This window comes from Lichenostomus cassidix, chromosome 1, assembly GCF_008360975.1.
Source record: "Lichenostomus cassidix isolate B80296 chromosome 1, HeHo_3.0, whole genome shotgun sequence".
NCBI classification, from domain to species: Eukaryota; Metazoa; Chordata; class Aves; order Passeriformes; family Meliphagidae; genus Lichenostomus; species Lichenostomus cassidix.
The window spans coordinates 89,511,607-89,638,856 of record NC_139479.1 but is presented as its reverse complement, the minus strand read 5'-3'; the positions used below and the strand labels follow the sequence as shown (position 1 = coordinate 89,638,856).

At 43.6% G+C, this 127,250-nt stretch overlaps 4 protein-coding genes across 9 annotated transcripts; 2 read left to right on the top strand and 2 right to left on the bottom strand.

Moving 5' to 3' along the window:
- Nucleotides 1–23,986: 23,986 nt before the first annotated feature.
- Nucleotides 23,987–26,454, top strand: NDUFB4 (NADH:ubiquinone oxidoreductase subunit B4). Its single transcript, XM_085070263.1, has 3 exons — nucleotides 23,987–24,234; nucleotides 24,557–24,703; nucleotides 26,296–26,454. The coding sequence occupies exons 1-3, from the start codon at nucleotides 24,034–24,036 to the stop codon at nucleotides 26,353–26,355; spliced, it is 408 nt and encodes a 135-aa protein (XP_084926389.1). The 5' UTR covers nucleotides 23,987–24,033; the 3' UTR covers nucleotides 26,356–26,454.
- A 2,856-nt stretch (nucleotides 26,455–29,310) lies between these two features.
- On the bottom strand, nucleotides 29,311–55,638 carry HGD (homogentisate 1,2-dioxygenase). Of its 2 annotated transcripts, none has more exons than XM_085070239.1 (14): nucleotides 55,615–55,638; nucleotides 47,359–47,430; nucleotides 44,467–44,555; nucleotides 42,713–42,818; nucleotides 40,483–40,542; nucleotides 40,233–40,324; nucleotides 39,558–39,592; nucleotides 38,373–38,452; nucleotides 38,145–38,244; nucleotides 35,702–35,826; nucleotides 35,010–35,114; nucleotides 33,731–33,857; nucleotides 30,263–30,444; nucleotides 29,311–29,677 (listed from the first exon to the last, which is right to left on the bottom strand). In XM_085070239.1, the coding sequence occupies exons 1-14, from the start codon at nucleotides 55,615–55,617 to the stop codon at nucleotides 29,546–29,548; spliced, it is 1,308 nt and encodes a 435-aa protein (XP_084926365.1). In that variant the 5' UTR covers nucleotides 55,618–55,638; the 3' UTR covers nucleotides 29,311–29,545. The 2 variants fall into 2 exon arrangements, with proteins under 2 accessions (XP_084926365.1, XP_084926357.1); XM_085070231.1 differs by lacking the exon at nucleotides 55,615–55,638 and adding an exon at nucleotides 52,550–52,707.
- A 4,122-nt stretch (nucleotides 55,639–59,760) lies between these two features.
- On the bottom strand, nucleotides 59,761–71,647 carry RABL3 (RAB, member of RAS oncogene family like 3). The gene is made up of 8 exons (XM_085070251.1): nucleotides 71,495–71,647; nucleotides 71,227–71,318; nucleotides 69,065–69,194; nucleotides 66,064–66,178; nucleotides 64,724–64,874; nucleotides 64,045–64,116; nucleotides 63,166–63,204; nucleotides 59,761–60,576 (listed from the first exon to the last, which is right to left on the bottom strand). The coding sequence occupies exons 1-8, from the start codon at nucleotides 71,538–71,540 to the stop codon at nucleotides 60,511–60,513; spliced, it is 711 nt and encodes a 236-aa protein (XP_084926377.1). The 5' UTR covers nucleotides 71,541–71,647; the 3' UTR covers nucleotides 59,761–60,510.
- A 126-nt stretch (nucleotides 71,648–71,773) lies between these two features.
- GTF2E1 (general transcription factor IIE subunit 1) lies at nucleotides 71,774–120,733 on the top strand. Of its 5 annotated transcripts, none has more exons than XM_085070193.1 (6): nucleotides 71,774–71,833; nucleotides 71,867–71,911; nucleotides 79,640–80,117; nucleotides 110,835–111,036; nucleotides 115,770–116,017; nucleotides 118,990–120,733. In XM_085070193.1, exons 3-6 carry the CDS (start codon nucleotides 79,670–79,672, stop codon nucleotides 119,418–119,420), a joined length of 1,329 nt encoding a protein of 442 aa, XP_084926319.1. In that variant the 5' UTR covers nucleotides 71,774–71,833; nucleotides 71,867–71,911; nucleotides 79,640–79,669; the 3' UTR covers nucleotides 119,421–120,733. The 5 variants fall into 5 exon arrangements, with proteins under 5 accessions (XP_084926319.1, XP_084926310.1, XP_084926326.1 ...); XM_085070200.1 differs by lacking the exon at nucleotides 71,774–71,833 and adding an exon at nucleotides 74,604–74,782 and having other exon boundaries at nucleotides 71,896–71,911; XM_085070184.1 differs by having other exon boundaries at nucleotides 71,814–71,911.
- Nucleotides 120,734–127,250: the final 6,517 nt, after the last annotated feature.

Below are 127,250 nucleotides of genomic sequence, written 5' to 3'. Positions count from 1 at the left end.
AGAGGCTCAGTCTTCTGAGAGTAATCCTGAAATGAGGGTTACCATGCTTCTGACATCATCTTGTAGACTCCTGTTCTTCCACTGAGTGGCTTTTTCCATAGCAGGGCAATGATTGCAGGAGGCACATGTGCTATCACCTCTGTACCACTGTGGGTACCTGCAGGTCTCCCTTTGGATTTTGACAGGGAATTGAGGACCCAGACAGCCAGAATGTGCAGTGAGACTGGGCAGATGTGAGGCAAAAAAGCTGGAGTGCCCAGCATCACCAGTGCTGACACAGAGCAAAAGTGGCAGCAATTTCCATGTTGACAGAACCAAAGCATTTTTACTTTAAGGTTTTGTTCAAAGGACACTGAAAATGGAGGTGGAGAATAAGAACTTATCTTGAATACCACATTAATAAAAGTCAGTACACAGACCAAAGGGATGACTTACTCTTTCTCCTCCATCCAAACTCTTTTCTATTGCTTTGCTCTTAGACTGGAGATAATTGATCAGTGTAGTGACATCCTGATATAAAATTTGCCTTCTCTCCACTGCACCTGTCATTCTCTGGCAGGTTGATCTGAAACCACAAAGTCACATTAATAATCTGAAAATTCTAAGCAAGATGTTTTCTTCCTTACCTGTGTAAATGTGGGTCAAACTCATCTCTTTCAACACAGTTAGTTGATAGCTGATGGAAGCAAATTAACTGTCTGAAAAGCAGTGCAGTGAAGGTTGGCCAGTTTGCAGTACATCCAAGCCAGTTCAAGAGCAAAAGGTTTCTTGTGAGATGACATGGTCTGCTTGCTTAAATTATGTCCTTAACCCTAGCTTGGAAGAACTGGAGGAATACTTATAAAAGATGCTTAGAGAGGATCTGGAAGGTGGAGGTGAGGTGTTCAACCTATAAAGTAGGTTGTGGCAGAGACAAAGCAAATCTTTGATGAATTATTTTGTCTAGGCTTCTGTTAAAGAAAAATATGTCTGCCAACCAGTAACTCTGGGAATGTTAGTTATGTACGCCTAGCTAGGAAAACAGGCTGGCTTACCAACAAATACATTTCCCAATGCACCATGCAGGTAAAGCAGAAGGGTAAAAATGTCCTGGCAGTAGATGAAAACTGTCCAGAGTGGAGGCAGGATGGCCAGCAGTACACTGTATCCATCTCAGAGGCACTGCCAAAAGACATTGTAGCAGCCCTTGGGGGGACAGGGCTGTGCTGCTGCACAAGTACTGCACTGCAGAGACTGGCTGGGACAGCAGAAAGTATCTCTGACCTAGGGCTGAGTATAAGTGTGTGGCCAGTGGTTGATATCAGGTCTGTACCAGGAGACAGGCAGGGTCCCTTCCTCACCTCTCAGAACAGGAGCTTCAGGAACTGGTTTCTGCAGTATGGGCTGGGTACCACACAGCAACTGTGCAGCCTTGCTACACCATCCTGGTCTGCTGGGAAGCATCTGTTCATCACCAGAGAGATGTTCTCTTTCATCTGCCCACCACCCCCACGCCCCCCCAAAGAAATGGGAGTGTGTGAGGAATTTGGTGCATCTATTCTGTGTTGAGTTGAATAAGAGGAGCATTTGTCTCTCCTCTGAAAGTACCATCTGCAGTGGATGTCTCTCACAGACACTGTAAGACTTTGGGAGGTGTTTTGGAAGAAGTGTGGGCATTAAGCAGAATAAAGTATTTTCATTGTAAGGAAGATTTCAACAAAATGGAAAGTAACTAACCTCCAGCTACAAAATAAAAACAAGGTAAAACATGACTAAGAAAAGAGACAATTTTTATCTCTAAAGGTGTCCAGAAGGAGAGGAATTTAAATTGTGCATTGAAATCCCTGAAGGCTCATACCAGGAGCAGATTAGTATAGGTACCCTTGTAGAATGAAAATAAAACAGCTCTTCAAGTGCTTGCTAAAATAACAGGCAGATAATAGCTCTCTTGGGGCACCCAGGTTTTAAAATTATTCTTATCTTGATTGAGGAAGAATCTGAAGGTATGAATGGCAGAGTGCCATGCTTCTATGGAGGACACCACATCTAATCCTGACAGTCTGGAACAGCTGGAGACAAGGTAGCTACAACCTTGAAACTCAAAAACTTTGAGTGGCACAGGTGGCAATCAGACCAGTGGATTATGCCATGGGCAGGATGTGTGAGAAGCCAGTAAGAAACCAAATCTGAGTCTTTCAAGCATCTAATTTCATAGAAGATAAAGAAGGCTCTGGTTACGTGTCACCAGTATCTCAGAAATGCAACTGAGAACCAGGATCCTGTTGGGCTGGATGCTGCCCAGAGGACAGAACCCCTGCCATGTGTTTCTGCAGGGAGCTGAGAACTGACTGCATCCACTCTGTGTCAAGGAAGCCCATAGCCAATGTGTTCATATGTTGTGGATGTGCAGCAATCCCACCTCATTTATTGGCAGCTTTGTACCACTCTTTGAGGTGTGACTCTCCCTTCAGCAGCTATCCCAGAGACTTTTGAGGGCTAATTTTGTGAAGCAGTATCAGGCTGCCATAGTTGGATTCATTACTGAAAGCTCTGCACAGAGCAGATGGGGCCAGAGCAAACATTAGCTCTGCTCAAACAACAGTGAATCCAAAAAAGACAGGCAGGAGAAAGAAAGAGCCTCCTTACGGCAGCAGCTCATCCCTGGCTCTCCTTCTGCCTGCATTCCCACCACAGCCAGAGACATTGAGCTTTGGCTCTGGAGCTGGCAGGCCACTGACTAGGACACCTAAGTGCTCCTTGTCACCAACCTCTTCTCCAGGCTCTGGTACTTGCTAAGGTTGTAAGAGGTGGGACCAGTCAATAGCAAGAACATCTGCTATGCTTGAATGCTCTGCCAACCTTGCAGGTTTGCCTGGCTTGACTTTTCTAGCTGGGTGAAGCAGAGTTGGTTTATGTAACCTGACCTTCTCCATTTTCCCTTTTTTCCCATTTTTCTCACTGAGAAGCTCATCAGCCCTATTCCCTTCAGGGTGAATACTAATCCTCTAATCTGTAGATTCTGTTTGCGTTGAAATGTCATATGTGTAAACTTACCCTTTTCAGACCATCCTGAGTTTGGTTCATGGAGACTTGCATCTGTACTGGGGAGGCCAGACCAGTACCAAAATAGAACTATCTTCCAAAAACCACCACAAAAGATACCAGACTCAGGGTTAATCAGTTCATAAGGAAATAAATGGGAACTGCTCTTCCACAAATTCTTACTCAAACGGTGTCCAGGCCTTTTCTAGGCTGGAGTTGACTGGCACAGGTCAAAAAGATGACCAGGAAGCATAACCATTAAGTCATACAGATGTTTAACTTTGCTAGTATAGATGAAGCCTCTGCTAACACAGCTGGCCTAACCTGGTGCACTTCTGCAAGGGCTCTGACTGACTGGTAGTCCAGTCCAATCAGCCAATGGCAAACCATGCCCCTGGAAGCAAGCCATAACAATGAAGAGAAAACATGTTTCAAAGAAAACTAACTCAATTTAAAACTTATAATGTAGGGCTGTGCATGTGTCAACCAGGATCACTCAGCACGGGGAAGGCATAACAAATATCCCTGGCTGAAGTGCCATGAGATCTCCTGGAAGCCCAAAGCTCATTTTATTCATTCTTCTGTGTGCAGCAGCAAAACCATATGCCAAGCGCTAGCTGCAAATTGAAGTGTCTGAGCTCCCTCCTGGGTGAGGGAAATGTCTCAGCCTTGTGAACAAAGGCATTGTTTAAGAAGCAGGATGGAACATTTGAAATAAGGAACAACTCCAAAAATATGTCTATTTCCTTCAAATTTTATCTTTCCCCTCACAGTCAGTGCAGGCTATTAAAACAAAAGAAGTGCTTCTCCATACTGAGGAGCACCATTCCTCTCAGGGAGGCAGAGAACTGCTCATGCAGAGGCAGAGGGGAGGTGGACCTTTTGCAGACTCTTTCACCAACCTCTGCTGATGCATTTCATCCCTCAGCTCTGCTAAGGCCACTCTTTCAATACAGAGGCACATGCGAGGTGGGGGCACTGCTGAGACTCACACCAGTGCAGTAATCACATCCTTTATCTTTCTTCCAGCCAAGCAGTCTGGAAGACAGAGGCACTTGCAGACAGGAGTCTTTAGGCCCTGCACACCCCTCCTCACCATCTTGCTACACTGCAGAAAAGAGTCCTTGAAGAAGAGCTACTTCACCTTTAGAATCACAGCATCATAGAATGGTTCAGGTTGGAAGGGACCTTAAAGACCATCCAGTTCCAATTCCTCTGCTCTGGGAGGGGCACTTTCCACTAGAGCAGGGTTCCTAGATCCAACATGGCCTAAATTCCAGGGATGTGGCATCCACAGCTATTCTAGGCAACATGTTCTAGTGCCTCATCACCCTCACAGTAAATAATTTCTTACTAATATATACTCTAATCCTACCATCACTCAGTTTAAAGCCATTAGAGACAAGTTTGCCTGCTTGCATGGACAAGCCAAATGGCTGCCAGCTCCCCTGAAGTCCCTGTACCAGAGCCAGCATGAGGCAGAGAAGGGAAATGTTCCAGATGCAAGTGGCAGAGGAACTGATAGAGTGCTCCTCCCTGGTGTGTGTGTGGGTAATAACAAACTCACATTCAAGCCTGGTGGGGAATTTGTGCTGCAAGACCCTTAGCAGAAACCTGGGGGCTTCCCCAATGCAGCATGGGTTTCATTGGGAATCAGTACCTGGGTGTGTATGGTGGCCTGATTTTGCTTTAAAAATAAACCTTCTTTTGCACATTTCTTTTTTACTGTTGTCTCTCTGACCTCCTCCAGTTCTTCCTCTTTCTAGCTTTTTCCAAAAAACCTACAGACCAAAGTCATTCCCCACCATAACTTCTCCCCTGCCCCACCCTGCTCTGCATGTCCCAGGCAGCAAGAGCTTGTCTGGACCCTGGCTACATTGTCCCCTATCAAGACATGATGTGCTTGAAGTGCAGTTGGCTGCTCTGCACACACACCTGCCAGGAGAGGAGGGTGAGGTGAGGCCAGGGGAGATGTGAAAGGCTGCAGCAGAGGCTCTGCAAGGACTACTCTACCAAGGACTGCTCTGGACATCTAGCACTGTGCCCATGAAAATGTGCACCCAAATTTCAGGCCTCAGTGCTACGGTAAGTGAGCCACGTAGTTTTGCTCCCAACACACCAGGAGATTGGTTAGTAATGTGCTGTGCTGCAGATCAGCCACCAGGTAACAGCAAGAGCAAATAATTTCCCAAGGACCATGAAGTGAATTTACAGCAGTGCAAAGGACTGAAGCTGATGTTTCCAAAGTAATCTTTGCCTTTTCACAGCTAAAGCAGGTGAAAACAGCTAGAATGTCAGGTGAACTTTCTTTCAAAAGTTGAGGGTGTTTTTTGAGAATAAGAACATGGCGTAACATTGCAACATCCACGAAATAACATGGATTTAAAGCTGCCTGAGATGAGCCCTTTTGCATTTTGTTCTTGTCTAATGAGGACATAATAAAATATAGGAGCATATAGTAGCCAATAGTCTATCAGACACTATATGAAATAAAGGAATCTTTCTTGCAGGGCAGATATTGTTTACTAAGCCACCTTCTGATGTACAATAGACTGCCCATGAGTGATTACTCTGGCACTAAAAGGGGTGTTTTAGTGTGGCTGAAGTGGGTGTTACAAGTATTCTAAGGCATTAATACCCTCAGCCATGTCACCTCTCAGACAGAAAAACCTCCCAGCATCAAGCTGCTGCTTGTGGTCCTCCACTGCATAGAAAAGAAGCATCTTCTACCAGATCGTGCTTCCCCATCAGCTGCAAGCAGACACAGACTTTCCATATATTTTGTAACTGCATTGTTGCTATGATTATACAGGGACCAGTGAACTGAGACAGTATTTTAATACGTAGTTATAAAAAATCTCTTTCCAAGTTGAATCTACATAGGCCAGATGTGTATTTGGGTGGAAAAGGCTGGCTTTAAATATATTATGAAATAGATAAATTATTGAAGGGATTAACATACTGAGTGCATGTCACAAAATACAGTCTGCAAACAAGAAATATCTATGCAAAACTGAAGAATAGAATAGAAACTGAGACTACGCTTTTCTAGTAATTCAGAATACATAAAAATTACTTTCAAATGGCAAGATTAGCTTTTGCTTCTTCTGCAAAAAGAAAAGCTTAAAGTTCTCTTCCAAATGGCTTTTTTTTGTCCTGCTAGTGCTTATATGATTCTGAATTTCCTAATTTTTGATTTCTTGAAATTTCTGTGAGCAACAGATAAATTAGCAGTAGTATCATAAAGCTAATACACCAGTGAGCACAAATTTCAATTGCAAAGTAATTTCTATTGCTATAAATTTGTTAAAATTATTTTTTGTTTCCTTTCTGTTAAAAAAGTTTTGTTTAAATGGCAAATAAACAATTAGGGGAATAGAAGATTTCTAGTCTTTCAGTTTGGATCTGACAACATTCCTATTTTACTGCTGGAACTTCGACAAAGCCTCTACGAAGCTGATGAAAGTTCAAGCTTTGCATTCCCACTTGAAAGCAAAAATAAAGCAAAAAACCCCACTAAGACAACAAGCCAACAGTTTTAGGCTCTTAACATATTGGTGAAGACATAAAATGTCTGTGATTGTGTACTCTGTTACTGTTTCTGGGATACCTATAAAATAAATCTCTATTTGTTCTTTTATCATTTGAAACCATATTCCCAGGTCCCCTGGGTTTAGTGGACTGAGCATCCTGCTATGAAGAAATCTAAAGAAATAATTTTTTAGCTAACAGACAATTGCACCAGCCTTCCCTGGTAATTCATTTTAGGTGTGACTAACCACAGAGTCTCCTCACACAAGCTGTTTCAATTGTTTCAAAGATTGCTATACACGTATCTAAGCTCTCCTGAGCTCTCCACAACAGAAAATCCTAATAAGCACCTAAATATAATATCCAAGCACAGACAGGTCCACTTGGTGAGATATCTTTGCAACCAGTGTAATATGGAAGCTTTTTCAGCTATCTGTGGACATGTTATGTGCTCCTCCAGCATCAGTAACAAGAGTTATGCCAAGTAAAGAGCTCTGGGCTTGCTTTGGTAGAAAATGGAGACCAAGGCAGAGAGATGCCTTGTGATGAAAGTGTCCCTTCTCTAATGCTCCATTCTGCTGAAAGGCTGAAGGTGAGGCAGAAAGGGGGAGACTGGGTGAAGTTTTCACTTGGAAAGTCCTTTTAAAGTCAGCAGGTCTAAGGTATTGAACTACAGCTAGTGGTAACTTGCCACTGTACTGATGAGGAAACAGGTCTTTGGAGCCGATGCTCAGGAATTACTTTCCTCTCTCTATCTCTTCCTAACTCCACACACAGATTCCTGGCATGACCCTGTGCTGTTGGAACCCAAGTGTGTGCACATAAAGATGCACGAGGGGAGAGTTCAGCAGCAGAGGTTTTGCATCAGAAAGGGTGTTGCTGACCTCCTCTAGTGGCAGAGTTCATTAGGAATGAGAAGTTAGCAGGATCTTTTTGGAGGCTGTGTGAGCCTAGGAACAGCAACATAATTTTACTCAGGATTCAAGAAGTCTGCAAAGTAAGGATCCCCTAGCTTTGGTTGCAAGATCACTTCAGCAAGGGTGGATGCACCTGTGCTGTGCTGCATCTGCAGCATGATGGAAAGGGATGATCAGTTGCTCAAGCATCATACAGATGCTGTGCTGAGGTAGGTCACATAAAGTGGTTTTGTGCACTTCTCTAGATGAAAAGCAACTGTAAAGACCTCATTCTTCAAGGACAAAAGCTTCACCATTTGATAAACAGCTCATTCACCCTAATCACAGCTTTTTTTGCCAAAATCTATTTGGACTGTGCTCTCCCTGCAAGCAGGAAAACTCTGTTTGCTTTTCTCCCCCATCTGATCTAAATCAACTTAATCTTTCAGCATGAACTATTAGAAGCTTCCTAACTCTGCCATGTGATGGACTTGTTATAAAGTTCTGAGAGACAGAGCAGATATAAAAGAACTCAAATGCTGACAGCCCTGGCTGCACACTTTGAGCTGCAATAGCTGGGCTGGGCAGGGAATAGGCTCTCATTAAGTAGCTGGAGGACTCCTCCAAAATCTGCCATCCCACCTGGACAATGGCACTCCCAGCACAGACGAGTCTCTGACTGCAGCAAGGAAATCCTGATTGCAACGGGGGACCCCACCTCCTGCTTGAATTTGCATGATCTGCTTGAATTTCAAGGGCAATACAAGCCTAATCGGATGCCAAATATTTTGGCAGGGGTCAGAGCGTACAGACTCTGCTTTGGTGTCCTTGGACTGGATATTTGGAAAGGTTTTAAACTTTTTCCTCCCCTGTTCTGCCAGCAGAGGGCACGACTCCCTTCTCTGCCAGGAGACGCATCAGCCTGCAAGGACAAGTGGATTGCCTGCTGGAGAAGTTTGATGTCCTTTTTCTCCCACCTTCCCTGTACCTCATTTCAGACTCTTGGCTGGACCTGAAGCCCTGTCTAAGAAGAAAATACTCTGAGAACTTTAGCCGAGGCGGTAGGGAAGGCAGCCGTCTGTCACTTTGCACGGCTTGAGAAAGCATCTGACATGTCTCGCTCCTACGTTGAGCCCGTTTAGAAGCAGCTCTGCCAACACGCCCCGTCTCCTGTTTCAGCCCTGCCTCGTTTGCACGGTGCTGCAGGTTTGTGCAGCAGCCACAGCCCTGCCTCAGAGCCGCCGAGGCATCAGACAGAGCCTGGGCACACGAGGGGGAGGCTTCCTGCAGCACTTGACCTGTGGGAAGCTAGCTGGGTGCTGAACCAGCTGCTCACCCCTCCTTCACAGCCATTTCAGAGCTACAAGATACGGGGCAGAGGATAACAGGACAGTGACCTTTTCTGCAATGACCATTCAGTAAACAGCACATTCTATTTTATTTCATCTCCAACAGCCACTGCCAGCACAACGTGACAACCAGCATATCTTCTCCTTTGATGTGACGATATAAATCTAACTAGAGCAGCCACAGATTTGAACCATTTTTGTCTTATTCCTTTTTTTACTGCAAGTATAAAATAGCCTAAAATACAGGATGCTAGTGATACCTTTGGGAAGTCAGAGTAAGGCGAGTCCAGGAACACTGACAGTAAAACAAAGAAGAAACACTGACTGCATGGTAATTGGCACTAGACTGAGGCTTAGTTCTACTCAATTTACAGTGAGGCTGTGCAACAGCCATTGGCTAGCAAAAAATTTTAGCTTGCAGCAAAGCTGTTAACCTTTTCTCTAAGAAAAGCACTTCCAAACCAGCATGGCCTTTTTGATGCTGTATGAGGACTCAGGACTAATTTCCCAGAGGTATTTCTCACTGATGAGTGTTCATTCAGGAATTTAGGCAAATGTATTTTATGTTGTGAGGGGCTGGCAAATTGCTTGTGCTTCCTGATAAGACACATTTGCCTGCTCTCCAGCAGTGGTATCTTAAGTTTTCTGGCTTGGTGATTAAAATAACTAAAATTTGGGTTTAGATATTAAAAGTCAGAAGAAACAAAAACTGAATTAGTGAACCTTTTTGGTTTAGTTTGATGAACTGAGATTTTGTTCATCCTTAGTTAATACTAGAACAAGATGCATACAATTGTTCAGATGGAAATATGTATGGAGTTATAAATAACTGTAATTTTCCATCCATGTGAACCACAGTCCATGCAAACATGATCTTACCAAAAGAGCCAGGTATTATTAAGGAAGAAATATAATAAACATTATTTTTATTTTTTGAAGATACAATGGATATGAATTGGAGTTTAGCAATTCAGTGGTAAAAGCAAAAATAAAGGACAGTCTGAGGTATTGCTGTGTGTAAATGCCAGGTATCAGAGCCTGTTGTGCTGGAAAAGGTTAGGAGTTTGAAAGCCATGATATAGGACATACAGTTTTCCCAAGCAACCAAGATTGTATTCTTATGCAAATGATTAGGCTACTAAAAATACCAGGCAATTGAAAGGATCAGCTTTATATAAGCAAAAATATATACAAATCAGCATTCCAGCAGGCACCAGCAGGTCTTTTTATGGGTGTTTTAAACATCTGCTTTCACTCTCACTCCCTGACAAGTTGTCTCTCTGCATGCACCAGATGCCTCCGAGGCTGTGGAGCTCCCAGGCACTCAGCCCTGGAGATTTAGAAAGGGAAAGTCAATTATCATCAGCAAAAAGGAGCACAACATGGATGAGCAGTGCCTTCCCAGGAGACTGATGGAGTTCCTCCCAAAGGATACTCAAAATCTGGGCACTAAAACTGGCCTGCAAAAGCCCAATGCAAGGTCTCCAAGGAAATTGTGGGCATATGCCCATGGTGCAAAATAGAGCCACTCCTTCTCCAGACTTGATCTCCAGGCTGGCAGCTGCAGTCCCACCACAACAAGCAAGAGCAATAAGGACACATCATCATCTCCTGGTAAAACCCCTCTGATGTGATCTATTTCTTTTGATATCTCCTGCCCAGCATAAAGCAACTGAAAAGGTTTGCTCTGTCCCCACTTAAACCTATCTCCTTCAGCTGCCAAACACCTCTCAATCTTCTCTGCCAATGGCACAGTATTGTGGTACTGAGGGACTCTGATCTGGCAGCACTGCAGCACCACTGCAGCACCACTGCATTGATCTTGGGTGAAAATGTGCTACAAATACACAAAATATGTCTTTCCAAACAATAGGTACAAATTTCCAAACAAACTGTAATGTCTCTAGGCAAAAGTTCTGAATTAGGTATTCAGAAAAAGCTGGACTGACTCCTGACATTGTGCACTAAGGACCTAAATAACTCAGATGTCAAATTCTCTTTTCACCCAGAATTTTAACCTGTGAGAATCTGCTCTAGTGGTCTTTTTGCAGTAACCAGAGTGGAACCTTAACTGAGCTTCCCATGATAATGTTTTGCTTCAGCTTGGTGCTCTTACTCACCCTTTCATAGCATGACATGTTATGCATGGACTTCTTGAAGCATTCCTAAGAATGAGTTTTGATCCCATTATCAGATGGCAAGGTGTTTTGACTTCTAATAATCCACCAGGACTTGAGCCTGATAGTGTATTTTCTTCTCTTTCCAGCCCGTTTTTTCTCCTTCCCATATATTGTATCTTTTTAACAGGTGTTGGCTACAGACCAAGCAGAGGAAGATTGCTTTTGTCCTTCTTCCTTTGTGCCTTTGTGCCTTTGTGCCTTTGTGCAGGGCCAACACACCAGCTAGTCCTTTCTGGGGAAGAGTCCTTAATTTCACTCCCAATGAGACATCTGAGAGTCCTCTGCCAGGGATCCCTCTGGAGAGATCCCCAAAACTCTCTCTCATCTGGGCTTGAGATCTTAAGTATTCAATGTTGCTACACTGGGCTCTGTGCAAATAACGCTTGTGTGTTTTCATTTTCCTCCTATGTTGTTTTCTTTGGGAAAGTAACAACTGGAAGAGTTTTATTGCAACCCCAATATTATTTTCTGAACCAGATGCTTATTTTAACACTGTATGCAGAAACAACAGGAAGTTCCTCCAGAAGCAATGGCACTGCAGCTTCTTTAAAGTAATTAGTATTTTTGGCAGCAGCTATTTTTACCCTCAGAATGCAGCTCAGGGTTAAGAATGAAGGTATAAAAGAAGCATTACTAATCACAGATCCAGTTTGGTCAGTGCTTCTATTTTTTAACAAGACTTTATTTTTTCCCTTTAGAAATTGTTGTTTGGGCTGAACCTCAGCATACCGGTCAGAATTATTTCTGATCCTTATTATTTTACTGCTGCAGCCAAGATGTATCTTGAAAACAAATACTGAGTTTTAAAATAGATGACAGATCCTTTCCTTTTTGAACCCTTTATTATTTTACTAATTTGGGACTGCATTGCTCAAATCCCCTTCCCCATTCAGCTGGGCCTAATTGTTTGCTACCTAATGAAAAAGTATTCTAGACCTTAATACAGAGCATCAGTTTTGCTAAAAGATGTTGGATACTGCCTAAAAGTGTATAGAGCTTGTTTTGACTCTTTTGGTCTCTGCAGAGCAATGTGAACCCTTGTAGAAGAGATTTTTCTAGGAAACAGTTTTGCTGCATCACTGCTATTCACCTCCTGCTTTCTGCAGAGCTTCACTGATTTCAGCTCAAGAAAGGCAGCTGACGTTTCTCATCATCAACAACAACAATAATAACAACAATAACAATAACAATAATAATAATCCTCTCAGAGCAGGATTCCAGCACACCTGCAGCACACCTGCAGCACACCTACCAAACCAGCATGTGCAGAGTCTCAGGAGGATCACTAGTGCAGAAAGGAGCAACCTAAAGTTACTTTGTAAGAAAACACGTAAGATTTGCTGTTTACCATTGCACTGCCACAGTACTGAAACCAAACCAGCAATGTTGTCAGGAGCCAACATTTTCTGGATACCTCATGCTATCCCTTGCTACACTCAGGGACACACATTGCAGCTGGAATTGATTTGAGAAAGCACAGAGAATAGGCAACTTTTGCTGAAAGAAGTTTTCTTGTGTTTTTATCATGATTATATATCTGAGTTTGGTCTAAAAAATTATTTAAAATAGCAAAATGTGATTTGTTTTCTTTTGCTTTATCCCTCTCACTTTTCCCTCTTGTTTACTCCTCTGTTTCCCTTAGCAACTGGTATAAAGAGGAGAAAAGGAGGTGAAAAATAAACAAACAAGAATGGTTTTTAATGGAAAGATGAGACAGTGTTACTGTTTCTGTCAAAACCCCCAGAAATGTTGCATCAAAACAGAAAATATGTGAAAATGGTTGCTGGGGGATATTTTGTCAGACTATTTTTATTTGTATTTTTTACACCATCATCATTAACCCGCTCTGCTTTCAGCACTACCTCCCACTGCTAGAAAAGCCTAATGACTGCTTCAGAAATCCTGGACTGGATCCAAACATTTGAAATCCTGAGACAGGGTCAAGTCATAAGAGCAGGAGGGTGCTAAGCAATGTCACAAAGGCAGTTCCAGCTGTGGGGTTGTTGATTCACTTCTGTCCTAAACTAAAGGCCACCTTTTCCTCATTATGTACTGCCCTTTCACTGCCACAGAGCACAAGCAACAAGCAACTCTCAAGCAAGAAAGTAATCCTTTACCAGAAGAAATTACCTCAAAATATCTATGCTCTGATCAATTAATGTTCTGTCCAAAATACATCCAATACTGACTTCTCCTTTCTTCCAAGAAAAAGGTATTAGGCAAGGACAAGCCAATACTAACAACATCATCAGCCCTAAACTCCTAGGATAAGTCTCTGGATGCTGTGCCCCGAGGTCTCCCTAGGGCCATGAGCAGGGCAGTACCCTCTGTAGGAAAGTGCTTAAATTCAGTCCTGATCAAACCTGTGACTGTCTAGACTCTGGCACCCAGAAATACTTTTGCACCTTTGCTTCTGAACAAGGCCAAGATAATGCAGTGAGTGACAGCTTCTCCCTTCAAGAGCTCCCAGGGAAAAGACCTCTCACCATGGTGTCATGTGTTGCAGGTGTGTTCCTGTGCACCATGCACAGCTTATCTAAATAGTTTGCACGGGCAGTGTGCTACATGATGGGCAAGTCAGAAGAATTTGTTCCAAACAGAGTCAAAAATCCAGATAAAGCTGGTGCCAGATGCAGTATAGGTCCATTCAGACAAAAGAGAGATGCAGGTATTTGGGAGAGGTTGTGCTGTGAGAAAATAGGATAAAAGTCCCTAAGCTGTCAACTGAAGTTGTCAACTGCCTGACAACTGTCAGAGGTGAGAGGGTATAGCCAGAGGTAACTCTGCTCTGAGACTGCTCTGCAGGCCAGAAAGACCTTTTCTATCATTGCCTGAAAAAAGGGCAGCATTGCTGTCAGGAGCAGATCTCACCCCTGTGATCCCGCTGCAAAAACTATGTCTAAGAACAAGGAAACCATAGCTTTATAATTTCACTGATCTTAAAAAATATGCAGGAGATTTTTAAGATTAGGGGCTCAGTTTTCCTGCTTCATTTGAGCTTTCTACAATGAAGTAGAACAAGGAAGGGTCAAGGAGTCAATACAGCCCCACCAGGCAAAGTAAAGGGATGGGAAATGGGGTCTTGCTCTGTGCTGGGGAGAAGTTATATAACTATAAAGAAAAAGCACTTTAAATCTGGTGACTGTTGTGCAGTGACTGTTGTATCATAGTTCAAATTTTCATTTGGATTTGAGACAGATTTTAGCATATCAGTTTCTCCCATAAGTGTATGCCAGATATTCTCAATTCTTCATGAGAAGGAGTATCCTGGAAAGAATTAAGGAGGTCAAGGGGTGAGTCACCACCCTTTTTCTTTCAGTTGACGAGATGTGTTCAGTCCTCAGGGAAATGATGGAGAAATGCAACCTCCCTATTAATGGGTCCAGCAGAAGAGGCATCTCAGCCAGCTGTGAAAGACTCATACAGACATAACAGCACTAGGCTTTCCAATTTCCCTTGGAGTCATTCTGTTTGTGACTGTGGGCAGCTCTGGTCACTGCAGGGACTGGTGGATGCTGTTGTCAGCAAGAGAGAGCTGCCTCCCTGGAGCTTGCAGCAAGATCAGCGTGACAACAGAAGGTGGGGATACCATGCCTGTGCCTGAGCCATGACAAACTCTCTCCTGACAGTCTGTTGCACACGAAGAAAGGAAGGATTAACCTTGGAAAGCATTAGTACAGAGATAGGTGGGCTCTTCTCTACGGCCTCCACCATGACACTGCTCTGTAAAACTAAAAGGCTGGTTGTAGAAACTGAGTTGGATCAGCTCCTATCTTCTGAGGAGAACCAGCAAGCAGTATGAGGGCTGCCTGCACTTCCTTTACTTGCAGGCCACAGGAAGATTCTGAAATAATTCAAAGCAAAGGGAGAAGAACCTTGAACACATCTGCTCCCATTGTGCTGTGCACACATTGCTTGACTCAAAGCTGATGAGAAGAATCATGGAGCAGAGTACCATGAAGGTGTCAGTTGCCATCTGTTAAGCATTTTGCAAGTGGCTACCACCACAACTCGATCTACTTTTAAAGATGTTTGGATAAAAGTGAGTGAGGTATGTCCAGTAGAGAGCATGGAGAAGACTGAGCAGTAAGTGAAGGAGGCAGAGGAAGTCGAAGTACATTGAGGGAGTAAAGAGCCTCTCAGCAGTGCTGAGAGTGTGGGAGAAGAGGATTGGGGAGGGTTAAAACATTTGTAGGTGAGTAAGGAGGAAGCAGATGCATCTAAGGGGATGGAATGAGTGTCAGTAGGAAAACAGGGAAAGCACTATGTCTAAAGAGTCCTGCAAGGATCACACCAGAGGTAGAAATCTTCCCTGTAAGGATTGAAATCCCAATTCCACTGTTTGGATTAGGAAGACATGGCACTGTAAATAGAAGTGGTTTACACAAAGAGCAAACCCCTCTGCTAAGAGGTTATCTAGAGAAGTATGGAAACATTAATTTAGGAGACAATTTTTAACCGTGGCAGCTGCCTTACCCAGTCTCCCCAACAAGGCAGATGAAGCCTGATGGATACAGGGCTCTGCAATGCTAAGGCATATTTCTTGTTTAGTGAATGTTCCTGATTTATACGATGATAACAAGAGCCCAGGGACATCGCTGCTCTAGCTTCTGTCTCTATGGGTCAGAAGTTTAAAGTTTTAGTACTGCCTTCATTTTTTTCAGACGTTGAAATACCCAGTCTGGACTTGGTGTGTCTTTACCACTAGCTGGCATTCTGCAGCAACAGCCTCATTTGTATTCTGTCTTTTACTTGAGCAAAGAAAAAACCACTCTGCATTGCCACAACTAAGTCCTTCCCCACTGCAATACAGAGATTGCCAAACAGTCACACTAAATTCAACATGTTCCTACTAACATATTTTATTCATACTGATGGTCTGCTTCACAGTGTGTTCCCAAAGACTTGATTTAAAATTTAAGCTCCAGACTTCTAACAAAATATTTAAAGCAAGACAAAATGAGTATCTTTTTCTACGTAGCAGCACAACAGTGCTGCTTCTCCTTCAAGGCTCATCTATCACAGATTTCAGACTAGATTTTTTTTCCCTACACGGGGTTGGAGTATTTGTACAGGTCTTCCTGTACAAAGGAGAAATTTGTGACTTCTGAGGGAGTAATTTTCTACAAAGCCCTTCTTCTTTTTAGTTAAAAATTAATTTCATGCTGAAGAGTTTTGGACTTGATGATCCCACAAAGAAAGGCTTCCTCCAAGATAATGTTCTTAAGTGGACTCCCCCTTGACAGGCAAAGTCCCCAGTACCAAGCCAACTGTTGGGGCACTGTATTTCTGTCTTGACAAGCAGGAGTGGCCATGTCTGTTGGGGATTAAACTTTCCCTGGCCCCTGGGATCTTCCCACAGGAGGCTTCTCCTCACACTTTGATTCAGTTAGTGAAAGAAAATCCAGATAAACCCATCAGGTAACTTCATGTAAGACATTGCAGGGAATCTGAAAGCTTTGTGGGCCAGAGCCATTTTTAATATTGCTGTCAGCAAGCCCAGTGTTTCACCAGTCTAGGAAGCACTTACAGAAGCATCCTTCAGGTGCAATAAAGGCTGTGTAACATTTTGCTCCAAACTGCACAAGCCATGACACTCTGTCACACAATCGATACTCAGGGAACTGGAAAGTATCTAGGCTACACTAAACTCTTTCTACAACCCATGGAGAAAAAACTTAAGACCCAAGGGATGGTTCACAGTCTCTCAGTCATGTTTTGGGATAGGAGGGCTCACCATCTGAAACTCCCTCCATCATATCAGAGAGAAGCAGGCAGAGTTCACAGCAGGCACTGCTACTTTTCTGATACCCCAACAAAATGAGGCAGATCTATCTTCTTTTGTGGGCAGTGCAAAACACATGCAGAGAAATGGGGAAAAAAGAAACATCAGCTGCTGGTGATGATTTGTGTCAGGAGCAGCAGGCGAGAAAAAATGCCTTTTCCTGCAACACTTGAATTTCTTCTCACTGACTCCTGTTACCATTTTCTGAACTTTTACTGACGTCAGTGTAAGTTCACCCTTAGCACCACATACAATCCCTACAGCCATGAGGTTGAGCACTGCTCCATGAGTGACAGTGCAGCCCAGGAATGGCAAGACTGGGCTCAGCTGGGAGCCAGACCAGGTGATGAGGGCAGGTCCAGTGGCAATAACCATAACCAAGGACAAAGTAATAAGGAGGGCCTGAGGTCAAGCTAGGAACTCAAGCCAAGCCTCTATACAACACACATTTCACATAGGTGAGTCCAGCTCTAAGGCAAGGATCTCAGCTTCAGTGCTGCACCTGGGCCAGGTGGAGGATGGTTGGAGCAATGACAGCTTGGTGGAGTGCTCCAGCTCCTGATAGCCATTGTGAGGGGAAGTCTAGGAATAGTGTTAGCCCTTGACTGGCTAAGCACTTCTAACACTTAACCAACAGCAGGACTTACCCTCAGAAACGCAGGGTATGTTTCTAATTCCCACCCTATCCTAAGACCTCTTCCTCTCCCACTCGTTATTGTTGTGTAACTATTAATAGCTTCTCATGCGAGGAGCTGGAAGCAGAGGGAGAGCTAAGAATATAACACTGCAAAATGGTACAATCAATGACCTGCAAAGGAGTGCAGAAGAGATGCTGGCTGCCAGCTTATCCTTCTCCCACCAGGGCCGCCCAGGCGGCACCAGCTCCCTGGCTGAGGCAGCTCAGCCACAGCTATAATTCAGTGTGAGTCAAAAGTTTTATTTTGACAGGAAAAGCTGAAACAGCAGAGGGCTTCTTGCCATTGTCTCTGGCCAAGCCAAGGAGAGGCAGAAATGGTTTGTTTAATGCCATGTCTCATTATTCCTGGCACTTCATGACTCATTAAGTGTCCTAGTTTTGTAACTAACTCCTGCTGAGCTCAACATTTGATACACATTTATGGGTGGCCTGTTGGCTGTACTAACAATTCATAATTCCCCTAACCATCTTAACTCCTTCCTTTGCATGCCAGGCTTCCTTTAAATCACTATAAGATAAAGGTACTGGGGACTTAAGTTCTTAACACAGAATGAATTACATGTATCTGGACAATTTGTTAATATAGCTATATGCTGCAGTTAGATATACTCGTTCTGAGCTCAGATAAACTATGCTGGATCCTAATGCTTTTTTCACTGCTACCCTTCTGTAACCATTTGGCTTTTACCATGGATATATCCATGCACATGGATGCCTGATACTGATGCCCCTTCAGAAGAAGGTCAGCAGCACACTCAGCAGTATTTATTCACTTGTATAGAATGGGAACAGGAGCCAAATGACCCTTCTTGGCCATTACATATGGGAATTAGAAGTTTGGAGCCTTCTTGTGAGAGGAGTGATTTTATCAGCTTCCCCCTGTTTTCCAGCTTGTTTTCTTTGCAAAAAGTCAGTGAGAATTCACAACAGAGCCCAGTAGCATGGTGAGCCAGCCTGACAACTGATTCAAACAGGGCAACTGCAAGCGCTCTGCACAAGTTTGACAAGCACCAGTATTTTTCGAGTTGACAGCATATTTAACCCATCTCTTCTGAAAACATCATGCATGGTCACCTTGGAGGTAGGTAGACAGGTCTGTGATTTAGGTTAATTTTCCTCTTATTCACTTGAAGCACAGAGTCACTTCGTCTGGTCATGCTGAAAAGATGTGACTTTGTGTATACAGTCAAAAAATCCAGTCTGTGTATTTTGGGGCATGACTGAAATGCCACCAGCAAAATCACACAGTTCTAAACTGAAGGTATCTTGGGTTACTTTAAACTCTAGGTGGAAGTTATTTGCAGCTTCAATCAAAGAGTGTCATAGAAGTGTGACTGATCTCAGGCTAACCTCTGTGAGAATGGTCTCTGAAATTCAGTGTTGTATCAGACAGCATTCCAACTGGTTTTGTACTGGGTTTGGTTGAGATGGAGTTAACATTCTTCACAGCAACCTAGAGAGTCTCTGCCTTTCATCTGTGGTTAGAATAGCACTGGCAGCACACTGGCTTTGGGTATTGCTGAGCAGTGCTAGCACAGTGTCAGGACTTTCTCTCCAATACCCCACCAAGAACTTTGAAGGTCTGTAGGCCAGAGATAGACAAGAGATTGGGAGGGGCAATAACTGCAACAGCTCACCCAAATAATCAAAGTGATACCCCATGCCATTTGATGTCCTCCTTAGAAATAAAAGCTGAAGGAAAGGATAATGACAGGAGGACATTTGTGGTGATGTCATATGTCTGCCCAAGCAACCACTATGCTTATTGAGGCCTTGCTTCCCAAAAAACAGCTGGACATCTGCCTGCTGATGGATTGTAGTGAATGAATTCCCCTTTTTACTTTGTTTCAATGTACAGCTTTTGCTTTTCTTAACAGCTGCATTTTTATCAAGACATGAGATTTTCTATGTTATTTTCTCCCCCAGCGCTTTCAAGGAGAGAAGGAAGAAAGCAGCTGGGTGGATATCTGGAAGTCAGTCAAGGTCAACCCTCCACAGGGTTCTGGACAAAGATTAATTTTCTTGACAGTTCTTTCCATTTTGGTTACTGCTGATAGCAAAGAAAACAGACGATGTAAACTTCAAAGACATTTTCATAGAATTGTCAATTTCATTTAATACTACCAACCTTGAACATTCAATAAACATCAGTCCTGATTAAAAAGAAGAAAAACCACTTGGGGTCTTACCTGTTAAGCCTTGGTGTGTGAGCCCACAAGGATGTGCTTGTATGACCAGCATATTCTAGTTCAAGCCTGTGCTGCCCTACTGAGTCTGGCCTCACCCTCACTAGAGCCTGTTTTATATTCCTGCTGCTTGCCTTAGGTCAACACTCACAGTCAGGAGGAGAGTCAAATGAGCTTCAAAATCTGGCTGACAAAAACAGGGGTAAGAAGGGTCTTGCTCATTCTTGCAAAATCTTTTGTTTCAGAGGTGGTTTGCAGTGGCAGCAAGGCTGTGTTCAGAGTCTGCCATAGGGTGGTCCAGGAGGAGCAGATGACGCAGGAGGTCTGCATGGGAGTACAGTTTGTCACCACAGCATTTCTCACTGGGTACAGCAGCTCCTGTCAGCAGGAGAAAAAACAATCACTGATTTTAGTCAAGTGCTTTGACTGCAGTGTCTCTGTCTTTGTCCTGCATTGCTTTATGCAAGGTTTAGACATTTACTATTGGTGACTTAGGCTTTTGCTGAAGGATGTGTTTTAAAGTTAGAGACATGGCTGTTACAAAACAAAGAGAGTGCACAAATTCACCCCTGGAGGAGTGAAAACAACAAATTGCAATGCACAGGCTTCAGTGTCAAAGAATATGTTTCTCTGGAAGGGATTTAGTTATTTTCTTACCCCATGAAACAAGTACCATCTCTCAGAACAGACTCCCTGTGAGGATTTTGATCCATTGGGAAGGAAGATGAGTTAGCGATTAGGGATGAACTGCAAAGGTGTTTTCAGCATAGCAGCTGGCTGCTCCGTTTTCTAATACACTACATTACATTGTTAATGGAAATGTTGCTTTGTACCTTCTGTTTCTCTCCCAGTAGAATTAATTTCAGCACTGTTTGCATGCCAAGCATGCACACTCACAGCTATGAGCTCTGGGGAGAGGGAAAAGGCACAACTTGGACCTGCACTGATAAGATCACAAAGATTCTGCAACAAGGCTGGGAGCTGAACCTGCTGCCTTTGCCAAGTGATTTAACCACAAGACCATCTTTGCTCCTGCCCACAGGAACTGTCACACACCACTATGGACAGACCTTGGCAGTCAGCAGATCGGGGGAAAGGCATCTGGCTGTTTTGAAGTCCTTTGGGAGATCTGCAAGAACAGGAGTCTTCTGTTCCACTCTGTGATGCAGCAAAGAGGGAAAAAACCCCACCACTTCCCACAGAGAAGCCAACCCTTCCCAGTTTGCTAATCCAGCCTGAACTCCTGCTCCTGCCAGGAATCAATCTGTTTCAAGGCTGCACGTGTCATTTACTAAGAAATAAGAGAGAGCAGGGAGGAGCAGCTTTTAAAGCAACAAGCCGTGCAGGGCTGGGAAACACGGGCTGCCAAGTCTTTGGGAACACTCAGAGATGAAAGTACCACAGGAGTGCCACATGGCAGTGCTGCTGGTATAGGTACTGTGCTGCTAAAGTAGCTTTCTACATGCAGAGGGAAAAATTGTGGGGCTGGAGACAAAGAGTTCACTAAATGCAATGGTCATGAAATGGGAAAGTAAAGGCAGTAAATTTCCCCATGCAATAGGAGCCACTGACCCAAGCTGAAAGCGGTGGGAGAAAAAGCAACAGGGCATATAAGTTTTTCCCTGAGAGCTGACTGTGAATGAAGCAGCTTGGGTTTCACTTGGATTTGCAGGCACATTTGTGAGGAAGATAAGGGTGGAAAAGCTGGAAAGATTTCTGAGAGGACTATAGGCTTGCACTTGAGAGAGGAAAAAGTACCTACTGCTGCGTGTTCTGGTGAGGGTGCTTAAGGTACACAAACTGCAGAAACATCCAACTTGTATTTCATCCTGCTGAAAGCAAGTCACAACTCCCAATTAGCTGTTCAGACTAAAAGGAGGTCATTTATTTTCCAAATGTTTAGGAAAAAGAGTGAAATTGTAGGATGTGAGGAAGAGCTTTTGCTCTATTATTGCAGTGCCAAAGCACAGCATCTTAAATAAAGTCAGCAGTATTATTTTGTGTATGCTTTGGAGGAAACTGTAATCCCACATCCAACATTACCTGAGTCTGCAGTTACCTCAGTGTAAATCAGGCCATAACTATATATACACAGCCATTAACTTATTGGGTCCCAATCAGCATAACTACTATCACTGTTTTGTACATTGGAGGGAGAAAAGACAACAGTAAACTTGTTTACTGGCTACTTTGTTTCCAGAAAGACAACTTACATATATTTCTTTACATCACTGGAGAACAAAGCTCTTAATACTGACAAGATAAAGACTTCTAAAGCCAAAGCCTTAGAATCATTAAGGTTGCAAATTACCTCTAAGATTATCAGGTCCAATAATTAACCCAACCCTCCAAGTCCAACCCTAAGCAGAGTCCCTACATGCCATGTCTTTTGAGAATCTCCGGAGAAGGTGACTGCACCACTTCCCCAAGCAGCCTGTTCCAGTGCTGAACAATCCTTTTGGTGAAAATTTTTTCCTAATATCTAATCTAAACCTCCCCTGGCACAACCTGAGGCCTTCTCTTGTCCAGCCACTTGTTATATGGGAGCAGAGACCAACTCCACATCTGGCTACAACCTTCTTTCAGGTAGTTGTTGAGAGCGACAAGGTCTCCCCTAAGCCTCCTTTCCTCCAGGCTAAGCAACTGCAGCTGCTCCTCATAGAATCTGTGCTTCAGACCCTTCACCTGCTCCATTTCCCTTCTTTGGACTTGCTCCAGCACCTCAAAGTCTTTCTTGTAGAGACAGGCCCAGAACTGGATACAGTTATCAAGATGTGGCCTCACCAGTGCTGAGTACAAGGGGACAATCACTGCCCTGGTCCTGCTGGCCACATTATTACTGACACAGGCCAGGTTGCCATTGGCCTTTTTGGCCACCTGGGCACATGCTGGCCAAAAGCAGTGAAAGGTCCAAGCCCTGCTTTCTTTGCCCTGTGTTCACCAAACAGGGGGTGATTCCTGAACCTGTCAATAATGTCTGTCAGGATGGTGAGTCACCTCAGGAGAATCCTGGAGGTTACTTGGCAGCTTGTCTAGTCAGCCCAGCCTTGGTTAAAGAATCAAAGGGACAATTTGAAGCTGAAAGTCAGTAACAGTGGGACTTTGCAAATACCAGTCTACCTGCAACACATCTCTTGTGTTGAACAGTGAAATACTGTTCAGACATAGGGGTTTTTTATTCAGTTCAAAAAGGAATTAATGTTCAAATGTAGTAATAATGAAACTCTCTGTAGCACTGACAGTGTAAATTAGTTGCAATCTACAGCTTCTTAGTGAGGGGAGGTGGAGGGACAGGTACTGATATCTTCTCTCTGGAGAACAGTTGCAGGACCCGAGGGAATTGCCTAAAGTTGAACCAGGGGAGGTTTAGGCTGGATATTAGGAAAAGGTTCTTTACTCAGAGGGTAGCTGAGCACTGGAGCAGGCTCCCCAGGGTAGTGATCACAGCACCAAGCCTGACAGAGCTCAAGAAGTGTTTGGACAATGCACTTGGGCACATGGTGTGACTCTTGGATATGCTCCTGTCAGGGCAACCCCTGTATCAACACAGGCTGTGGGATGAACAGATGGAGAGCAGCTCTGACCAGAAGGACTTGGGGGTGTTGCTGGATGAGAGTCTGGACATGACGCAGCCATGTGCACTCACAGCCCAGAAAGCCAAGTGTATCCTGGGCTGTATCTTTGGACAGGGCAAGGGAGGCAAATCCTGGGCTGTATCTTTGGATATCTTTTGCAGGGCAAGGGAGGCAATTCTGCCCCTCAACTCTGCTTGGTGAGACCCAGCCTGGAGAACTGCACCAGCTCTGGATGCCCAGCACAGGAAGGACATGGATCTGTTGGGAGTGAGTCCAGAGGAGGTCACCAAGATGATCAGAGGGATGGAGCATCTCTCCTACAAGGAAAGGCTGAGAGAGTTGGGTTTGCTCAGCCTGGGAAAGAGAAGGCTTTCAGGTGACCTAATTGTGATGTTCCAGTGCCTGAAGGGAACTCACAGGAAAGATGCGGAGAGATTATTTACAAGAGCCTGTAGTGACAGGATGAAGCGGAATGGGTTCAAATTTAAAGAGTAGGTTTAGTTAGAGATCAGGGAAAAAGCCTTTACCCTGACTGTGGTGAGGCATTGGAACAGCTTGCCCAGAGAAGTTGTGGCTGCCCCATCCCTCGGAGGTATTCCGGGGCAGGCTGGGTGGGCTCCGATAACCCTGGAAGGTGTCCGTGCCCGTGGCAGTGCGGTTGGCACAGGAGGAACTGTGAAATCCCCTCAGCCCGCGCCGCTCGCCGCTCCGGCCCGTGAGGGGAGCTCGCTGCTGCTGCCGGCAGGGGGCGCGGCTGGGCGGGGCGGAGCGGAGCCAGCACCTCCCCGCCGGCGGCACGGCCTGCTCCGCAACATGGCGGCGGCGCCGCCTCCCTCGGCGGCCCAGCGGTACCGGCCCAACAACTACGTGTCGCTGCCCGCCGAGCTCGACCCCGACACCCACGACACATCGCTGGCAAAGCGCCGCGCCGAGGCCGAGCGCCTGGCGATCCGCGCCGGGCTCAAGCGGCAGTACCAGCTGCAGCTGAACCACCCCAGCCCGCCCGCCGTGATCGTGAGTGGCGAGGGAGAGGGGCGAGGGGCGGCGGGGGAAGCGTGCGGCTCGCCCGCCTCAGCCGGCGGCATCCCGGAGCGGGGCCGTGCTCGGGGCCGGGGCCGTGCCGGCAGGACGCTGCCCGCCCTCCCCGTGACCTTGGTGCCCTTGCCGGTGTGCCCTGGCCTCAGTGCCCTTGCCGCTGTGCCCTGGCCTCAGTGCCCTTGCCGCTGTGCCCTGGCCTCAGTGCCCTTGCCGGTGTGCCCTGGCCTCAGTCCCTGTCGGAGTGGCACTGCGGAGCTCCGCGGGCCTCACCCCTCACCGCATTCTCTTTGCCCCCCAGGAAGATCCCGCCTTGGTTCGCTGGGCCTATGCGAAGACGCAGAACGTCTACCCTACTTTCCGCCCGACACCCAGGACGTCCTTTCTAGGAGCTCTGTATGGGTTAGGCCCCCTCCTCTTCTGGTTCTTTGTCTTCAAAAGTGACAGGGTAAGTCGGCCGACAGCGCTGAGCATCAGCGAACACCAAACACACCAGCTTGTGAAATATAGATCTGCTTGGAGTCTCAATTTGTGGGATCCTCATGCGCCTGAGAATGATTAATGCCATTAAAGTAATGAGGGAGGGAAGGCTGGTAGCGAGCCTGCTGTCTCAAAGCCTGTTACTGGTTGCAAAGTCCTGTTTTTCTGAGAGCCTTTTATTGTACCCTTGGGTATGGCCAGTCACAATTTGCCTGGACAGGCTATTTTGCAGTCACAAAATTGCCTGATCAGTGCTCTCTGCAGCACTGACAGTGAAAATTAATTATAAGTTACTCTTACTTCTAGCAGTTGACATGCATGAATTATGCTTTTTAAACTTAAAATAAACAGGAAGCTTATGGATGACAGATCTAGCAATGTCTCTGTGCAATTGCTTGACCATTTCTCTAACTTCATCAAGGAAATGGGGAAGAGTAATTATGCTAATTGCAGTGTCTGATCTCAGCTGGATGTTTAAGATTTTGGAAGGTTTATCTTGCTTCCATTCTAACTCCTAAACTATGGGTGTCAGAATCTGAGCAATGATAGGTCATTATGAAAAAACTCAGCTATATACATACATAAAAAAATGCTAACAGGCAGCAAGTGGCTGTTTTTGGTAAAGAATTTGTGGCTGTTGTAAAACACTGTTATTTCCCTCTTTTGCACGGAAGTAGCATTTTAGATCAAGTCATAAACGATGAAGCACTAACATAAATTAATAGAATATTTGTTGGGAATGTTGTTTGCTAGGGTGAATCAAAAATTCAGGTTTTGGGAAACATGCTGAGCATCTTGATATAAATGTTCTTGAGACCTCTGTACCTCTGCAGTATTTTGTCATGCTGAAATCTTTAATTAGTGTCCAGAATAATTCGCTTTCCTTTATTCCAGTTCCTTTAGTGATATTTGGGGATTTTTCTAGTTTTTCTGGTAGTGCATAAAGCACAATAGTCATAGTCTTTTCTCTGAGGAGTGTTTGCTGTGTTTCTGGGAAAGCAAGAGAGAAATTGCCAGATCATAAACAAATCTAATGGTTTTATCCAGCAGAAGGATTCTGGGCATTATCCGCAGTGTCTGTACTGTAATGGTACCTGTCAGAAAGGTACATGACTGCAGAGTGAGGGACAGATGGGTTGAAAGTGAGCACAGGCATGTTTAGACAAATTATCAAGAAGTTTCTCCATAACTAGACCTCTAAATTGGATTATTCAGCCAGAAGGAGGAGGTAGAAACTAAGGTACAAATTACCTGAAACACAACTAGTTTGGTGAAAAATGCCTCACAGGAATTAGTCTCTACTGACCTGTGAGAGTACCTAGATATGAGGTCAATCTGAGCAGGTCTTCAGTAGGTGAAGCTAAGTGCCTTGTTATTTTTATTTTTAAATAGGGTTTGTGTTCATAGAACCATTTAGGGTGGAAAAGACCCTTAAGATCCTATATGGTGCTATCTCCATGTAGTCCATGTTGAAATACGAGAAGTGCTGTTCTCTCATGCCAGTCTGATGGAAAGTCCTTCTCTAGCAGAATAATGATAAATGTTCTCTTTCTTCCACAGGATCGTAAAGAGAAGCTTATCAAGGAAGGTAAACACAAGCAACCGTTCAGTGTTTTCTAAGTTCCTGGAATTGCAGTGATGTTCATGGGATATAAATAAAATAAGATGTATTATGTGATGACATTTCTCTGTCATAAGAATAAATCTTAATTGCTTGTTGGTTGTCTGGCATCTTTAAAAATCATGGAATGTGCAGAAATGTAGGATCTTTATATCTAAATCAGATGGATACAGAGAGGGTGTCTGGAACTCAGCCATTGTACATTTTTGGTGTACATACAGAGGATCCTTCTAAACCGTGGAGGTTGCTGCTGTCCAAGAAGGCTGAAGTTTAAAATTATTAGCAGCGTAAAATGTTAAGCAAGACCAAAGCAGTTTCCTAAAGGAACTACTGCTTGCCTTCTACATGTATCTTCTTAGTATCATTTTGGCTGTGCGGTTTGCCCTAAGTGGATAAATAGGCTAGTTCTATGATACATTTTTAAGAACTTAGGAGTCTGCCTTACTGCTCTCAATAAGCTGAGTTAATTTTTTTTTTCCCTGGTAAACTACAAGCCTAAACCATATGTTTGTTTATTGCAACAAACTTCTGGATAAAATTACAGTACCAAATTTGGAAATAATGAGCTGAATACTGTCATGCTAAATATGACTAGAATTTTCGCTATTTCTGTGGTTCCTGTGAGTGAGAGACAAGAAGTGTAGGATAAGGATTTTTACTTTGACACTGATTCTCTTGTAGTGTAGGAGAATTCCATTTCATCCTTGTAAAGGGACAGTGTTAAAAAAAAAAATCCACCAGCAGGCATAACTGAATCTTATGCCTGCAAAGATGCCTTTTCTGTTTATTCCTATAAGAACACAGGGGTTTTCTGCCCAGGTCAACTGGTATAGGGAACTGTGGAATTGCTACTGCCAATATACTGAGGTGTGAGTTCAAGGAAAAGAATTTTGATGCATACTTGAATTTTTACATGGCCTGTAGGTGCCATCATGATCCAAACAACCCTCATTATTCAGAGACTATGGGAGTAGTTTCTTCCCAGGCATTGGGGTTCATGCCAGAAGCTCAGTCTGATACGAAAGTTGAAAACTTCCCTCTGCCTGCTGGGAAAGCAGCCAATGTGAAGTCAGCAAAAACAGGTCTACTGCGTCCTTTTCCTGCATGATGAAGATGTAAATAAGGGCCATTTGCAGTCCCTCTCCAGCAGAGTGAGTTGATGAGCTTTCCTGCATAATCACAAAATGGCTGAGGTTGGAAGGGACCTCTGGAGTTCATCTGGGTCCAACCCTCTGCTCAAGTAGGGCTGTCTGAAGTGGGTTGTCCAGGACCATGTATGTGTAGGTGGCTTTAGAGTGTGTACAGAGGTGAAGACCCCATAACCTCCCAGGGCAACCTGTGCTCATGCTCAGTCACCCTCACAATAGAAACGTTTCCTGTGGTTTTTTTGTTTTTTTAATTATTTAAATTACATGTTTAATTTAAATAAGTGTTTCCTATTGTAGCTCTTTCCTGTGTGGGCCATGAAACATTCAAGTTCTAATGCTGTGTGCCAAGCTGGGCAAGTCCATGCCCTGGTTTTGCAATCCCATATGTGCTCCCAGCGACCCTTTTGCACCAGTTTCTGCAGCTTGTTCTGCTAGTTTAACTAAAGCAAACCCAGATTATTCTCTGCAGAATAGCTCCTAAAAGACTGTCACAAATGATATTACAAGATAGGGCTGTGGATCAGTGCAGAGAGGCATCAATGCATGGAGAGTGGTATTTAGGGAAAGAAATAATTGCTTGTCTGAGCATGCTAAATTAACTATTCTTGCTGCCACAAACTAATTTGATCTCCCAGGACCCATTTCCTCAGCTAATTGGAACTTGAGTTGCCACACATGTAAATTCTCCCTTGCAGCTGTATTTGTTTCAGGCCAGCTGAGCAAATGCTTGGGGATGGGTTGTGGATGAGCACAGTGCCTCTGGTCTTTTAGGCCAACCTTGGACTGATGCTCGCGGCACCTGCCACAGCCCTTTCCTTTCCAGAGAAGAGTCTCTGATGCTACATCCCTGCAGATTTGAGCGTGGTGCTTGGGGAAAGGCTGCCCTACTTTTCTCTCTTGTTATTTCCAGAACTCTCCGTGCTGTTTTCTTGGTTGGAATGAGCGTGCCATGCTGCTGGAGGTGGGGGTGGTGTTTGGGGCAGTGGTGCTGGGGGCACTGAGGAAGGAAAGAGAAGTTTCCCTTCTGATATTTAGGGTGACAGTAGGAAAGGTAATGTGCCTAGTGGAATTTTACCATGACTGATGTGTTACCAGCCATATCTGCTTCAGTGATGTGTCAGTACAAGAGAAATTCAAGCCTGCAGGTCACTGGATGATAATTTAGGTCCCAAACAGAAAACACACTCTTAGTCTCTGCCTGTGAAACATTTAGACCTCATTTATCCCTGGATCTGGCTGATTAAATCAGGTTCTCTGGCAAATTGATTCTCCCAAATGTCCTTTTCTGAACTGGCTATTTTAGAGTAAACATCTCTGTGAAGATTTTATAATAGTTTGCTCAAAGCTGAGGCTTTTTTTCCCCCCGAAGGAGCTGGTGCAGATCCAAAACTGATGATGGATATAACTGACTTATACTGCATGTCGCAGCTCTGCATTTCCTTGTCTTTTGGAAAATGGTTTCTCTTGTGAAGTAAGAAACATAGATCCTGGTGGCACCAAGTTTAGAAACTTCCACGTGGGTGCATGCTAAAGCACAGGCCTGAAGTTTGGGTTGCTTGGGCTGTCTGTGCTCCTGGTTCCCACTCTACTTGATACTTTGCTTGCTGCCTCCACCCTGTGGAATTCACCAGCTCTTCCCATACAGACAGCATACAATACTTTGTCAATCCCTAGTTTTTTCCCCCGAAAGGCACCTAGGGTTGTATTTTCAGGAGGCCCTGTGAACGGGAGCTGTCACCTTGTGTCCACACAAGGGGCAGCTTTCACACCAGCTACATGTGGTGAGAGCCACGCAAATACTTCAGCTTCAACATGTCACCAGGAAAGCTTTAATTGGATACTTGAAAGTTAAGAATAATAATGGTTTTTACTGCATTTGCCACGTTACATTGGGATGATCTTCTTTGTGGCTCGGTGGCTGGTGGAAGTGCCGCTCTGTGCTGCAGCGTTCTGTGCTGCCTGAGTTGACTGTGCCATCACACATAGGTATGCTGGATTTCCCCGTCTTCAGTCACGTGTTGCAAGCAGTAAGCACTTATCTTTACTTGCATTTCGGGTTGAAATGGCTTTTCAGAGGTTCCCAGCACTTGTAGTAGTTTTTATCTAGGCGGTTGGAGGTCTGGAGGCCCCATTTGGTGACGGCAAGGCTGAGGGATGATTCAAACATGAAAGCCTGTTGGGAAGAGGGAAGGTAGGTTAGGGTAAGGGAAAATTTAAATCCAGGCAAGGTGTCTGCTACAAACAAGATTTGTGTACATGGTCCAGTACTTCCAGGTTCTGCATTCAGCCTGATCAACTCGGGAAGAATGCTCTTCCGATTGGCAATGCAGTGCTGAAATTAGTCAGGTCTCAGGAGTGACTCTGGACTCCCTGCATGCCCAGGAAAGCCAGGTTGTTCCAAAAAGTCTAGTTCAAGGTCTGTTAATGATCATCATTAGATTTTAGGGGGTAGAGACAGGAGGACAGTCAGGGCATTTGCTTCTTTGCCCACAGGCCAAGACAAAAATGAAATTCCCAGCTTCCTGCTCAGGCCGCAGTTTACGTGGGCAGATGATCAAAGCTGCCTGGCATCAGATGTCTCCAGGGGAGCTCCTGGGAGCTGAATGGTGCTCATTGGTGAGGGAGGTGAATGCTGCAGCAGTTGGGTCCAAGTACTTTCCCAACTTGCCAGCAAGAAGCTACGGTACTAGGCTGTAGTTTAAAAGTGACACATTGCCATGCTGTATTCCAACCCTTACTAGCTCCCTTCGCTCCTTACCATGGTCCCATCTGCAACCCGCTCTGGCTCCAGCTTGGCTTTGCTCGCCTTCTCAAAGCAGTCAGCATCTGGCCCATGAGGAGTCATCATGCTGTGCAAGCTGCCTCCTCCCGGCTGGAAACCTTCCTCCTTTGCTTCATAGTGGCCTTTGATGAGCCCCATGAACTCACTCATACAATTCCCTGCAGGAGGCAAAGAGAAGAGGTTGCAAGGGTGATTTAGAGGGATCACAGCCAGGCTATGAGCTCCTTGAAGTTCATGAGCTGAGCTGGGCCAGGCAGAGGGTGAAGTGGAAGTTTCTAAGCAGGGTATCATGTGAGGGGACATCAGGGATCCTACAGGCAATGCTTGTAAAGTTGTACAGGATTTTATTATCTGGATTCAGAAACAGAGCTCCCTAATGAAGGACGTTCATTAGAAATCATCCCAATGAAGATGTTTCCTGTACTCTTCCTACCACCTTGAGCTGTGTAAGCACTACACCTGCATATGGACTGGATGGGGTAACCTGATTTTACAGGCTTGGATTAGAGATTGTAAAGGAAAGGAACTTCTGTGTAATCATCCCTGTGTGACAGACACAAAATGCCTGGCCAAGGGCCTTGTGAGAGGGCTTGCTCTGCTGTCCCAGGGTATAAGCATGAAGTTATTTTGATACTCTTCTACCAGCTGCAGTGCGGCCAGGCTTATGCTTTTAATTCATAAATTATCTATATATTTCTCTTCAGCCACTGTATGCCCAAAGACAAGGAGCCAAATTCTGTCCTTCCCTGAGGAAGAATAATTCCAGTAGACCCTCTGAATCCAAGAGGATTCAGAGTAATATACCACTAACTTATGCAAGGGTTATTATATCTAATCATTCAGTACTGTAACTGCTGCCATCCAAGCTTTCAGCTTTACTGTACTTGATGTGACTAAACAATATGGCAACTTTCTGCTTAACAGTTAGTTTTTGCAAAACCAGGACATGCTTCCTTAGCTATTTTATATATAGCCCTTTTAACCACTAGTTCAGTCTTTGTTAAGTACAATCCAGGGTCTGAAATGTTTAACAGCAAAACTAATTTAGCTCAAAGCAGGGTTGGCCTATATATGTATGCAAACTTTCATTAATTTTCATCCCAAGTTGTCAGTGTCTCATGTAAGACCGGATTGTTACAAGCTTTTCATTGAACCCGCTCATGTACTGCACTTGGCACACTTAAACTGCAGTACACACCCTGAGAGCTGGATAGCCAATTTGTCTGCAACAGGAATTTTAATATCTCTTAGGAAGACTGGGCAGGTGAGTAGGAAACCTGCCTGGAACTTCAGAGAGGAGCAGAGTCCAGTTTCTTTTTCATTTGCAAATTTCATATGCGAACCCAAACAACTTAGGTGTGCCTCCCTTCCCTCTCAGTTAAATAGTGTTGTCTCTACAAGCAGGATGTTGTGAAGTTAAAGTCTCTTAGTGGCCAGTAAATATTAGGACCCACCATCATGAGAATAACGTAAGCACTCTCTCAGACAGAATTAATATGTGCCCATAGTATAAAAACTGCATCAGACATTTTCAGTTTGAGTTCAAAAGTACTTAGGAATAATTCACAGCCACTGGGGATGTAAATGTGACCAGGAGAAGTCAGTATTTACAAGCTGCACAGCCCCCTTTGTATGTGAAATTATTATGGTGTCTAAGAGGAATATTTTTGAAATTCTACTGCTGTACTTGGGGCAAAGTTAACAGAATATGAAAAGCCTAACTCGAGTGCACCAAAATTCTCTGAACACAGGCTTTCCACTGCACCTGAGAAGAGGAGGCAGTAAGGAATTTTTGGCAAGCAAAATAGACCTCTTGTGAAACACTTGGAGAGAACAGAGTTCAGCAGAGCTGAACTTGTTGAAATCAATATAGTACTTCCACTCCAGAGTTGTTCTGTCCTGCTATACCTCTCGTAATGCAACAAGGTTTTCTCATCACAGCACTAATTTCTGGGGGAACTGATGTGTGCAGTGTGTTGATAATTGGCTGTCACAATGTCTGCCTTACCCACTCAAGCTCTTCCCCTCCATGTCTGGGGTAGAGCAGACAACCAACCTCCTCACCATGAATTTAGTGCTCAAGCTTATGGCTGAGGTGTTGTGGTCAAGGGAGTACCTATGGCAGCCAGCGACAGCCATCCTCTTGGGTACTTAGATCATCACAACACAGACAAGAGAAGGAGAGTTCTTTCTGTTTTTTAGCACAGACGAAGCAAGGTTCAATAGCTTCATATTTGCTATGGCTCACAATGCGTTGGTGTAAAATTAGCACAGCTCTGCTGATGAGCAGCAACTTCATTGTGGTTAACTAGCAGTGTGTCTCACCTTTTAGGATCTAGAAAAAAGTGTCTTGGCACTATCCCAGCCAGTCAGGAGGTGTGTTTTCATGTCACCCTCATTATTGCAAATGAAAGCAGAATGACAGGGCAGGACTTTGCCTGTGGGATTTACTCAGATGGCTGCACAGCTGTCTACTATGCCTGCAAGGGCCACTAATTCTGCTGGCCTCCAAGATGTTTGAAAATAATCTAAGTAGCAGAAGGAACTGGCTGTTAAACTGTGGTTAGTAAGTGTGCAGAAAGTCTCTCAGCACTTCAAAGTGACCACAGTTTGGTCACTTGGTAGCTTCTAAGATGAAGTCTCTTAGCTGTTGACGTAAGGGCTGCAGGATGGTCAAGCTTTCCCCCTCAGTCCCATGCAGCAGGGTGTCTTTTCTTCTTCCTGGAAGGGCAGTCCCATGTAGGGAACTGGATTTCTAGCATCCATTCAATGCAACACATTGCTGTGCTCTGCCAAGATGAAGCCAAAAAACTGCCAAAAAGAAGCCAACTCTGGGGATGGTGACCAAATGCAAAAAACATTAACCAGCTCCCTGCCTGAGAAGGAGCCCAGTTCCTCATCACTGTCTTCTTAAATGCCAGCAGTACCTCCATCATTGCATGGGTGGTGAAGAAGGGCTCAGGAGAGCCAATTCCCTCCTTTGCTGGAGCTCTGATCTCACCATACAAGTGCCAGCTCTACATCCCTCGGTGCTTCTCACCACTTGTAAAATGATATTTCCCTCTCACCTGTTCTTTATCTATGTACTCTAATGAGATATTAAGTGATTCATGGTTGGATGACAGGACAATATCTGACTCATTTGTACAATACCAAGTTCAATATGTGCCCAGTCTCTGTGGGAGCCCCTCAAGTACAGACACATCCATCTGTGGAGTCACAATGAGCCCATCACCTCTGAGTTTTCATGAGACACTTTAAATAGGAACATCTTTGGATTTGTTCATTTTCCAGGGAGGACTGTCTGCCTCCAAGAAGTTGACTAACTGAGCCAAGGACAACAAATCAGACTGCTGCTTCCCTGCCCATGCTCTCAAATAAATAGAGACTTGTTTTCTTTCTGCAGTCCTGGACTCAAGCACAACCAAGAAAGAGCAGACATACGGTGGTAGTAAGGTGGGCGGAAGGTGTTGTTAGCCACCCCCCATCGTGGGGGGAATATGACAAAGTCAGCCAGTGCCACTCCAGCACGGGTCGTCTTGGCTGTCAGGACAGTGAAGATGGAAGGATCCTGGAAAAAAGCAAAACAAAATAGCATGAAACAGAGCAGGGCTCAGAGCTGTCTGCTCAGGTCATCCAGGTGGTAAAACTGACTGATACAGCCTCTCCCTTGCCTAAACACTTTTGCTGCCTGGATCTGGTAGTGTGGATGAGATTTGGGACTCTGTGGGACAGCACTCAGCATCACAATTCCATGCTGAACATGGGGGACAAGAAATCTGACTGGATGGTTCGTCCTTTGAGCAGCTGTGACAATCCTTCCCCATCCTGGCCTTTGTAGCTGGCAGCAGAGATGTGGAGGGTGGACAGCACTGCAAGATGAGGTACTGCAATTCCAGGAGCAGTCTCCCACACCCTTACCACAAAACCACACCTTTTCCTTAGCCAGTTGCAGAGGACAGGACATTCCTGCTAGAGGCATTTAGCCTCAGGGCCCTGTTAGTTTACAAAGGGAGAAGAAATTGCAGAGAAATTGTGGCTTATTGAAGTCTCTAGTCCAGTAAAGTGATTTTCTGGGCTTTGATTCCAAACCCATCCTTCTCCTGGCAGGTTTTTCTGGAGTTTTAAACAATAATTTCTGTTGGTTTTCTCACTAGAAAGGCTCCAGTTTCCTTGCACACCCACTTGCATTGCTGTGGGCACCACTCCCATTGGACTGGTTTGCTTTATAGATGAGCTGTTCACATTAGTTTTGCCTTTAGTTACTTTCCATTAGATCTAGAAATTATTACAATGAAAACTGCCAGCTCTTCAAAATGAATTTCAGTGCTGGACACAGAGGAAATAGGGGAGGGAGTCTGTCCAATAGCAAGAAATAAATCAAGGCAAGAATTTGAAGAAACAGTCTTTTTGCTGAGTTGCACAGTGTATGTTGGCTTCAGTATTCATCCCTCCTCCAGGGCACAGAAATTCTATGCTAAGCTGCACAGAACTGTTTAAGGAGCTGATCAACCTCCAGTTATGTCTTTGTGCCACAAAGGAGGATGCCTTCCTCTACAAGAACTTGGTCTGGGCCCAGGGAAAGCAGCACAAGAGATTTCACACTGTTTCTTAGAGCACAACATATTTTTTAAGAGGCACAGGGCCCCTGGAGCTCACAGAGGGTTTGGATGATACAGTAGCCACGACATTTTGCTTTGCCTTGCCCAGCTGCAGAACTTACCGCGTGGTCAAAAGCAACAGCATTAATGACCATGAATTTTTCCAGATGGTATTTGTACGGTGTGTAGTTCCCATGCCAAGCTACGACATTGAAGGGGGAGTAATCCTAGCAAAGCAAAGAGACAGAGGATTACCACATACAGCCTTCCAAGATGCTGCACATGTGCAGGATGCTGCTCTTTCCCAAATGAAAAGTGGGTTTAGTACTGGTTAGAGGTACATGGGCAGCTCTTTAGGCACAGCCCAATGTTGTGAGGATGAGGTTTTCCTCAGTGTTTCCACTTGGTGAGCCTCAAACTCCCTCTGGGGTTTGGTCTCTAAGAGCTTTGGAGTGCTCTGGCAGTGGCTGGACAAGGCCAGCTGCAACATCAGCTCTCTGGTAAGCAAACTCTGGATTTTCACAGCAGCCCCAGCTCCTGTTTTCCATTCTGTCACTATAAACATGTGGAAACAATGAGGCAAAGACCGTCGTTGAGCTTTTGGACAACCAACTCTTCACAAACACTTTTTTCCCAAACTGAGGATCCTCAGCGAGGAAAAGGAATGACCCAAGAAGACAAGGACCCAGTTCTGCTCCACATAACCCTGCAGAACCTCCTGAGCCTATATCCATGCTACTGAGCTGCATATCCCAGGCCATGCACTGGCAGTCACTGCACTTCAGTGTTACCTGTTCTCCCAGTGCATCCTCACCTGCTGGGCTGCAAACAGCTTGCCCTGGTACTTGCTGATCACTGTGTAACCTCCTGGCACTTGGCGGTCCTCATACCACGCCACGGGCACCAAGAAGTCACGGGGGTTGGCCAGGCCATTGGCTCCTGGGAAAGAAGGAGAGGTGACAAAGCTCTTTGGGCAATCTGCTAGTGAAGTGAGAGGCTGGTGCAATTTCCTGGCTTTGTGGGTGCCCCTCCATGTTATGAATGACCCAACTGCTTCTTGGCCCACCATGAAGCTAGAAATAGTCATGTACTTCTTGTGCTCCTAGGAGTAGGTAATTGTAATTCATCCCAGAGTTTAAGTCCATGCTCCCTTTGTGACTAAGATAGGTCTCCACTAGTTGCCTTCTGAATGAGATTAGTACGTCATCCTCAATTAAAGGCATGTAACAACTAGGAATTAAGTGAAAAACAGAGGATGAATTGCTCTCTGTTCCTGGACATCCTGCTGATCAGATGCTTAGCCATGCAGAAGTTACGATGAGTGTCATGAGGGGGCCAAATACATTTCTGAATGCTAATAAAGAGAGTAATAAAATAGTGATACCTACAGACTCTGGGCATACTGAGGGGTTGCTTAATGTGAGGAGTGAATTTCAAAGTGCAAAGCACCATATGGGTGCTGGCACATTCTTCTTCTCCTCATTAGTATTATTGTTACAAAGTGGTTTTGAATTTCTTGGATAAAAATGCAGACATTACTACCTGCTGCTAAGGTTTAACAGTCACTGCTTTCCTCCAGCTGTCACTTTTTTTCAAGTGAAAAGTGAAGTTAAAATAAAGTAAGACTGAAATACAAAGGATCTTGGTCTCTGAGGGGAAGGCAGGTAGGTGGTTAGAAGAGGAGCTCTTATAATTACCACCTCCTGAAAAGGTTTACAGGCAAGTGTACTCTTTCTCTTTTCTCCAGAAAGTAAGCCTTAGAATAGATTCCTGCCTTCTGGAGACAATAACCCCCAAACCAAAATACCAAAGAAAGACTAGCTGCGTCTGAAAAACTAGCTAATGGGGAAACTTATTACAAACAGGCTGTGCAACCATATCAATAATCAAGTGGAGCAGGCACAGGACATGATCAGTGGGTGAAGGCATAAAGTTGCAGCTGGCTAAAAGGCAAGCTGCTGAAAAATCACTGTAGGCTCCATGTGGAAAAAGATGTGCCCAGCATGTCATACTGGAGAGATGTTCAAGTGGGGTCCCATTGAACAGCTGCAAATTGGGTTGGTTCTCCACTGCTAGAATGACCAGCTTCAGTTTCACTATGGCCATGAGATGCAAATGCCCCTGAATGCAGATGTGCCACACTAAGCTTGTTACTGATTGGTAATGCCAGTTAATTTACTTGAAGCATGGCCAGTCTTTTAGATCATGCTGAGAGCTAAAAATATCTAGTGGGGAAAAAAGCCACAATCCAACCTAAAACAAAAAACAACCAACCCCAAAACACCAGTCTGAAAGGGGAGAACTATTGGCACTGGTTTTGTAGTTATTTTAGCTGTTACAAGAGGAGTTTCACTTCCCTTCCCTGAGACAATCTTAGAAGGAGTAACCAGGAGGTGTTTTTCTCAGCAAGATAAATTTGGAGGCAAGTACCCAAGGGATAAGGAAGGTGACATAACCTGAGATGAGCACTGCCAGAAAGCTGACTGGGAAATCACAATGTGGGAAGCAGGTGATCAGATGCCATGTCCCCTCTCAATATCTTTGGCATGGCAGCAAGAGGCTGTGCCTTCATGATCTGTGACTGCACAGAGCAGGAGGCATCTGGCACAGAGGATCTGTGATTTATGAGAGCTAGACCTGTGCTCAGTGAAAGTAGATCTGCTCTGGCAGCACCACACGGAGATGTGAATGTGTTGCTGATTCGAGTCCTGTGCTGCTCATTTTATTGGTTTCTAATTCTCCAGAGGAAGCAGTTTCTGACACTAAGGCACTCTAGAGCTCCAAGGTGTCTCTGTTAACAGAAGCAGGGGGAAAAAACCCACTTGATTAGATCTAAAATGGGACTTCAAGAATATCTGTTGCCTCTGAAATCTACCTTTGCTTTTACCAGGTAAATTCTCTCCTATCACTCCAGTTTATGCCATATCTGTAGGTATCAGTCGTGATGGCCTTTTGAGTTTCTTTTGGTAGGAACAGGTTCAGAGCCACTGGATGGGGACACCCAGACCAGAACAGAAAAGAAAAAAGTAGAAAAGAGGGTGGGAAATAAATGGTCGCTTCAGTGCCAGAGGAATCTCTGGACAACTGGTCTGTCACATTTTTTTGGGGGAGATGCTTGCTCTGCTGGGGAATAACAGTGTTGGAATGGAAAGCATCTTTGTGAAGGAGCATGTGCATGGGAGGATGTGATGGATTTGGGTTTGCAGTTCACGCCTGTCCCTATGAAATTCACTGTAAGTCTGCCAGGAGATGATTACCAATGGGTCCCAGGTCAGGCAGTTCGAAGTGTGCCCCATACACCTCCAGGATGTAGCCTCTGGTCTCTCCAAACACCTCCACACTGAAACGCATTCCTTGCTGGAAAATAAAGGAAGATACAGAATCCTCCCAGGACTTTGCTGACAAACCACAAGCAGCTGATTGCAGGAGTGGGCTTGCTCCAATGTCTGGCTCTGAGCCCCAGGCAAGGTGCATTCAGCCCTTACCTGGATGACACAGATTTCATTGGGCTCCACTAGCATCTTCCCAAACTCAGTTGTGATGAGCAGTTTTCCTTGCTGGGGCACTGTGGAAACAAAATGCAGGCAGAGGAACTGAAGTAATGTGGTGATTGCCACCTTCTCTGTCCATGCCAGAGCACCCAGGCTCCAAGGAAGAGCAACAGGCCCTTTCTGACACAGCTACACAGGGAGTCTGGGCTCCCATGCAGAGTCTTGCAGCCCAGACACCCGTGCTGGGGTGAAAGCTTCTTGACCAGCCCCACATCCCCATATCTCAGAAGTTACTTGTATGAGCCATCCCTTTGTGGCCCCTTGATGTGAGGTTTGCACCGCAGCCCAAATAAATGGAATTTGATATATTTGGAGCCATACCTGTCCTGTCTGTCTCACAATCTTCATATGAGACAGTGCATGTACCCATCTTTGTCATGACTGTGGCAATGTGAGATGTCTGGGAATAACTACTTCCTGAGGGTAGAAACAATACTCTGCTAACATCTGCATTGTTTTCCATGACTGTCCTGGCACAGGAGAGCTCACATTTTACTTCACAGCAGTGAGGGAGGTGAGTGAGAACCATTTAATAGCTATTTGATAGGACAAATGTTGCTGTTGGTGTCCCGAAGGCATTCCTGTTCCTTACTCAAGAAAGATACAAGCAAATATCTGACTTCTGATACCACTCAGAATATTTTTCAGCATGTGTGGACTTTATGTGTTAACCTCCACACTCACTGTGGCAGTCTGGTTGCCTGAGGCTGGCACAGCACAGGAGCTAAGCTGCCGTGCCAAATAATCTTGGGCTGAAGCAACAAAGGCATCTAACTGTAAGCTGTTCAGAAATCCTGAGGTTTATGATTTCCAGAAAACCTCTGCCTGTGGCGTGTCTAATACCAGTCTGGGGAGCATTGGGAAATGATCCCTGAGCACCATGCCAAGGAACCTGGGTCACTGCTCAAAGAGTTGTGGTCTGGCACAGGAGCAGTGCAACTCGCCCAACAGCCCAGCTGGTGCCAGGCCACCAAATCTGCATGGTAGGGGGGTGAAGCCAACCCTCTCCCCCAAATCTTGGCTGTAGGGCCCAGGGCTCTGGAGGGACAAAGAGGCAGGCAGGTGGTACCCCAAGGTAGAACCACCTGGCAGAGAAAAGAAGCCAAAGCATCAACTCACCAATCAGGAAGTCGCCATCTGAGTTATAAAGGCATCTAAAGAAAAAGGGAAACAGGAACATCAGGGTGCTGTAAGCCCCATGAATTTGTGCACACCACAGCCACCGCTGAGGAGTTTTAAGCTGGGAGACTGACATGGCAGAGTTTCACAAATTCACAGAATATTTTGAGTTGGAAGGGACCTACAAGGATCGTCAAGTCCAACTCTTAAGTAAATGGCTCAGTCTGAGAGCAAGATGTTCTGTGACTTCTGCCAGGTCCCTGCCTTTGTAGTCATGGCCACATCAGTTGTTGTAAACTGGAGAGTGGGGCTGATTTCCACCCTGAGCCGCTGCAGGGAGCAGCAATGCCTGCTGCATGTGCTGAATTTTGGGGAACAACTCCAGTCCTTGAGACAAGAGGACATGAATCCAACACATCTCCTCTTGCTGCACCCCCATGTCCAGTTCCCTACTTCTCTTGGTGGTTTCCCACCCACTCCTCTGGTCCTTGACCACAGAGCGCAACCTGCTTCACAAACACCTGCTGTGGACATGGAGAACATGTTTGCCTGTGCACATGGAAACACAGGACATACAGGGATGCTGGCAGCTGGACTCAAGTTGGTGGCAGCAGATGGACACGTGCAGGCAGCCAGCCTGACGCAGCCTGAGCCACTAGCACAGTAGGCACTGACCTGTCAGTCATGGAGGTGTTGCAGACATAAATATGGACAGCGATGCCATTGCGTCCTCTGGGCTCACCGGCGCCACACAGGGTGTGCAGTCCCTACGGGCAAACCCAAAGCAGCAGGAGTGAGCAGCAGGCAGGGGAGCAGGGGCAGCCCCCTTTCCTCCCCTCACCCCCTCTCCCGCATCTTTCCTCCCTGCCACCCCCTGAGGGGCAAGAGATGGAGGATGCCCAGACGCCCTGGTTCCCCAACTTACGCTCACAAAGTCCATCTTATTCTGAGAGGCTTTTGGAATCTCGAAAGGTTTCCATCGCAGCTACATTGCAGCAAACAAAAACCGAGAAAGAGATGCCAGTGGTCAGAACACAAAGGGTGGTAATTCAAAAGCAAGCAGACCCCTGTCCTCCCCTTGCTTCCCTGCCTTCTGCTAGCTGAGGTTTCCTCATTGCCTTGCTAATCTGGTTTACAAGTCGTTTGTTTTGGTTTGGTTTGGTTTTTTTGTATTTATTGGTTTTTGGTTTGTATTGTATTCTATTTATTTTTGTATTTTTTGTATTTGCTTTTAATTTTTTTATTGTAATTTTGCAAATTAATTGCCAGGCCTGTTTAGTGTCAAAGTCAAAACAAATCCTATTTAAAATCTGTCTCTATTACTAACAGCACTGTTGAGAGCAAAGAAATTCAGATGAGCCAGCTTTCCAGAGTCAAATTGTCATGGTCCTATGCTCCACTCCACGCTGAATGATTCAGTCCCTCTGTGACCCAAACATGACATTCCTGTTTGCTCTGCCTTGTTTTCCCCATATCCAAAGCTGAAATAGCTCTGCCTGCGTGAATAGGAGCCATGAGCAGCACTAATTACTTCTTGCAAAGCCTATTGAGGTCCTCAGGCAGAAGGTGCCAGAGGAGTCCAAAGTATTTATTGGATTTGAATCCACCTGCATCCTCTGACAAGAAGTTCGACAGTTTATGTTTGTTTGGGGTTTTTTTGTTTGGCTTTTTTTTTTCCTGTGACATTTGTTATTGGCATTTGTTTTCTCCCTGTCTCTCAATCATAGCCTCCCTTGGTTATCTCTGTTCCAGTCTGGAGAGCTTTTTTCTCTTTCAGCATTTCTTGCTCAGATGCTGCCTCATACTTTTTCATCACATTTGACTCCTTTTCAGTTTTGTCATCTGTGTCTTGTACAATTCTGCCATTGTCCTTGGGTAATGTTAAAGTGTATTGTTTCCCATTGACTTCAATGGGGTTTGCATAAGGTGCCTCCATATGGCCATCTTTTTAGATGGATGAGGATTGGGGAAGCTCCCTAAGTACCTGTGTAAAACACAAAGCATCACAGGGAAGAGTAGGTCTTGTCCAACAAACTGAACCTTATCTCTGGCTCTGCTTCAGAGAGGGTAAGAAGGAAAGCAGGAAGGTGGCTCCCACTTACTGCCAGGAAGTAATCCCTCTGGGTTTGGTGGTTGCCATTGAAAGTGGCAAGAGAGGGAGTGGGCAGGAGCTTTGCTGCTGTTTCCTTTGGTAAAAAAGGTACTACATGTAAATGGCTTCAGATGCTTGAGAGCTGGGCATCTTGGAATTACTGTAATCATAAATAATCATAAAGGTAGATGTAGGGTGCAAAAGGGCATCAAGGATGGATGAGGTGATAACAGAAGTCATTGGAGCTTCATCTGGGAAAGAGCACGAGAGGCATGTAAATATGAGCCTGTCACTGCTCCTTGTTCAGTGGCTGGAAAACATATTCCAGCAGATCTGGGAAATTATTTAGACAAATGGTGAGGCTGCTGGGAGGCTGGAAGTTAGCTAATCACGATGCATCAAAGGGCAAAACCTGAGAGAAGTGAAAACCAATGACCATGACATGATGTTGAGAGGAGAATGGCAGCAGATTAGCAACACCAAATGTTCTGGGGCTGGCAGGGAAGAAATCATGATTAAAGACAGTGGCACAGCCATAACAGAGGAAGACAAATGCCATCTCTCTGTGTGACTCTCCAGAATGAAGGGTGATTTCCCACAAGGGCAGCAGAGAAATGGGCTGGCAGCCAGTAGCCTCTCCAAAAGTGCAGGGAAAGAGAGGATGGATGGCAGAGACATGCTGCTGCTCTGCCTGCTGGGCTGGGACATGATGAGATTTTGATGGGGGACACTGAAGAAGAGAGAGCAGATTAAAAGGTGGCCAACAGGAGCCCCCAGGGGAGCCACACAGCTCTAACCCTGTGGCACTGTACCCATGCTGGGAAGCAGCACAAGGATTTGTCAAGATGGACAGCAACAAGGATCGAGGGCTGTCCTTCCTCAGGTGACCATGGTGAGGAACAATGGACAGGTGGCAGACAGGACCCTGCTTCTGAGTTGGCCAGACCCCCAGGAATCCATGGCTCCCCTCAGACCTCTTGCAACTCAGTGCCTTTGCACTTCTGATTAGTTTGATGCATCACTGTCCTCCTGGCAGGACCAGGACTCCTTCCAGCATGGTTACCTGGTTGGGATCAGGCTCAATTTCATCCCAGTCATGTGTCAAGTGGCCCTCCTGGAGAGGTTTGAAGGGTTTGTGGCAGACTGATGGTAGGATTCGATACAGCCAGCTACAAAGAAGGAAAACATCTGAATTAGCCTGGGGAAGAGGTTAAGCCCTCTGGGTAGCTGCTGGCTGATTGAGCTCCTAGAATAACATTAATATGAGTGGCAATTGGAACAAAAAGTTTATTACATATCAAATTAATAATATTAATATTAAAATTCAATATCAAATAGCAGCTCACAGCCAGGTATTTCCAGAGAGATGGCTTTTACTAGAGGTTCTAAATACAACCATGTCCTGCTTTATGTCAATATGTGTATTTACGTATAATTACATATGTCTACATTCACCAATACACATATATGCATATAAAAATAAAGATACAGATTTTCTGTGGCTGAAATATAGCAGTCTCACAGTTGAAAAAAAGAAGCTTGTTTAAACACAGCTGTAAAGCAGCTCAGGCAGCACAGGGACAAGCAGTGTCCAATGAAAAGAACAGAGGACCTCTCTGGAGACACAAGGTCACAGCCTGTATCTTAATCTGGATGGATTACAAAAAGTAGCATCCTATGTTTGGCTGGCCATGCCCATGCAGCAAAGCCCAGAGTTTTCTGTGATGCTTCCTGCTGCTGTTGGAGGTCCCCCACACCTCTGTCACTGCCTGGAACCATTGCTCTCCTTCCTTGCTGCCTGCTGTGGCTGTGGATCCTGCCACCTGAGCATCCACATGCCCTGCATGGGTGCAGCCAAGCCCAAAGCTGGGCTTTCAATCAGGTGAGGGAGCAGAGGGCATCAGGAAAGCCTGAGCTAGGCAGGACTGCCAATGCCTTTGTTAACAGTGGTGGTTGCAGTTTGGGCAAGTGGGAGAGGGGAGGAGGGAGCTCTCCCTTGAGAGCTGGAAAAATTCCATCAAGGACAACTTCGTGCAGCAAACAATGATTCATCCCTTTCCCACACACAGTGAGAGCTGGCAGCAGCCTGGAGAGCAGAGACATCTCAGATGATGCATTTGCCTTTCATTTGAACAAGCAGCAAAAGGGACAGAAGAGCCACAGTGGGAGAAGCAAAAAGAAAAACCCATCTTCTGCAATCTGGTTATGACTGGAGCATGACAACCAGGACAGAGCTCTGGGAAGTTCACTGCTGGCTGGAACAAGCTGTTCCCAGCACTGCTGAGGTGTTAGAGAGCATGCTGGGTGCCTGGCACTTTTCTGAGGCCCTGGGCAGCCCCAAAATAGGAACAGACTGAGCTAGCAGCTCACTGGCCCCAACCAGTGTGACGGAAAATCCCTCAGGAGGGGGAAAGAGTCTTTCTCAGAGGCTTGGTTTTGGCACTGTCCATCAGGTGCTTACCAGTGCCAGTCACAGGGGTGATGTTTCCCTAGTAGCAGCAGGTTGTTTCACACAGCACACACAACCCAATCGGGACCATGTGGTCCCTGTGAACATCCCCCCTTCCTCACCTGGCTCAGAAAACAACTTTCTTTCCCACCCCTGTCACTCCTTTCTCAGCATTTTCATAACCCACTTGCCCCACCAAAGCCTTTTCTCTCCCTCTCCCGTGGTCTTCCGTCCTTATCCCTCTCCCAGTGCACAGTAGAGGATTTTTACCCTTCTAGGCTTGCAGAAAGCACTGGTGGCACTGAGGCAGCCTCTCCAGTGCTCACCCCAGGTGCCACATCCCCCACCCACTGCCAGGGTCACAGTACCTTCTCTTGTTGGTGGGCCGGGGGCAGGTGAAGGCAGAGCCTGAGAGCTGTTCTGCATACAGGCCATATGGGCAGACTTGAGGGTTATTCTGCATGGAGGAGAAGGAAGAGTCAGGAGTGAGAGGCAGTGGCATGAAACGTGGCTCTGAAGCCTCTGGCAGAGCACTGTACTGGGCACCTGGCACATTGATGACATGGGGTTCTGTGCTCTCCTGAGGCTGTGCTTCAGCTCCAGTACTTGCATGTTCTTGCTCCTCTGAGGCACCAGCCAGACCCCAAACTCCATTCCCACATGCCACAAAAGTGCCCTAAGGAGTCAGCACAGCCACTGAGGCAGCAACAGAGTAAACTGCCAGGGGCAGTGCTTGGCAGGGTCAGAAAGAGGAGTATCAGGGAAAAGAAAATAATTCCCAATGAATACAGACTGCAAAGCGGAGTGGTGTTGAGTGCAAACTTTTCTCAGACCAAGTATTCAGAGGGGTTACCCCAGAGTATCATGTCTGGCTGGCTTTCTAGAAGGCTGATAAAGACTCACAGCAGCTGAAAGCACTGAATTCCCCTTTCTCTTCCTGCCCTCTGCCTATGGAATGTGTGCCCAGAGCAGGCATTTCAGTGTTGTGCTGCTTCCTCCTGACACTGCTGCTTGCTGCCCGAAAGCAGGAGTGACCTGTGTAGGAGCCTTTGCTTTCCTGCAGGGTTTCTGCACAGGGAGAGGCCTCCTTTGGAATACAAAGGGGGCACTTCCCCTTTGCAGAGCCCTGGGTACAACTAGCACAGGTTTTAGCAACCCTTAAGAGTTCGTAACTGGAGGGCAGATTCTGCCTTTTCAGAGAACAGAAACGAAGCATTTTGATCTAAGTAGGCCACCATCTATTTGTTTGAGATCAGCAAGAAGCAAAGACATCCAAGAACTGCAGGAAACACCCCAGTGGAACAGTCATCCACCATTTGCTGTCCCATCTCCCTCCTGCAAGGTCTAGTATAGCATCTTGTCATCCTGCTGCTGTGCAGACCAGCCATCCATACCATATCAAAGCCTGCCCTGAGAGAGCAGAGCGGAGAGCTAAAGCTTTCATTGTGCATGTAGCTTCCAGCCCTCAAGCTCCATCTTGTCAGAACGGGTATGCAGTGAAGCAGGGGGATCAATAACCCTTGGAATTTTTGTCTTAGCCAGCACTACTGCAGATGCCAGTCTTATAAATACTGCATCGGAGAAAGCATCCACTCCTGGGACTGAAGATTTTTTTTTGCCCAACTTGTTTTCAGATTTTTCTATTAACTCTTTTGACACAGAGTCCAGACTGTCCAGATGAGAGCACCTCAGTCAGGAGCTGGAGGAGTCTGCCTCTGGAAAGCAGTGCTGATCTGGAAAACCTCATAGAGCACATCGACCACAGCCCTCCATCTTGCTAGACCAGTAGCCACCACTATTGATCTTCCAGTTTTCAGGTGTTTCTATCTTACATCTTTTCTAGCCAGCCTCAGAAACAAGGCACTGCACCAGCCAAGCTACCAGCCTGAATCAGCACAGCAGTTTGTCTTTCTTGTGAGCACACTGTGGGCTGCCATGCAGACCTAGGGGACATGTATGTGCATTTAACGTGTCCCTGTGCTGTGTGTTAGTGTCCACATTGGCACTTTACGTGTAAAACATCAGAACTGGGGAGATCCAGAAAACTCAGGAAAAGCAAAAGGTGAAAGGTCTCCATCTGACCTTAATTCTCCTGGCCTCTTTGCACAGATGGTGAAGAGGAGCACCAAGGGCTGTAATTGGCTAAGCACCAAGTCACAGAATCCTAGAATGGCTTGGATTGGAAGGGACCCTAAAGATCATCTAGTTCCAACCCCTCTTCCACTGACAGAGACACTTCCCACTAGACCAGGCTTCTCAAAGCCCCATCCAACATGACCTAAAATATTTCTAGGGATGGAATATCCACAACTTCTCCAGGCAATCTGTGCCAGTGTTGCACCACTCTCATAGTAAAGAATTCCTTCTAATATCTGATCTAAACCTGCCTTCTCTTGGTTTAAAGCCATGCTCCATTGTCCTGTCCACTACATGCCCTTGTGAAAAGTCCCCCTCCAGCTCCCTTGTAGCCCCATTTTGTTACTGAAAGATGCTATAAAGTCTCCCCAGAGCCTTCTCTTCTCTGGGCTGAGCAACCTCACAGGCAGTTTTAAAATGTGTGCTGGTGTAGAGACCAGCACAAAGGAGGTGAGAGAGCTTTAATGCTTCAGGGTTTCATTCTCGCCTCTGGGCACCAAGAGGGTAGCACTGCATGGGTTGCAATTCATTTCCTTAAAACAGAATGACCCCACATATTTTATTTCCATCAAACATGTTCAGACGTTACTTTTAAGAATGAATCTGTCAATTTGTTACTACAGGCATTCATGTCCTCTCCCTACAAAGAAACTTCCCCCCTGCCAAAGGCTTGTATATCAGCTTCATTGAACCCCATTCCTACAGAAGTTGTGAAAGCTGCCTCTCCTGCATGAGCACATCTCTCTGCCGATCTTCAAACTTCAGCTCTGGTTTATTCCAGAGCTGGTGGCTTCCTTCTCAGTCTGGCTGAGCCACTTGTGTTGCAGACACCTTTAGGAAAAAAACCCCAAACCTGTTGCTGAGCAGAGGTAATTTAGGCAAGTCTTAACCCTCAAGGTGAATTTTGGAAGCTCTCAGATAATTTCAAAATAGAAAGTATGAATGGAAATCTTTAGTTCTGCCTTTTGCCAGCATCTTATTATTCCAGTCTTGCATAAAGAAGGTTCCTGGAGATTTTCATGGTGGCAGAAAGAGAGGAAACACATTAAGATGAAAAGAAGCCCAGGGATTAGATAGTCACTCAAAAGTGTATTTTGGTAAAGCACTTAAAAGAAACTCAGTACCTGTCCCTCCGGTAAAGCTCCTGGACAGCGTGGATCCTCAGAAACATGTTCATTTCCAAATCCTGACATGTACTGTAAAATAAATCACACAGCTCATCACTGTTTTGAAAACACAAGCAAAACCTCTCCAGACAACCCACCCGTTGCTTCCCCATGCCTTTTCCCAGGCTCTCTGTATGCATGAAGACTTTCTCAAGTGATCTGCTTGCACATTGTCAAAGACCCTTTTCCCAGCTCCTGGATTTGCTTCACTAGCTACCTGTGTGGTGGGCTGGGAAGCACAGACAGGAATTGCTCTCCTAAGTGTGCATGTCTGTTTTGACTACATTCTGCAGCATTAAGGCACTTGAGAAATAACTCAAATATCACATATACCATCAGACTCAAGAACAACAGGGTGATGGATAGGAAAAACTGTGCACCAACATTACTGATGTGTGCTAACACCATTCACATTTAATCTGACTTTGCTTGAATCATGGATGTTCCAAAATCTGCCAGCTGTCTTTCAAATTTGTTCACTGGGTCCTCAGAATCTTAGGGAATTAAATAGGGAGTCATTTGGTTGACATGTCTTGTGAAAAATCCACATGTTCATCAAAGCAATGGTCAGGATGTAGATGGGATGAGGGGGGAAAGGAAACACAGCCAAGTTAAATTGTGTCACTGATTTGCCCTAAATAAGTACTGTCCTGTTGGGCATGAACTGTCCACCATGGTAGTAAGCAAGAACTAATCCATTACTGGGTGGTAGTCTGGCTTTCTAGGGCAGTGAATTCCCAAGAGACTCATGGATAGAACAGACCTGCATGTCCTCCCATGCCTGCTCTGCCTGCAGGTGCCATGGTCTGAGCCGGGCTGAAAGCCACAGGGCATGGTGGATACAGATCCCACCAGCTTTGCAGCACTGGGAAAAACCCACAGCCAGCCTGAGACACACCAGGGAAACAGGATAACAGAGACCTTGGCATTGCACTGTCAGAAATGTAAATAGAGTCCCTTCAGATGCTACAGGAAGGCACGAAGCAGCTCTGTTGAACTCTGCATGAACGCAGAGGTGTTTTTTGGCAGCGACCAGCAGTTCAGCCCCGTGGCTCAGGGAGGGAGTTAAATATTAATGCTCCCCTCTAACAACTGCAAGAGTAGCAGAGCTGCTCATCAGCCTTCACACGGCGGTGCCAGGATGGCAAAGCCCAGGAGCCCTGAGGCTTCACAGTCACACACCCTGGCTGTGACCAGCAGTGAGCAGCCCTGGCAGGCACAGGCACCACCCTCAGTGCAGTGTGACACCCTGGGAGGCACAGGTTGAGATAAAGAGGGCTGGCAAAGCTGCTGTACCTGGGCTTTTTTATATATCATATTACAGTGGCTGGATTGTTGCCCTCAGGGATGCTCAGCCTTGGGCAATTTGCAGCCCCCTTATAATTTTCCCAGAGTGTCAGACACTCAGAGAGCAAGCCTGAAACCTCCTGAGGAATCATGTTTTCCTCAGGCTCCTTTCAGCGACCTGTAAGAGAAGACCATTCCCAGGGGGCCCAGGTTGGCTGTAAGCCCTGCTCAGCCTGAACCTGAAAACATCCTGGCTCACATCAGTTCAGGGAGGATATTTCTCTCCTCTTGCAAATGAATATACATCGCTAGGAGCTGCTCTCCACTGGGTTCTGCAAGAATCATATTGATATGCAAAGCAGTAGGTCACCTAAGCAGCCTTGGCAAGTGTATTGTACTGGAGCATTTTTCCCTTTTTTTTCTCCCCCTCCCTTCTTTTAAACGGAAATGCAGCAATATCTGATGGGACTGCAGCAGTTCCAGAATTAACTGAGACTTCCACACTGCATCCTCCTCTACCAGTAACATAAAGGTGGTCCAAGAAATTGCCTTTGGGGCAGCCCCGGTGAAAAGGGGAGGAAAGGGGGAAGAGGGAGCAAGCTGATTTTCTGTAGGCATAGCTAGCAAAATCCAACAGGCTCTGCTGAATGCTGATGGAGAGCTGGGAGGAGACAGTCAGTGGTGTTTTGGAGGGTTTGTGCATCTGGCAAGCATCGTGTGCTCCCTGGCAGCCCCGTGCCACACTGCTGGGCTGAGGGGGAAAGGAGACACAGAGATTTTGCTATGACAAATCCATCCCCTGTCCTCCAGGCTAAAAAGCTGGTGACCTGCACATCTGGCCTGCCCATCCACATCCCCAAAAGTCCCATTGCCTCTGCTTGCTGGGCCAGAGGAAAGAAAGAAAACCAACTCAGTAGCAAGCATCTTGTGGCAGCAGCTACTCTGTGCCCACGCTGGGGCTGCACAGCACCTTGCCCAAGTGCAGCAAGGCAGGGAGCACAGAGAGCTGCTGCCTTCCTCAGCTGCACCAGGGGCTGCAGAGGGTGGCATTGCCCCACTGCCTCAAGAGTGGCAGCAGAAGCTGCTGTATCATTGTTTGGTCAAATAAATTCTTTCTTGCCAAGAAAAAAAAAATAGAATTCTCAGGTAACTGCATCGAGGGCTGAAAAAAAGATGTTGGCAGGACTGCAGCTGCTGGAGGGGAGATGTCTTGCTGGTGATTTATCACCCTGAGTGTGGCTACAAGACTTTTGCCTAAATGTTGGATGTGGCTTTTCTTATTCACTGTTTCATTTTGTCTTTCCCTGTGGCAGACCTCAGAGAGGCTTCTCGCCTCTACATGCCCATAGGGGTTGGTGTCAAATGTTTTTTGGGCTCCCAAAAAGCTGTGCTGCATCAGCTTGCTGTATGCCTTGGAGTTGTCATGCTCCAGGGCTCTGGGGCACCAGGCAGAGACCCTGCTGATACAGCTTGGTTGGGAGCAGCACTGCAAGGGCCCAGCACATCATGGCCTTTCTCCCTTCCAACTCTCTGAGCCCACCTCTCACCTCCCCTTTCTCAGGTTGTGATGCACAAGGTGCCCCCAAGACAAGGGAAATTAATCCTTTCTGCTTGCCCAGCACCAGAGCATACTTCCTGGGCTGAGAAATCTGTAAAGATGGAACCCAACATTTGTCCATGAAGTGGCACCATGATTTGAGTGCCAAGCACCTCCCTCTAGGTCTCTGCCCAGCCTCTACAGTTCCTAGACAAGTTATAGATATCCCCAGGTTGGGTAGATTGATGGGTGCTATTGTAATTGGGCAGGTGGTTTCTCTGTTACACAAAATATTCTCTGTGGCTCTTTGTTTTCAGTTCTGCTTTTGACTGCTGTTGTTATTTTGTTCAAGATCCTGTAGATTTTTATGCCAACAGGACCTTAGGAATTTGTCTGACTCCACTTTGGTTTTTGTTTTGTAGTTTTTTGATAAAATGAGAGAGATAAAAGCCCAGCACAGCATAAAAAATTCAGCAAAGCTCATTGATTGGAATAACTGGGATGTAAAGCAGAGTGCTCACAATGGGAGTTATGCTCTGACCTATAAACCATAACCTTTTGTTCTCCAGATTAGACAGCAGGCATGGGAAAAATACATTTGAAGTCTGAACACATAGTCTGCAAAATAATTAAGAGCCTTCTTCAAACACTGCATAATATATTTCTCTATAAGCTCCTGCTGCAGGACAGAGGAAAACAACATTCATCTCTTGGCAAGAAGCATGGCATGTTTTATCAGCTTGGTCCAGTCCACACTGAAGTGTTTAACACAAATGCAGAAACACTGACATGAGCATTTGGGACAACGAGCAGAGCAGGTCTTTCACCCTCTATGTGGGGCTGCACAGCCTCCTTGCAGGCTGAAGCCAAAGCACACAAACCAGAGCTCTGCCCTGGTGCTGCAGGGTCAATATCCCCAGTAGAAGCTGTCATATCCCCTGACATTTTGACATCCCTCTGCTCCAAAAGTGCTGGAGATGGTTCAGGGCCAGACCTTTCCTGAAAAGACCTGCTCAGCTCTAGGGTGGGACATGACCCTGTGGAGAGCTGAAGAGAGGGATGGATGCCAAGGGAGTGGAGAGGAAGGGTAAAGCAAGAGCTTTGGTGGAGAGATGCCAAGAGAAGGTGGAGCAGGTGAGTTGGTGACGGGATAGGGTCACACATGACATCTTGGAAAGGAGCTGCTGGCAGAGCAGCCTGTTCCCATGAGCAGGACTGGGCAGAGCCACACTCAGCCTGCAGCCACAGTCACAGTGGCCAGCAAGGTGTTAGGGGCTGCTAGGAGTGAGTTGAAGACAGACATGGAGGATGCAGTCACAGCCATGACTTGAACCAGCTGGACTCTCATCTGGAACAGAGCAGGCCCAAGGCTGCCCTGCTGCTGAGAGAGGATAGTGGGAGCTGGGAAGTGTCATGGACAGGCAAGGAAGAGGCACAGTGAAATCTCACAGTGTGAGGAGACAGGGCTCCTCAGAGGTGAATAAGAAGACCTGCAAGAGCTCTGTGTGAAATAATGAGCATTACAGGTGGTGAAGAAGCACACCCATGGATCTCCAGGGCTGGGAATAGGCTTAGTAACAATGACATCCCTGTAGTCTGGGGAGAACTATGATGATACTGCAAAGGCTCTTGAGAGCCACCACGTCCTGGGGTGAGGCCTTGCCACTCCTGCCTGCAGCAACTCACACATCCCAGTGGCCCTCCAGCTGGCATTCCACGACAGCAGCAAGGTGCTGATGAGATCCAGGGTTGCAAGTCTCATGTTCCTATGCTTGAGCCACAGATCCACCATATCACACCTGTCCCCAAAGCTCCCCCATGCTCTGGCAAATGGTGCAGGGAAAGCTCCTGGCAGCTGCCCTGCTGGGGCTTGGAGAGGAGGCCATGGCCACAGCCTTGCTGTGAAATGGCCTTGCTGAGAAATGGCCTTGAATGGAACTGCTCCCCAGGGCTGCCAGGGAAGATGGTGGCCAGGGTTGCAACATCTGGGCAGATGTTGCCAGCCAGATTTCATAGGCTGAGGGAGAAACACCCCCTGGCAGCCAGGGCAGAAGGAGGGGTGTGTGTGGAGGGTGGGGGAAAGACAACTCCCACCATGAAGAGGTCCTGACCAAGAATGATATCCAGAGGGGGTGAAGAGGGAGACAAATGCCTATTTATAATGAAAATAATACAGCAAAACACTTCATCCCAAGAAAGCTTAACGGCACACCTTGACACACATAAGAAGGGCAAAATAAAATGAAACAGCCCAAAAAATGAGTGTGAGCAGAGAAGGGGTGTCCACAGCCAGCCCTGGTGGGTCACAGCCACCCGACCTCTTACCTGCAGGTCTGTCATCCTCCTCCTGGTTATCCTCCTCTTGGAGCAGACACAAACCCCGAGCAGGTATCTGGCAAAGCAGCCTGCCAAGCAAAGCCTGCTCACTGATCAACTGAGCTGGGCTGGAGGCAGGCTGACAGTGCTGGGAGTGAGAAAGTCCAAGGGAATTTTCAACCTGTTTGCTCAGCCCAGTCTGTGTTTAACCAAATGCCAGCCCTTCTCTGCAGAACCAACCCCAGGATCGATCTGAATAAACAGGGGGTGAGAGAGATTAGGTTTCCTCACCCTCCTGTTCCCCCTTAGATGTTAAAAAAGGGGTCTTAGTTCCCACACACGGAGAGGAGCAAAGATCAAGGTGTTTAGAACCAAGAAAAGCCATTTTGCAACTGTTTTATATGCTCAGTTCATAAAGCAAACCTCTAGCACATTTCAACCCTCAAAATGTGTAACAATTATTTGTTTACTAATTCTTCTGAGCTGTGTTACATTGGGGATGGAAGAGATCACATCCCCATCATGGGGAAGGTAGTGATACTTGTGAAACACTGTGTGGCAACATTACACAGCATTTTGGGGCCAAAAGCAGGGGAGCATTTTGTATTCCTGTGATTAGAGCTAGTGAGGAGAACTTACAAATTCTGAAGTATTAATATTTTTCAAGAAAGCTGTTGCTGGGGAAGAAGTGGCAGCAAGCATTTAGCTACAGAATACTAATGAAAGTAGCTCTGCACTCCGGAAGTTGCAGGGGAAAAACACAATTGATTTTGATTTTTTTTTTTAACTTTGAATTCTCAACTTAAACCACCCCCAAAAAAAACCCCAAACAAACAAAAGGAAAGCAGTATTTTTTCCATTTCCATCACCTGCTCTGCTATATGCCCTGCTGCCCTGCCAGGAGATTTCTAGGAGGCACACACTGAAATTTGAGTGTGACTCCAAACTTAATGTCTCCTCCTCTCCTAGAAGCACCCTAGAAGCCTTCCCTCCCCAAAGCAGTAACCAGCCCCTGTGATCCCCACAGCAGTCACTGAGAGCTTGGGCTGCAAGAGGAGCAGGTCCCAAATCATCTTGGCTTCTCTGAAAACTGGTAGCTCCTCACACCATTTGAGTAATACATTAGAGCCACTGAGAGCTGCCACTTTTAAGGTCTGGCAAAATTGGCTGCCCTGAGGGAGAAGATGGGCTGTAGGAAGAGACAGTTGTTCTGGATGGGCGAGAGGGAGAGAGAGTTTCCCTTGGCTCTGGAGGAATACAGACTGAGTAATCTCCAAGTTATAAGTCTTCTTCAGGGCTCTCTCCATACCCTGGTCTCTTTCAGCTTTGCCATAAAAAATCACTCCAGCAGAGAGGAATTCTCCCGGACAAGGCAGAGACTGTGAATTTGTTAGCTCACCCTGAGCAGCAATTCATCATTGCCAAAGAAATAAAGTACCTGGCACTTGTCACCTACCCTTGAGACTCCTTTCCTACCAGACAATATTTAAGAGTAAAAAGTTCACCTCACTTATTTTCTGACAGTGAAGAATTACACATTTGACTACAGTTTAGCAAACTGAAGGTGCAAAGTTTCAGGAGTTTCCAAGATCCCCTTTTACTGAGACACACAGCAGGAGAGAGAACATCACATTTTAGCTTAGATTTCCCTTTGAGAACCTACATTTCACCTTGCTCACATCTCTTTACAGGCCCCATTCTCTTGTTTTCTTCTCATGGGACAGGTAAAAATAAAGGTGTTGCTTTTTAATTATGTGTAGGCCTATTTCCATGTTGCTCTTGCTTCCTAAAAAAGGACAAGGTGTTGTCACTTTACTCACTTGATGGCCCTGTAATGTTTTTAAGTTTGTTAGGCTGCCTAACCTTGCTTTTCTATTCCATTCAATGAAAACCATTATTTAGTAAGATTCTGTTGAAATACCACTTATTGACCTCCAAATTATATGAAATACAGAAAAATATCTTAACACGTGTTGTGTTTTTGTCCTAGCCCATAACATTTAAGAGGGAAATCATAAATCCATGCTGATTACTCCAAATCATCTTCATGTTTTTCATGTGTGTGAAAATATTTTCCAGGATGAGTTGCCTGGAAGCATCCCTTCTCAGGGATGGAGGTGAGGCTGACTGGCCTGTAGTTCTGTGGAACTCCCTTTCTGCCCATAAATGTGGATATTAAGTAGTGGTCAAACACTGGAATAGATTGTACAGAGAGATTGTGCATTCTCCAACTGTGAAGATATTCAAAACCCCTCTGGACATGGTCCTGGGGAACCTGGTCCAGCTGACCCTGCTCAAGCAGGGGGATTGGACTAGATATCTCCAGAGGTCACTTCCAGCCTCAGTGATTCTGTGATTTAGCCTAAACAGCCCCTTTAGTTAGCTGCAGTATAAATCTTGACTATAAATCTTACATAACATGAAGTATAGATGTACTTCATTAATATTTTAACATTGTGTTTGTTATCACAATGAAACACAATGAATTGTTTTTGCATGAACATAAGTCATAAACACAATGAATTAAACCAGCAAGAATGAGCATTAAAAGCATTCAGTGTTTTCTCAGCTACCTTTCAGGGTTTATGACATCTGTTTAGTGTATGGCTTTATCTGGCCTTTAGTCCAAGGAGATTCCAGCTGAAAGACATAACAAGCCCCAAAAGAAATATGTAAAAAAGCAAAAGACATCAATACCACTGTACTTGCTACATGATGCATGTGCAGCTGGATGGTACCTGCATACCAGCAGCTCATTACTTGTGAACTGTTCTCAGAGGCACCTGAGGAGATGTTCAAACAGCTCATCTGCTTCAGAGAGACAGAGTTAAAGTACCAAGGGGCTTGCCTGAAAATTTAGCAGCTACTGTTCAACATCTTGTGGTGAATGAAGGATGAGGAGGAGAATGGAAAAGATTTCCTTTCAAAGAGAAGTTCAGGTAGCTTGTATTTGATCCAATAAGCAAAGGCCACTCGTCATCTGAATTCACAGCATATGCATTAAAAGGCATTTTGTTTCCTGCTGATTCAGGTAGTGGTGCCATGGTGAGAACTATTATTGGATCACAGCTCACCATTGCCTCTTGCAGCAAGGTGCTGTCCAGTCCCAAAAGTCAAGCTCTTCTGTCCTGTGAACAACACATGTCAGAGGTGACTGAGGCAGATCCTTTCTGATGCATTTGTGCACCTCCTGTTGCAACAACCTGCTGCTTTTCACAGTGATGCAGCCTCTTTCTAAAATGACCAGTCTCTCCTCCTGCCTATCTTCATCCCCCTAAAATGCGTTTGTGGTGTACAAATTAATAAATATTTTCATTCACTCCTGTCTCTGTGATCCCAGCTTCCCCAGTCTGCATCTGTTCTTTGCTTGTTAACCCTTTGCACACTACCAAATGGGACAGGAGCTCTCTAGAGCAGCTGTTTTTATTTATCTGATAGTGTACTACTTAGTGCCAGGAGATTTAATCTCTTGTTTGAACCTTTCATCAAAATACAGCAAAATAAATCAATAATATTTATACTTTTTTATCACTGCCAACAGCACTGTGTTAAAAAAGGCTCTTTTTAATAACATGTACTTTCCTGTAGAGTGGCTCTTATGAAATACGTCCTTGTCATTTTTCTGGGACTGTTCAGCAGGAGATGCCAGACAGGTTAATTATTATCATTTATTTGTTCAGGAACGATCATAAAAGTTGTCTGCAGCAGAAAGCACACACTCCTTGTTGCCAAAAAGCAGATGCTGCATGACTAGAAGCTGAAGGCACCTGCTCACCTTGCTGTGATGCTTCCGCCTTCAAGCTAGAACCACCTCTCTCAGAAGTCAGCAGAAAATTTAGTCACATTGCCTTGTTCTGTCCTTCCCCACTCTGGTGCATTGGCTAGAGAGGGTGCTAATTTTGGACAGCCACTGAATTTGTGATCTGACCTTTTATTCAGCAAGGGTAGGGCAGTCCATCAAACCCACATAAGCCCCAGCAGAACAAGCCTCAGGAAGAGCAGATGGTATCAGACAGCAAGATAAAAGCTCTGACCAGAGTCATAGCCTTCACAGCTACTGGGCATCCTTGTCCTTTAATAAATCTTTAACCCAAAGCCACCAGTGCATTTCCACTGTGTAAACATTAACTTTCAGGTCAAAGGGAACATAGATGTGCATGGGTTAATCACCCACTATTTCACTTCATGCTCTTCTGAGTCAAAAATATGACTGAATTTTAAGTTGGTTTGCTCACACAGTCCAGACTTCATTTGATCTAGTCAAGAAAGAGCATGTGTTTTTATTTATGAGCTTGTCTTGGGTTCAACAACTTTTCGAGAGAAGTCCCTGGTGATATTCTGAGAATAAACTTCCCTGTGCAATTTCAATAGGTATGGAACTAGAATTTCTGTGCACTGATAAGCCCAAGGGGCACAACAAGCTGTACCTTGGCAATACAGTGCCAAAGCAGGAAAAAGAAAACACATTTCTGTACTTAAAGGTATCTGCAGCAGGGCTTGGCTAAGCAGCTGAACTGCCAAAGCTAGATTTCATAGTCTCTTTGCTGCCATAGATAGCTCTGATCATCTAAACCGCCTTCCCTACAAGTACGCTGGAGGACTTGTATGCCTTTCCCAAAACTACCAATGCTATCCTGAAAAAAACCAAATATTGACAAATCTGCTTTTTTTCCCATTAACTGTGTCAGGCATCATCACTCTCAGTGTTAGGGAGCTACATCTCATTTGAAGATGTGTTTTAAGAGTCAGGTCCTGAGAACTGCTGTTCACTGCAGCTTTGCCTGCACAACTGGAAATCCCTTACGCTGCTCACATGGCCACTGTTTGTCACAGAGACTCTACTTAACTTCATTGTGTCCTCAAGTGCCATAAAGAAATCTATTTTCCACTTACTGACCAGATGTCATAATAAACCCACAGTAGCACAAGTGGATAATAAATACTAATACTTGTGACTACATGTCACAGGCCCTCACTAGGTGGGAGAGCTTTGCAGTTGATATCTGAAATTAAAGATTGGGACTGATTTTATTTTCCTTCCCCTCCTTCACCTGACACTTATGTGATGTTTTTTTTGTAAAATCCCTGTGTGTCTGAGGACCTAACACACAGTGCTGCAGCAAAGCACACCCTAGGAAAGCTCTACCTCTGCACACTTCCTGGCAACTTGCCGGCCAGTGACAGGTTCATCAATAATGATAATGACTTTTTGTCGAAGCAAACTAGTGCACTAAGCCACACACTTGCTCAACCCTGTAAAGGAATCAAAGTAACCAGCGTCTTCCTAAGGTGAGTGAGACAGAAACATGACTTCTAACAAGAGGAGCTGACTAACAAAAGAAATAGAAGGATTAAGCTCCCTTTGCTGAAAAGCAGAAGGCTTGCAATCAGTGAAAACTGTCACCTTGTTATCCACTGAGAAATGAGAACCCAAACCCTGACTTCACCATACCTGACTGATACTGACTGCAGGCTACCACACAGCAGTTCATCTCTCATTTGTGACAAATGGAGCATACTGCAGCTGCCTCTGCAAATATAATCAATAATGAAAATTTGTGTTAAGGTTGCACCCAAAATCCCATTACTGGATAGGTTTCACATGCTTAAAAAGCCAGCAGCATCTTTGCTAAATTTTCCATGTTAAGGACATATTCGTATTCATATTCATTCTGAGTATCCCCCCCAGTCATCAAAGTGACTTTCTAGATCAACCAGAAAGCTCTGGTCAAGCCCTTTGAGGGAGAAGGAGGCATAGAAATTTGGGAGAAAGGGAGCTGGGAGAATGGAGGTATAGGCAGACAGAAGGTAAGACAGATAGAAGGGTCACTGGGAATGGGAGGGGTGTGTGTGCACAGAGAAAAGAAAGGTAAAACACATAAAACAAGTGTGACACAGGGAAGTTGTCTGGTGTCACATCCCTAAGCTTGCCAGTGAACCTTTTCTGGGCAGCTGAAAGAGGTAAGGTGCAAAAAGCAGTGTAACTAACTCCAGCTACTCACATACTCCTGGTTCTGACAAGATGCTGGAACTTCCTGCAAAAATAAATGTAGTATCAACATGCACAACTCCATTACACATCACTTTGTCCTTAGAAGGAAAAAATATACTCAATTGAGGTGCCTGTTGAGATCTAAACAAACAATATACTTATTCTGGGCTAGAGGTATATTTTAAAACACACAGACAGGTGAGCTGCAACCAGGGATTTGGCCACTCTAGAGGTGCCACAGAGTGAAGGAGGAAATAGCACTAAAGCTTGCTTGTTCTGCTCTGCAGTTCCTTAGGAACCTGAGGGAGCCCAGATCTGGTTACCCTAAGATAGCACCTGACCTTGAGAAAATAATTCCAGCTTTCATTGTCAAAGGATCAGAGACAGACATAGGTGCTGCCATGAGCTGCACAGCTCAGACATAGGTTATTTATTATTAATATTTTGGTACCTTTTTTCTGGTTGTAAACTAAGTGTAAACTAACAACCTATTTCACACAGGCACCTAAAAACTTATCTGCACTCATGTTTACAACTGCTCCCAGACCTTTCTGGAAATGGCCTAAGGAAAAGCAAAGCATCCATATTTTTAACAAGTTTGACTGATGCCCCCAGCTGTCACTTTTGTGCCTGATTAGTGGCAGTAGGCAGTTTTCCATTTACTTACAAGCAGCTGCCAGAAGAGCTGCAGGCAGAGGTAATCTAGACACTGCAGAACTCTGCTCCCTGTCAATTTCACACCAGCATTTTACTTTCTTCTATCCCCATTTATTATTAATCTCTATTTATATCTAACTCCAGCTCTTAGTTAGCCTTTGCCAGAGGCTTAACCATTGGAGGTGACTGTGAGGAAGGAGTGGAAAGAAGAAACTGTCATAAATCAGGTTTTTACCACTCCATATAATTCTGGTGAGGTGAGAAACCGTGCAAAGCTTGGGCTATTTAGGAAGACAAGACCCTGAACAGTAGAGCAGACCAGGTCAAGTCTCCTTTATCCTTAGTATTAAATATGTAAAGGGAACATCTGTATCACAGAACTTTCCTTCTAGTCATGCTCAGCTCCTTCTTTTTACACAGCTTCATAATTCCTTCTAAATTCTATCCATTGTAATTCAGAGCATGTTCTTATGTGTCATGTTTTCTGAATCCACTAAGTCCTCTAAGTCAGTAGGACCATGGCACATTTGTTCCAAATAAACACTGTATAAAAATCTACTTTTTCCACCAGTTTTCAATGCATTGGCTTTTAATTTAATATAAAGAACAAGACCACAAGCAATTATGAAAAGATAAACAGGAGAACCTGATTTACTTTGCCCTCCCCAAAGTAAACAATTTTAATTTAAGCAGCAGAATTAACACTAGTTGTTTCCTACTAATGATTTATTTTTAAGGCTTCAAATAATTTTTTGTATCTTGCCTATTGCTTTTATCCCTTTCGAATAGGGATGAACAGTGTGCTCTAGGTGAGACAACACTCCATTCATTTAATGAAGGCATTCTATTATTTTCCAGACAGCTCTTTACCCATCCTCATGTTTTGTTCACTTGTTTTGGTCACTTTACAGTAAATGAGAGGCCCATTCGGTGTCATCTTTCCCTTAGAGGCAAATGAATGCTAGTAATTTCAAAGACTGTCCATAAGGTTTCCAGAAAGGAGACAAGGATGTCCAATATACATGCTGTGTATGATAGAAGTTTCCCACAGCAGTGTGAGAGGCATTCAACTTATTGCACACTTTCCCCAGATGTTCCCAAATATCCAGATGGCCTGCAATCCTAAGAAATGTTCTAGGCTTCAGATTAGGTTTTTGGAAAACCTTTCCCAAATCTTCTCCAAGAAGAGAAGCTACAGCAGGCTAGCCAGCTGTAGTATCACTTTACTCTGCTTGACAGAAGCATTATTGTCTTTAAGCATCCAGTCAGAATGGGAATGTCATTAGGAACTCAAAGAAGTCATCTTCCACTTCTTCAGTGCTCAATCATAATGAAGGCTCTTCAGCGTTCCTCCTCCAAACCTCTTCCTTTCAGAGAAGCCAGGAATCTAGAGAGAGGGAAGACAAGTTGTCATGTCAGAATCAGCATGAGCTCCCTCTAGCCCACACTGTTACCAAGCCAACTGCAGCATCCTCTTCCATGCCATCTCCAGAATCAGGGCTACAATGCTTCAGCTGACTGCTGGAGGAGCACCACTAATTAAACACTGCACAGCTTCACTATGGCTCATTTGTTCTGTGGAGCTCCTTAAGCCTTTTTAGCAAGGGAGATTGAAAGGCTCAATCTTAACCCAGTTAATGACAGATTTCAAAGCATTTTCCCCCCCAGATTCAAGTGCATACAAGAATTTCTCCTCCATTCATTTTTGAAACTATAAAACAGTATAACCAAGTCCTATCAAAGGGCTGTTGAGGCTTCAAACACCTTCAAACATGGGCAGCAGCACTTCACTGGCAGTTGAAAGTACAGTTTTATCAATGGCTGAAAGCTTTAAGAAAACCATCAGAATAGAAAAGGCTGCAATAATACAAAGGATTAGCACTGCTGCTTTCGCAGCTCATCTGGAGACACTCCTTACACAGTGACAATGGATGTTTACAAAGAAAATCGACTTGAAACCATCAGAAGCTTCTCTGGCTTTAATAGTATCTCAGACAGATTTTCAATCCAATGCATCTGTGAATCCCCAAAAGGAAGTGATGTGCTGTTTTCTAATATGGCATATCTGTCCTATTGGCATCATAAAACTCTTGGATAAAACTTTTACCTTACTAACTACACACAAGCAGAAACAGCAGACACAGTAAACACCTCCTCCCAAAACAATTCCACACTTTCATAGGAAATACAGTCTATTAAAATGGAGAGAGTCAGTCAAGCACTACAAATCATGCCAGGAGAACATGGGCATATACAGATCGTAGGGGACAAAAACATAATCTACAATTCACAGTAGATTGCTCAGGTTACACACTTCATTGGTAAACAGAGAACTAAAGAGCTTTCCCAAAATAGAAGTCCACTAGAAACTCCACAGATTAAATTTTCTTCAGGTTTTCAGCCCCAAAACTTAAACAGATAGGCAAGGTATTCACTGAGGTATTGTTTTATTCATCTCTGAAAAGCAATCACATCTAAGAATAAAATCAGGCAGATTTTGTACAAAGGTTCACCTCATGAAAACTGCCTCGGGAATTTAAAAAAGGAAAAACGCAACCATTATAACTACAAAGTAGCTGGACACCATAGGTAAAAAATTATCTGCTTTAGCATTTTTTACATCAAAGTCACTAATTAAAAATAGCAATTATTTATTTATCTGAGATCTGATTGAAGTCATAGCTATGAATTTGAAGCTTATCATTCTTTTCATCGTGAAGAAGTTTTTAAACAGAAATATCTCAAAACATGAGTGATTGTAGTGACCTATTGCAGAAAACCCACAAACACACTAGTAAGAGTTACATTAAGTAGAAAACTTCAAATGATAACATCAGAGGTTGTACTGAAACCTCCATTTCCAATTTGGATTTTGCCTCTTTAAATATGACTGTTTGCTACTTAGGATTTGTTTTAGGCTTTTGAACTCTTGTCAGTGAAGCAGACAGTTGTCAGCAGGCTGCAACCTTTGGCACACAGCCATAAGGAATGTATAGTTAATCCCTGGCTAGCCACTAAATATGATCAAATAATAAAAATAAAAATCTTATATCATGCATCAAAGACAATCAGCACACAAGCACATTTCTGCATTAACACATTAGTCCCATGAAATGGAAACTTCCTTTCACTAGAAAGTGGGGAGGAGAGGGGAAGAAAAAAAGGCATCATGCAGAACTGAAAGAGGCAAAAGTGAATTTATTTCTAAAAGGCACTAAAAAGCGCTCAAAGAACGGAAGCATTTTGTATTTTGTGACTATTTTTTTCCTGCTCTCCCCCAAGGGGCTTTCAGCACAGCTACCTCTAACCATACATGTGATTGTACTTCAGAGATGCTTTTCATGGTAATTTGCAACAGCTTTACACATGGTAAATACAACTTCACTACTCCCTGCATGGGAGACTGCAGGTGGGGTGGTGGGAGCACAAGAGTTGAAGTGGCGTGCCCAAACCAGAAGTCATTTTGCTAGTATTTCCCCAACTGTGCTGAAAACAGTTAATTCAGTCATTTAGGGATGATTTACATGCTGGTATCATACTGCCATTTGTCTAGTGGTTCTGCTGAGTCTATGAAAACTACCTGTATTAAACATAAAATTTAGTTACAGCTGTGAAAAAAGCCTTTTCATTGACCTTCAGGATAGCATCCATGGCCTAAATCTGCAACCTGAAGCAGCCTGAAGCTGACAGAGCTGAAACAAATAATTTTTGCCCATTTTACCTCACTCTTCCAACTTGTACTGTTAGCATACCTAAGTATTTCACTGCCAATCACATTACAGACAAATACCTCTGTGGACAAGTCAGCCATTTTTCCATCTATCCATAACAGCTGTGCTCCCACAGATACAAGAACTCAATCACCAGCACACATTATCATTTAAGCTGCATGAACACCATGTTTTAAAGAGGACTGTGTCAGCAGTTCATATTACACAGGAAGAAATGAAACAAAAGAGGAGGAAAAATGACAAACCTGATTGCCATCTCTTAAGAAGTATCTCTTCTCTATGACCTGGGAACAACAGAGAATGATCTCAGCTTGCACAGCACATGCACAACCTCAGATTCCAACCAACAGTTCACAGGTGAGCACTGAAACTCATGGCTAACTGGGATAAGGTCTGACCCCACATCTCTGCTCCAGGCCTACTGCTTTAGTACAATGCTTTAGCACCCCTAGAAGGAGTTGCCACCTCCAGCCGTTCTCAGAAAAGCTAAATTAAGTGTGCTGTATTATCCCAAACTCCAGCACACTTTATTTAGCCCTCCTGGGTAATGGAGAAGATGGTTGTGTGTTTCCTTCTGCATCAGTCAGTTACTCCCATCCCTATCTGCAGGGGTAGAGGTTCCTACTACTGCACAGTAGTCCCACTACACTATCTTTGCCCAGGGGATGCTTAAACCAGAGTATTCCTTCTGTCATTTCACAGTGGAACTTGGTGGTCTCTTTTTTTGGGAAGGCAGAGTAATATTCTTAATTAATTTCTTAATTCCTGAAGATTGCTTTAACCAGGATCAACAGAGCTAACTAGTCTTGTACCTCCCCACATTACTACCTCAGAATGCTGTAATCCCTCTGGCATGCCAGATGACTTGAAAAGCATAAGCAGAGTGTCTTTGCACAATTGTGAGTTCTTTTTCAGTGCTCTATGCAAATCAAGAATTAACTCCTCAAGCAGACCAGCTATCTCCTGTAAAGTTCCAAAAGCAGACCAATCTTTGGCCTCCACACCCCAGGCTTGAACTGACTCAAGAAGTGGAACATGAAAGGAGCAGCTCAAACTGTTGCTCATGCTCAAATCCCAGACAGCATTCTGGGATAGGATAATAAAACATCATTTAATTGACTTACCTTATCAAAAAACCTGCTTAGTTTGACAGCATTGGATGAACCTGCAGCCAGGTAACGAGGATTGGTGCAATCCTAGAACACACAAAAGACAACAATAAACCAAACACAAGGAAATCAACACACCGTTTCCCCTGACACACACATCAGGGAGGGAGAACATTGAGTCTGCTGATTTTTGCTTCACAATCATTTCAGAGAAAAGGCCAACTTCTGTTCTGTGAATCAACTGCAGAATTCCAAGCAGCTCCACATCTTCCTTCCACCACCAGCTATACAGTCAAGCAGTGATTTGTACAGGCTACACCTGAGATTGTGAGTGTGTATACAACTATTCACACAGCACATGTGTATTTTTGTACCTATTTATCTATATAAAGTCATCTTCAGGTTTCATTCACAGACAGCCTGTGTCAGAGCTATGAACAGCAAATAGAAAATTTAACTGCCAGCATCAATTCTAAGCTTCAGTGACCTTATCTAACACCCTTTACATCTCCCTATAGAGAAACAAAGATATCTGTTTCATTAAGCAAGGGGCACAGCCAACCAAAATGTGCATGACCCTGGCGCTACTGAAAAAATCTCCAGAAGCCCAAGTTTTTTACAACATCTTTACTTACTAAAAATTGGACTCACACCCATATGAAAGAAAAACAACACTGATGACAAGGATACTAACCAGATTTATCTCTTCAGCATTGAAATCCTCAGCCAAGAAAGCTGTTCTGGTCAAAACTTCATTCCTCTTAGTTTCTGGGATCTGATCCAGCTTAGTTCCTATTACCAGCAGTGGGATCTGGTTATCAGCAAACTGTTCACGGTCATAGTCACTGATGAGGGAAACAAATACAGTCCTGAATGAGGTGATTGCCATGTAAGTGCACACAGGGACAACATCACCTCCCCCATCTCTTTCAAAAAAACAGTAATTTATTTATTAATGATCTATTTATCTAAGTGAGACTGGGCAGTATCTGTAAATTAATGAAGGGCTTCTGCATCTAAGTCAGTACACAGGAATCCAAGCTTCAATCATTCTCCTCAGCTAGGATAATCACTTGTCTTTCATTTTACCTAAACCAAGCTTTCTAGAAAGTAATTTTACAACCAACAGCAACAACTTGAGCAAGCAATTGCTAGTGGCTGAACATCTGTACTTGACAGAAATTAAACTTTTGAAAATTTAAGCAATTGTGAAGAACCTGTCTGGAAACACTGGAGAATTTTGCAGTTTATACAATGCAAATCCTCTTTCCCATCTCCTACATTGCTACAGAAACACCTGTGTACCAGAACTGACAGATAAACAACAGACATTTTTCCCACAAAAAGCTACTCCTCATTATTGCCTTCCTGCTCATGTGTGAGGTTTAGCATCGATCTTAAAACCTCCTTGACTAGATAGATGACAGGAACACAGAGGTAGAGGAGGAAATCCTTGACAAGGTGTTGGAGAGATAATTATGAACATGTTGTTTAAGCAGAGTTTTCTAAGCTCTTTTAGCTAAGCTCCTAAAATAATTCCCTCATCACCCAAACCAAAACCCTATGAAGTGAACTTCCTCAGTCTTGGTGCATGGAGGGAAAGCCTCTTGGCCCAGACACAACATCCCATGACATTTCCTGTACAATGGCACCTCTCAGTACAGACAAAGAAATCTTCAGGTATCAGGGACTGGACCCACTCTCACAGAGGCCTCAGACTAATAAAAGATGCAGTAAACATCTTCTCCTTTAAAGCAAGGAAGGAGAAGATGTTTCTTCTCTGCCACACAGTTTGGGAATCTGCTGTCAGAATGGCCTATGTGGCAGCATAAAACAAAATAAACAATCAACAATCTTTTGATAAATAATCAACAACCTCAATTATTTGACAGCCCCCATTTCTTTCCTTCTTTCTTCGAAGTCTAACCACATCTACTGTCATGTGGAGACCAAGCAGCCTTAGAGAAGAACAAAGACTTCTACGACAGCTTGGAATTACTGGGTCTTAACACTGCATGTATGTTTTTCACTCACCCATTTGTCACAAGAACTCCTGTTGGAGCCACATCTCTGTTGAGTGCTTCCAAAGACCAGCGATACAAATTCTGGGAGGATTTCTTGTTGGTTAAGTCATGCACTAAAATTATGCCTAGAGTGAAAGACAAGACAGCAAGATGCTATTTAATGATACATATTCTCTTCCTAATCTTACCAAAATGACACCTGCAGGTCCTCAGATATCTGAGAATGAAGTAAGGGATGTATAACCAGTTCAGTTACAGGGAATAAGTAAGGCTGAAAATATCAGGATTCAACAGGTTTTTTAAAGCCGCTTATCAAGAATTGGATAAGAGCTAAGAGAAAAATCACATGAAAGCAGGAAACAAACAACCACCCCAGGGTTTAATCTGCAAAAGGCTCACAGGCATTCACTGATTCTGTCTGCTTCTCATGATACTGAAATTCTGTATTACTGCAGCAGAGAATTTAGCCTTTCTCTGTTTTACCTATCTGGCAAACACAATTATTTTTTTGTCACACCATCTATAAAGTCTAAAGGCTTTTTTTTGTTTCAAAAAAGTTCAGAGAGAATTCTTGCTTCCCTCCATTTTCAAGAATTAATTCTACATACTTGGGGAGGTATCCAAAGGGGAAACAGACACTGATAAAATTTCACAGTCCACTAAATGGCTGGTAGAAGCATGAATTAATAAGATTTCTTGTACTTAAGGTTAAGCTTCTAGCATTTTTCATTACCATAAGCCTTCAGAATCTAAATTCTGAGATAAAGTCAAACTTCCTAGCTGTGCTATTAACAGATACTGACTTCTGATAACCACAGGTCCTGACTTAATTACCAGCTCCTGCTAGCAAATTTCTTCTATTTATTCACACCTTCTGCAATATGTGGAATGTTCCCACTTCCTTCAGACTTCAAACTATCATTAATTCAAGGACAAAATGGAATAATACCAGTTACCTGCATCAGGATTCATTCTCAAAACACTTCACAGCCTACAGGTGGAAAAAACTTACTATTTTAATCTTTCACCTTAACTCCCAAAGGTGCCACCCACTGTACACACTATGAACAAACCACATTTTCACAAACATTTTCCACTACCCCACATGACAGTGCACAGACACTCTCATGGGAGAGTTCCCAGCATATCACAACTATAGCGCTATTCCAAAGCATTTATCTCAGTAACAGTATGAAAAGGCTACTCAGCTTCAGGTCCATCCCAGTGTAGGGAGAAAATTCCTGATACAACATAACCTGGCCTACAGCAACAGATCCAGAGGCAGTGCTGCACAACCTGTGAGAAACACTCTCCACCCCGAGACACTCTCCCTCAGTTATGTCTTTGATTGGTCAGTTCTCTTATCTGCTTCACTTGAAACCTGCCCAGTCAGTTGCAGCAGCAGAAAATGATTCTGTCAACATCCAAAAAGAACAGGCAGGACCAATGACTACTCAAGGAAATGTTCCTCCCACATTAAGGTCTGCAAGCCAAAGCCTTACTGCCCAGTCACTGTCCTCAGCTATCCTGGTCCACGTCAGGTGGAGGGTTAGCAAAGCAGCAGATCTGTGGATAATCCAAAACCAAAGTGTACCCAGCCTTGTCAACAACCTGACAGCCTGCACAGGCACTGCCACAACCAAACATTAACTGTCTTTGGATCTCAGGCTTCCAGACCAACACAAGCCCAGAAAGCACAAGCAGTCAGGCAGAAGGAATGCATTCATCTTCTCTTCTTAAATCAAGTCAAACAGAGGCAATTTGTGAGACAAGCTCTAATGGAGAAATTAATCTAATGAAAGAAACAAGACTCAAGGTTAACAACCAAAGTCAACAGTTTTCATATGCGAGCTGTCTAATTAATATCTTTTGGGCAGTGGAGATAAATAACTCTATTTTAATGTCATCAATTATAATTCAGATGCATGAGTCCAAGATTTCATTTCCTAATGGGCTGTTCTAAGGTATTTCCAAGTCTGACCCACCCTCATGAGCACACTGGGGATTTGGTATCAAAAAGAAATAAATTTTTTTTCATATACCAAAAAGGCTTGTTTTGAGGGCACAACTCAAGCCTTATTTACAGAAGTCTGGTTAACAATATAAGCAAGAAGTACCTAACACAGTTTTCCCCCTGAGAAAGAAGGAAGAAATAACTAGTTAATTACAGACCAAAAATGTTTATTGTGTGGTTTAACACATTATTGAAAGGCCTTCAAATAAGTGGGAACACACAAAGAGAATCAAACAGAACATTTAAGTCAGATTTTCAGAAGCAGTTGTTAGTTTGATACACACCTATTTTTAGTGAACTATCCTGGGATGACAAAAAGTAACAACTGAAATACTGCACTGTTATGTTTTTCATCTCTTATTTGCTCTTATTAGAGGCACAGATGCACTGCTGAGCCTTTAAGACAATATCTCAACAGAAGGCATAGAATACTACTTTCTATACATGCAGCAAGTTGCAAAATTCAACTCTTAAAAATAAGTTGGTATGCTAAGCGAGCAGAGGCAAGATGGTTATCAGCATATGGCAATTTTATGGGAGACAGTTCAAGTTTGCCAGGATAGGATGTAACTTATCAAAGTTCATAAAAATTCAAATAATGATTTCTCTGCTGTAGGTTTTACAACTGAACAGACTAGAAAATATGAATCATACTTCTGCAGCATATCAGGCCCTGAAAGGTGAAGGCAACCTTTATGTCTGCAAGTGTAGCTGGAAGGGATACCACTGCACCTTCAAAACCTCCCTGCTGTGCCAGCTACACAAGACTGAAGTGAAAGGCTAATGAAGCTCATCTGCACAGGTTTGCCTAAATACTTGCTGTTCACAACTGAATCCATAAAATTTTGCCTATGAACAGTATCAGTTTTTTCCTGTATAAATCTGAAAAGAGAACAATGCAACCCTCAGCCAGGCCACAAGGAACTCTGCCCCAGAACCAAGAGACAGCTCTTAACAGAAACAGTAGTAAAGCCATATTTGCCCCAGGCAAACTTACCATTCAGCAAGTTGTAGAACACAGCTCGTGTGCGTTTCACACTGGTGGCACTGCCCACAGAACCTCCAACATCCCACAGCTCAATGTAATAGGTCTTCTCTTCTGGAGTCCCTTCTTTGTAGTCGTGGATCTGATGAAAAATTCACACCATACATAACCACAGCACCAACTTACAGGAGTTAATCCACATGACACTTACACTTTCAGCTGGAAGGATTATTGCACTTGGATAGAAATTTAGAAATTCTCGTGCTGACACCATTTCAAACCCCTCAAGTGGAAGAGAGAAGGAATGAGTCAAGCAGGAGCAATTGGATACCACAGCTCTTACATGAGATGGAGCTGGGGAAACCAAGCAGGGAGCATCCTTTGCATGTCAGCATTAACAAACCTAACATCTCATCATCTGCTTGGAAATAACATTTTGCTAAAGTAAATGAAAAATTAAGGTCTTGACTTCTTACAGTTGTTAAAACCCACATGGCAGCACTGCAAGAATATTAACACAGGTGGCAGCACTGGATTCCAACTGACCACGTCTTTTTCCAAATTCTGACATCTCAGCTGAATTAATCAACACCCTCTGTCCCCAGATCTGCTGGGTAGTTTTGCTCTACAGTCAAAAAGGACTGCCTGATTTCCTCAAATTACTCAAATTTTGGAAATACATTCCTAACCTAGGACAATGCATTTCAAGGATAATGCAGCAAAGAGTGATGAAGGAAAAAGCATTTCTCAATGTCCCATGAGGGCTGCAGGCTGGGTCAAAGAATTGCTGGATGAATACCCTCATTCCTCCCATAGCAGGTCCTGCAGCAAGTAGTCAGGAGGAGAAGCAACCCCATGGTCACAGATGTCACCAAAATCTGGGAAATGAACTCTCTAACCCAGTTAGGTTAGAAAATCAACACTACCTTATTCAGCACTGAGGTACATGGGTAGCACTTCACCAAGTGTACATCAGTCATCAAAACTTAAAACTGTACATTTTAGCAAACAAAGGAATTAGTGTTCACTGGCTCACAAGTTATGTAATTCTCTTCATTAATTAGTATTCTATCTTCTACTGGTTATTGATTTCTCACTTCTCATGCTAACCAGCCCACATTTTCAGCCTTTTTATTATCTTTTTCCTAGATAGGGAGTCTCAGTAATTGTCTTGGTTAGTTTTTTCTTCAGCTATGCTTTCTGTAACACGTCTTTATAAATTCTGCATGCCTGGTGCCCAGGTCTCAACAATAAATTTCTCCTGTTAATTTCCTCACCCTGATGCCTAAAGCAGGCTACCTGAAACAGAGGCCAAGACAAAGACAGGAGAATAAAAAGGGGACAAATTTATTCAGGCCTGAAGGTACATTCAGGGCAAGCCAAGCCCCCTCATGAGGCTACACCCAAAATGGATGGCGGCTCACGAGCTCTTCACTTTTTATAAGCTCTGTTGTATCAGCATATTGGTCCTTAATTCTCCCATCACATCCTTATCCAAAGATGTTAACCACCCCAGGCCTGCTCCCCCAACTCACTGTTTACATATTTTCGGGCTCTAGAGCAATGAACATGTCCTTGCAATCTCTATTCAGAGAGGTTATTTTGGCTATAGGCATTGGGAACAGAGGTTTTCAGCGTTTTATAAGAAGCACAGAACCACACCAAGTTACAGATACATGGAGAGCGAAAACTAGAAATTATTGAGGCATCAACACAGGTCTAAGAGCACTGAAGCATGTCGGGTCCTAAACTTTAATTTGTTTTTCTAACACATGGACATCACCCAGAACTCTCCTGTGATTCCACAACCTAAACAAGCAAACTGGTTTTCCCCATTGTGTCTGGCTGGCAGTTCGGCTGTGCCTTCCCTGTTTGCCAAGGCACTGGCCACCCTGTGACTTGTCGCATGCCAGTGGCCACTGCAGCAGGGAGAGGAGCTACGAGTGACAAGTGTCCTGTCTGATTCTGACAGCCTCCAAAGTCACAGCTTGCTTACACCAGTGCTTGGCTCGCATTTGACACTACTTGCACCAGAAGATGAAGCCCTCACCAAAACACGAGATCAAAGTACACCTCTTTCTGGGGCGGAGAGTGATTCAAATAAAAAGCCAAGGCCCTTCTCTTCCCTCACACCTCAGGCTCAGGGCCACCTAGAGGCCCTGCGCGTCACCTACTCGCACATCCACGGAGCAGCCCACCGTCCAGGAGGGATTTCCCAGCACCTGGTTGTGGCACAGCAGGTGAACGAGCGACGATTTCCCGACACCTGCAATTGCACAGAGAGAACAGCTCCTGAGGGGCGGCAGGCCCACAGGCGGCGAGGCCGGGAGCAGCGCTGTGTGAGAGCGGGCGGTCCCGGCCCCTCGGGGCACTGGGTAGGGAGGTGAGGAGCAGATCGCCATGAGCAGCCCCGGGACACTCGGCCTGGGCACACGGACTCACCGGAGTCGCCCAGCACCAGCACCTTCACCCTGTCCAGAGCCGCCATCTTCACCCTGCCTAGCAACAGCGCCCGGCCACCGGGGCGCCTGCCAATCGCGGCGCGCGTTCTTGCCGCTTCTCTCAGCCTATTGGCTGTGCGCCCCAGCGGCCTGCGCGGCTCTCACTTCTGATTGGCTTATCTCCCGTGAGGGCGGGAAGGGACGGTGCCGTCCGATGGCGCTATTGGCTCTGTGCGCTGTCGCTCGTGCGGGCGGGCGGCGCGCGGGCCGGAAGGGGGCGGAGCGGCGCAGGCGCTGCGGCGCGGTGAGGGCAGCGGCGCGGCGGTGAGGCGGTGGGGCGGTGAGGCGCTGAGGCGGTGAGGCGGTGGCGGAGCCTCGGAGCGCCGCCCGGGGCCGGGAGAGCTGCGAGCGGCGCCAGGTCAGTGCCGCCCGGGAGCGCGGGGTGCCCGCCGCCCGCCGAGGCCCCCGGCCCGGCTTGGGTGCCGCAGAGCGCGGCCCGTGCTGCCCGCACGCTGTGCCCGGCCGGGCCCCGCGCTCGCCTCGGCTCCTTCCCACCGCCTGCCGTTCCTCCTGCGGTGCTGGTTGAGGCTTCTTTGTCTTGTTTCGTCTTTTTTTTTGTTTTTATTTTTTAATGAGGTGCTGCCGACCGCCTCTTGTCTTACAGGAACCTCCACAGTGTGATGTTTGAAGCTGAGCACACGAGAGTGGGTAGGGAAGGGGAAGCTGTGCAGATGGCATGAGGGTTCCCCACTCTGACTGGCCTTAAAGCTTCGGCTGCTCTCATAGCCCAGGAGCTCTGTGCAGGTGGGAATTGGCAGGGAAATGCACCATTGTGGGCATCTGAGGAGTAGCTGACTGGCAAACCAAGCTCATTCGTGTTTGCCAGGTTTGAGCCAGCCAGCGGTATAACCATGCAGTTTTCCAGGTCAGCAAGGTGGGGTGTCTGGGTGTTTTTTCTTCCTTTTTTTTTTTTTTGTTGGTTGGTTTTTGTGTATTCCTTTTCTTTTGGCCTCAGGAGCGTGCTGGTTCCCTGAGAAGCAGCAGAACATCACATCCCATGGTGGCACCAAGCTGCTGTTAAATGGGTCTGGCTGTCAGGCTTGTGCCATTCCAGGCAGCTCAGAATGAACAAGGAAGGTCAGCATTCGAAAAAGGCTGCTGTGCACAGTTAAGGTGCCACTTTCATGAAGTACAGGTGGCTTAATATTTTTCATCCACAAAAGGTGCAGTTCTTTCATCTTTTCCAGTGCAGTGGTATCCTCTCATACCTGCTGGTTCTGTTGCTTGTCAGATTTCTCCACCAGCTCATTGAACTGTTGAAACACAGTGAATGAAAAAAGAAGTATTTTTCTGCCTTTAAGTGATCAGTTTGGTGCACAAAGTGCCAGAGCTGGCATGAGTGAGGGCAGAGCCATGTGCTTGGGAGAGCAGCACATGTCTTGCTGGCAGGAAGGAGGCATGATGGGAGCTGGTGGGAATTGCATTCCTGCTTTCCACTTCCTGTGAGGTACAGGTCACCTTCTCAAAGGATGCTTTAGGGGATTCTTCTTAAGAAACTGTGTTCATTAAAGCTAACCTGGTGTCTTGTTACCTAGTTTCTTTGTTTCTTTATTGCTTATATCCACAGTATATACACACTTGCTTCTACTCTGATACACTAAAACTGTACTGAACCCAATACTTCCATAATTTTTTGTTGTCTTTTTGGAATTTCCAAAAGGCACTACTACTCACGTCATGATGACAAGTGTAGTGTTCCAAGTCTTATTGAATCTATAATGTGAAAAGTTATTACTGCTTTTTTCTTGTCAGAAACTTAGAAAGGAATGCTGGGATTAAACCCACTGTGCTTCAGTGTAATTGTGACTTCCTAGGCTTGATACATGAGAGAAACGATCTTACTTTCTTCCCTTCAAACAAACCCCCAAAACCTTACAACTACATTATGTGAGGGCCAATGCTTACACGTCTCAAAAATAACACATATTCTGCTGATATATTCAGATTAGAGTGTAAATTGTAAGACATTCTGGTGTCCATAGTTAAAATCTTCTAGTGGCTTCATGTTACGGTTGAGTCAATTTTGCCACCATGTGGGGAAAGCTCACTCATCTATATTCTTAGCCATGCATTCTTTTCTCTGTTTTGTGTTGCCTCTACTCTGGTAACATAAATGATTCAATTCTTAAATCTTCCCCTTTGCCCTCTCTGAAATATGCCACCTTTTTACTTTGGCATGTTAGGTTTTCACTTTTTATCAACTTGATTCACATTGCTATGTGAATAGTGAACTGTCAGAATTAGCACAGAAGGGAGGGGCTTGTGGCTAAAGGCAAGGAAGGAAAATAAAGACTTTTTTTTGGGAGGGAAGTTATAATTTGACTTAAGATGCAATGGGAAGCTTCATCCATTTGTATACATGCACACAGGTGGTCCTTTAATTTCCTGACACCTTGCTATTGTTTATGCTGGATTAAGATTATGAAAGTGATTAAGAATTACATCCTGAGCCTGCATTGTTCAGTTCCTGCCTTGTCTGATCAGACCCTGTGGCCTTATCACATCTGGCTCCATGTATTTTCCTTTGTGAAATTAGGGGGAAATGCCCTGGTTTCAGCCAGGCCTCTCAGCATTTCTGTGTGCAGCTGCAGCACAACTTTTCATGCTAAGTGAAGAAAACCCTTTGATATCTGTGGCCTCCTGGTTTCCATTTGTGGAAAGCCAACAAGAAGATGGGATTTCAGTGAAAGCAGATTGTTCTTTTCTGCCCTAATACTTCAAGGCAGGTCTTGTAATGAAAAGACACAATTTCTCATCAAGATGTAGTGCAGGAGGAAGGCTGAGCAGCAGTGTTCTTGGACTCTCCCGGGAATGAAACTCAGTAAGCTTTTGGTAAAATGCCAGAAGACTTTGGCTTTTCAACTGATGTGGGATAAAGGCAATTCTGGACTCACTACAGAGAAAAGCAAGACTTGAAAGTGTCAGATTCTGTACCATTTTCTGGAAAGAATGAGTAGTGTCTGAGGTTCCATTTTATAGACATTTAAAATCTTGATGGCATGTTTTCCCACTGTGGTTCTGAAATTTATGCCTTCCCTCCCTGTTCTCAGGAAGATTCAAAATCTCTTAGCTTAACTTCATCATCTTCTGAAAGGCAGAATTTTAAATCTGGTTAGAGTGAGAGACTACAAAACTGGGATCTGGTGTTTGCAAGTGACTGCTGGAGCAGGATATGGCAGCAGCCCATAACCAGGCTGCAGGAAGCCTGTTGTACCTGCCATGTTTACAGGTGAGGGGATTCTCTTATTATTATCTGATTTTGATTTTACCTGAAGAAACCTTATCAGTGGTGTGAGCAAGTAATTTTTTTTTCCTTTCTTAAAAATCTTGCGTCAAAATCTTGCGGAAGCGTTTTCCAAACAAATCAGCAAAAGCTGGTTTCAAAGATTTAGTAAAAAAGAGCACTAACCATATAAATAAGGTGTGGGAAGAAATAAGAAGCCCCTGTTCAAGTGTTAATAGTGTGTCTGATAGCTCAGGTTCACAGCCAAAGCTGCAACTCCCAAGTTTTCCTCCAAAAGAGATCTGGGGTGTTTTAAAGGGTTTGTATATCCATATAAGTCTGAAGAGCAGTCTGCTTCCTTTTTCAAGATCCTGCTTTTAAAATGTTAGCTTCAAATATATGAATAGTGAGGCCATTACATTTTCTGGGCAAAATTAATGTAAGTCTCCAAGTTTTATGTTGAAACAGGATGATCTACATTTGCAGTATTGGGTAAAAATTCATACTAATTCGCTGGCTGATGCAGGTAGTACTAGTTTCATCTACATTGTGGCTTCCAGGTATCAACTTTCTAGCACTTTTTGTCTCAGTTTTAGTCAGGAAAAGCAGGAAGAAAATCAGATCTAACATCATTAGCACAATTCCTGTTTGAGTTCACAGAAGAACTCTTGAAATTTTTGTATGTGGAGAAGAGTTCAGTTGCTTGGACACTGCACCAGAAAAGTCTTGACTGGTGGAGATGTTTGCTCTGTTGAATTTCTGGTTTTCCTGTGGTCTTTGGTTTCATCACACTGAATGGGTTTTTTGCTGTCACTTGTTCTCCCCCTGACTTCCTTTCTGCTTATGCTGAAGGCCTCCTCCATTTTACTCAACCTGAAGCACAATCTTGCAGAACATACCCTGATTTTCTTCACCCAACAGCTCTAATTGTGCTGTGTAACTGCAATTCTCTTTTTCCAGCGTTGCCTTTTATAGACACATCAATATTAATTCCTTCAATTGCAGCAATTTAAAAAACCCAACAGATGTGTATTTAGGTTTGCTGTCCTACTGTGTTAACACAGACAGGTCTGCTTTCCTCCTGTACCCATAATACTGAATTGTATTAATGTAATTGCCCAGAACGATTTCCCAACAACTGTCTCTTTTCATAAAGTCCATGTTTAAATTTGGAAGTTTTTCTTTTGGCTGTTTCTGAATATAATCCTGTCCCGTGTGCCTTATTACTGATGCTGTAGGTGCATCCTGGCATAGCCAAGTATCTTGGCATCTTTTTTTTTTCCCTGAAAACGTTCCTTGATATTCATAAATTATTAAGGTCAGTTCAGACATTATTATGAAACAGATGCACATCCATTAAAACCTTGTTAAAAGGTGTTATCATATTTCTTTGTCCATGTAATTAATTCAGGCTTGACTTACTGCTTCAGAGGAAGGTGAAATCATTGCTGAAGGATGCAGTGGTAAAGTCCCCTGGTTTTGAATTTTGTGAACTGCATCAGTGTCTTTTTTGCCTGGTGAAGGATGGTAAGAATTTCCACTTTAGGGATTAAAAGCCTTGGATTCTTTGTGGACCAGACATCAGCTTGGCCTGGTGAGTTCTGGCAGTAGGATGCACTTACTTTTTTTTTCCTCCTCAAAGATGAAAACTAGTCAGTTGTTTGTTTCACTCCAAGGCTGTCTTCTGCAGGATTTAGAATTTAACCTGCATTAGTTCACTTTTTGAAGTGGAGGATAATAGGAAAAAATGGTTTCTGGTGTTTTCAGAATGCTTGTATTTCCAAATATCCACGCATGGAAAAAAACCAGTATCACAGTCAAGATGCCTTCTGTTACCTGAGGACATAAAAGATTTGGACTTCACTCAAAATCTCCAGCAGAGGAGAAGAAATTGTGTTAAAACTCCTAGTCCCACTAGATGAAAAAGACTATTTTCTAGTGATTGACACTAAGAAATATTATTAAATCTTAGACTGTTGCTGAAAACTCTTAGAGTTGGTTTTATTTATTGGTCCTTTGTAGGTGTCCATTTAAGCTGCTTGAGTGCTTTATTCAGGAAATTGTACTTTAAACCTGTTTTGAAAGTGTCTGTGGAAATCTGCAGCTGTCTTATCAATGCAGAGAAAGTGCTTTCCATCAGCTCTCAGATGAGAGTGTTGATGTGCTTATTTAAAAGTACTTTTCTCCTATTTTTTTATTTCAGCTATTGTTGTGAAGGTCACTGTGCCCCATGCAAGTTACATGATCAAATTTTTGTGCAAGGAAGTTTTAGGGAAAGTGGATTGTTGAAGAGAGAAGGTTATCTGCTCTTCAGATCATCACTTAAAAGATTTTGACTTTTAAAATTTGACATTTTAAATCTCCTGGGGTGCCAGGTTTTATTTAAAATTGATCTTTACATTCATTCTTTACTGTGCTTAAACTCTGAATAAGATTTAATCAATTTGAATAAATAAAGGCTTCCCTCCAGCTTCTCCATTGACATTGTTTTATAGTGTCAGTATGTTTCTGACAGATACAGTCAAAACCAAGATTTATCTTTAAGTGACTGAAAGACTGAAAAAATACCAACAAAATTAAGTTGATCTTTAAGGACAATATGTTGTGACAGTATTTAGATTCAGTCTGACTTAGAGGTTCCAAATTACTGCATTGCCAACAGCTGATGGGGCATCCTTCATTGCTAACACTTTTACCTTCAATGCAAAGCTCTATAAAGCTCTGCTTTGTTTGAAATAAATCACTGTGTATCTGGCATGCAGGAGAAAGCTGACTGACTCTAGAAGTACTTGTTTAATGGTTAATTCGTGGTGTGATAGACGTATTTTAATTGAATTTCCTTAAAGGGAAGCTGTAGCTAGACATCCAGGCATTGTTTTCTTTAAGCTATTCTCAGCATACCAGCAGTCAGCAAACGTTGTTCAGTTAATTTCAGTTTGAGCACTGTGAATACCATTTGGCTCTAAGTTAGAGGAAAAGAAAAGCTTAAGCAAAGAAGTGTTTTAAAGGAAAGGATGAAGATGGTGTTTTTCTTATCCAATAGGCAGAAAAGACAGGATGATCTTAATTTACTTACTGTGAAGCTTCACATTCCACAGCCTAATTGTTTTACAGTTGCCCTGACCATAACCTCTGAGAGGAATATTCCTCCTCCTCAGTGGCAGAAGAGGGTAGGGGTGGAAGAGGAGTAAAGCTTCAATGGGTAATGTTACATTTTTTGAAAGGCCACTGTTTCTCATAAGAAAAAAAATCCAAGCAGGCTACTGTGATACATAATCACAGATTTTTGAGAAGTCTTAGCTGATGGAAGTGAGTCAGCAGCTGCTTGGTTACATGTAGAGTTGGTGATCTCAGGGAGATGTCTTAGTGTGGGGAGTGTAGAAAAGTTGTGTAATGGTGTTTGTCAAAAGGCCTATCACAGGCTTTATGATACCTGTGGAAAAAATAGGATACTCATCCACATCCTTTCTTCTGCTGTCACTTTCTGCTCTCCTTTGCTTGATAGGCTTGAATACTGGGTGTGATACATATACAGTGTATGAAACATATAATGGATGTTTCTGAGATTGTCAGAGTTTTGCAATTTATTATATTAGTTCACAGGTAAAAATTGCTTAGCAATAGTGAAAAAACAGAAATTAGTGTGGGGCTTTTCTTCAGTTGAGGGAAACCTTTGCTTAAGAAATGGTTACTTGTCCTAAACTAGCATAGAAAACTCATACTGAAATAAATAATTCAGAGTCTTATTTGATATTAACTGGAAGTGCAACCTTATGAATGGGTAATTCAAAAGCAGCTCTAATATTTTGTTCTTACCTTGAATCACTTCTGTTTTCTATGGGCTAAATCTGGCAGGGGTGACAATGTGAGGAATTCCTGCATGATATCCTATATATGTTGCCATATATGTCACAGAAGCTTTTAATAGTCATGACCATTTGTGCCATTTGATGTTATGGAGAAAATACAGTGCTTAGAAATCACTGCCTTGTCACAGCCAGCCTAGTAAGTGGTGGTAAAGACTCAAAGGATGCTCCATGGAATATTTTCTTTTTTAAACAGTTCATCACTTTGCGTTTGGTATGTCTTGATTTTTGATTCATTTATTATGCTATATTATTCATGGGCTCTTAAGATCTAAATGGGGGACTTTAAATGAAGGCTCAGTCCTTTCTGAGGACCTGTTTGCTCATACAAGAACAAGGCTGAAGCAGTTTGTGGTGTAGGAGTTGGCAGTGCTAATGGTTTTCATGCTGCAGATAGTTGACTGAGGTCTGTTTGTCAGAAAGTATCTCTTCTCAGGGTGCAGCTGGGAGCTTTTGCTTGAGTGCATACCAGCCTGTAGAGCAGGCTGGCCTCATGCTGCATCTCTGCCCAGGGATGGTTGAGGTGTTAAACCAGACAGGGTTGCTTGCAATGGGATCAAGTAATGTCAGCTGAGGCTGTAAGACTCCACTCTTGGGCTGCTTAGGATCTTTCTTGCTGTAGCCATTTTCTGATTTTCTGAATTTACAAGTCTCAGCTGATTCCAAAGCTGTTTTCTGGAGCTCAGCTTCAAGGCAGCTTTCGTACTCTAGCTGTGTTGGCTGTGACTGAATAGAAATGAAATCTGCTCTATGTTTTGGCATTAATTTTTCGTGTGCTTTTTTAAAAGCTTTACTTCATTTTGTTTTGAATGAGAGGTACCACTTCCTATTTCTATTTCTGTAGCATTAGCATTATTGACACCTAAGGAGACAGTACAGGGCTTGGGAAAGGGAAATGTAAAACACCCCATCCTTTTCTTACCTCTGAGTAAGATAAGTAAAAACTTTGGAAGTTAGAAGACTAGCTAAGACTCCGTCTTCCTTTTTTTCATTGCAGAATACATGAAGCTCAAGATCTGAACCTGCTATGACTGACCCAGACGTCGTCACTGAGGTCCCAGCAGCTCTCAAACGCCTTGCCAAATATGTGGTACGTGGCTTTTATGGCATTGAGCATGGTTTGGCTCTGGACATCCTCATCAGGAACGCCTGCGTGAAGGAGGAGGACATGCTAGAGCTCCTGAAGTTTGACAGGAAGCAGCTGAGGGCTGTCCTCAACACCCTCAAGGGTGACAAGTTCATTAAGTGCAGGATGAGGGTCGAGACAGCTCCCGATGGCAAAACCACACGCCATAACTATTACTTTGTCAACTACCGCGGGGTGGTCAACGTGGTGAAGTACAAGCTGGACCACATGCGCCGCAGGATCGAGACCGACGAGAGAGACTCCACCAACCGCGCCTCTTTCAAATGCCCCATTTGCTTCAGCACTTTCACAGATTTGGAGGCCAACCAGCTGTTTGACCCCAGGACAGGTAAGGGTACACGTGACAGAGTGCTCAAGCTGTAAGTGCTGGACTTTAAGGAGACAGAGCCTTAGGAAAGTTCTGTTTGAGTCTGGCCAGAGCTAGAGGGCACTCTGTTTCTGCAGGTGGTAAATGAGCAAGATACAAAAGTAATTGTATACAGACTGTACAAACAAATAGCTATCTTGGTGAAATGCTTTTGAGTGACAAGCAGTAGAGAAATGGGGGTCTTACCAAAGTCAGATTCAAGGGTGGATAAGCCAGTGTATCCTTGTTGGAAGCTGACAGCTTTTCAGTATAACCTAGTCTTGCCTGTAAATTGTTAGGCTCACAGGTAGTTTGCACAGAGGGCATATGCAGAGCTGGCTTCAGTTGGTCATGCAAGGAGTGAGTTGTTACTGTTTAATATTCTCCTAGCCTAGTGCATTATGCTGTACAACCCTGTTTCCCAGTGTAAAGCAGTCTCACAAAAGCTAAAAGAAATTAATTACAGACTTGTCTGTGGTTGGGAGTAAACAAGCTTCTTATTCATGGATAAGTCTCAGTGGAAGTGCATATCTGTCTCATGCATATGAAATGAGTGTCTTTCCTGGATGTCATTGTCTACTTTGTGCTGCTGTGCCAGGGAATAAAAGGAAGAACACCTGCACCTGATGAGATTCTGTTTTGCTAGTCTAATCTGGGATTATTTTGGGGGGAAGGCAGGGAGGTTAGGTGTTAATTTACTTTTTAATTTTTTCCTTTTGAATTCTCTGTCCTCATCTTACTTTTTTGGAAAAGTAAAGAAGAGAAAAGTCAGGAGAGCTCTCAGATACATTGAAGTATGATGTTTTGTGCCAGTTAGCATAATGAGAAACTGTAAATTTGACTGTTTAGCAACATTGAAGCTTTTAATCTAGGGTTACTATGTCTAATCTGCAAAGTGCCAACACCCAATAACTGTTCCACCTATAATTTCCCCTTTTTTCTGCCTCCAGAATTAAAAAGCTGTGAAACTCCTTTTACTTGAGCAACCATGAAGATGTTATTTAGCACTAGAGACGTAGTATCCACTCAGTCAAGTAATGGTTGTTGATCAAATCCAGTGCAGCTCACTGAGTAGAAATTGTTTCCTTGTGGAGCACAGAATTTCTGTGCTCACCACTGAGTGTAGAAACTCTGCATGCTCACTATGGTTAATGATCATCAGTGGTGGCTGCAGTTGTGTGTGTTGGACTGAAGGGAAATTGTGCTTTTGCAGTTTACTTTGGTAAGGAGAGAGTAGAGAACCTATGCAGTGGGGAGTGTGAGACACTGATCTCAAGGGGACCTGTAGCACTTGGTAAAGGCCTGATGCCATTGCCTCCCAGCCTGTGTGGGCTGTGAGTTCTGAGAGCAAAGAACTGCCTGTCAAGGAGGTGCTGAAAATAATAATGCTGGGATTTGGCTTTGATACCAAGGCCTGTGCTCCAGGAACTGATAAGGTCAACCAAGAGTCTGTCTGCAGTACAGGCACTGGCTGTGTCCACAGTATGAAATCAATCACTGGCACATGGAGTGTTTTATTTTCTGATGGAGGAAAAGGCTGAGCTCTGTTTTCTCAGCAATTCCCAGGAGTTGAGTTCTGTCAGTATTTGTGCAAATAACAAGATTTTCACTTTACCTCCATTTACTTTCAGTAAGAACATACCTGCCTAGAATTTATGTATATTCTGTTTCTCTTTGTATTATTTTTAAGTCAATGATAGCTTCATCTAGATAGTGCACAATGATACTGTTGTATGGCTGCTTTATATTGCAGTGGATTGTGTTGTCTGTGTGTTTCCTGCTGCTCTGGAATTCTGTATTAGAAAAGAACGGGGAGACCTTTAGGTCTTTCACAGAGGAAGCTCCTGAGGTCAAGGCATGCCGAAAAAACCAAGGTTTATTGGATAGTGAATAGCCATCCTTTTCCAAGAATGTCTTTAGCTCTTGTCACTGCTAAAGATAAACCTCTCCCACTCATGGAAACTCGTGGCAATGCAACTGCTGAAGGGTAGCTGAAAGCCACAGAGCTTCAGTCACAGTTGACTTGAGCTGCTCTTAGACTGCAGCTATGTTGATAAAACTTTGTGAATTAAAAGGCCTGCAGGGGCAAAATCTGTTAATCCATGGAGCAGGTAGGACATGGAAGGCATTCTCTGCACCAGTCTGGACCAAGCTGCACTTAAATTGAGAGTCTGTTGTTAAAAGGTACCCTCTTTCACTGTCTGCCTTTTGTCCTTGTCATTCAGAGATGGATAAGATTTAGATGTTCTGTGTTTTCTTCTGCTTTGCTTCCCTCTTTCCTATCTGCAACTCAGATGCAAACTCTGAGCAATTGTAGAATGGAAGAGTTGCTCTTACACTTCCTTATTTGCGAGAGTGAAGAAGTTTCCAGAACCACTCCATGATTATGGTCATTATACTGGAATTTGTGAATTTAGAGTGCTGGCGAAGAGCCTGTCCATAATTTGGATTTGTAGAGCTCTTTAATTTTTACCTCAACATCTGTGTCTACCTCTTGGATTTAGTAGAGCTTTGTTTCTTACAGGTCAAGTGGCTCTCTTTTGGCTCTCTGCTCTGCTCCATCTCTGAATAATGTTGAAATAAACTAAAGTGTTTATTTTTGCATCAGAAAATGGGATTATTGATGGTTTTGAAGGGTAGACATGTCTGTGGAGGGAAAATAATAGATAATGAGAAGGGTATGTTTTCAGGGCATGTAGGTACAAATGTGCTTTTGACTGCTGTTTGGTTAACTTGGAAAAAATACTTTGAACAAAGCAGCATGTTTGCCACTAAGGTAATTTTAAATGTAGATTTGAAATAGTATAAGTGTTACTTTGAGAGTGTGTTCTCTCTGTTTTTAAAAGCATTATAAGATTTTTTTTTCTCCATCTCTTTTTCTGCCATTAAATATCTCAACCCAAAAAAACTCCAAGACTTCCTATGCTGTCAAAGGTTGAACATCTCTTATCTGGTACTTGAAGGAAGTTCAAGGACAGGATGTGAGACAGTGAAAGTCAAGATGATGCAAAAAACTGGAGTTTTTCTGCTACTTCAACTCACAAAGTGATCTTTCGAAAAGTGGAGAGAAATGCATGCTGTGTTGAAGGAGTTGCTTGGTTGTGTCACCAGTGAGTGTCTGCTAACTCCGAGCATGGCATGCCCAGGTCAGGACTTGTAGCCCCATCTGTTCTACATGAGGAGCTTGAACGGATCTCCAGCTGTCACACTTTCTCCTCAGTGCTGTTTTTCACTGTTGCCTCCAAAGAAGCAGTATCAGTAACCTCTGGTATTAGGGGCAAACAGCTTGAACACAGCGTGATTTTATTGTGCAAAAGTTTGCAATGGAAACTGGTAGCAAACCTTAGAAGAACTTTCTGATTAAAAAATTTGTCGATTTGCAGTTTGCCTGTCAAATTGGTGCAAACTGGGTTGTTACAGGCTGAGCAGTCACTTTTGCAAGCGTTTTGTAACCTAGAGGAGGGAAAATATTAATGCCGTGTGAATGAAAAGTGTTACTTCTAGCCTTGTGTTTCAGATGGGATGACTGAGAAAGGAAAAAGATTGCTATTATCCTGGAAGATCCTAGTGTAAGCACTTGATCTTTGCCTTTCACTTGTGCTGTCTGATCATACTGTGGTATTCCATCACTCCTGATTCTGCATGTGAGCAATAGCTTGCTGCTGCTGTTGTGATGAAGCCTTATGCAGGTGGAAAGCTGCAGCTATTCCTCTGAACAAGATAAGGGCTGTCTCTTGAGGCAGGGGGTGTACAAGGAAAGAGTTTAATTGAGGAGCAGTAAGAAAAGCCAGCTGTCAGAAATGTGATGTGAATAACACTGCTAAACTTGGTCTGCTGCCAGACCTGGGCTGACAGTGGACGCTGGCATAAGAGGACACTGGGTTTTCGTGTTTCACCTAGAGTTAGGATGTTACATTAGTCTCTTAAACCTATGGGAATAATTTTCTTCTCTGTGCTTTTAAATGTAGAAACTGCAGAAATTTGGGTTCTGCAGGCCAATCCCTTGAATCACATATCAATCCAAACAACTCGATACCATCTTGTGGATTGGATTTCTGGAGAATTAAATCCGCCCACGTGCGTTCTGTGGAGTGCGGGGGAAGGACGGGAGGAGCTGCGTTTCTCACCCGGTAGAGGGCTCTGTCTTTTCTCTCTAGAGATGGGCTTGGGTTTCTTAACCTATGGAATGTCACAACACTGGAAATTATGTTCATGGATGTGTGTTGTGGGGTGTGATTAATTGGATCTGGCTGGAGAAGGTCTCTAATGTATCCTATTCTCGTACGCTAATCATATTTGTAAATCTAGTGTAGTGTTGGAGTTAACTGTCAAATTCAAGGTCAATTTGAAAGAAAGTATGTGACTAGAAACTGCAATAGGGAGAGGGGTGTAAGTGAAGGAGTGGCAGGAATGAGATTCTGCAGTGCATCACACTGGTATTCAGCCTTGGATTTCCTTAGGTTTTCTAAATACCAAACTGTATCAAGATACCACTGTACCAAGTGAATTTGATATTAGAAAGTGTATGGCTAGATGAAGTAGTTTTTCCACTGTTCTCTTCTACCTTTGCAATGTAATTTTAACCCAGTATTTCTCTCATTTGTGTTTCTTGTGTTTCTTTCTCTTCTGCTTCTGTGAAGAAAAATATTTATGTTAACAGTACACTGTAATTACAGTTGATCTCTCATGTGCATCTATACATTGTTACCTCACCATAATATTCAGTTAGATAAGGTGTGAATAGTAGTGGAAATAAAAGGATGGAAGACAAGTGAGTAATGTGAATCGGAAAGATGATTCCTGTTGGGATGTTCTTAATTGCAGTTGTAATCACTGAAGTATTTTTTTGCTTTTGGAAATCACAGCAGTTAATTACTTGTCAACTCTTCGTCCTCCCACAGTTTGTTTTTGGTTTGGTGAATGATTTTGTGGATATGTCTTGCTGTTCCTGAAAGTGCACTGTAATGGTAACATACTGTGTATCTGGATGTTTTTCTTACTTTGTGTATTGATAAGAAATTTAATTTGGGAAGAACAAATTGAAAGTGACAATATCAGTTTTATAGAGGGAAAGACAACACCTTGAATATCATTTTAACCCACTCTTTTTACTGTCAGCCTCTCACCAGTCCCTTGTGTACTTCCTAATAGAACTGCACATAACACATTCAGACACTGGTTTTCTGTACCTGTCACAAGGCACCTAATATCACATTCAGGCAGCCTGTGTGCATCTGAGCACTTGTATGGTGTGGGCCCTGTTTCAAGATTAGAAATGTCTTTCATTGTTTTGCTTTGGTCTTGCTTGTGTGTTGACTTCTAGAGCTACTGTCTTTTCTCCTGAGTGCTCAGCTCCTCACTTCATCCCCAGTGAGCTACTCAGAACACATCTGTCTTCTCATCTCTTTTTGAATTCCCACTTCCTCAGGCAAGTTCTACGTTAGCTTCAAAACTTCCTCATCTGATTCAAATTACTTTTGAGCCTGTCCTATCTATTTTGTTAATTTTTTGTTATGCTTCCCCTTTTCCATGCTTTTTGCCTTACCCTTTCTTGGGGAGCTCTTGTGTCCATGTCTAGTACATCTCTTTTTGTATTCTATCCCTTCCAGCCATTAGAAAAAAAAATAAATCACATGGAGCCATTTAGTCTATATATTCACACAATGTAGTTAGTCCTATTTGATCTTTATGCTGTTGTTTCTTGTCCTTTGAATTCAATGATTTTCAGACATTCTGGATAGCTTTGTCTGCCATGTATGTGCTATATGATGCTACTACTACAATTTACAGCTTTTAACCAGCCAAAATGAGGACTTAGCAAGTCTTAAGGCAAACAGGCATACCAAAACTTCCCTTGAAAAATAAAGGATTCAGAGCAGTTCTGCTTTGAACAACTTCATGTTCTGTGAAGTTGTGGGGTTTTGTTATCATTGTTAGCTTTCCAAGTGCATGAAAATCCATCAGTGTGATTTTCCTTGACTCTACAAGCACATTTTGTTTGTCTGTGCTGCCACTGAGAGCTTTTGGCAAACACCAGCAGAAGGAAACTGTCCATGCTCTGCTTAGTTTTTCTATTTCTATTCAAATTCCTGGCAAAATCTCCAAGAGTATTCCTGTCAGCTTCACTCTGTTTCAGCTTGATAAGGCTTAGAGCCACAGGGAAAGGAAAACTGAGAAAAACATATCAGAATTAATGCATGTTTTCCTCAAAGTAAGAATACTCTGTAGAGTGACTTAAAGGTTACATCTGTAACTTGAACTCTTCCCTGTGGGTTGGGCACCCTGTGTGGAACATAATCTGCTAGTCTAACCATGGATCTCTCAGCTTGATGGAGAAATAGGTGAAGGAAGGGTTAGAACCTGTGCTATGCAGAACATCAGGCCAGAGGATAATCTGCTGCCTGTAAAATTCTGGCTGGTCTCTTCCCTGTATTCCATACTAGCCTCTGGCTGGAATGCTGTGTCTCTTAGATTAAAAAAAAGCTATCTGATAAACTCATGCCCTGATTTACAGTTTTGATGTCTTTTTTTTGTAATCTATAAAGGGCATTTTATTATTTGAAGTGCAAGAAGTAATTGCTCTTCAAGTAAAGGTTATCACTTTAACTTCTCTTAGCTTTGCAAATTGAAATAGATAGCAGCAAGAAGATCTCTGTAAAATCTGTGAATATTGCTAAGCCACTTACAGTGATGAAAGCTGAACTGCAGCCTTCCTTTCTTTTATTCTAGTAACTTCTTGTTCTTTTGAAACTGCATCCTTGGTAATACCATCTGCAAAGGGTGTTGTTCTTTTAGGCATGGACATCTGTAAGTCAGATCAAAAGCTCATGGAGAATCCTGTAACTTGTATTGCAGTCTCTCTGCTATTGGATGCAATTCAAGGGTATAGTACGTTGGCTCAGTTGGTATTTTGGTGTAGTCTTCCTGACTGAAAGAAAAAATACCTATCTTTGGTTCCACTGGCCTTCCTTTGGATAGTCCCTCTGTCCAGTTGTGTTTTGCTCTGCTTAGTGTCTGGCTTAATTTATCCACAGTAGGACCAAAAAACTCTGTCAGCTCAGAGCTGCTGAGGTTGTGCATATGAGCTGGAGCAGAAATAGCTTACTGAGAAGAGGAAAGGATTCCTCTCTTCCAGTTTTATAGTGAATACGTACTAAATCATCTGATGCTTCTGAATGATTGAATGATCAATAATTTGATGTGTGTCTCATGCAGTCCATTTTTTTAATGTTTAATTTACCTTTTCAAGAGAAATGTCTTTGCTTAAAAATTGTGTTCCAGTAATTTTAATTTAGTTGAGCTAAAAATGATCTGCATGCTGAGATCAATGAGCAGCGTGGTATTCCTCTAGATAATAAAAAGTTGTTCTTAAGGTGCTGCCTTTTTTTTTTTTTTTTTTTTTTTTAACATTAAAGGCTAAATTGTTTCCCTTTTCTAAATGCACAATCAGCTCATCATGAAGGGGAAACTAGCATGAAATGTAGGTTAACATTGTTGCAAAATGCAGAAGTAGATTTGGTTGATACCTTTTGAATTTTCTCGAGTTTACTGCCTGAACTATGGCCAAGAAATAAATACATGTGGGCAGTTCCACATACACGTTGCAGTCTGTGATCAGGTTGCTATTTCACAGCTGAGTTACAGCACTGCTTTGCCCTTAGAGCACCTTGCATGCCTCATTCTCCACTGATAACCTGCTGTGGCCCCCTGGCAGAGCTTATTAACTTGTATCCTGTACAGTGCTCCAGAGAAATGTGTTTTAAACTGCTGACTGGGCCCCTGGACTCTCTTTGTATAGCTGTACTTGATCCTCGGCCAAAAAAAAAACTGGTGTCTTTTTGGCTTTCAGTTTAAGATCAGAGTGATACAGTTGGGTGTGTTTTCTCCCAAAATGCTGTCAGAGTACGAGTTGGAGGCTCAAATGTGTCCATCCTGTATAGATATGTCACATTGCAGGTCAGGCATGGATCTTGAAGAAAGAAAAATCTGTCTACCCATGTGCAGGTAAGTGATTCTGCTGATTGAGGAACAAGCTTTTTTGCAACCTAGAGTTATCAAGGTGTTTTTTGTTTGAAAAATGTGAGATTTGGGGATGCAGAGAGGAGAGTGGAAGTGCAGAGATTACAGGATCTCAAGTGCTAGACAAGATGCATTTTAGAAAATAAGTAAACAGTCCACTGTTCAGTGTTCCACCTAACCTGTGCTCTTCTGAGAGACACAATAGCAAAAGGCATGAAAGCTACTTGGTGAAGATTTACACTTCAAAAGGTTTGGCAAGGCTTTTAATTCCCTCCACCAGGGATGGCCAGGAAGGGCATTTCATCAGAACACAGCATCCTGTCTTCAATGATTAAAAGAAATCCGGGTGTCAGAAGGAAACAGGCAGCTGCTTTGGCAGAACAGGAGAAAGCACAGTAATACAAAACTCTTCTGAAAATGCCAGTCTAAAATTGCATCATGGAAGAATTTTCTCTCTTAGTCAAAATTTTTCTTCCTCTTGAACTGTTTAATAGTTTTATGCTTACTTTCCTGTTTTCTTCTTGGGGACTTAACATAAGTTAACACAAGTGGCTAATAATAATAATCAGGTTCTTTGGTTGTGCTTACAGGTGGAGCTAAGGCAGGTTGTCTTTTCTGGACTGTCTTTGCTGTTAGTCTGAAACAGTATGATCCACTTTACTGACTTCAGGCTGGGAAAAAGGGTTAAACTGTACTGCTCTGAAAACAATCCTGTTGATGACTAGATAAATGCATTTAGCAGTTTTACTGCATGACTGGAGTATATAAACTCCTAATGTCCATGATTATGGGAATACTTGAATACTGCAGTTTTAAGTTGCAAAGAGATTAGCAACTTCTGAGTATAATTCAGTGGAGTTGAAAGAAGAGATACCTTTTTAATTTCCATAATAATTGCACTGAGCTGCTGAAACTGATTGAAAAGGGGTTTGCTTATCTACCCTGAAGCCTAAAAAGCAGTGAGGGTAGGACAAGGATGTAACCTGACCATAAAAGACAAAGGATTACGTGATTTGTGAATCTTCACTCAAGCTGAAATGGAGAGAGGGCAGTCTCAGTGGTTCTCCCTGCTTTGTGAACAAGTTCACATGAATACTGTTGTTGGGAACAGACCTCATCAATTTTAATAACAAACAAAACCCAACATTCTTTTCATATGAGCTGTAATTAAATTGGCTGGTATGTATGTCTCTGTAAAAATACTGGTGTAAAAACCTTAAAAATTTCAGAGAAGCTGATGAAGGAAGAGGCAGTAATTCTCACCTGCTGGATGTGATGTTCTAGCAGCTGAAACTTTGGGCTGGTTCTGTGCTTGACTTGATCCTCTTTTGCATTTTAAAGTATTTAACTCATGGAAATCTGTGTGTTTTCAAGACAGTAGAGCTGCTTACTATCACCCAAATATTTTTATGTGATAACTGAACATCGTCTGTCTAGACAGGATTGTTTTTGCTAAGGATTGAGTTCCTCAGTCCTGCCGGTGGTCCTCCCTCTCAGCCAAGGGTCTTTCCCCACTGGTAAATGCTTTGGTGATTCATCTTAATCTGCCTGGAGCTGGAAGTTAATGACCCACAAAAGCAGTAACTTGTAAAGCTGACAGGAACTTGCTGCTTTCAGGCCATGAAGGCTGTGGTGCTTCTCAGTAGTGTAGTATTTGCTTCCAAAATGTGGTCCTGATCGTCATCTGAATCTGTAGAATGCATTCAGGAATTGGAGTATTGAGGATCTGCTGCCTTGTGTGTTCTCAGGACTGCAGTGGTTACAGTCCAGTGCAGGGACAAACAGCTACACTTGTGGAACCAGAGAAGATGTGACTGAGCCTGAGTTTGGACTTGTGCTCATCAGCATACAGCTTTTAGCTCCTCCTAAATGTTCCTTGGGTGACTGTTGTTTTGATACCACAGCTTAAATTGGGCATGAGCTCCAGAGATCCCCCTTCTATCGCATCCTTACATGGCTTTATGACATTTTACTTAGGCTCTCCATCTTCAAAATGGGAAATGTATAACATTTTTTTGCCACACTTGCTTGATTTGCCTGGTTAGACTGACAGTTTTTGAAGGAGAACTTTTTCTACCAAATTTTTTTTTCAGGACTTGAATTCTGTGCAACTCTGAGCCTCTGTATCCCATGTGAGTAGGACCAATGCCTCAGAAATACCTATGAGTCTCTGCTGGTCTTCAGCACTGTTCTGAAATTTTATCTTTATATTTAACTAGGTGGCAAAATAATAAACAAATGTTTACAAATTTTTGAGGTTCTTCTGTCTTTCACTGCTCTCTTGGATTGAAAGAGACTTTGTTACCTTCGGCAAAAATGAATCATTTATACCCTGCTTCTCCCTCTTCAGAGTACAGGTGATGAGTTATATCTCAGACTCAAGTTCATTGGAGCACTGCTGCTCTTCCACCTGTAAAGGAAAGGAATAAGACCTTGCTTCTCTTAACCCCTTTTTATTTGAATTTTAATTTATTAGCTCACTTCTATCAACTCTGGTGCATTTCTAACAGCAAGGTGACAATTTGCCTTGAAGTTGTGCCAGTTCCACTTGCTCCGATGGAAGCATTTGTGGCACCAAGCATGAGTGCGTGCTTAAGGAGAGGGAAAGCAACTGCAAGTAAACAGCACAGCGGGCCTGCTCTTTGAAACTCCCCGTGAGGGCTCAGAGATTTGCAATTAATGTCCTTATGTTTGTTTATAATCAGTTTGCAAAGAGCATTAAGACCCTGTAAGCTACTGAATGCTGAAAGACAGGAAATCGGGTTTGAAAATCTGAGAATTAATTTGTGTAGTTGTTGTTTTCTTCTCAGATCACTGCCTGCCTCAGAATTCATGCAACAAAAAAAAATTAATATGTATTTCCTGATTTTTTATAAAGGCTATATAAAATCACTTTCTTTAATGTAATGGCAGTGTTTGCTTACACGTATGCTATACAATTGCATGATGTCAAAACATTGATTTCTCAATTTGTGATGACTCTTCATTAAAGATCTGCTGTCAGCTGTGATGCAAAATCCTTTAATATATTTTGTGATATGCATTTTCAGGTTATTGATCTCTTAGTCAAAGGTTACCTTGTTTGAGGATATCCCTAGTGATACAGTTGCAAGCATAGGCACTAACTTGGATCATCTGCATCGTTCTTTGTAGGTGCCCCAATATTGCAGAGTCTGAATGGTGATAGGGGATATTGTTTTTATACCTATTTTGCTAATCCAAAGGTGCCTTTATAAGGCTCACAGCCATCATCTGTAGGCAGTATAGAAAGCAAAGTGTAGGTATGGGTGAATAATGGAAAAAATAATGGAAAAATAAATGGATGCTTTGGACTTTAATAAACATCGTCTTTTTGACTGATGACAATTTCTATAGTTCATAAAGACAGTTTTTCATTCCAGTAGTGTCTTCTGCCAAGGATTTGCCACCTTTTCCAATTTTGTCTCATTAGTACATTGCATATGCACATAAGATTCTACTTTCAAAATCTTCAGTAGAAAGTAAGAAATTGAAGTGAACCGGGATAGACTCTTGAAATGCCCTCTAAGGCTAACAGTAAGCCATGAGTTTTTCTAGAAGTGGTGGTCTCCACTAGGTGTGCAATCATTTTGTGATTAATTTATCTTGACTATGTTTCTTTAGTTTGCTGATAACATCCAGAACAGTTGAAGATCCTCTCTTCCCCAACCAAAACAGGTTGCTTCCCATTTTTCTCATTACACTGTAGCTTCTCTAACACTTAAAATTTGGCTCACTTTTTTTTTCTCTAGTAATTCATACTCCTGCTCACTTCCCTCCTTATGAGTAAATTCTCTTCCATACTTTAGCCTCCACCAGTATCCAGTTTTCCTGAATGTTTAATGGAGAATAATCCCTAACAAAATGGGCTGAGTCTCAGCTGTTCCACCCTTCCCCAGTCCTGAATTCCAGTCACTGGCCTCACTGCCATCGTAGTTGTTATTTTTCTCTGCATCAACTCAAGGTAAAGGCTGTTCCTCACTGAGCTGCAAGAGATCAGATAATGTCCCTAGAAGTAGGGAGGAGGAGAAAAGGCCATCTGCAGCAGTCTCCAAAGTGGGATGCATGCAAAACAATCCATTGAGGTGGAAGGAATAGTAAGAAAAATATTTTCTGTAACATCAATAAAAATCTTCTAAATCAGGTTTTCATCTTTATCTCATTCCTATTTCTATTTTTGTATATGTTTTATAATACTTAGCATATTATTACAGTACTACATATATAATTTACAAGTAAACATTCTTATAGTTTACTCAAAAATTTTTTTACTGATGGGGTGTGCAATCAAAAAAGTGATCTGGAACTTCAGAGTTCCTCCTTTCCCTTCCAAAGACAGCTCCCGATCCCTTGCCCATTGTCAGCATCTTTTTTTCAGAATTTTTTTTAATCCAGAGCAATATGATTTTGTTAGGTTAGGGTTAAATCAGATCTGGGTTTGTTTATGAATTTGAAAGGCAGTGTTTCGTCTCTTAAGAAGACTTGCATGGATTTTAATAAAGTACCTTGATCTCTGGCTGACAGCTTTTGTCAAAAATCGAAATGTTTCTTCTTGCTTCCACTGGAATCTTTTGTCTGGCTTTCCTTGGCCCTGAAGTAAACTCTTTATAAGTACTGAATACATCGTTGTGAAAGAGATTTCCCTTGCATCTTTAACCCCTGTCACGTGTTTCTGTGCATCCCTTTGGACAGGCATCAGATAAAAAAGATTGCTGTGACTTTTACATGATGAACGAGCTGAAAAGGGAGTCCTTGGAGCACACAGAAGAGGATGCCACTAATTTTGTAGTGCTGTTCTTCGTCTTCTGCCCAAGGAGAATTGAGAGTATTCCAGTATGGGATTGCAGTGATAATGATTGCTTTTGTGTCTGCTTCCTGTTAAAAGCTCTTCTCTTCTTAGTGCAGCAGGTTCCAGTAGAACAAGGTTATGTGGTTTGAGGTTTTGCTTTTGTTTTTATTCTCTGTTCACCTTACTTTGTCATAGCTCTAAGGCAAAACATTCCTGTGTGTTCAAATGGAACCAGAACAAATTGCTTCATTCCCCAGGTTGTTGTGAGTGAGGCAAAATTATTTTGGAAATATTTAAGCAAGTTGGAGCTTTTTGTTAAAAGCCGGTACAAAAGTGATAGGATCTTGGATTGTGCAAATAAGTGAAGATCCTTATCTATGTGGGAACATAATTTTTTTATGGAAGCTCGCTCTGTAAAAAAGTTTAATATCAGAATAAAGATGTACTCAGAATAGTGTTTGTTAGATTTTTCAAAAATGTATACATTAAAAAATTTATTCAGGATGCAAAGCAGAGTAAAAAATTCATTGACATTAGACTCTAGAAGTTACTGCAGTGATGAACATGAAATATCTGAACAGTTTCTTGTCTTGGGTTTAAGAAGAATGAAAAACTGATATTAAAAAAATCAGAAAGTTAACATTGTTAAAGTAGATTTGCAACTTTATTTCTTCTGTACATAAGCACCTGACACAATCTCCATATGCCCTTTCTTCTCAGAAGAAATGCAATATATTGTTTTTCTGCAAATGAGTTTGCTGCCTTGTATGCTGTATCAGATAGTATGCTTGCACTAAGCTGCATTTTCATGTATGGTAAAATACGCTGGCACTCTTGGCAGTAAAATTAATTTATTAAAAAGAACTAATAATTATGTCAGTCAATGTTCTTCTGTGACAGCAGTAATTGAAAATGTTACAGTGAGGTCTTGTGAAAGTATATATAAATATAACTAAGTTGTATGGCTACGTGTATGATGTGTTCCTAATTAGAAATAACTTGGTGACAAACCTAGAAAGAGTCTGTGAGTTCAGACTTCTAAATTCTCATCCTCAGAGAAAACCTGAAAGGCTGGTATATCGTTATTTTCTTTCTGATGACACAGTCTGAAACTGTAGAACCTTTCATCTGCCTGTGCTGCAAAATATGAAATGTAGAGTGGTACTATTCATTAGTTAATTCTAGTAAAATAAAAGTAAAATGCAGCTCAGGAAACTGATGCAGATAACTCTTATACTCTTTTGAAGACTTTGGAAAGAAGCCAAAATTAGCATCAAAATAGTTTTGGTAAAAAAAAAAAGTATTTGGAGAACATCAGAAAATGTTCCAGTAATACAACTCAATTAATGGGAGAGAGGGAAAGAGAGAGTCTTCCCAAGCATGGGCACTGACACTAGACAAGGTATTAATGTTTCCTAATTTTAGGCTTGTCTTTAGGTTTACAGACCAGACATTGACGCTTGAGGCAGAACAGAACTGTAATGCAGCATCTTTCTCTCTGCTGCCAGTGAAGGGATCCTTGCAGACTAGTAGCTCCATGTTCTTGTCTGGTTTTAAGTGTCTCAAATTCAGTGGAAGTTCTCTCCACCTGTTGTGTGCACCATAGGAATGCCGGCTTCATTCTGTGGCTCTGGAAGACCTGCAAAACTGGCACGAGTTGAAGATAAGCTCACATATGGTCTGGTGCATATTCAGCTTTTGGGTAGAGCAATCCAATCCAGGAGAGATGTTGAGCTGTCCTGCAAAAATAACAGGGCTTAGTTTTCATCAAGAAAACTATCCATTAATAAAACTTCTTTTTTGTGCAACCAAACTCCATCACTTAATCTTAGAATAGTTTTTGCGCTAGTCATTATTACTCTGCTGTGCTTTATTTTGATTTGTTAAAACCACCTATAGCAAACAGAGATCACATATATGTTGGCTCAGATTCTAGGTGAAGGTAAAATACCTTATCTATGCTTTTTTGTCTTGACCCCTGAAGCTGCTTGAAAGTGCAAAGGACCAAGCATGTTACTGGTTTGGGATTTTTAGTGGTGATCGCTTAAAATGAATTCAAGTTAGATAAAGCTCTTTTCAGCCCACTTTGAAACCAGCAAGTTCATTCTATCCAGTCTGCCAAAGGGTGAGTGTGTGCCTCACAGCATACCTTGTAAGGGAACGTGCTAGGAGCAAGAGAAAAAAAAATGTGAGGATCAAGAATTTGTCATAGGAATCAACCTGCAATTTTATACCCTTCTTTCAGCCTGCAAGAACACCAAGAGATGTTCAGAGCCGAGTCAGACATAAAATAATGTGTTAAAGTAAAACACACAGCTGGGACTTTCACTTCAACAGGTTAGCAGATGGTCTGTCAGGCCTTGTGTAAGGCACTGGTGCAAGTGTTTGCTACAGTCCCAGCAAGAAAGGCATTCAGGCTCTGTGGGGTATTGATTAAAATATCAGATATTGGAACTAACAAGAAGGCAGGGGAGAATGGATGAGCATACAGGCCTCTGGAGGGCTGTGCTTTCTGGTGTCTTTCAGTTACTCTGACCCTGGCTCACTGGCTTCCAGCATTAACACAGTGGAAAAACCTAGTCTAAAACTGGCAATCCATTTATTAAAACATGCAGAAGAAAGCCTGAAACAAGAGATACAGCATTTGTGAACCAGAATGATGATGCAGAATCAAATTTTCCAAGGAGGGATGTTGTTAACAAGCTTATTTATTAAACAGCCCTCAGTGGTGGGAGGGAAGTTCTGTTTGAATTTTTGATACTTGGTTCACAATTTTGTGTTTGTGGCTTTAAAAACATTATGTGTGTTTCTGCTTTGACAAGTAGGTAAAAAATAGGGAATGAGTATACAGTAAAAGTATCTGCATTTCAGAATATGCCGGAGGTTATTTTCAGATACAGTGCAGGGTTAGAAGAGATAACCCATCATCCTATTCTGAAGCAGGGTAAATTTAACCTCCATGGCTAGCATATTCCAGGCTTCTTATCCTCAGTTTTTCATAATACCCTAACCTAAAAGGGTATTTTACCCCGAATTAAAGCTGTGAGTAATCTTTTTATGTATGTGTGAAATTAAAGAACAGTTTGTCACTGTTTTCATTACTGTAATACCCAAAATTTGCTGTTCCCTACCACCACCTTCTTAAAACCAAACAAGTCTGACTTTCCAATTTTTCCCTAATGAAGCATGTGTTAAGCTGTGTCATTTTGTTCATTTGGAATTTTTACAGTTGGTCCCTATCTTCAAGCATGGAATCTGAAGCTGCACCTGGTTTTATCAGGAGATATTCATAGGGAAGAATAAAGCAGGGGTAACATGCTGTGGAGAGTAACAGTCATAGTCATGCACAAAATAGTTATTAATATACATAGCAGCCAGATTTTCTCTTACTTTCCTTGCAGCACAGCGAGTGTGGTTCCTGGCTTTGTCCTCTGTTACAAACCTGAGATTCTTTGCAGTGTGCTGCCAAAACAATTACCCCATTGTGGTCACTCCCCTTCCTTTTTAAATTTTTTTTCTTATTTCTCCTTTTTTTTTTTTTTTATTTCCCTAACTCAAGCACTGTATTTTCTACCCATCTCTACTGAAATTCATTATACTTATTCCAAGCATTTCTCCATTTGGAATGGCAATCTTGTCTCCTAAAGCATTTATAACCGCTACCCTTTAGATTGTGAGCTAAATTCACAAAATTTAGATATCTGATATCTATGACCTCGCTTCATTCCCACCTGACACCAAATTTTTTATGCCTATTCACTGAGAATATTGAGAATATTTTTCAGTTTTGCATCTTCCTTATTGTCAGTTCACCTGTAGCCTTTTTCCCTGGTGAGGATGTTACTCAAGACAGTCCAGCATCAGATTGCATCACGTCTAATACCTGTTCTTCAGCATTTGTAATTATGAGATCTTCAGGAAGACAAAGCCAGGATATTCACAGTGGTACCAGATGGGAGGACAAGAGATGATGAGCATAAAGCAAAACAAGAGGATCCAAAGTGATACATAACCTTCTCACTTCAAGCAAGACTTCCCCGAGATGTTGAGCAGTCTCCATCCTTGGAGACTTGCTTCAAGACACGACTAGATAGAGTCATGAGCACTCAGGTCTGATTGCCCTCATTTGTGCAAGAGGCTGGACTGGAGACATGATAAAGTTCATCTATGATTCTATTCTTTCTCAGATCTGATCTTTTTACTCCTTGTGTTTGTCCTTCTGAGCTTTTGACAGTTCTTCATATCTCAGAGCCTGCTTTCAACAGTTCCCTGTTTTCTATGGGGAAATCATCATCAGATCTTGCTGGCAGTGTATCAGAGATGTGTAACTTGTTTTACCTGCTGTGCAAAGCTTTAGATTCCACCTGATTTCCTTCTTTTCTCTATTACAACATGATACCAGTTCCCACATGTGATGTTGCCTACCTGCAGTTTGCTGGTGACAGCAGCACTCGTGAGCAGTGACACAGCCACAGAGACTGTAATTGCCACCTCCTGGACTGTACTGCTGTGCCTGGAGGTGGTGTGAAGGCAGCAAGCAGGGCCATGCAGTTACACAATGAACCTGCTCACTGCCCTGTGCCTTTATCCAGCCTGTGCTCATGTCCTTGTCCCACCTCCCAGCTTCCTTCCCCTGGAGATGTAACACCTTGGTGCTCCTTTTCAAAGGAAATTACTGAATTGAGTCTGTGCTGCTCTGGGGAGATCATGCATTGAGACTAACTGGCACAGCAGCACAGCTCACTTGGGGCAGTGTCTGTGAATGCTGCATGGTTTTAACTTGCTGAGGTGAACTCACCAAAAAAGGTCTTACATTGAAATTTCAGATGGTCCTCAGAAAAAGTAGGCATGCATATTCCCATCACAGTAACTAGTCCACATCCATCACTTTCCCTTAGCTCTCCTACCACCTTGGCTCATTCCTTTAACCTTACCAAACTTGCCCACAGAGCTGAAAATCCAGCAGGCATTCCCTATCTGCTGGAGGAGAACAGGCAATTGCCAGCCCCTCTGGAGCAGAAGCACTTTTTCCTTCCCAGGATGCTGCATTTATCCATCTGTTTCCCATCCCCTGCAATGCTCAGGGGTGTGTGACTGGTCAGTCCCCCTTGGCCCCTGACACTACCTCCCAGCCCAGCACTTCCAGGGGAAGGCTGCCCCTCCTGCCACGCTCTCTGCACTGGAGGGAGCAGGGACTGGTTAAAAATAAATTTGGGAGCAGATGGTGAGGCAGATTATTGTTCATCCTAGGGCGATGATGATGATGTGCCAGCTAACTGCTGGTTGTCTATCAGAATTAATCAGGAGCTGTTGTGTGGCACATGATCAGTGAAGCCACTGCTCCCCCTGGGAAAAGGGAAGGAAGAGCAGAGAAACAGCTCTGTAAAATAACTTGTTGGAAAAGCACTTGTTTTCAAGATACAAGGAGTTTCTGATTAAAAAAATACTCTAATAAGAAAAACAGGGATGTTTTTAGGATTTGGGATTTTTTATGTACTAACACTCATATATCTGCAGGCATGCTTTGCTTCTGAAAAGCAGCTGGGAAAACTTGGTGGCTTTTTTCTTGCATTTGTTTCACTAGAATTGTAGATCATCTGAAATAAAAAGATTTAAGAGATTTATAGGACTGTTACAAGCACTATCTATGCTGCTAGTATGAAACCATTATCCATGAATGCACCTGTTGTGGATTTGTGATCAGTGTCAGAGGAAAGGACTTGACACTTGCTGTGCTCAAAACACTTCACAAATGTTAAATCTCTACACTCACAAAACAGACAAGGCAAAAGCTGACTCAACCCACTGAGCTCAAAGGCAGTATCAGTTCTGATGCTTTAGCAATCTGAAGGGTAGTTTATCTATGTTACCTTTGTTATTTCCTTCTTTTTCACTAAAGAGGTTAATGAAATGGTTTAAGAATTAGCAATGATGGATCAAATTAAGAAATAAAACAGGGAGCACATTTTTGGTTATTTTGTAATTAAAAATAACAGTAAATTTTGATCACTTAGTCTACTTGGATTACCTGTCAGTGTATTTGGTTAAGCTACTAACATGTGTTAACCCAAATTTCTTATTTTGTGTATTCAGCTTCTATTGTCCAGGCTATCTGTCATGGCATCTCCTTTCAGAGTCCACCCGAGCTGATGTTCAAAGATACGTTTTTCTGGGGTGTAATTTGTGGAAAATTTATGCTTTGTTTTGGAAGGTGATATATTAAGTACTATTTATCTAAGATGTCAGGTCTGTACAGTCTATTTTAAATAGCACATTCTCCACAAATATACATTATAAAATATAAAAATTTGGACAAAATTTGCTATTTCTTCAGATTTTTTTTAATCTGTTCTTTCATACTTTCTAATAAGAAGGTAGTGCGTTTTTTTGGCTGTAACATAATCCAAGGGCTCTGTCTATATGTAACAGGGAGTGGAAGTCAAGGCAAGGCTGAACTAAACTACTTTAGCTTTTATTTTTTAGGTGGTCTTATTTGATATGTTAGAAATAAGATACAATGGCATAAAGAGAGGTGGTGCCTCTGTGCTCAAAATCTGCAGGTGTCAGGGAGGTTTTCTATGGCCTTGTCTGGCACTACTATGAGCTTCATCAGTCTCTGTCTTTAACAGTTCCATGAGTGAGATGGCAGATCACTGGTGGGTTATCTGCAATAGCAGTAATCTGTAGATTAGGAACATTGTTAAAATACTCCTGATACTAACAAGTCCTTTTCTCTTGCTTGGTATAGAAAATTATGAGAATTAAAATCAATTTTTTGCTGGCTTATTTCTTCTTGTGCATAGGTCAGACTGAACTGGAAGACTAGGCTCACTGCCTTTGTTTCTGATCAATTCTCATGTGTGCTCCTGCAGGAAGGTCAGGCTCTTACTATTTGGCATCTCTAGCACCTGAAATGTGCTTTCTTATTTTTTTAACTAAGTGAAATAATCTCAGGAACCTTTTTATTTCATTGTCCTTTCCCTTCCAAGCTGCTGCTTTTGGAATGCAAGTTGCTGGAGTGAGAGGATGGTTTAAAGGAAGTTGTGTGCATGTGGGGTGGCTTGCTCTTTAAATCTTTCTAAGTGCTTGGATGCTGCTAAGGTGAGGTTTTGCACAAACCCTGCAGTGCAGAGGCGCCTGGCTCCATTGGTGAGCATTACTCAGTTTTGCCATGAAACCTGTGATGAGAGACTGCAGTACAGAAGGCAAAAATTGCCCTTAGCTGTAGAGATATTTCTCCTCTAAGAAGAACAGAAGAACAGCACCTCCTTTCCAAGCAGATAGTGGAAGTGAGAGTGCTGGGAATTTGGTCTTTGAAGGGTTGTTAGCAGAAATGCTGTTTATTAACACAAGCCCATGGCACTTGTGATTGTTTCACCAGACCACACTGTTTAGTCCCTCCCACCTGTGTAGCCCCATGTGGTTCCCATGGCACAGGGCAAAAGAAAAGGAATAGATAAAGTCATTCTGAGGGAAGGTAAAAAATATACCTCCTCAGTTTGTTCTCTGAGGCAGTGTGGGAGAGAAGTACCCAGACCTCAGTCCAGGCTTCACAAGAGATCCTGCCCAGTGTCATGCACCAGCCTTTGAACAGCCTCAGCAATTCCTCCTGTATGTTTCACCTGGTGCCCTCTTATTCCCCCCTAATTTCTTTTTTCAACGTTTTTGTAGTCCTTGTGTGTGTTAGTTTCCCTTTATGCTCCAGGTTCCCTCCTGGCATCTGTGCAATTCTTTCACTTGGAAACTGCCAACTTATTTCTGTCCATGGCAATTCTGGCACCATCCTGCAGTTTGGAGCTCAGCTCAGTCCTGAGGAGCCTCTCTTTCCATTTATTCTCCCTCCTACTTAATGAGAAAATGGGGTCCTCCCTGCCAGCGTCTGGGAAGCACTGCCCGAGCTTTCAGGGCTGCTCTCATTACTCTAATGCCTCTGCATGGACAGAGGGAGGAAGGGTGGTTAAGCACTAAGTGCTGTCTTTGGAGGAAGCTTTTCCATCACACCTCTTTGGACTTTGCTCTCTCCTGCCAGCTCTGGCCTGAGCCTCAGGTTGTGTGGATGGAGTCCTGCAGGTTGGAGCTGGCTTGGCTATAATTCTTTCCCAGCCAGGAGAGGTGGTCCTTCGTGGAGCAGTACTGGGACTGGTTTCATGTGGCATGTAGTTTTCACAAGGAACAGGGGAAAGTCATTTCCTTTGAGAGTAAAGAAGAAAGAAGTTCTGCACAAAGGAGTTTCTAAAAGGCATAACATGAAGGAGAAAAGAGAACAGTGGGTGGCATGACTGTCCAGAAGAAAGTCTGAAGGAACAAAAAAGAATTCATGGATATTTCTGTTTCCTAGATGGCAGGTAAGAAGTGAGGTTTCACGTGCTAAAATGTGAGAAATATGAAAAGGATCAATAGATTGATAAAAATACTGTGTAAGGCAGCAGTTAAAAGGTGGCACTTCCAGGCAGAAGGTATGTGCAGAAGTTTCTGAAGGGGATCTATTATCTTTTGTATGGCTGAGAATCCAAGTTAGTTGAGTCAAAAATGCTACCTTGCATCATCCTTCACGTTCCCAGCAGGTCAGCTGGAGAGCAGCACTCGTTCTTACCATGTACTGTTCTGTATGTTTGCAGTGCTAGGGCATCTTCAAAAGCTGCAGGCTAGGCGCATGATATCTTACACCAGTATATAGTTGGTGAATATTGCCCATAAATTATTTCAGACCTTCAGGAAGGAGGGTAGTCTGATGTCTGTCTTTATTCTTAAGTAACCAACATCGGAAAAAACTGTTTTGTTTGTTGTGAAGGGCGTCCAAAACCTTTTGGAAAACAAAAAGTGTAAAGTGGACTTAAGAGCAGCCTGTCCTCTTGGTGTTGGCCCGTTCCATTGATGTGATGGAATGACATGTTGTAATGTTGAAAATGCATCTGGAAGCAGCATTCTGACTTGGAATTCCTGCCTTAATTCTCTCTTGCTATTTCCAGCTGCTGCCATCCCGAGCACTGGTATGGAAATGGATGCTTATGATATTGGCCCCGTTAGCCTTTCAAATACTGCCTTGGGACCATGGTTTAGGGATTTTGTTCTTGCTCTTTGTTCTTAAATAGATTTCTGGTGTGTACATGAGCAGATTTGCATGAAATGCAAAGTCTCAGCATCTACTGTGTGCTCCCTTGGGTACCCTTCTTTTTAACTGGAGTTTATTATAATGAGGAGAAAACGACATTTTACTTTTTTTTTATTAATTTGTATTGTTCTCTGTTGGTGGCCCTAGTAACTGATGCAGGAGAAGATTTTTCTTGCTACGCATTAACTCTGATTCTGAATTCTCCTAGGAGAATTTGAAAGTAAAGAATTTAAGTTGTTGCCATTTCTGAGCAATGGAATTTGGAGCCCTTTTGGACTATAAGTAGCATAGTAGGTGTGCCAGAGTTCTGAATCTCTCTCCTCAGGGAACGTGTTGTATGATACTAAAGGGATTTGGTAGTGGCAGTGAAGATGGAAGAAAAAATCTCTCTCAGAAAATCAGGAATGCTGGTGCAGTTTAACAAGTAGATCTCAGATATGGGGAAAGTATTTAATGTTTGTCATTGCCTGAATCAGGGCGATCTGTAACAAGCCTCTGAAACCTTCTGTTTCCCTGTCCCCAAACACTTGAGATTTTCAAGGAAGAAAAATACTGGCCTTACGTGTTTGAAGGTGTTGCCAAGGGTGTCTTATCTTGGCAATTCCTCCTTCCATTGTTAACAGCAGGGTTCATTTTGTGCCGAGAGGGTCCGGAATGAGTGCTGGACACTATTCTTAGCCATCTGTAATAACATTCTAGCACCACCATTTTTCCAAATTATGCTTGGGATAATGTAACTACCAGAGTAAAATCCGCTCTGCAGCTTAACAGAGGGACCTTCTGTTTCCAGGACTGCCAGTCCCTCAATTTTTATACATTTACACACTGCTCTCAGGAAGAATAAATAATACATTAACATATGCATTGGCTAAGTGAAATTTCCTTCTGATTATTGCGAGATACTGTTTAATGGCAATTATAAAATATGTTTCTTTCATCTTTTGCTATTCCTGCTGTGTGTTGAAGAGTATGCCTTTATCTCTTTTGTTGTCATTTTTTTAAGTTGCCATCTTGTTTTTACTTTTTAAACAAACTGATCATTTTTCATATGTTGGCGAGTTGCAGTTTTGAAGTCTTCTGAACACTTTTCTGGCAGAATTACCTCATCTGAATCAGAAATAGTGCTACTGCATGAGTGCCCTTAAATGCTGTGGCTGCTACATCTATATTACAAGAATAGAAGCTTTGAAAGGAAACTGATTGACATTTATCCCAAATGAAATGTTTACTCTCTGTTTAATACCTGGTGGGCAATTCAATACTCTGAATCTATATTAAACATGTTTAATATTAAAATGCTTAAGAAGCATTATTAAAGCTCAAAATAGGTACTCACAAATCAGAGCTCTATCTTGGTATGCTTGTATTATGAAATGGTGTTAAACTGTATGGTGAAATACTGTTTTTTCTGCTTACTAAATTCATAGAATAAGCCCTTTTCAATCACCCATTTTCAAAGGCTGATTTGGAGGGTAGGAATAGATATGACTCCATCCCAGTCCTGTAGGCTAGGGCTTTGAATGCTGTTCCAGGAACCTGAATTTTATTCTCCTGTCCCCACCATACAGTCCCATTTCAAATTGAATAGCAGGTCAGGGAAGACAGGCTGTTGGAAGGTGAACAGTAATTCCTCATTCTTTAATTCACAGAAACCTATCTTAAAACCTTATGGTCCGACACTCAGAAGGATCGATCTCATAGCTGTTGACTCAGTAGGATTTATGCTAGAGCATGTACAGACCTGAGAGAAACTGAATCAAGATTTGGGGCACAGAAAGTTAAAAGGAGGGTTTTTTTTTACTTCATTGTGGGGAATTGATCCCATTTGTAAACATTAGATGACACAACTTTCTTAAGAATTCAGATAGTGTAGAAAAATTATTAAAGACATTAAAGTCTTGCTTCAGATGACAGTATTAGTTACATTATTTGTTCCTAGCCCCATTTTTAGCTGAACTGCTGTGCTTGACATTTTCTAATGTGTATTCCACATGCTTCCTCACTCATCTGAGGCAGAACTGTGATAGAAAAGATGTTTTAGCAAATTTCAGTCTAGGATCTGACAATAGGCTACGTCCAGCAGTATATAGTATTGGTTGTTGCTGTCCCTGCAATCCATAATGGTAATTGTATGTACCTGGTATTACCTCTTCAGAAAAGGAATATGGGATACAGAAGGTGCTGTACTTCATTAAGCTGTTACTAGGAGAGCTGTCAGTTTTGGGGGCAGGGTGCTGTATTTAGCAGTCTGCACCTGCCCAGGCCTCACCCAGTGAGTGTGGCGATTTGGGTGCAGTGCTGTTGGAGGGATGTTGTGTGCTCAGCTCCAAACTGCAGCCACTGCACTGACCTTCTCTGGGAAGCACTGTCCCATGTACCTTTCAGTTCTCTGCTTTCAGCTATCACCCACATGTTCTGGATTTGCTCTGCCGCCATCTCTAACCAAGGCTACTCATCTCAGTTGCAATATCTCTTATCTGTAGCTGGAAATTGTAAAGCAAATTGGGTGAAGCCTGATGCATTTTTGGATTTCAATGGCAAAACTGGATGTTTTATTACAGAAGCAGGTCAGTTTATCTTCCCAAAATGCTGACATTTTGTACACGTGGTCCAGTGTTTGTTTTCATGCCATAAGTTCTGACAGCACAGTCTGTTCTGGGCTATCCCAAACACAACTAGTATAAAAACTTAAAGTTTCTATGTCACGTTTCAAGGGAGAGTACTGCAATCAGCCCTTGGCTGTGGAGTGGCCCCAGGAGCTTAAGATCCAGTGGACCATGAAACTTGTCTCAGAAAGATGAGATGTGGCATTGCATTTTATGTAACACACTGTGCTCTGTAACTGGCCCTTTTATTGCATGTGTAGAATCACTGAATTACTTGCAAGAGAGAATGGTGTATTGCTGTGGTGCTCAAGAGACAGATTTTATTGGTGGATTTCTCTTATTTTTTCCTCAAGCAGCTGCATTTTTGGAACTCTTATGTGAATACAAATGTACTAGGAACTATTGCTTTCCAGTACAGGGAGAAAAGAGGGATGGGGCCAGAGAAGGCTATCTGATGAGATCAACAGCAGACTCATCTTCCTGTGCAGCAGGAGTGAATTTCCCACTCAGACACACTGAGTTGCTTTCTTGTTGAGAAGGTGAGAACAGTTTGATGAGGGCTGAGAAGTCTGTTCAAGTTTGGGAGTCACTAAAGGACATCAGCTGCTACAGTCTAATCTGCATTATGATTAATCCAGTTAACAATCTACTGTTTTAACAATTAGCTCTGTTACCAGATCAGTCCATTTAGGTCATTAAACTCTCTTTGCTTTAATTTAACCCCTCAGGTTGCCACCTCCAGTAGGTTGAGTCTCCTTATATCCTAATGTAGAGTATGTTATGGTAACTAATGATCCAGGTCTGTTGTAGCCACTTGGCCTACTCTTTGTGTTTTTAATGATCCAGCAGAGATATGCCTTTAGGTGCTGCTGTAAACAATCCTCTAAATCTTGAAAATCAATGATAAATGAAAGGAACTTAATTATAATTTGTGCTGACAGCACTGCCTATTACTTAGGTTGCTAAGTATTTCCATTACATGAGATTGACTCATTTGTGGAGGGCAGGCATAGGAATTGTTCTGTGATTTTTGTTCTGTTCAAAACTTCGTCAAACACTTACCGTATGCTGAGTTTTTCCCATTCTGTGCATCTGGCTACATTTAAATTGCTTGGGAAAATTTAATTAAAAACAGTTTGGCCGTATTAAAGAATGCACTGATGAGAAAATGGAAGGAGAGACTGGAGAAATGTATGTTCTTTTGCCTGTGTAATATTGTTCTGAATGACAGACTGCTGTGAAAAGATCTTCCGTCTCTCTGGCTTGAAACAGGAAATTAGTTTGATGACCAGGACTCAAATCAAGAGGCAGAATTAATTGATCTAAGAGTGTGAGGCAGAGAAGCACAGGAATGGAGAGAGGCTGAAATTGGAAAAAGAAGTCCAGGAAAAGAAGAATGGACAGAGAAGTCTGAGAAATGAGAGAAGCCCAGGCTGAGAAAGCAGGGCAGATAGAGCAAGACTTGCTAGCGAGGAGAACAGGACCATCAGAGAAGGAAAAGCTCAGAACTGGGATGGGAGCAGATGGGAAGAGCTGCATGGGAAACCTTAGGCATGGGGCTAGCAGGTGGGATAGCAGGTTCCCACAAAGCACCTCTCTTTCAAGCAGCTAGAGCAGCACCCAAGGTGTTTCCTGCTCATCCTCCCTTTGTTCCAGGAAGCAGGCTGGCACGGCATCCTGCTCCCCTGCAGCACTAGCAGGTTGTCATCTTGCCTTTATCAAGTGAAGTGGCAAAGGCCTGTGCAGAACTGAGGGCTCCAGGTCTGCAGATGAACCATATGGCTGCTGGCACAGCATCCCATGGTGGGAGGCGTTTGTTTGCCTTCCTGTTGGGAGGAACCTTGGAAACTCCATCCTTTCCTTGGGGTCTTTATACTCTCATTTTAATATCAGGTGAAGCACTCAGGGTCAAGGAGTGCTGAAATGAAGCTGCTTGCGCATGCTGTGACTTTTTCTCTCTGATATAATCCCCCCCCTCTGCCAAAACATGCTTTACTCAATGAGAGAAAGGAGTTATGCTTATAGGATGCACTTTTTGTCTGGCTTGCTGCAGAAAAAGGAAAAATACAATGTGAGCGTCAGGGAATTACTTGAAGAAAATGGCTGTAGAAGCCGACAGGAACATGATCTGATCCTCCAGGCCAGCTGAGTTTGTGTGATGTTGCACAAGTCATTTTAAGCTTAACTTTTTGGAGGCTGTCATTACCTGTTGTACCTAACTCACTGGAGATGCCCAATCCTAGAACCTTGAAGAAGACTGGTAAGAATACTGCACACTCTGTTCTGAAACAGAAGTCTCAGAAAAGCATCTCAAATCAAGTACTGCTCAAATCAGCAGATACTTCTGAAATTTTGCCATCTGTGCCTTAGCTCACTCACCATGTAATGGTAATAATGCTACTTCTAAAAGAAGGTTGTGGGAGATTTTGAAAATAAATTAGCTTAATGTTTTGTGATGCAGTCAAGAATGAAGAATTGGATGAGGGTGAAGGCTGGAGGAATAAAAAGGAGCTGAAATATTATACTTTGAAGTGCAGTGTCATGCACCTACCATCTAATGCAAATGTCTGCTATAAACATGGAGTTCATCAACTGGAAACTACAAAGGACAAAGAAAGATACAAAGGAGAAAGAAAAATCTGGGAGCATTGCTAGGTTTTGTGGTAATTGAGACATCACTTTCATGGTCTGTTACAACGTGATCTTCAATGGTCTCAATGGCTATCAGAGAAGCACTAATGTCTTTGAGCTTTTGGGAGAACTCATCTGGACACTTGTGTGTACTCCCAGCTTCACAGCAAAAAGATGAGAGCAAACTGGAGAAACAGCCAATGAGGCTGATAGCAAGGTCGGAAGAATAGGTGGCCAGTTTTAAAAGGTAAAGAAAAATATATGGCCTTGCAAAATGAAGTTGGAGAGATGAGTAAGACAGCAGTCTGTAAATACACCTGAAGGATTAACAGCAAGATCAAAACTGGATGAGCTGAGGTACAGTTCTTGGTAAAACAGTCATTAGGTTTGGAATCAATTGGGATTAAGTTGAGGTTGAAAATGAGATAGTTTTTTAAGAGAATAGTGAGAGTCTTGGGCAGCATCCCAAAGGACAGTGTGGAAGGAAGACACCTTGTTGGGCTGGAAGTGAGGCTTGAACCCTTTAACAAGGGTGTGAGCAGGGCCTGGGCTCAGACTCAGGAGTCTATAGCCAGTTAAATGTGTTAGTTGTAGCAGATGCAGCATGCACACTTGGACATCCTGCCTTCAGTGTGTGTGGGTGGTTGACCTTTTCCTTCTCTCAAGTGAAATCAAGTCATTAGGAATTATCTCTATATATTCTGGCCCCATACTTCAGAGCTTGAGCTGCTTTAATCTTAGTAAGCCTTGGGGAGCCAGATTAGCAGTATATCTGCCCCGCAGAGTCTGGGAGCACACGAGGAGATCTCTTTCAGATGGCTGGTTTTTAACGTGCAGCCAGAGAGGTCTGCTGAGTGCCTGAGCATGTGTTCAAAGAAGGGGATGTATGTGCTCTCTGTTAGCATTTCCAAGATGCAGAAAAGTCTCATGTCTGTTCGCTCCAGGATGTCTGTTTGTCCTGGTTTATGCAGCATGTTGATTTGAAAAACTCTGTTGTGTAAGGGCCGAAAGAAAAAAAATACATCGTTGGAGTGGAAACATTGCCATTCTAAGCCTTTGGATGGCCTCCACTTCATGTTTGTCACATGCAATTCATATCTGAAAGGAACATGTGTCACTGCTGATATGATGTGCCATGTCATAAAAGCTTTGGTGGCATTTTCTGACCTCTTAAAAGTCTAACAAAAGAGGTTCGCAACTTGTAAATGCCATCTGCCATGGCAAAGCAGCTTCCCAGTTCTCTAATCACATACGCCTCTTGTGAAATGCTGCATCACCTTGAAAAAAATCAGCATATTAATGGAGGAAGCTTGTCGTTTCACTCATTCCCAGATTCTGTACATAATTAATCTGTTAACTTTTTTTGCTTATTAAGATCTCTGAGGGGTGGAAGTTGCAGCAAATCCATGATAGCTTTAGGAGTTCTGTTTTATTGGATCTGTATTTACTTTCTGATTTTTTAGTACTCTGAATTGGAACCATTCTCGCTATGATCTTAATCTTCTGCAGATACTCATGGGGTTCACAGATGGAAGTGTGAAAAGTCTGAGCTGTCTCAGGAACATGTAACAGGACTTTTGGGGGGCGTGTAAAAGGAGGAGAGTGTTCTTCATTAACCTGTGCTTGTTCCTGTAGACCAATATGGAAACTGAGATGTGCTAATTATTTTAAATTGATTCAACTTATGTCACACTGATAGCCTCAGATGTGGGATAAGGAGACCAAATTTTGGGTTCAGTTTTTGCTGGGCTGACAGCTTATATAATGAAGAGTTTTGAATCAGTAGGGACAGTTTTTACAGCCTGGAAAAACGTAAGCAGAGTGTTTCATGCTTGGATAGGAGAGAAGAGCACTTTATCCACTTATCTTTTACTTTGCATAGTGCTGCTGTTGGCTGCTCTAGCTTTTACATGTCAATAAGACAAACTTTCTAAAGAGAGGGTTTATTGCAGGAAGTGTGTCCGTATTACAGGCCACATACACAACATGCATTAATTTCTGAGTAACAGTGAGCAAAAGCTACTTCAGATGATGCCAGGGTAGAAAACTGCATCTCTACAGACTGTGGTGAGAGGCAACAGATCTCCCCCGTGTTCTAAACAGTGCTTTTTGTGTTTGCTGAGAAGAGTGCGAGCATTGTCTAGCCCTCACAGCCAGCGCTGGGGAAGTTAGGTCTGTTTTTATTGCCGTATTACAGGCAGGGAAGGAGGAGTGCTGAAGTGACAACACTAGCAAATCTGTGTAAGCAGCAAACCAAGATACCAGAAACCCTGGCTTGCCAGCCTGTCTCATTACATCATGCCCAAGTGCTCTGGGCAAGCCCTGTTCTTTTGACTGTGTTTGTACATAGCATTGGTGACATAGCAGGCTTCAATACTGATTCTAATTCTGATTTTTATACATAAGAGTATCATTTCCCAGACAGGACCTATCCTCAGGCTCCCTGTTGGTAAAAAGATCTTTCCATTTCTTCATTGGGGTATTGAGAGGTGAGGCTAGATGTGTACGGGTGTCACAGAATGAATAAATAAAAAATATCACCCAGGGGCAAGAGAAATCAAGAAGCCTGTGAGCATCACTCTGGATGTAATGTTCTGAGGTGGCAGGGATATGTTCTCAGTCCAGCACTTGCAAGACTAAGTCATTGCACTGTGCTGCTCCCCTCCTAGCAGACCATATGGAAAGGTCCCACCGTGCACGTACTGCCCCAAGGGTCCTGCTCACAGATGGAGAGATGAAACCTAAAAGCTGCTGTGCTGGAGTTCAGTGGGTTTTTTGTAGCTGCTTTGCCATGCAGCCATTTCAGTCTGACCTGTTTTTATGGATCCTGACGAAGTCTGCAAAACAAACTTATTTTTAACTGCTATTCACATGATTCTTTTCTTACCATTCTTAATTTTAAGAAGCTAATATGGGAGTTGGGTGGGATAGGTTTTTGCACTGGCTGCTCTGCAGTAATGACTTTTTTGCCTGGGTTGGCCCTGAAACAGAAGGAGAAGTCATCTCTTTTTTGCAGTAGCTGCAAAGTGACAGTGGTTATATTAAGCAGTTACTGCAGGTCGTTTGGTGCAGTGTGAAACTACACTGTTTTATTGTGAAATTAGCCTGTTGGTGTGGACTGGGAGATACCAGTGCAAGCACCTGAAACAGACCATGTTTGAACTCCTTAGAGGATATTGTGTAGCTTTTTATCACAGCCCAGTCATAGCTGACATTTAAAATGTGCAGCAAGAAGGAGGGAGGGAGATGAGGAGATGTCTCAGTAGAGGTATTGCAGCCCATCTGGGCTTTTCAGAGTGAGAAACTGTACCCAGCCAGCTATCACTGGATGGTATCAAAGTGCTTGCTTTGTTGTCTGCTTAAACAATAACCAGGTACACTGTGTGTGGGAAGGGATTTCCAGGGCAGGAAAAACTCCCTAACATCCAGCTAAGGAAACAGCAAGGCACTGCTGTTGGGAAGGTTTCATGAAGAGCTGGGCCTGCTGCTTTCCTTCCAACGCTTAGCAACTTTTCTCCTTTTAGGAACTTTCCGCTGTACTTTCTGTGAGACTGAAGTGGAAGAAGATGAGTCGGCAATGCCCAAAAAGGATGCAAGGACACTCGTTGCAAGATTTAATGAGCAGATCGAGCCCATCTATGCGCTGCTTCGTGAGACGGAAGATGTTAACTTAGCCTATGAAATCCTGGAGCCAGAGCCCACGGAGATTCCTGCGCTGAAGCAGAGGTGGGAGCGCGCCTGGTCTTTTCTCACTGCACTCCTGCCTTGTAGTGTGTTCCTCTGCTCTGTGGGGCTTTCCCAGACCTTGTAAGAGGACTTACTTGTACAGCACCTACTATGCAAACCACTGACAGATTCCCCAAGGGGTGTGTGGTTTACAAGGAGACAGAGGGCTGTAACCATTTTTTACTGAATGAGGCAAATAACTGTTCTTCTGGTCAACCTCCTGCATGTAGTTTTGTATGAGGTGGGATGCTTGAATTGCCTGCTGCTTGCCATGCTGCAGCTGGTATGCACACCAAGCCCTCTCCATAGCATGTAAAAAATGCAAACTGCAGCTCCTTGACAAAGCTCTGAAGGTGCCACCTATGCTGTCTTCTATCTCTCAAACACTTATCTTTCATCTGTTCCTTTTGCTTCTCCCCAGCTTTCGAAACTAAGCTATCTGCAGTCCTGCAGATATTATAATATAATCCTCATATTACCACATTCTAGTTTGAAGACATTACTTGTAATAAGCATTTTTTTTCCTTCTGATTTTGTCCAACTTGTTACACACCTTCTTTTCAAGAGAAGACCATGTTGGAATCAAAAACTCTTTAAAATGTTCTTACCCATGGGAAATGACACTTTCTTTCAGAACATTCCTAGCTTTACAAAAACAGATGATGTTTAAATAATGCAGAAAGATGTGGGGAGCTGTCAGTTTTGTCAGCTGTGGTGAAATGTGATGCACTTCTCTGTATTTAAAAAAAAATTAATTAAACACATGGGGGAAAAGAACTGTACCATGAGGGGAAGCATTCCCACAGTGCCTTGGGGTGCTTGGCTTTAGTTAATAGGAGAGTAAGCAGGATACTCTTTTTTTCTCTCAGGCTAACCTTGAGAGAGAATGTTCCTCATATATTCATGCTAGGCAGCTTCTAATTAATATAATAAAAATTCTTTGTCCATTTGTAGCCTTTTTCTAGCCAAGAAGGTAGCTGTTTTTCCTCATCATTCTGATAGAAAAACAGAAGCAATAAAAAGAGTGGAAAAGATTTTTCCAAGGTTACTCAACATATCTTTGGTGATATGGGGAATTCTTTGAAGCCTTTATGCCCAAGCTGAATCACTAGACTTTGCTTTAAAATCCCTTTTCTGTAGTTTAAGTAGTAGAACTGGGATAAACCCACCAAAAAGAGAGTAATTTTTCAGTCTTCCCCTTTTTTGTACAGGAAATTATCACAGCAGAGGCCTGGTGCTGTCCCATGATTAAATAGCAGCACCCACTTACTTGACTCTTAAATACTTAAAAAACATTGTAAATGATTAATTACTCTGCAAGGAATGACAAAATAAATAGGCAGCTTTTTAAATGCTTACTTGAACACAGCTTGCTTCAGCACATACAATGATTTAATTATTTATTAACTCTTATTAATTCAAAGCAGCTAATTCCATGAAAGCATTGCTGTGAGATTTTTTTAAAGTGCCAAACCCTGGGTTATTTATTCTCTCTGTTTTTATGGAGTCTTGAGTGTCTGAAATCACTGACAAAACTGACATTTGGTGATTCTGAAAGAAACGGAAAAGGTCACAAAATGCCTGCATCTTTTCTTGGCAGTAACTCAAGCAACTTCATGAGTTTTCAGGAGAGTTATGGCTCTAAGTAGCCCCACTGGCATTGCATGACTGTCATTCACCTGCCTTGGGAAACTGGGTAGATCTTCACTTATATTTTCCTAAGAGGCTGTTAATTTTCTTAATCATGGGAGAGCATGAATTAGCCCCACAGGTTTCAAAATAAACCTGCTTTACTTAAGCCCTTCTCTGTGGTTTTTGAAAAATTATGGATTTTAATAACCCCTCTATTTCCTTGTGTCAAAATAGCATGATTTCAATTAACAAAAAATCTTCACAGAATTAATTTTCTGTTGTCATGCTGTCAAGAACCATGGGTTGTCTGTTGCGAAGTTGAAGCTCTTAAGAGCAGCACAGTGAAAATGTGTTTTATCTCAAATGTAGCAAAAAAGAGTTATCCCCATTATCCAAGACCTTTCTTAATAGTCTGGGCAGGATTGAGATGAAAATTTCAAGTTGTTTGCCCACTGCACAGTGTGGTTCCTGTGGGCCATACCTCAGCTATGTCAAGGACTATTTATGCTGCCTTTAAAGGGAGCTAAACCACTCATTAAGGGATTTCCATCAGGGTGAATAAAACAGCGGATGGGTAACAGACTGAATGCAGCCACATCTGGGCCACTGAGCTGCCACAGTTCCTGCCTGCAGGGTGGCAATGTGAAATCTAGAGCAAGGTGGGGAAAAAGTAGTTTGTGGATCTGAGAGAGAGAGATTTAAGAGATCCCTTCATCTGCTCTGTGCTGCCTGTAAGGCGGCTCACACACCTGGCCTTTTGCTGATGCCTGGTCCATGGTGTCTAGTCCTGTGCTTTGGAACAGGCTGCTGAACAGTAAGTTCTCTTTGTGCAGAAAGAAGTGTTCCCCTACTCAGGTAGTCTTGAGGTGGTGCTCACACCTACCCACAGTGTCACTGAAGATAAAAAGATGTAAATTGAGGCACATGTGCAAAGTTCACTGGAGTCCAAAATTAGACAGAAAGTGTCTAGATGGTTCCACCTCAGTGTGGGACATTGCAGTAGACAACGTGAAGTAATTGGTACTGTAGGTGTCTCTTAGAACTGTTACTTTCATTTTTGAAACGTTCCTGACGTCATGGAATAAGTGTTTTGCCGATAAATGCTTCTGTGTAGGAAAAAAGTCAATTTCAGGCACACTTACAGGCGCCTCTGTGCAAAAGTATTATTAGGTAGTTCCTGGCACTACTGAGTGTTTAGTGTCATGCTGTAGTCATGGGGAGGGAGAGCTTGGGGGAGAGCTGCATTGTGCATCCTGTGAGGAAAGTGGATTACATAAAATTGTCAGGGAAACGCTAGTTAGAGATTTCTATTGTGTGGGAAGCAGAGTGGTGCTTTTCACAGAACACACGCCTGTCTTGGAGAGCTGAAAGGTACCAACACTTGAAATAACATGCTGGGAAGAAGGTCTCTGTGTGGTTCCTTAGGTTACATAAGCAATACATGTGCATGAGCCTTCTGCCCCAAAATTCAAGGCTGCTGTGAAGCTCTCCTAGCAGAGGTGGCTGCAGGATTGCTAAGGACACAGGACATGCTAACACAGATGCTGTGAAGTATTTTGCTAACAGATCCCAGCAAATTCACTATTGAGAGGCTGTGAGTAGCCCTCGATCAATACTGTGGCTGAACACACCAATATTTATCTGGGGAAGAGCAACGATTACCTACCTGTGCGTTTTCCCCTTACTGTTTACCCCTAAAAATCCAACAGAATTAGCTCTGATTAAAAATCAAAACAGTGGTAATGTCCTTGCTGAAATCAAAAAACCCTGCATATTAGTCAGGTCTTCTCCAAGTGCAACTTTATTTTAAGCTTCTTGGATGGAGAAAAGGTCATTGGGTAGACAGCAGCAACTGAACCATGCTCACTGATGACAACTGTCAGCTCAGCTGGCTTCATGGAGTATCCCTGATGGATTTACTCTTGACAAGAGGAGGAGTCAAGGCAAAGCTGTTCCTCTTGAAATGCTGTACTTACCCCTGGCAGTCAGATGACTGAAATTATATGGCTAAGGATGGGTGCAGTCTGTTGCAGATTTGTTTCTCTGAAAAGTTGAAATATCATTCTGAAGCACAGAACAGTCACGTTTGGCTTTCCCCACCCAGAGAGCAGTTTCCAATCAGACACTTTCCCTGATCTATGCATATGTAGCAGCATAGGCCAGGGCATATTTTAGGCTCATTGCCATCATCAATGTGCAGAAAATATTTCACCTGATGTCCTCTTTCAATCCGATCCAAGCAGGAATGTTTTTCTCCATCAGTCTCCTGAGCTAGAAGGGGCTCTGGAGGGAAATGTGCTGAGAGCAAAGGAGGGCTAGGCTTCCATACCCTTCACATTGGTCAGCACCTTTATTTCTCCAGCCTTTCCGCAGTGAAGACAGTTCTTCTGTCTCCTCCTGCATTCCATCAGCACACAAAGCCCTTTGCCCAGCCCTAGTCCTCTGGTTTGAAGGTGCTCTCTCTTCTTTCTTCTCTGCCTGGACTCCCCAGTCCTCCCAAGGCTGTGTCTGTAGATAGTACAGATCTTCTGTGTAACACAGGAGAGGTGACTTCTCATGTGCATTGTCACAGGTCAAGCGAAGGTCTGAATTGTGTTTTTCATGGTGAGTTGACTCCTTCAAGAGTCCTGTGATTTATAACAGTTCACAGCTCTGAGCATGCTGGGTCCCTGGGCCTACTATCTACTTTGGTTAAACTTCTGTGTTTTTATTACGCAGTATGTGGTTGCTGTGTGAAGGCCAAAAAGAGGCTTTTCTAAATACCAGACTACTGTTCAACTGTGTTTTGCTACTGTGGCTTTTGTTTCAGAGAATTCTGGGATTTTATGTTTGTTTTTACATGAGTGCATCTCTAGTGCTGCCTCTTCTTTTCAGTGTCTGTAGTGGATGTTGCCATGGCCTTATGTGGGGTTTCCCTCTAGAGATGCACAAGTTTCCCAAACCAGCAAGCTGCCACAGAAATTCCTGGCAGCACATGTTAGAACTGAGAATGAAAGTTCTCAGTGCAGATCATGAGAGATAACTAATCACAATTCAAGTGACTGTGTCGAGGAGGGGCTTGCTCTGAGTGCTCTGTTTTTCTCTCTTTGACTTTCATGTAGCAAGGAGCGTGCATCTGGTGCTGGTTCAGGGGCAGCAGCTGGCCTTGCAGGTGGACACCATCGGGAAGCATGGACTACAAAAGGACCATCATACGAGGACTTGTATACCCAGAATGTTGTCATCAGCATGGAGGACCAGGAGGATCTTAACAGGTCTGCAAGTGAAGGAAAGCCAGCCAGAGAGAGACCCATTTGGCTGCGTGAGAGCACCGTGCAGGGGGCTTATGACCCTGATGACATCAAAGATGGTAAGAAATTCACAGAGCAGAAGCCCTGCTCTGCTTATACAAGGCCTTTACACTGCTGTCAGAAACATGTTCTCCTGTGTGTGTACAGCTGCTGCCCCCAACACTGGACTTTGCCTGCTCCTCTCTGCTGTGCAAAGCACCTGTGTGTAGGCAGATGTAAAAATTCCTTAGATCCAGGATTGAAATCTAGGTCAGTAAAGCTGAGCTGTCCACAAAATTTTGTGGGGGCTTCTAAAATGTTAATTAACTGTTATGTCTTCCACCTTGAGAGCTTATTGCTTCTAGATGAAGGTCTTTCAGTTTCATCTAGAAAGCTGTCTCCCTAGCAGGTCACTGCTGAAAAATTACATTTATTAATGTTGAGTGACTCTGAAGTCTACTAAATCTACCAGCAGTGTTTATATACTCCCAGCCTTCTTGCCAATTGTTTCTCATAACTTGTTATATATGGAGAATACTCAGAAATTGAGCTTCTAGAAGTGCAGTAGAAAGGTCTGTCACCATGACAGGTGAGTCTTTATTCCCTTCTGTTTGTTTCTCATTGTCTTTGCTTTTATTTTCATTCATCTTGAGGTCAGGTTTTCTATAGACCATGGTCAAGATCTTATAACCATTACCAGAAACATTCTGCTTTTTTGTGTGTGCTGTTTAAGCTTTCATGCCAAAAATAGGAAAGTGAGACCTTTTGTGATTTTTACAAGGGTGAGTAAATAGATACAATCTTTTGAGTCATTTGAGGATTATGGACTAAAACTGTTGATGCCCTAGGAAGAAAAGATGGTAAAAGGGAGCCACGTGTGTGAGCATGAGACCCTAGAACTCATGCAATGTTCAGGAGAGGAATATTCAGGAATAGAAGTGAAGAAAATGGATGTGATATCATGGTCAGAAGATACCTAAAGAACTTGTTCACATAAAATGCCTTTCACAAGTGTATTATGGATCCCAAAACATTTTTCAAATAGGTTAAGCAAAGTGAGATGATTGAACAACCTGCTCCTGCAGTCTACAGCAGATGTTGTTGTTACTCACCAGCCATGGTGAGTTCTCACCCCATTTTTCTGCTAGACATTCAATTCACCTGCAGTTTTAAATTGACTCCTTGAGACAACTTTTAATGTACACAGCATAAATGTTTCTCAAGATGTCACTGAGGGACATGGAGGTGGTGTGTGTCTCCTTACATGATGATGGCATCACTGCTTAACCCCCTCAGCTACTGGTGATCGAAGAGGGAACTTGTGGAAATAGCCTGAAACTGTTGCTGCAACACATGAACAGGAAGGACAGAAACTTGGGACCATTGACAGGAAAGATTCACTGCTTGGATCTGGCAGGAGCAGTCCTTGCAAGCAAGAGACAGCCCCACTCCTGAGCCACAAAGTCAGCCTTTTTGGAGCTACCGTGGGCTGTTGTCATTTCACAGCCCTCAGTGTGATGAGCTATGATATTATTTCATGGAGATGCTCTCCCACAGCCTCTTAGGTTCCACAGTCACAAGCAGAGAGCTGAGCACACGGCTGCCAACATGATGGCTTTATTCTTCCTTTCTTTCAAGAATTTGGCAGTGCTCTAATATTAGTAGTTGGAGCAATCACCCATTACTGTGACTTCATTTACAATGAAAACAGAAGTCCGGTGAAATTAGATGTGGTTCTTTTGGCCTTTATTTTACCACGGGAAAGGAGTGACCACAAACTGCCCTGCCTTTAGTGCTAAATGCAGAACTTACTTTTTTAGTTTAGCTGTGTCACAGTATTTTTTAATCTCAAGTTGAAAAATGTTAACCAGTGCATTTCTGACTGGCGGTGGGAGAAGGCTTGGCAGCCACCTGCCTGGATGTGGTGCTGAAACCATGAGAGTCTGTGTCTTGGAGGAGTGGCTGCCTGTATGAAGGCAGAATGCCAGCACCTCAGCTCCAGCAATTGTTCATAGGCAGCATCTTTTGGTGCAAGACAGAAAGTTTGCCACAGGGAGCCTGTCCTACTTTTTAGGCCTTGTTTTTATGTAATGTTCTCCATATTTCATTTCTTGGTTTAGTTTCTTTTTTTCCCCATACTGCGTGCTAGGTGGACTCACAGTCCTCTCCTCAAATGTAGGATTAGGAGAAGTTGTCTGCAGAATGCTACTTTTTGAGCAGAATTTTACCTTTTGAGTCCATGAACTGCAGGCATCCTGCCTATCAGAGCCTTTTTGAACCCCTATTGTACAGCAAAGTTTACTGAAAGAGGAGCACAGGCCAGGCGTGTCAGCTGGAACACTCTAGGCCCTTTCAAATAAGAGGTGCAGGTAGGGAGCCAGAGGGACACAGTCTGGGCTGTGTTTCAGCTCGGAGAGCAGGCAGTGGTTTAGCACTGTGCTGCACAGCTTGGCTCCAGGCTGTCAGCTGCATCTGCTCCATGCCACCACCATCTTCCTGTAAGGAGCTTTTCCCCTTCTGCCTGGTAGGTTCACCTCTGAGCTTACCAGGCATGGCTGCTCTAAATGTTTTATAACACATCATTTCCACATATTCCTTGCCTGCCTGGATCCATTTCTCCTCTGTGTTAATCCTTACAGGCAGGGAGCTGTGCAGGATGGGGTCTGGGCTTGGGTCTGTATTTTAAGGACTGCTTTGCTTTCTGCTCCACTGTAATGCCTGAGTTGGACACCTCCCTGGGGAAGTCTTTTCCAGGTGTCTGCTCATCATCCATTTGTTGTCTTCACTTGCAATGTGCTCCTGGTTAAGGCTTCCAGCTGGGGGCCACAGTGACTCCAGGCCTCCCAGCTCCTAGGAGATGTCAGTACTTGCTCTGCCATTATGAGGCATAGCTGTGTCTGTCTTTCAAGGGAGAGGAGGAGTTGGCATAGAGAAAGGGTGTGACTTGGCCAACTGTGCTCAGTGGCAGTAATTAAGAAAGGTTAAGAAAACACTCAGGGCCTTCACACAGATGTCTGTGAGGAAATGCTCATTCCCTCGTGTCCCTTTGCAGGGGGCCGGGATCTGGATGCGTTCCAGGAGCGTGAGGAGAGCCGGGCAGCCCTGGATGACAATGAGGAGGTGATGCGTGCCCTGCTTATCCACGAGAAGAAGACACCTTCTGCCTCCACCGTCACTGTCGGCGGTGCCGCTCCTCTTTCCGGCGGCAATGCGAGTGACTCCGAGAGCGAGACGAGCGAGTCGGAGGAGGAGTCCCCGCCCCGCCCTGCCGCCACTGCCACCACAACATACGGGCTGGAGGAGGAGGAGGAGGATGAAGAGTTCGAGGTGGTGGCAGAAGACCCCACTGTCACAGTGGCTGGGCGTCCACACTCATACAGCCAAGTCAGCCAGCGCCCTGAGCTGGTGGCCCAGATGACGCCGGAGGAAAAAGAGGTTTACATAGCCATGGGACAACGCATGTTTGAGGACATGTTTGATTAACTGGTCCCTGCCATGGCATATTTTAAAAGGTGACTTTTTAAGGCAGAGACTCCCTAGCAGAACAGAAGACTGAAGGGCATCTTCGCTCCCCTGTGCGCAGTCAGGGTCACTGCAGCTCAGCACTGCTAATCTCAGGCATCCTGCTCACCAGAGCGGGGGAGCAGCAAAGCTGCATGTGCCAAAACACATAGGGGAGGACAAGTCTCAGAAGCGAGGATGCTTGCAAGGTAAAAATACACTTCAGGGTGCCCTGCATGGGCACTGCTTTAACCTTCTCCGTGGCCCTAGCAGCCCCTCCCCCAATGGCTTTAGGTTGATTTTTGTTGCAGATCCCAGTGAAGTCATCATCGCTGCCCTCAGAGGACATAAGGGCTCTGTAGTCTGAGCAGAGTGCTCTGCAGAGGAGGGTGTAAGTAACATATAGCTGCCTGTGCTCAACGAGGGGAGAGGAGAGGGAGCACTTGTCTGCTGATGGCAAACTTGGACAGGGCTTGTAGCTGACTCTGCCACTGGCCACCAAAGTGGCTCTTCCAAAGCAGACCTGTAGGCAGCAACCTTTTCTTGCTCCCATTGGCTCCCTACTGGGACTCAGCACCTCAAGGTCAGATGTAACTTGAAACAAGCAGAGTGAAAGCCTTGGCAAGCACACAGTCAGTCACTTTTTGTCAGCGTAACAAATGCCCTCCATGGATCTGAGCTGCCAGTGCTCTGACTTGCCGGGAGATACCTTCATTTTCCAATATTGCTGCCTGTTGCTTCTGCCTAGCCCTATCAAAACTCCAGTGTTGCAGACAGTTCATAGTGGGCAGAGCTGCTGTCAGGCAGTGCCAGAGAAGTAGCAAACTGTTTTATTTGCAATCTCACCAGGGCTATATGATTTTCAGAAGAATTAGACAATTTTGAATTCTGCTTGGCACGCTCTTTTACCACAGAAAGACATCTGTCAGTGCCTATAGAGCAATATAATGTTTTTAATATTTTTCTCTTTCAATTGAAGATGTTGCTTTTTTAAAATTGTTGTGTTTTCCTACACAGTACTACAATAAAACAAAATTATAAAAGAGTTCTGTGTTCCAGAGAGTAGGGGCAGCATTATGTGCTGTTCCATTTATATGGGCGGTACAAATTCATTGTACACTGAGACTGTAAATCTGTTTTATACTAACTATGCTTTCTATGTTCTGCTAACCTTGTAATGCCTCCTTTGTGGTTTGATTTTTGGCTTCTTGATATTTTGAATCCCCTCTTTTTTAAATGGTGTTTTAAATTTTCTTTTAAGTCATTTTAAAGAGGAATAAATAAACAGAAACTTCTCCCCTTTGTCATCTTTCCGTTTATCTTGTGCCTAGTTGGGAAGATTGTGTGCTTATAATTTTGATATATTGGATTCAAGAAAGAAACAACAATTTGAGCTCTCCTTGGAGAGGACTATTTTAAATCCCACTGCACATTGTTTCTCCTTACCAGAGGTTCCTTGAATGCCTTCTGGAATCTCCTGCACTTCCAGGATGGATGTTTCATTACACTGATGCTTTGGGAGGCTGTTTTTGACCATTTCTATTTCTTTCCTCCTTCCTCAAGGGAAGTGTAGGCTGATGGTAGAGGACTCATAGACATCATACTGCTGGTTAAAATGGTGTTGCTGTGTAGACAGGCTTCCAAGATCTGGTATCAAGCTTCCAGATATCCAGTCACAGAGCTGATAAGTCAGATTCAGGGATCAGCTAACAGAAAAAAACATGCTGTACCCATTCTGTCTAGATTTAATCTGGCTGAATTCAATATTAACACTGGTGAAAAGCAGGTAGATTCACAAGGAGCCAAAATCAGAAACTGAGAACTAATCCTGAATACAGAAAGCTGCTTGTGCTTGTAACTCACCAGGACTTTATACTGAGTTTTCAGTTTGCAAGATCAAGCTGTGGGTTTAGTAAAGCTGAAGTGAAGAAATACCCAGCATAACAATCTATAAAGTAGTGGTTTTCTTAATAAACGCATTTAATTGTGGTTTGTGCAGCAGTTGCAGTTTTTGTCTTTCAGCAAGGCACGTCCTGCACAGGGGGTTATCAGAGCAGAGCGGTGGTTGTGGGGTTTGCATTCCATCTCTCATCCACCACATGCAGCCTTTGTGAGGACTGGAGAGGTCAAGGTGCATGAGCAGATGCCATCATTGTTTCCTGCCCTTTCTGACAGTTCCTGGCATTAGAAAGGATGGCTGCTCTGCTCCATTCCAGCCAGTTCGGGCTGTTGAAGGACAGCCATACACTGCTGCTTCCCTGTCGTGACAAGCACGGCTTGAATGAACAGGAGGACATAGTGTTGATAGTGCCCTCTTTCTCCTCCTGCAGCTGAACAGAGCTCTGCATGCATGTCAGAAGGGAAAAACAAAGCCAGGCACTGCCAGCAGGTTGGTGCTAATGCAAGGGATAAAGCCATCAGTTCTAAAGGCCCAGCCATTTCCCCTGCCTGCTGGACCACATGTGCTGCATTAACTCTAACCCAATAATGCTGTCAAGCCTTCCTGGGTGGATGTTCTGTCTAACACCATTCAAACCAGTTTCTGCATCTGCTTCCGGCTTAAAGCACATTTTAGCTGATGACTGATATCCGAGAGTTCAGTAAGTGTTTGGACAATGCTCTCAGGCACAGGGTGTGATTCTTGCGGGTGTCCTGTGCAAGGCCAGGAGCTGGACTTTGATGATGCTTGTGGGTCCCTTCCAGCTCAGGGTCTTCTAAGGTTCTGAGGGTGTACATGAGGAAAGGCATTTCTCAGGCTGCTCATGCTCCTCTTCCCAATGGTCAGAGGTGCTTCTCCCAGCTGGATGAGAGCTGTTCCTGCTCCCATTGCAGGTCAAGGAAACTGCAGGGAGGATGTAACTCCCTGGCCCAGTACAGAGCAGGTCAGAGCAGACCAGCTAAGCTGTTGGTGGAGAGAATGTGCGCTGTTGACCCTGGAAAACAGGAATGTTACAATCTTTTCTACTAAGCTTCCAAAAATTGGCTTACTCCGTCCAACTCTTCCTCTGCTGCTGTCTCCTTCAGACTTGGATTAAACAGACTTCTCTGTGAGAGTTAAGGGATTTGAAGATCCCCTGGAGGAATCCTGGAGGGCAGAAAAATAGCATCACCTCCTCCCTGAGACATCTAAGGAGCTGTGCCTCCTGATGCCTGCAGTGCCAGGACATGCTGTGAAGTTAAAGAGGGCCTGGGAGGGGGAAGCAGCCTGCTGTGCTTGGGTCTCTGTCTCCCACTGTGCCTCCATAGGAGGAGAGACAAAATTGTCTCAGGAATCAAATGCAAGACAAAGCCTTCATGGAAATGGAAAGGTTATGAGCAGGTGGAAGGACATGTCAGCAGCAGGGCAAGCCAGCAGGCTGTCCAGGGGCGGGCTGTGGGGGAGAAGCAGCAGCAGCCCCATTCCTCTTGTGTGTGCCAAGGGAGGCTGTGGTTTCTGTCCTTTGGAGCAGGGAGGTGTCACACAGTGTCCCAGGTAATTGCTCTGGGCTGTCAAGCACTGATTCCGCCTTATCCCACTAGAAGCCCTGGGCTAGGTAACCGTGCCCCAGGCTTGTTCACAGGAGGCTTGGGAATATTGATCTAAGCAGGAACAGCCAAGGATCCCTAAGCATCACAATATACTCCAGTTTAAAGTGTATTGACTGTGAGACAACTCAGTCTCCAGCAGCAAAGGAGCTGCGGCTGAAGAGCAGCTTCTCTCTGCTGAGCTGCTTCCAGAATAATGATCAATATTTACAAAGTCCAAGGAGATCATCACTCATACAGTCTTGATAGGAGGCATAGCCAGATGCTTGAATCTGTTTAAGATGTGAATCCACAGAGAGTCATGGAGAGGCCACTGGTAAAAGGAGTGGCAGCCCAAAGCGTGGGGAGCACTGTCTGAGTGCTGGTGCTCTTGGAAAGCTGCCTGCCTGCTCCCTCCTCACAAGCAGGGAGCAGAGCACCAGCAGCACCGCACTGTTTGGGACTACAGTCCTGTCACTGTGGCAGAGCTATTTTATCTCTCAGTTATCCAGGGAAATCTGGGCTTTTGCCTCTTTGGGATACCTAAATGAGCTGCCAGAAAGTGGTTTCTTATTTACCAGCACTTAGATTGAGAGAGAGAATGAACCTAATTTATATTCAAACAAAAATCAGATTTTGGAAGCACCTGGTATCTCATTAAAAAACATTAAGGACAGTGAGTATTAGTGCAGCCATCCTGAAGCAGCAGACAGAGAGTCTCTGAACAAGATGCTTGAAACACAATAGGTATTTTTGCTTGAAATATGTTTGTGACCTAAATATAATTTAATTTCCATGCCTTTGAACGGTGTGATGCTAATGAAGCAGGCGGGGATGGCAGAGAGGAGGCAGAGGCAGCCGCATCGGAAGCGGCTGCACTGCGGTGCTCTAGAGCCCCTGCGTGCGCTTCGCCCCGGCTGTCACAGCCACCCATGCGCCAGCCCTGCCCAGAGCTGGCCAGGCAGCAGCAGCAAACCTTGGGCTGCTCAGCCAGGGAAACGGGCAGGGCTCCAGCCTGATCAAATGCTGTTCCACGGGCATTAATGTCTGTGTACTAAGAAAGGTACATCTGGCACGGAGGAAAAATCACATCTCGTATAGATGTGATTAAAGCCCTGACATACTGCTTGTGCTTATTTTTCACTTGGAATCACCTGCCAGCCTCTGCCATCCCATTACTTGCTGGAAGAAGGAGGGTAAGCAGTGGTAATTTTGCAGTGAGCTAAAATTGTGCATGGAGCTGAGAAGCCTGGCTCAGTTCCCCCTGGTAAACAGATCCTCCTAGTCTTAAGCATTTATTTTCTGCACTTCTGACAATGGAAATCTGCCTGAGCCAATGCCAAATTTTCCAGGCTCTATTTGCAAGGTCCATGCTTTTGCTGTTTCCTCATGACATGCATGATGGGGGGACAGGTATGTCAGACACCACTAAGGGTTGTGACCAGCTGACCTGGATGTGCTTAGGCTGCAGTATCTGAACCAGCCCTGTCCCATGTGAGGCAATGATTGCTTGGGTCATTTTGGTTGGCTTATCAGTACCTGCTCTTTGCAAAGGTGCTGGTTCTTTTTCTCCCAGTCAGTGCTGATGCACTCTTGTAAATTCAGTCTGTCTGCAATCACACACAGGTGTCAATTTAAAATGAAGCTTCAAGCCCTTTACCAACACCACCAAGCATTTCCAGCTTATGCCATGTTCCTCCCTGGGGCATGTGGCTCTCTCAAGCCAGGTGCACCTTGCAGGTCGCAGCCATGACTGCCTCAACATGTGCCACATCCCAGCAGAGAGGTTTAATGAATGATAAGTTTGTGTTTTCTCCAGAAGTGAGCTCTGGCTGGGCTCAGGCTCCCTAAATTCCTGTGGGGAAGGAAACAGACATCAGCCCCAGGCTGGTCACACATTCTTTGCTGCTTGAACTAGATGTGATTTGGTAGGACTGGGTTTGATTTTTATTTTTTTAACCCTTGTTCTTTTTGTTCCTTGGAAATATTTTGAGTTGCTAAATTTCTCAGTTTCCATGCTGCTTATAACAAGAAAGACACATTTTTTAAATGCAAACAAGACTTTAAAATCTTGGTAGAGAGACTTATCTGCTCTCCCTGCCCTGTCACCACAATTATTCTTCCTTTGCCACAGTGCTTTTTCCAAGATGTGTGCTTTCAACATCTCTCAGCCATTCTGGTGATGTCAGGAGATGAAAACTATTCCCAGTACAACACAGAAGAGTAGAGGGAAATGGAGTAAGAGGGAAATTGGGCCTTAAGAAAATGGTGCGTCATGAGAGAAATTTCTCTCTTGCATACTCTCCCAGGCCACATGGGTGCTGTATCCAAGCAAAGAAAAATACAATGTGATGAAGAAGGACTTGGCTTATGGTGTGTTTATCCCGGTGTATTCCCTTGCCTCTGAGCCCATTAGGAAGGGTAATATTCTCCAAGTGTGCCAACCTCTTGTAAGTTATCTAAAGGCATCGGGAAGATCCCAAGTTAGCAACCAACTTCAGCAGGAGCCTGCAGGTCTGTCTGAATGATCTGACTCCTGCTTTCACCATGCTGAAAGGTTAGGTGCAAAAATACTTCACAGCAATTAGGTGCAAAACCGAGTCCAGTTGTGACATTAAAAAGTATCTTTTCCTTCGATCATTTCACCAGAATTTGTGCTGGTATGTCTGTGTATGACAAACAAATGAAAAGTCATGTAAGGGGCTGCCCAGCCCTCCTCAAATGTGTCTCCCTTTGGGAATGGGAACAAGTAAGGACTTTTGTATGGTTTAGGTAGAAGCTACTGCCAGGAGCAGCAAATGATAGCTGGAGGTTTTGTCAACTAGACAGTCACATCATTGCAGCTGTCTGAAGTGTGGACTAAAAGTGCTGATGTCCACAGACAGCAGACATGGGTTTTTATAGCTGAACATGTGTCAAAATGCCACATTTTCAGCTCTTCCAGTGTTGGGTTTGGGGTTTTTTTTAATTCTTTGTTTTTTTGCTTCACATGCAGCAGGCTCGAGCATCTTCTGGTGCACCCAGGTGTTACAACAAACTAAAGACCTCCTTGAAGCATTGCTAATTCACATGCTAATGGGATCTGCCCCAGGAAAAGTGTGAGTCAAGCCATTAGAAACATGGAAAACAAGCTAGATCAATGCTGAGGGCAGCAATGCATTTATTCAGGTGGTCAAAGTCAGTGAATAGGAGACAAACAGCTCCCTGTTTGCAAAAAAGTGTGCAGGACACTCCAAGTCTGCAGTGAACATAAAAACTGCTTCATGCCTAAGTCATAATAATAATAATAAGTCATAATAAGTAATAAAAAGAGACTCAAGACTGGAAGTCCATGTTGGGAGGGAAATAAACCATGCATTACTAAGGGATTATTTATGTTTGTTGAGTAGAGAGAGGCAGTGAACCAGAACTTTTTTGTATGCCATACGAAAGACCCTTTGGCACCTGGTGATGTAACAGAGAAGCAGAAATGGGAACCATTCTGACCTCACAGCTGCCAATGGATTGATCTGCACAGGAAATCCAGCACTTTTAGCACTAGAAGAAGCCAAGTGTTCAGTGAGACCAATGCAGTCTGTGCTGTAGCAGTGACAGCTGCAGAAGCACAGAGAGCTGTTGTGATTCAACACTCATGCTTGGTCTCTCTGGTTTTTACAGGAGCCATGACCATGCTGCAGGATTCATGGAGCATATTAACAGAAAGAGCTCTACATGGAACGTGGTCTACTGGAGGTGGTTACTTTCCTTCCTTCCTGGCCTGGCCACTTCCCCCAGCCCTCCTCTTGTATTTTGAAAAGGCAAAATATGAAAAGATATGTATTTTCCCTTTCAACTGGGATAAATAAACAGATGACACCCAGGCTTAATGGCAAAGAGTCAAGGAGAAAAAGTGGTTGCAGGTGACTCTCTGTCTATCTTGCTGATAATTTTTCCTCACTCCAAGGACTGTAACTCTTTAAAATCACAACATCTCAGAGGGCCTCCCAGGAAAGCAGGAACTGTACTGCTGGAGCTTGGCAGGACTCTCCAACCCATCCCAAGGAGACAAGAGCAGGGGGCTGCTATGCACATTTCCAAGGTGAAGCACAACTGTAGGATGGAAACTCGATGAAAGTGTAGAGGAAAGTGAAGAAGTATCAGGAGAGCCATAAGCAGGGCACTTATCTCCTCCTTAATCACAGCCCAGCCTTCAGGAAGTCTGCAGGGAGAACTAATGGATTAAATACAGGTATTAAATGAAATCTTGGAAACATTTCCCTCACCTGGCAGGGCTGAAAAGCCGATGGTAATGAGAGAGTGCTCCAGTGC

Coding starts and splice junctions, on each gene's coding strand:
- NDUFB4 (XM_085070263.1), top strand. CDS start 24,034: ATGGCGGCGGCGCCGCCTCCCTCGGCGGCCCAGCGGTACCGGCCCAAC. Junction 24,235..24,556: donor CCAGCCCGCCCGCCGTGATC/GTGAGTGGCGAG, acceptor TTTGCCCCCCAG/GAAGATCCCGCCTTGGTTCG. Junction 24,704..26,295: donor TTGTCTTCAAAAGTGACAGG/GTAAGTCGGCCG, acceptor TTTCTTCCACAG/GATCGTAAAGAGAAGCTTAT.
- HGD (XM_085070231.1), bottom strand. Junction 40,325..40,482: donor ATAAGATGGACTTTGTGAGC/GTAAGTTGGGGA, acceptor GTTTGCCCGTAG/GGACTGCACACCCTGTGTGG. Junction 39,593..40,232: donor AACACCTCCATGACTGACAG/GTCAGTGCCTAC, acceptor CTTTTTCTTTAG/ATGCCTTTATAACTCAGATG.
- RABL3 (XM_085070251.1), bottom strand. CDS start 71,540: ATGGCGGCTCTGGACAGGGTGAAGGTGCTGGTGCTGGGCGACTCCG. Junction 64,875..66,063: donor GGAGTTCTTGTGACAAATGG/GTGAGTGAAAAA, acceptor TTCCCTCATCAG/TGACTATGACCGTGAACAGT. Junction 60,577..63,165: donor TCTTAAGAGATGGCAATCAG/GTTTGTCATTTT, acceptor CCCTCTCTCTAG/ATTCCTGGCTTCTCTGAAAG.
- GTF2E1 (XM_085070193.1), top strand. CDS start 79,670: ATGACTGACCCAGACGTCGTCACTGAGGTCCCAGCAGCTCTCAAACGC. Junction 80,118..110,834: donor GCTGTTTGACCCCAGGACAG/GTAAGGGTACAC, acceptor TTCTCCTTTTAG/GAACTTTCCGCTGTACTTTC. Junction 111,037..115,769: donor ATTCCTGCGCTGAAGCAGAG/GTGGGAGCGCGC, acceptor ACTTTCATGTAG/CAAGGAGCGTGCATCTGGTG.